The sequence below is a fragment of the Sinohyriopsis cumingii genome, chromosome 4 (genome assembly GCF_028554795.1).
Source record: "Sinohyriopsis cumingii isolate HCF-2022 chromosome 4, ASM2855479v2, whole genome shotgun sequence".
NCBI classification, from domain to species: domain Eukaryota; kingdom Metazoa; phylum Mollusca; class Bivalvia; order Unionida; family Unionidae; genus Sinohyriopsis; species Sinohyriopsis cumingii.
This window is the reverse complement of record NC_142964.1, coordinates 103,871,913-104,016,091: the sequence shown is the minus strand read 5'-3', so window position 1 is coordinate 104,016,091 and position 144,179 is coordinate 103,871,913. Positions and strand designations below refer to the sequence as shown.

General features: G+C 37.2%; 2 protein-coding genes across 7 annotated transcripts; one reads left to right on the top strand and one right to left on the bottom strand.

Annotated features, from left to right (window-relative positions):
• Positions 1-17,574: 17,574 nt before the first annotated feature.
• LOC149801819 (uncharacterized) lies at positions 17,575-37,048 on the bottom strand. 3 transcript variants are annotated; one of them, XM_089954356.1, is made up of 4 exons: positions 36,961-37,048; positions 20,880-20,994; positions 20,035-20,180; positions 17,575-18,391 (listed from the first exon to the last, which is right to left on the bottom strand). In XM_089954356.1, coding segments are annotated over exons 1-4 (603 nt in total). In that variant the 5' UTR covers positions 36,962-37,048; the 3' UTR covers positions 17,575-18,050. The 3 variants fall into 3 exon arrangements, with proteins under 3 accessions (XP_089810482.1, XP_089810483.1, XP_089810480.1); XM_089954357.1 differs by lacking the exon at positions 36,961-37,048 and adding an exon at positions 35,649-36,007 and having other exon boundaries at positions 17,575-18,199; XM_089954354.1 differs by lacking the exon at positions 36,961-37,048 and adding an exon at positions 35,649-35,998.
• Positions 37,049-75,771: 38,723 nt separating this feature from the next.
• LOC149801818 (kelch domain-containing protein 1-like) lies at positions 75,772-135,726 on the top strand. Of its 4 annotated transcripts, none has more exons than XM_089956174.1 (9): positions 75,772-75,826; positions 97,445-97,662; positions 100,790-100,942; positions 107,502-107,656; positions 111,408-111,498; positions 117,349-117,501; positions 122,939-123,094; positions 125,506-125,679; positions 129,991-135,726. In XM_089956174.1, exons 2-9 carry the CDS (start codon positions 97,446-97,448, stop codon positions 130,053-130,055), a joined length of 1,164 nt encoding a protein of 387 aa, XP_089812300.1. In that variant the 5' UTR covers positions 75,772-75,826; position 97,445; the 3' UTR covers positions 130,056-135,726. The 4 variants fall into 4 exon arrangements, with proteins under 4 accessions (XP_089812300.1, XP_089812301.1, XP_089812302.1 ...); XM_089956175.1 differs by having other exon boundaries at positions 75,818-75,835; XM_089956176.1 differs by lacking the exon at positions 75,772-75,826 and adding an exon at positions 77,372-77,389.
• Positions 135,727-144,179: the final 8,453 nt, after the last annotated feature.

Here is a 144,179-nt window from a genome sequence, read left to right as displayed (position 1 = left end):
TTGGAAAATCAAATTAGGGAAACGTAAATCGTCTAATGTTGTACAAATACAAACTGACTGAGATCACCTAAATCAGAGACAGCGACATGTCGAATGCTTATATTAAAGAGTATTTGGATGATACTAATGTTACAACAAAACAGTACGCGGAAAACAAATCTCTAACGTGCCTGCACCAACATAGCTGGCTATGTGCATGTGCCTTCAGACAGCAGACAGTGAAAGAGGTTTCACAGCAAAGGACAATATTCATACACAGTTATGTTAAATAAGTTTGGAAACAATTAGTAGATTAATGCTTATACAACTATATTTTGATGATTTTTATTTCAACAGATCTCAAACAGAGTGAAGCAGGAAGAAGGAGAGACGGATATTTAAGTGTCAGGTAAATACACCATGGCCATTCTCCCTTTGTTCTGTTCCCCTTTTATTTTAGTAACAAGGAAATAGATTTCCCCACCATTTAGATAAAATCCTGGCAGCATCGCTTCATTGTCTTGGTCAATAAACAGTGGCCAGGTTGTCCTCAATTCAGTAATGTCTGATAAATTCGATATTTTATGTAAATATCTTATTTTATATTGTTCTTTTCTTTTCTAATTTGTTAATATGTAGATAATCTTATTAAGGGCTGACGTTCATACCTACCCGCATTTACCATTAAGTGACTGATTCTGTTTTGTCTTCTTGTATCGTGAAATGTAGGACCAGTTGGTTATTGATGGGACCCGTACCATTTTAGAGGTTACTGGTCCTATAAGCTTGCTGGAGTTTTTGGCGAGTTAAACACTGTGCACACCTACACTAGTCAATCATATTCTAATTATTCACAATCCAGTGATAGTGTGGTCTATTGATTCTCCAGTACTCCTATACAAGTTGTCTACATTGTAACAAGATGAAGCCGGGTTGGATTTTAAATAAGACACTGAATCAATCTGATACCATACACGTGCGCATGAAGTCCAACAATGGATTTAGAAAACTGATGCACACAGAGTGAAACAACAGATATAAGGAAGTGATGTTCCTAACTGGAACTAATCAGAACTTGTAACTTCAACGGGTAATAAAAAAAGAATTGGATGATCAAATTTAGAATTTAACACAAATATGAACAAAGCTTCATCTATCACCAAGGGTATCAAATTATAGCATTTACAAACAAAAATATGAACATTGTTTTATCCACAAATGTTATTGATTTTTATCCATACAGTGATACTGTTTAATTGATTTTTTCCTATAGTGATATTAAATATTGAGCAACAACGGAACATGTGATACTCGTGGCGTCAAGTTGATGATCACGACGTACTTCTGGTTCCAAAGTTCTCGTCGAATGGTAAAAAACCAATATGCATGGCCCGCACCCAGTCTGCCAGAAATTCCTTCAAGAATCGCCTTATTATCTGTATCGGTTCCGAAGCTTTGGTCCCTCAGGGACAGAAAGTCAATTTCGTCCTCCGAGCCAACGTCATCATCGACAGCAGCGCACTCTTATGTCACAAGTTTAGGCTCGAATAAACAGTAACATAAGAAAGAGTGAAAACAGCAAGCTTTGAAAAATATACAATAATTTATTTCCCTGGAAAAATTCTGTAAAAATGCAAAAAAAATATGAACTTACGGTTTTAAAGAATCAAATCCAAAAATAATCCAAAAATAATCCGAGAATAAAATTTTAGTAGTCCTAATAACAAAAGCTTCTACTGATTTCACTTTCGAATCCCGACGAAGAATCCAAGATGGACGACATTGACGTATGCTGCAATCCGTAGTGTTGAACTCTACATTTCCTTGTATAAACAAGAATTATTACTCCGGTTTCTGATAGCTGAATAAAGTTTTGTAAAAAAAAGCTGTCCTTGTTCCATAATATTACACGAACACATGTATTTTCCAGAAAATAACGGAATTAATCCTTTTGAATCCAAGGAATTTGAAATAACTCCAAAGTAATTTGAAATAACTCAAAACCGCACAACATACAACTAACAGTTTAACAGCACTGCTTCTACTGAGATTAATTCTCCAAAACATGGGTTATAAGGTCTTTCTAAAACGAAAACAAGGGGTCACGTGATCATCTTCTGGAAGGTTATAGAAGCAAGTACTTGTTACAGATCATGTTTACCCAGTGTGACCCTGACGAAAACCAATCATTTTAACTCTAAGAAATAAAACATAAAAATAATTGTTTACATCTTAAAGACAAAGTTCCATCATGAAACAACCAATCATTTTAAAATAAAGTAGAACTTGTTTACGAAGGTTGCTACAAATTCTGAAACAAGGTCAGGATTTAGATCAACACCTGGTGTTTATAAACTAACAGTCAAGGTCAAACTATTTTCTGAAAAATGTATCATCTCTAGTGAATAAATTTACTTTACAATATCATGTAATGAAAAATACAAAACAAAATTAAAAATGACAAACGATTAAATTGAAAAAAATCTATATTAAATAAGATATAATTAAATCAAATATAAATAACAGTACTGGTTAAACGAAACGACTCCAAAATCAGCTACAATATAATGACTAGAGCCGCATAATACACCTGACACAGTCAAGTACGAACGCAGTGATATACATTACAAATGCGCCCACGTGAATTTGCTCCGTTAGATATTAAATCATTTCGTGAGGACTACTATCCGGGCTTCTCAACGTGGGCACTTTGCTCGTACAGCAATGGGTAAACCGAACTCAGCATTTTGAAATAACAAGCAACGAAAATAAACCATCATTGGGAAACACTGTACAGGATAATGAAACCCAAGAACATTTTCGTGCATCTATCCTGCGTAAACATTAAGTAAACATAATTCCGTGGCAAAGTACTCCTGCACCAATTATTCACATTCCAAATATAAGGTATGGTTTATTGATGTTCAAGTACTCTTAACAGAATTGCATATCATCCCTTCAATGAGAATACTAATTCGCAACAAGTCATGAACAGAAGGTATAACGAGAATATGAATGAAATGGACTGGCAATAGATCTGAACTAATTAGATAGCCCTAGGTTAAATCAGCGAAACATGCAGGTACAATTAGCTTCGGTAAATCTTCAAGCACAAATTATATAAAAAATAATAAAATAAAGTAAACAGGAAACCATAACACCCAATTGAAAAAGAGAACCCCCAAAAATAAAACCATACGACACTTCTATATTAAGATCCGGAAATACATTTCGGGCAGTATGCCCAGGGAAATGTCTAAAAGAAACCACGAGCACAAATTGCCCACAACATCCGAAGCCAGAAACATTTAAGGATGTGTTAAATATAATTCCCAAATACAAAGAAGAAGGGAAAGTATTTAAACAACAACAAAATAGCACTTGCTCACCAAGCACGTATCCTGAATATCTTGAGACAAAAACCAAATCTTAAGGAACTACCTATAACAATATTATTGCATTTATAGTGTCTTACGACTCTATGGTCTTAAACTAAGTAGTAGAATGGAGCGAAAACCAACACACTTTGTAAATTTCAACAAAAGAACTTATTTCTCTATAAGACTAAAGTGAAAATTTAAAAAGAACTTACAGTATTGTACATTAAATCTCAAACAGTCCACAAAGTTCTATCACAAGTCCAAAAGTATAGAGTATTCTGAAAGATCTCCAGTCGTGTTCCGAATGCATTACAGTTCTGACTTTGGATGTACGAAAAACCTGGAATAATGTTGATGTGCTAACAATCTTTATGTATGACAATGATGTAACCAAAACGTCTCTAAATGAATTCACAATAATCGCAAAATTGTGATTTATTCCGAAAATATTGATCACTTTGTAATTCCAGTGAATAATTTAAATAAATAAATTCTGTCAATTTGAAACTCAACACAACAATAAGACTGATTCCACTTTGGATGTAAAGATAGGAATGAGTAATTCTAATATATTCAACCTTAATATTAAAAACCTAAGGCACTATTCAATTAATTTGAGGACCATGATGAGGGTGATCTTAATGGACATAGTAAACAAAATAAGTTTCTAGAAAATATGGAAAGATTAAAATCAAGATTATATCTATAACTCAGACTTAGTAACATGGTTTAGCCTATATGATATATATATATATATATATATATATATATATATATATATATATATATATATATATATATATATATATATATATATATATATATATATATATATATATATATATATCACAATCCTTCAACAGTATGAGGGCTAATATGGCAGAAAGGTGGATATTTAAATTTTGAATGACCCACGAACCCCAGTCAGCAATGCCGACAGCCTGAATACATAAACATCTCAAGGTAAGGTATATAACAATTTGATCAATAATCAATACTAAATACTAAATAAACTGTTCAAGCACTTTCTGGATATAAGTCTTACATTTACACTTCACTTTCTTCTATCCATGCAATATACACATTGCACACCCAAACAAATAAATCGCCATATATCATATTCATAAGAAAATATACATTTAAAATAAATAACATACATACATATAGCACTACAAACATTAGATGTTCTTCTTCATCTCTCCTTTCAGGTTCCATGGATGGTCGAGTGATATAAGGAACTTGCCTTTATGTATCACTGACCTATCACCTCTATCCATCTTTGCTAGCCAAGGTTTCGATTTGTCAACCTAGCCACGCCTTGGCAGATTGATCAGATATTTCAGTGCTTTGAATTGCACTGACTACAGCGGCCAACCACCCCATCCAATAAAGATTGAGTTGTTCACATCTGAACACAGTTCCTACATGATCGAGACAACGGTTAGTACAAAACTGGAATGGACTCCCAAATAAGCAGTATTTTGCTACCGGTCCGTGTTTACACAAATACATCCTTTCTCTCAAATACATTTGTAATGGCTTCTCCCTGGTACGTAATTATACTTTCAAGATTAAACTTACAAACTATCCCTTTGAATTCAATTGTATCCACAACTGTAAAATGCACCGCTGTTACACGCTATTGGTTAGGTGGCAAAAATTAGGTATAGGGAGGCAACTCGTGAAATTTAGCAGATATCGCAAGGACAAACCACTTAGATATCTGATCGATCCGCTAAGGTGGATTTATCGGAACCTTGGCTAGCGAAGATGACCTCCGTCAGCGTAAGTTCGAGTCTCGTGCTCAGCCAGTAGCTTCTCGTGGGTCTGTGGTTCTTTTTCTTTGTTTTCCAGGATGTTTCCTTCACCAGGTATATTGGCAGCAATGTATTAGCCTATCGTGTGATAAATGATGGCGTTAAACCACAGTCAAATCTCTCTCTTTCCATTCGATCCACGTAAGCCCTCTTCAGGCTGTAACTTGGTGGCATTAAAAACAAACTGATCGTCATGCGGCTAAGTGAATGATAAGACTACGAGACCTTTACAAATGTGTTTTTTTAAAATTATTTCCAAACAAATTATAACAATTGAGAAAATATATGTATGTATCTTTACTGCAATTTGTTAGGCTAATGTGTTGAATCAAAATTTTATGTAATTGGTTTGGGTATTGGTACTTTTATCAAACATTTTGTATATATTATGTAAACAAATAACCATTTTCATGTCAATAGTGTGTGTGTGTGTGTGCTTATAATGTATATTGGTAAGATAACAGATGCATATAATACTCAAACCAGAACTATTTCATTATGGGGAAAAATTAATTCTGTTTTAAACTAACAAAAATATTTGTAATTATAATTGTAATTGAACAGTCTAGTAATCAAAATTGTAATTATAACTGACATCTGCAAGCAAATCGTAATTGTAATTGTAACTGTAACTGACAAAAGTAATTGAACCCATGTCTCTTTGTAATATTCTTTCACCAGTACGAAGTTTAAAGTATCGGCCAAGCGATACATAACTGTTTAGTTCCTGATCGTTCCTGTGATACTAGAAGAATAAAATGACTCGCAGGGCCGGATTTAAGAGGGGAGCGGGCACAGGGAGCACGTGCTCCGGAAGCCCCCCCCCCCCTCCGGTCTTTGAGGTCCCCTGGCTGCTGTGGATAAAATTACATATGTTTAAATAAACGATATATAGATCTGAACCGTCTCAACCTAGTCTAATACACATATAAAGGACAGTTTAAGGACTGGTTCCATTGTGTATTTGCAGATCTATAAGCCACCCCTTCCTTTACATGCATCGAGCTCTCCAAAGCCTTAATCCGGCCTGAGGACTGGATGAATTTTGTATTGTTCTACTATCGCTCGTTTTCGTTTTTCCTTGTTTTTATTGTAGTATGTGATTGAAATTGTTATGGATAAATCATTTTTCATCCTGTTGTTGTTTTGTTTTTATATTGTATTTGATATGTTCGAGTCCAGTTACGTTACAACGGCATTTAACAACTTGATAAACCTTGTTGTTTTCTTCAGTGATGTATATTTCATAAATATACAGCTTCATTGATTTACAATTTTTTTAGTTATATTTTGTGAAGCATATAATTAACATTTTCTATTCAGAGATTTTTCAATGCGAATTTTACACATAATTCCTTTTAAAGCAAACATCTGATTTGATCCAGTTTGTTAACGAAACATGTACAAAAATGAAGTAACTACAATATTTCGAATTTCACTGAAGATTAATGATTCGCAGGAACACGCGTACATCGGAACTTTTTGGATGTATTGAGATTCTTGACTAAAACTATGTTTCAATAGCATTGGAAAAGAATTAGTGTATGCCATTCCGTTGTCATAATAACATTATAGATTAAATATAAATGTTATCCAACGCGACAAAAAGTCATAGAGATTATTAATTCCCTCAAATGGATCCCACATATCGAATTTGAAGATTTTTAATCTAATTTCATATGTTATAATGCTTTGAGCTGTAGAATCTGCAAAGCAGAACACAAGAGTGGAAAGGATCTTATAAATTGTCATGTGGTACCACTGCAACATTTCATTTTTGTTGAAAAAGACTGAAAAGGTCGAGCATGGTCAGACTAACCATGTATACTGTCAATTCACCAAAATTAAAAGTTATTTCAAAAACATCTCAAAGCGTTCACAAATAAATGACAGGAGATAAATCTAATAATAGTTTCAGTTTAGTTAGATTGACCCACCTGGAAAAAGGCGTGCGTCATATTTTGGGTCAACTCCTAAGAATGGATTTCTGCTAATGAAGGACGATCAGAAGAATGACAATCGGAATACAACTAGGCCGTTTCCGTCGGACCCAAATACAACTTCGGGCAGAGCACTGGCGTCATATTTATTAACCATTCCAAGGTAAGACAACTCGTACACGCTGCTATGGTAACAAAATGTACCCACTCTATTTATAGAAGGCATATTTACTTCTAATAAAATTGACATGGACTTGATGAAAACCACTCAGTCAAACACTAACAGAGTCTCTTTCTGGTTGACGGAAAGAGATGGTCTGATAGAATATGGTGGATAGTGATTTCAAAGGAAGTAATTATCTATAAAGAGTTAAATACAGCATTGACTGTTTATCGACACATTTCTGCTGAACAGCCACTTTTATTATAAACGGAATCGTTGAGATAATTTTGTATGCACTCTGATGATTGGTTACATTTAAAATCCATTCAGTAAAAAAATCAATATATAAATAAAGAAATAAAGTTTAAAGTTAAAAATGGCCCTAATATTACGCAATATAGGTACACACATATAAACCATTAAGGTTTAAACTTATTCCATACCGAGACAACGCTAACTCACCAAAATTCAAAATTACAAAATCTCCCAATGATGAAATTGGGAGAAGATAAGACAACTGGGTTGAAATTCGACAAAAATTGCTGTCCCAACATAAAAACAAATACAGCAAACACAATATATAGCACAAACATATAACATACACGGGGCCCGGAGTGGCCGAGTGGTCTAAAGCGCTCTCCGTTACGGATCACTGCCATCTCACCTCTGTCTGCGCGAGTTCGAGTCTAGGATTCGGCTAATGTGGGTATGTGAGAAAGCTTGCCAGTAGCTTCTCGTGGGTCGGTGGTTCTTCCCGGGGTTTTCCTGGGTTCTTCCTCCACCATTAATACTGGCCGCCATGTATAGCCTATCGTGTGCTGATAAATGGCGTTAAACCCCACAACAACAACAACAACAACAATATAACATACACGGGACGTAGGTGACCCTAGCAAGGTCAACTTAAAAGAAATAAGGGAAGAAATTCCGAGAAAATGACAGAAATCATTCTCGGATGAACAGCCCTATAGAAACACTAGGGAAAAAATAGAAATACCCCAATCGAAATGTCTGATGTTTCAAAATTATTTTTAAAAAACCCCACACAAAACGCACCTTTGGGGGATACACAAACACATAAACTATTTCTAAATTTGGTTAAGTGGGGGGAGGGGCATCTGTCAAGCTTTTTGCGTTTAGAATATTATAGAAAAACCTTGTTTACAGTTAGATTCGAATTTTCCAGTGGATTCAGTCACACGTAGGTCAGGTGATTCTATCTATTAGTAGGGACATGGTAAAACAAATAACTGATTCCTGTGTTATGATCGGTCTGTGGGAATCCTTTACTGTGCTTTGTGATTCGAGATGAATTAGTTATTTAAAGTATTCATTGGAACTACTAAGTACTCATTGACTTTGGATTAACACACTATTTTAGAATTATTGTGAACACATTCAACGACATTCTGGATTGCGTTATCGTGGTAAATCAGGACATTCAAGACTTTTTGAATTTTTTCGGAACACTTTGTGTTTTTGGACATGTGATACGACAAATAGGATTATTTGGGATTTAATTTATAATACTCAAAGTGTCGCATTGCATTGTACAGAACTAAATTGCTTATTGATTTTACTTGTATTGTTTGTTTCCCTTTTGTTACTTAGCTTAAAACATAGAGCCGTACAACACATTAATAGACCATTCAAGGAAGTAACAAATATATAAGACTGACGAGAGCCATATATACATACGAGACAAATCATTGTTCATCGCATATCGCTATTTATATTTAGTCTATATACCCTGTTTCAATGTAGAGTGGCAGGCCGGTCTCAAAGAGTATGAAAAATCTGGGAACCCAGACATAGCAGATCGCCTTATTGAATCCCTGGACATTGTCAGGCGCTTTCGCGGGGAGTTAGCTACAGGGTTACTCAACTTTACGCGCTTCAGCCGGAAATGATGGAGCTTGATTCGCTGACTTGGCACCGCTCGACAACCGCCAGTTCAAGTCCATCCTGTTGTCAAAACCAAATGATGTTGCTATCAACTGACTACTAGTGACAATAGTACCCCTGGCGTAACTGCATCGACATCAAGTAGGAGCTGAGTGGCGAAAATACTGCCGTCGGAAGTTAAATGAACTAGATGAAAATACAAGACAGGGATTAACAACAGGGCTTAAAAACGTGCTATGCAACATCAAATCAGGCAAAGCTGCAGGATATGACAATATCCTGCCTGAGTTCCTGAAGCATCTTGGACCGAAGTCAAAGGTATTGCTCGCCGCTTAATAGCCCAGGTTATTTGGGAAAAGTACATGCCGACATGTCTGTTTCAAGGTACTGGAGCGCATGATTTTCCAAAGAATCGGTCCGTACTTGGAGAAAATCATAACTTATGAGCAAACAGGCTGCAGACAAGGTCACAGCACATGCGATCAAGTCCTTGCCCTGACTACGTTTGTTGAAAACGGTTTTCAGAGTATTGCTTCACTGGGTAGTTGAGACTATCGAACTATTCCTTCGCGACATGCGTTACATAGTGCACGTGCGAGAGAGCTGAAGCTCGTGGAAACGTCAGCTTAATGGACTCCCACAGGGGTCTGTTCTTTTGCCATGTCTGGTCAATGTTTGTATCAATGATTTGCCCGAAACACAGTCGCGCAAGTTCACTTATGCAGACTACCTTGCTCTCGGTACCCAGACATCGCTCATTGACTGAGCTTGAAGAGATAATGAACAAGGACTTGGAGGAAATGACGGACTTCTTCAAGAAATGGCGCCTGCAGTCAAGCACGACAAAGGCAGTCTCCAGCGGCTTCCACCTTAGCAATACAAATCCGAACCGTGAATGTTTCATCATCATCATTAGACAGCACATAAGACACGACCCGACACCAACATACCTTGGTATGATTCTGGAGAGATCACTGACATTCTACAACCACCTGAAGATAACTGCATCAAAACTGAGCACTCTAAACAACCTACTCCGCAAACTGGCTGGATCAACCTGGGGCCCTAGTTTTTAGACACTTAAGACATCAGCACTGGCCCTCTGTTATTCAACAAGATAGTATTGCGCTCCTGTCTAGGCTAGATCGTCCCATACCAAATAAATGACGTCCAGCTCAACACAACAATGCACAATATTCTCTGGAACACTACGTTCTACTAATTTACCAGTCGGTACTAAGCAACATTTCTCCTCTGCATCTCCGTCGTCAGGAAGCAACCACAAAACTGCTGGCTAAGGTTTATGCCAGTAAGAAACTTCCACTGTACATGGACATCACCTCACATTCAGCAGTCCGCTTGTCCTCGAGACATCCAATCTAGTTAGGTCCATTGTCGGAGGATATGATAGCTATTTTGGCATAGAGGGATGAGTGGTATTCAAGAGATGTTGTAAACCACCCCCTCGTAGCTGAGCCATCTGTCTGCTCTCCTGGCTTCAACCTTCCACACCTGTGGATCACGCTGAACCGTTTCCGGACAAGACAGGGTCGATCTACAGTCAACCTTTTCCGATGCAGCCAGGTCACTGAATCTTCCTGTAGCTGTGGTGCTCTACAGACCATGTAACATACTATGAACAAATGTCCACTGACAAAGTTCCCCGGTGGACTGCAGGCTCTGCACCTTGCTGGTGATGACGCTGTTAAATGGCTGGGCATGCACATATATATATATATATATATATATATATATATATATATATATATATATATATATATATATATATATATATATATATATATATATATATATATATATATATAATGTACACGTTTGTAGCAAAAACTTGTACATGTTCAAATTTTAGTTTCTATGCATTGTAAATCTGTCTGTCGCTATCTGCCATCGTATTACATGAGGAGCCAAATTTAAAAATAATACACAAAATGATTTTGTATTTTGGCAGAGTTTAGTTCAACAAATTCTGACATATACTCAACGGCATGGGTTAAAAAATGGGCAGGTTTTCAAGCATAAAAATTATGTATGATTCGTGTTACTGTCGCCAGCAACGGAAGGTATATTACTCTGAGGCTGCAGAATAACTTATATTCATAATTTTATGAACTGTCGAAGATAAAAAATCGTATCTTACAAGAAAGACAATGTTATCTTTTGACACAAATAGTAATATATATATATATATATATATATATATATATATATATATATATATATATATATATATATATATATATAGGAAGAGAGAGAGAGAGATGGGGATGCAGGGAGACATTTTCTATATATGCGTATTATCAAGTAATGTTTGAGATATGAACTCGAATACTAACTTAAATTATTAGAAGCTTTATTTTTAAATATTTTGAGTTAAGATGGACATTATATTATCAGCTCACCATAGCTTGACGACATATACATCTCAATATGGTGTACATTTGCAATTTGTGATGTGGTTTGTTTTCACTGTAATCAGAAAATTGGTTACCCTTAAATTGTTGTTCGAATATATTGATTACCGTTCATAGAATAACAATGGATTTACATTTAGATTTTGGCAAAACATCTGATTTACTATTAACGTCAAGCTATATTTCTGATTACGAAAATCCAAAACACGCCTCTGTATGTGGAACGTAGATATGAATAATGCCAGAAGAGAAAACAATGAAACGACAAACTAAAATCAAGCAACAAAATTTGCAAACACATAAGTTTGGTCATTTTCGAAACAAAACTCAACTGTTTTGGCGCTCCAAGACTTCTGAAGCCGGGCCCTGTCCTCCCCCCCCCACCTCCTACGGCTGTCAGTACGCTTCTGAAGGGAGGTAACATATGATACGGGAGATTATTATGCGTACAAACATTTCTATATATGTTTTCTTTTGTTTTATACGTTTTCATTTGGGGGAGGGGCGACTGTTAAACTTTGATTTGTAATTTAATGGAAGAAAGCATTAGCAGCAGGGAGGGTGAACAGACCAATTTTGGAACAAGTCTTCCTTGAAAATAAAACTTCCCACGTAAAAATGAAATTACAAGGTCAATAACATCAAACTAAAGCTTCTAACCGACCGAGATTTTCTTTAATTGGGTTAGCACATTTTCTTACTATCTTTGTCGCTCGTGTTTTCAAATTTGTATGTGTGTTCGTTTACCCACCAGGACACTCATTGTTGGTCGTCACCCTCCATGCCGCTGTAGTGTTTATATCATTAAATCGTTATTATCTCAATAATGGAATCTCACACAGCTAGACTAGCTCGAGAGCGACTAGAGGCAATTAAGAAATATTCTGCAGTCCGTGATTCTGTCAAGCAACAACTACAAGCGCTTCAGGAGTCTCAGGCGGAATTTGCAGAAGGTGCCGAACAATTATTTAAACCTTTTTACGAAGACTACCGAATGAGTTACAAAAGCTACCAAAGATCCGCTAAAGCAACTGGAAAAATAGCAGAAAGAACTATTTAAAAAAAAAGATTCTACGAGAACTTCCAGGTAAAATAGCTGCTGTTCAACCACAGTTACAACAAGAAATACAGAGCAAGTACTTGAGAGTGTTGACAAAGTTCATGAGGATTTCAGTGATGTAAGGGATCTTGTTACGCCAAAACCAAAACCACCAGCCCGATATACCGAAGAAGGTCGTAGACTACTTGGAGAAAATGATGTAATGGCTGCTGAAACATGATATCCGCATCGTGATAGATTATTAGGTCAAAAAATCGCCAGTGTTTTAGGAAATAATTGGGTTCCTTTTGTATTTCGAAAGTCTCATGGTATACCTAGAACCACTGGTGAATATAAGGATAAATTTGCAGGATTTGAGAACCAAGTCAATGAAGCAAGAAGAGCGTCTTTATCCGGAGTTTTGCCATTCAGCCCACCTGGTATTGAGGAAGAAGAAGCAGCTGGAAGTGATCTTGGTACAGGTCTGAGGTAGAGTGGTCTTATTACTCCATGTCCAAGCAACGTCCTTGCCGAAGTTGAACAACTAGAAATTCTGATTGGCGAAAAACAAGCCGGTAATAATTTCCCAGCAATTATTAATGAAGCAGCTAATATTTGTCAGAGCTTATACACAGGCGGTATCATGGACATTATTGTTTATCGGTCTCTCATTGATGAAATCGTTGATGATTATCACGGTGATTGGGGGTATGCAATTAGATCAGTGACAACAAAATAAGACAATCATACATAATGCTCAACGTGGACCTGTAATGGTCAGGGTAATAAATTCAAGATTACCAACCTATAAAGCGATCTACGATGATGGACTCAGTGAAAATGTTCAGGGTCTATTAAGAAGTATAGCCCCAAAAGCAATACCGATTGCAAAACAGTTATCAGTGAAAGCTATTGACGTTGTTCGTGACAAAGGTATTGGTGCTGTTGGTGATGTTGCTAGTAAAGCATTCTCAGCAATCAAGTATAGACTATCAGGATTAATACGACGAAAACCGCAGCCAGTAGAATTACCCAGCACTGAAGTTATGCCTACAAATGTTAGTAAAATAATCAATTAGGCTGCAAATAAAAAACTAGCAGAGTTGGCTGGTGTACCTCTGTCAGAAAAAGAAGCAAACAATAACTGCTAATCTGAGAGCAGGAAGTGGTCTTCGTGTTAGACGATAACAAAAAGAATAAAATATTTAAACGTGTATCTGATCCATCATTTGAAAGGGATGCACCAGTTCCCAAGGATGAATTAGTGCGTGATTATCAATATTATTCTTATGACTCGCGTGTACATAGCACACGAGAAAGAATCAAGTTGCAGGTTCAGGATACAAGTAGATATTTCTTACCCGCTGAGGCATTCATTGAGATCGAAGGTAGACGTCTGAGAGCACATGATACAGCATATGGAATTGGTGATCGAGTTGGTTTTTATTAATAATGGTGTCATGGCGTTATTTAACAGTGTCGCATACATCATTGACCGAAATAATATTGAATCATGGCTGGAAAAGGTCGACGTTGCCACGAAGATACTTGGCCTTGCAAAATACAGCGATGATTGCTCGAGATCAGCTGGTCCATCAATGATGTTCGCAAAGGATACAACGGATCATCCAGAAAACAGAAACGTAACACTAAATGCAGCTGAAACTGAAGTTGCATCAATGTTGAACGGCGATGAACAGAACTCCATGGACGCTGTGATATGCTATAACGATTCATTCGTCACAAGGATTAACCATTTCGGATACTAATATTGGATTGTTAATGATCGTATCGATAGGTCAAATTTAGTTTATCTCGCAGTGTCTCGAGTCAGAAGAATATCTCAGCTGCGGAGGGTTATCACAGACTTTACAGAAACTAATAAACAAACTCCTAGCGATGGCGATGATGTAGTAAAGAAAAAAAAGAGCTGGTTATAATCACTGTGACAAAAATATAAGCGCGACTTTGATCTCGATCCTGAATTTATCATTGTGCGAGCTGTAGCATAGTGATGTTGTGGAAATATTCAAATGATAATCCAAGACAGTATACCGTAGATAAAATTAATAGTAGTCTTGGTCACACACGTGAAAATGTGATGCTGACCTGACTTGAATGTAGTTGACGTCGAGGCGCCAGTTCACAAAAGTGAACGCGATGGTACTTTTGTGTATTCAGTAATTACTTGTAATTGTTTACGTACAAATCCACGCTGAGGAGCAGTTGAATCTAGTCTATAGATTCCAGGTCTACCCGTGAATCTTACCACGCTGGAAATTGTATGTGTATTCACACTCCAAATAGGATCAGTTGCTCTTTTTTATCACCTTCTAGTTCACCAGATTCATCTAAATATATTACAGTCACATTACCTAATACTGGTTGTTTTGAGAAAGAGTCATGTCGGTGTATTGATACGTGTTTTTTTGTGATCGCACTGGTAGGTTTCATTGAAATTGCACGAGCAATTTCATTATTTGACGCAGCTAATACACTTGGAAGTCTTGCAACCCATTCACGATATCTCATATCTTTCTAAATTATTTCCTACACATACTGATATCCAAAATATCCGTTTAGCAAGTGTTCGATTAAATCGCTCAACGATTTCCTGATCACGATGAATTGCGGTATGTCCTCGTCTGATTTTGACATTAGTTGTTTTCATCAGAGATGATACTACACCAAGAAATTCTTTGCCAGGATCAACCTGTAGCAACTGTGGCCATCGCAAGCGTCCTTGTTGATAAATTCGTTCAAAAGCAGATGCAATATCTGTTGCTGTTTCAGTTTATAGTGGTTCTGCTTCTTTATATCTACTTGCAACGTCAAGGACAGTTAATGCGCATTTGTATGTGCGTGATTGACGTCTCATGTTTTAATAGTATCACGAGGTAAAAACAAAATATATTCTTGAATAACCGCATTGGGAGTGCTGGCATCAAAATGTCCGTTATGAATTTTTTTAATTGGTGGTTGTTAAATTTGCCATATTGCCTGTCGTGTTAACTAATCTGCAGCAACAGAATGTGCGACACCTGCTGCATCATAGTTTACTAATCGCTGCTCTACCACTCCAATATCCCAATGGGAAATAATAAATCGATTCCATAATAATAATAATAATAATAATCGGTTGATTAATTACCAGCCCCTAATACTAGTTTACCTTTCATCGCGGATCTTACTAGGAAGCTAGTACGTTTTCCTCTGAGAGATATTATTTTTATGGAATTTAACGAGTGGATCAACTTCACATCTGCAATATGTCGTTGGTGTAAATCCTTATTTTTATACGCTGCATCATGAACGTGACTTGCTTGATCAATCGCATTTATAGGATATTCTCCAGGTCTTGGTTGATCTCGCTCGTCAAGTCGGATATCAGGTTGGGTTCCAGGACCACAATAATTATATCCAGGAATATATTTTTCTCCTGGGTATTTAGCGAATGGAGCTTCTGCTAATTTTCCTAATAAAGCAGCTATTACAACGTCAGACACTTTGTGTCCGGAAATAAATTTGCATTTTTTATACCACAGTTTACACGCTTGACTGTAAGCGCACGCTTTTTATTTTTGTTATTATTGTTCTTAATCTGCTGGTGGGGGTGAATGCTCTGCATCGAACAAAATATAAATCCATATTTTTAATGTACTTCCTCAACATGGACGTCATTGATTTTTCAGCGACACGAAAGCAAGAGCCAGTCAAACATCATACAGCGCTACCAAATTATATCAGAGCAATTATCACAGGCCCATTAGGGCCTGGTAAGACCCAATTATTAATTAACCTGATAATGAGATGGCTCAAGTTGGATAAATTATATTTAGTGGCACCATCCGTAGATGATCAGCGATGCTACGATGTGCTTAAAGATTTTAATGAAAGCGCAAAACTGTTGGACGAGCATGGTAATGATATTATTTGATCTTATCACCGATATTGACGAAGCCCCATCTGTAGATGACCTCGATGGATTTATTAATAATCTCTTAGTATACGATGATGTGATGCTGGACAAGCAAACAAATCGAACTCGGTTATTTTCTCGAGGCAGACACAAAACAAAGTTGTCATTTATATTACTCAGCGATATACACAAATACCTAAAGTGATCAGAGATAACTGCAATATTTTTGGTTGTGTTTAATGGCGTTGATACACATACGCTCCGAAATATTCATCAGACTTGATGTTTAGGGGTATGGATAAGATTAAGTTCAAAAACTTCTTTTCAAAAGCGCAAGCTGCCCGACACGGATTTATCATGATAAATTTACATGATCCTCTGTCACGATATCGTGTAGGTCTTGATACAATTTTTGGTTAAGAAACAGCAGTTGGGAGGGTAACGACCAACAATGAATGTCCGGGTGGGTAAACAAACACATACAAATTTGAAAACACGAGCGACAAAGATAACGTAACCATATGAGCTAACCCAATTAGAGAAAATTTCGGTCGGTTAGAGGCTTCAGTTTGACGTTATTAACCCTGCAATTTCATTGTTATCGTAGGATGTTTTATTTTCAAGGAAGACTTGATCCTAAATAATGTAACATCGCTCTAGAATTTATCCCAACGTCATCTGTCAAATGAGAAAGTTGAAGTTCTGACATTTTCACAGCAAAGCAAAGTTCGTAAAGCATGCAGAATGCCTATGTAATTGTGAATACATATGACCAGTTCACAAAATTAGCTTTCACACGTGCTTCTATGTTAATATATTTTGATAATTTGTCATCTATCATAATTGCTGAGGGATTTTATTGGTTTCAGTATCATGGATTTAGAATACAAATGTGTTTAAATTTTCAAAATGTATGTAATGATTAATACAAGTAATGAAATGTAAATTTCCAACTTCTTTTTAAATCGTTCAGAAGGAAAGAAATACTTAAACTCGTTAATTATAATTTTAACAGAATTTTATTGAGCATAGTTATCCATTATAGTCTATCTAGTCAAGTTTGTCCCGTGTTTTCATTATAATGGCAATATGGCGTGCAATCTAATCGCGACCGATATACTTTTAAAAAAAGGTACAACATATAAACTTTAATCAGAAAGGTAAGACCGATATACCTTAATAAGAATGGGTACTACCAATATACTTTAATAAGAATTGGTACCTTGCATTAACGTATTACATGTGAAAAAGGATAACGGCGTACTTTACTGTTTTTGTTTTCTGCGAAATCGACAACGTTGCATTTTTGTTATCTCAATGATTAGGTTCTTTTGTATACGCACTAAGAAATGGGACCTTGTCGAGCAGTCCGCTGAAGTTGTCCTATTAAAACTGTCACTTATTGTTTCTATCATATTACCAACGAAAAAGGTTGGCGTCAGAATTGCAAGTTTAAAAATCGTATTTGGATAAGGTTCAGTATCTGATGCAATCGTGGTAAGTGAGGGACGTCTCTCGCGGACGTTCTGCCATTGTCGGTACTACCTCACCATATGGAGGCGGAAGACTAACCGCGGATTGGGGACGTTGTCTGGAATCTCTGCTCTGACCCGGTTGCTGCCTCACTGGAATAGAATCAGAATGTCTCGCATGTATACTCGGACTTGGAAGCTGCATATGCTCAGCTGTTGGATTAGTATCCACCTCTGATATTTTATAAGGAGGAGGTTTGTCAAGATATGGAGGAGGTAAAGGAACTGAAGCTGACGTGAAGAGGTGGTTGACATTTTGGTGTGTATTACATCTCTGCGGTGTATCTGATGAAAGAAGAGCATAAACATTAGTTAGGGTGGCGCTCTAGAGTTTTGTATTTTGCATAGGGTTAGGTTTCTAAGGGAAAAGAATGTTCCCTGGTGCAATCACTGGTTATACTGGCTTATTGAAAAAGACCGTGAATATCTTAGGTATTGTTTAAAAAAATCCTTTAATTCCCTTTATTTTGGTGACTAACTTATGGGTGTAATATGGGGTATAGGGTATACAGCTTGGATATTCTCCAGATGTGCACCTTTAAAAAAACTGCTAGGTCCACTTGGTCATTTTCACATCCTGGATTTCAGAGGTAAATTTGTAAGAAAAGAGCCAATAACCTTTTTCTACCTTCTTTTATATTTGGTAATTAATAAATTGCACTTTCATAAGCTGGAATTGTCTAGTCTTAAAAATTAATTTTCCCTATTTTAATAGGTGCTAAAGATAGTGTACTTTAGACCATTCAGGCTGATTTTTAGCATAAGGGAACAGTCATTCTAGTTACCGGTGTGCTAAGATCTCGTACAATTTCCACCAGTACAATATCCAAAGAAATGTCAGCCACGTTACATCAAAGTAGCATAGAGATATGCCAACATTCTCTCCACTGTGCGTGTTTCAAATGCAAACTACTTCACGTTACGTAAGTCACTCTCTCAAAAGTACATCCTAACTGGTGAGCGCCCGCTAGATAAAGCGATCTGCGTATATAAGTTTGTTTACCTTGAATTTGTTCAACAAGAGTGGTGTCCGTACTCTAGGCTACCTTTAATTTTTCAGCAGTATACAACGCTGTTGTGATACACTACACAAAATGAAATCATAAAATCGTTTTACATCTTATGTTGCATGTCAAAGGTACTTTATTGGTTGTTGCAGTCTTTCTTTTGCTTTTATTCCTCTATTGCATTAGCTGCACTGTTAATAGAAAAAAAATTAGACGGAAGTCTTTCTGTACTTTATTAATGAAATATCATGTTTCATTCCAGCCTATGTATGTGTGTGAATGTATGTATGCATGCATGTATGTATGTATGTATGTATGTATGTATGTATGTATGTATGTATGTATGTATGTATGTATGCAGGCATGCATGTATGTATGTATGTATATATGCATGCATATGTATGTATGTATGTATGTATGTATGTATGTATGCAGGCATGCATGTATGTATGTATATATGCATGCATATGTATGTATGTATGTACGTATGTATGTATGTATGTATGTAATGGCTGAGTGATCTAAAGAGCTCGCATTTACTCATCCCTGCAATCTCAACTCTGTCCGCGTCGGTTCGAGTCTCAGGCTCTGCCAATGTTGGTATGTGAGAAACCTTGACAATAGTTTCTGGTGGGTCGGAGGTTCTTACATGTATTTTCCAGGGTTCTTCATCCAATAGTTATAATACCCACTACGTATATTCTATCACGTGCTGAAAATGGCGTTTGACCCACAATAACACATTGATAACACAATATACTACAATTTTCTTCATTGTAATACTTGATAAGCACATACTCTCAGCAAAAAGAAATTAAAAATAAGTAGGAGCAGAAACAGGTAAAACGAATTTAAGCGTTGCTGATGATGATGACGATGATGATGACGATGCCGATTATAATAGAGAAAGATAACGCGTACCTGATGCTCGGCCATCAGCATTCCCTGTACGCATTTTCTTATGGTTGCATGCCTTAATGATAAAAACTGTACATGTCACCAAGCCCAACAGAGCGGCGAGGCCTCCAAGGACTGTACCAAAAACCATTCCTGGGTTCCAATTATCACTGTTACAAAAAAATTGCAATATTAAGGTCTTTAATGCATTCACAAGATATGAGAATTTCATTTTACACAAAATCTCTTCTTAAAATAAGAATGTTCCACCATTGTGTCTGAAAGCTGCCATAAAATTCAAATCATAAGCTGGTCGGATGGACATTAAAAACACCGTATGCCTGTACCACCATAGAAATGTATCACGCGTGCATTCGTCTGATAGAATATGGAATACTAATGTGGAACATAAAGAACATAAACCATATACATATAATATAAACTAATTAAGCAGTGGATACGGGATGTCATTCGTTCGACATGAGTCTTCATATGACAAAGTGTGCGAACTACTTTTAATTGATAAGGGTGAAAATCGCATTATTTCTTAATTTGATAATTCAGAGCATATATGTATGTATGTATGTATGTATGTATGTATGTATGAATGCATACATGCATGCATGCATGTATGTGTGTATGTTCTATCATTTACCATTTAAAAATTAATGTATGATCTAAACCAGGGGTCTCAAACTCAAAACAACCTGAGGGCCGCATGAGGGCATTTTCAATGGCCCAAGGGCCACACCACCTTTGTTATATCTCATGACACCTTGTGACACCAATCATTTTGCGGGCCACAGGAAACGGCTTGGCCCACAGGCCGCGTGTTTGAGACCCTTGATCTAAACGAAGATTCAACTCACTCTTTTTCACAACAGTACTGTTGATAACCTGAACCACAACAGGCGTATTCACAATCGAATGCGGTCGTTATCGTATTTGACACACTGTCACATCTTTTCGTACATGATGGCACCACTGAAACAATACATAATGTTTGTGTCACCTTTAATTACGGTTGTTATATCATTTATTAGGCATCAGTAAAGTGAACACGAGCATACCGGGGTGCTTCCTTGCGCTTTGACTGGAAATATGTTCCAATCTAAATCGCCACTACGGTTATCTGGTGACTTTGGGTAAGCTGAATTTTTTGTTTTCATTCATCTTTTGACATCATAAATATCGATACAAACACACTTGACAAACAAATATAAGGTGAATCAATTTTCTGATTATAGAGATAAAACACAATTCATGTCTCTCAATCGGAGTAAATTTGCGAAGTCATGCTAGTATTATTGGGACACATTTCGTTATTTAAGGCGGTATGGTATTTACATATGTTATAGAAGAGAAATATATTTGCATTTAATTCTGTACATTCTCTTAATAAATTTAATAACTGTACGTCAATGATAAATGAGGATATCTTTATTCACCACTAATGCTATGATTCCGGTTAAATATAATGCTATCTTATAGCCACTTAGTCGCCATTGGAGTCATATTACAGTTCAGTATGGTAGGCAACTGAAACAAAGAAGTCATTATACTGGCAGGATTGTGTGTTTGTAGACTTATAATAAATCAATGACAGCAAGTTTCCCTTAATAGTCATTTAGTTTAATGATGATTTGTTAGTAGTGAGTGCGGATACTCTACGGACAATGGAGCTGCTATCTTAAATTTGGGGGGTTGTACCCTACGGACAATGTGAATTAGCATTACAGATAGGGTCTTTGTACTCTACGGACAAAAGGTATAAAAGGAGTGGGGCTGTCACTGGCAACACCGTTGCAAGGGGCTAACCTCAGTTGGGCGGAACAGTGTGGCAAGGGATTGACCTGAATACGTGTTACTCTAGGGACAAATACATACACACATATACACACAGAAACGTACGCGCGCACACATACACAAAAACACATACATACACACAAACGTACGCGCGCACAAATGCACACACATAAACAAAAAAATGGCAAGAGAGTAAATTTTTTCTAGGCAATGGAGTGGCCCTGAAGGGGCCTTTGGTTTTGTTTGTTAACACCATTCAGTTAACATAGAGGGCATTGCACAGATCTTTTCCTCAAACTTCGTCTGACCTCTGGACCATAGATTAGGACTCTCTTCAGACAGCCTTGTCTCTCTAGATAGATCCTTCGTTTCCAAATGGCCGTCTCGGTGATCTGGGTGATAGCCCATGTCGATCGGACATACATGGGATAGTCCGGGTTCAACAGCATCGGATGGTAGACGATTCTACTATGTTGACACCAATTAGTCTAATCCCAACACATTTAATTGGTTAAGACTTTGAAGTGACACCCTGGTTTTCTAATGATGTTTTATGCTTTGTGTATCCCTGTCCACCCATAAGGTGTTATAAGTTTGTTTGTCTCAAAGAAGAAATAAGATACAAATTTGGTCAGGGTTAGTCTAAATTTTGTTCATCGTATGATAGGGTTTAAATTATCCCATTAAAGTTTGGTCGGTTGTACTCCCTTCCCTATACCTGGGCTGGCATTGGGCCTGGTTTCTATCCTTCCTTACTTTGAACCTAGGGGAGTACTATCCACCCTGGGAACTATTAAAGTCCTAGGGTAGTTTTCCTTCCATTTCCCCTGTTGTTTTAATATTGAGTAGTGACTCTGCCAGAGTCCTTTTTCGTGTATGGAAGCCTCTATCTAGGTCAAATCTTCTATGGTTTGTTTTCTTATCTAATCCTGTCTGTGTATAATTTTGAATCGTATCCAAAAATATGTGTTAAAAATAATAAAACGTCTATATGCATAGTATCTTTGTACCATGAGTGTATGAGTTGCATTTTGTTATTTGTTATGTAGTTTTTCTATATGCTGTGGCACAATGTTGTCCAATTATTTTTGTATTGTTGCACCTTAGTGCCTGAAAGAGGATTGAAATCTTCCATCACGCGGACGTGATGGAAAGCATTGTTTTGTGCTTTAAGCTTTTACTTGAAAATGCCTTAGCACCTGATATAGGCATTGGAGTTTTCTGTGTTAGTCCTAAATCTCTCTCTAGTAATTTCTCTTCAGAGTGCACATTTATGATGGCATAATTATCAAGAGAGAGTTATTCTTTTGTTAGTTACAATTATGATTTAGTAAAGTTGTATAATTTTCTGGTGTATGTTTCAAGTCATTTCATAGTTACTTTTGAAATACCTTAGCATCCCAAAACGAATCGAAAATCTCTATCACACGGACGTGATAGAAAACATGTAGATTCTACGTTAGTCCTAGTCTTGTGACGAGAATAGGTGAATGGAACGAAGTGAACCGCGGCTATTTATAGTGGAAAAGCGGATCGAAACGCTTGTGTTTATCAAGTATTACAATGAAGAGTTATTGCACCAATCCTAACACGCGTTACAAAATTCAGTCACAGTGAGGAGTCTGTCTTCCAACCCGAAGAGAGTTGCCTGTGACGTCACATTCCCTATATAGGTGCGCTAGCGTCTGTGCACAGTGAATCAATGCGACAGAATTAGAACATGACAGAAACTAAGAAACGATGAATTGAGGTGCACCGGCTGTGGAGACGAGGTGTGATGGTATAGCAGCGGCTACGAAAACAACCACAATCCTACTTCCAGAAGAGAACGATTTTAATTGGGATTTAGTTGATGTTCTCTCTTCACAAGAATTTGTTCCGGTACCAGTACCTTCGCCGCTTTCTACTTCCTTACCGTACGTCCAGGATTTTAAATAGAGGCAGAAAGAAGAATTGGAGAAATTTTTGCAACAGCAGAAAGAAGCTGAACAAGCCTTTCTAACTCAATAGCAACAGGAGAAGAAGATGGGGTAAGAAGAAAACGACAGGAAGAAGAAGAAGCAGAGAAGAAACAAGGTCTAGGAGAGATGGATGACAGTGAAAGTCAAACGGTGACGGTACTCTAGACATTTTGGCAGAGTTAAGGAGTCTGAAAGAAATGTATCAGACTTCTTTAAAACAACCCAAGAGAAAAACACCTTCCCGAGCCAAACACTCTAATCCCGTCAACACGCCTACCACGCCTGAGAATCCAACCCTAGCGATGTCTACCAAATCATTGACAGCAACAGGTCCAGAAGTAGGTCTTGGCCGTGGAAAAGGAATACAGCAGTTAATGCTCATTACTTCCGTTCCTGAGTTTGTATTTTTTAAAAAAAACAAAAATAAACAACCAACGGTCCTTTTCACGGCCACCCACTTCTCCAAAGTCAAATAAAACTCAAAATCCCCATTTCTCCATTGATGGGCGTGTCTACGTGCGTAAGTGTAGATCCTTATTATAAAAAATCGAAACTAAGATACACTTACAAAGTACTGTATAAAATTATTAGTTTGTGTTGTTTGTTTAATTTTATCAAAATTTAATTATTTTGCATCAAAAAGGTGTTTAATAAGTACAGCACGATTTGTTCTTCACCTTGTGTATGATTTAAAAAAGTCTTAGTTACTAAATTAAGAATATCTTGAGACAGATATTCCTGAACAGTCGATGGTTCATTTTTCCGTTGAGATAAAGCATAAATAACATCACGCCAAAAGATATTTATATTTGAGCTTTCTTTCAATTTATTTTTTCCTAATTTTAATAACTGTATACCTCGAAATTTTCCAATACTTGCTCGGAAACAAGTTTTAGCTCTAAACCAGCTTCATTTAGTATAAGGCGCATAATCCAGAAAGTTTTATATAACACATAAATGAGTGCAAGTGAATCATATTTAATTCCCTTCTTAAGGAAGGGAGCTATAAGGGTATTGTTTTAATCCTCTCGCTTTTGCCACCCAAAATAACCTGAAAAATAATGTATTCAGTTCATTTTCTATATGGGATGGAGGAGGACTTGGTATCACGCGGAGGACATGGTAGAGCAGCAAACAAATTAATAAATTTTGGCAATATCAAGGATCTTATCAAAGCAATCTTTCCACAAACTGACAAATTCCTTCTGCTCAACCAGCCAAGCAATTTCTTTACTTCCTTCAACTTCGTCAAATAATTAAGTTCAACCATATTCTACAAATTCAAAGAGAAATCTACTCTCAGTAATTTAAAATTGGCAACTGACCAGTTAATATCAATTTCAATGCATATTTTTTCATTTGAAATTTCTTTATTTCCAATCCAAATAGATTTTATTTAAAATCCTTGCAGCGCAGACCTGCTGCCAAAACAAAGTCGTTAAAAATCTCCATGGCTGTCTTCAAGGACAAAAGAGAACCGTCCAATAATAAAAAGCGTCATCACCCTACTACCCTAATTTGAACTCCATTTCATTATAGAAAATGCCTGTTATGTTTGTCTTCTTTTTAGTTCTATTCCACGATGTTCAATTCCTATTATGACAAAGTAGGGTGCAAAAGGGTTTCCCTAGCGACAACCTCTATCCAATTTGAAACATGGGGATACATGTCAATTATTAATAACACAACCTTTAAACTTATTGCAGAATACTCTAAACCACTAATAAATAGATTAACCAAAGTTAAAGAATTACAAAGCATCCTCCAGAAAATCCCATTTTGACGTAGATGAAAGCTTTCTCGAAGTCTATCGGTAAGAGAAGACCATATACATTGTTTCCTCAAGATACTGTGCAAGATGATACAAAATTCTTGTGTTTTCACCAATGAATCTCCCTGTCATAAAACCCTTTTGGCTGTCACTAATAAACAAGTGGAAGGACTTTATTGACCCTAGAAGCAATTGATGCCGAAGCAATCTTGTAATCTACATTAAGTAGTGAAATTAGTCTCCAATTATTAATGAAGTTTCTGTCTTTATCTTCCTTTGGAATGCAGGTAACAATTCCCTGCGACTGATAGAACATGAACTTGATTTTCCAAAATACAATTGTCCATAGCATATGATGAACAAAAATCTAACAAACAATGCAAATTAAATGTACATAACAGTGCGTCAGAGATGCTTTATTTGAACGAAAGTGTTTTACCGTTATTTTATATTATATTTCAATATCATATGACAAACCAATTTTTATGTCATTAAGAGAATGCTAATAATTTTGAATATAATCAAGGAACAAATAAAGGAGGCCCCGAGGTGGAAATAATTTGGTAATACAATAGATACATATTTATGCAATGCAATATTTTGATAAGAATGCCTTGTCAAAATCATTTGTTGGCATAGAATTAACAAGTATATTTGCATTTAAAAAACGGATAATACATTTTTAAAACATCGATCAACTGTTGAGTTTCATAAACATATTTCCTATATGACATACCTCGTACCTCAAACATGTGCGTTTGATTAATGATATTTTATTTTGATAATATTGAATATGAAAATTCACTATCATTATGATGATAAGATTCTCGATTCGGAATATATATCATTTTCGTACATTTATTTATCAGCCGTTAATAAAGACAAACTACATGCTTCAACAGCAAGCAATATTCAAGCCAAAGACGTCGTTCAAAATTCTCTGAGCTGCGTGTCTAGTATTGTGATATATTCTTGTATTGTCGCAATTTAAGCAGCAGTTCTAATGGGTCATTGAGAACCCAAAGATTCCCACCTATTTGACCTGTTATATTCTTCAAGCTTAAAAGTAAACAGAAGATTAAAAGAGGACACTTCTTTGTAAAAGGCCTCTGCAAGCTGAGTTATTTCAGATCATACATTTATGCTGCAACTTATATGGTCAAATTTATTTACATTACTAGAAGCGTATATTACTTCACGTTTCAGAAAATTGCAACTGCATTGGTACATTCTGCACATTAGTTGTCACTTTGCATCTAACGCTATTTCTGTTTACAAAAATACATAAAAGTGTTAACATTACTTTAGATCGAGTAATATCATCCTGATGAAAAAATATCGTCAATGCCTGACTAAATTCAAGGAAAATATTATTATGTTTAATTATGAGTTCTGTTCCATATTTTGTAATCAAATATCTTAAGATCGACAGTGATAATGACCAGGTAAACCTAGAATCTACCCTACATCATTATTTAATGTTAAAATTGCTGAGTTAATAGCTACATAAATTACAAAACTGATGTGAAAACGAATCAGTGTTTTAAAATTTAGATATGTTTTCTTGGAACGTATTTCTTGTAGGACTAATATCAATAATTGACTTATCCAGATTTTCAGTCACATCATAACCACAAAATATTATTTTGTTGTAAGTAAGATAGTTAAGCACGGTAAGTTTTACAGGCTCCAAAACTTCACTGCATAAATTAAAATTTATTGCGTTATCAATCTTGATTAAACGCCGACCCCATTTTATGTTCCAGTGATGCAATTCTAAACACGACAAGAAAGTCGGTAGATTTGAAAACGTTGAAATTCCATGTAAAATAATTGTAAAAACAGCAGATAAATCATTGTTGAAATAAAGCATATCTGACACACTTACCGCGAAAGCATGCCAACTCTCACAGGAACCACCCACCACCACGTCATCTATAATGGCTGAAATAACTACTGCATAGTGACACTTTAAACAGCAAAAATCAAGACAACAAGCTTTGTAAAATTTAACAAATAATTTATTTTCCTAGTAAAACAAGGCATAATTTAGAAAAAGAACATACGGTTTTACGAATCAAATAAAAAATAATTCAAGAATTAAATAATTGAAGTCCAATTATTTAAAAGTCCTAAATGAATCTGAGTTTGAGTACCGATGAAATCCAAAATGGAAGGCGATGACGTATGCTATGGTCAGCGTCGTACTGATGTGCCAACATTTCTTTGTTGAAACACACAAAATAATATTACAGTGTTTGAATTATGTGTACATTTCGATAACTGTCCTTGTCCAATAATTAATTTAGAGCACAAGTATTTCCATAGAAAACAAACTTGTAATCCAAATTAATTAAACAAAATAATTAGCTCAAAAATGGTTACACCATAAAACACTTAAACTTCTCAAGTATTAAGGCACTTATGACTATTCCTTCTCAAAACATCAATAATAAATCTAGCTGTAACGCAAAACAAATGCCCGGATGTGGTTCAATCCTCTGAAGAAAAGAAAAAACCATCTGATACATGTTATTTGTCATGTACTCCAAGTATGGCCTCGATTGCACTTTATGAACCTTACTCTGTGAAAGAATTTTAAAAAATTAGTTGTTTACAACAAACTTTCACTGGTTCTGAATTATTAGATGCAATGCTTCTATTTTTAGATGTTACTTCAAAAAATCAGTCAGAACTGAACTCTATTCCAGTAAATAAAGTTACATTACAATAGCATGTAATGGAATAAAAAATGTAAAACTACCCAACAAACAATTAAATTAAATCAAATATGCATAACACTTCCCCATAAATGAAAAAGAAAGATTTATATAATAAAGCTTTCTTTTTACCATAATTTAATTATATATAAGTTTTTTAAAAATATTATAAGAAGAACTCTTTTGAATTATACAAAATATACATAAAATAATACATTTCTTTACACGGGAAAGTGCATCTGCTATTAAATTTTCTTTTCCCTTGATGTGGCTGGTGTCAATATTATATTCCTGTAACAACAAACTCTATCTTAGTAGTCTTTGATTTTTATATTTAATCTTACATATGAAAGTAAGGGCGTTTTGATCACTTAACACAATAATCGAAGAAGGAGCTGAACTAATATAAACTTCAAAATGTTATAATGTAAATACCTACGCCAAACATTCCTTCTCGATTGTTGAATAATTTCTTTGGTGCTTATTTAATTTCTTACAAAAAACAGCACACCATTTTCGTCTTCTTGAATCAACACTACTCCAACCTCAACATCACTTGCATCAAAAGACAATTTAAATGATTCGCCGGAATCTGGAGCTGTAAGAACTGGTGCGCTTTTAAGTATGGCTTTTAACTTATCAAATACCTCTTGACATTTTTCAATCCAAAGAAACTTGTTTTTCTTGCCTAATAAATTTGTCAGGGGTTCAGCAATTATGGAAAAATTGGAGCGAATTTCCGAGAGTATCCAGCCATACGTAAATAGCGCATAAGCTCCTTTTTACTAACAGGCACAGGGAATTCAGAGATTACCTTGATCTTAGCATCTATAGGTTTAACTTGTCCATGCCCCACGATATGTCCTAGAAATGTTATACAAGCACGGCAGAACTCACTTTTGGATAAAATAATTGCCAAACTTGCATCAGTGAGTCTGTCAAAGAATTTCCGAATTTTGTCGCTAAATGTTCTTTCCAGGTGTCGTTGTAGATGATAACATCATCTATCTAAAAAGTACTTGGCGAACCTTTCATCCCAAACGACATCACTTTATATTGATAAAGTCCATCTGGAGTCACGAGTACCGAAATTTGTTTGCTCTTTCCGTCAGTGCAATTTGCCAGAATCCTTTCAGAAGGTCAAAGCTGGTGACATACATGGCATTTCCACTTGTATTAATGCAATCATCTGTTATTGAAAATGAATCTGTTTTAGTCACACTGTTCACCTTCCTTTAATAAGCGCGCATGCGGAAAGTTTTATCTGGTTTCGGAAAAAGTATACATGGTGAACTCCGGTCACTTTTACTGGGCTCTATGAAATCGCTTTCCAGAAAATACTAAATTTCTTTTTTCAAGTATTCCTATTTGAGAGGGTTCATCCTGTACGGGTGTTGTTTCACAGGTTTGGAATTTACAATTTCAACGTCGTGGAAAAATTTGTTATTGTATGAACATCTGTAAATAAGCGTTCATAGTCAAATAATAACTGTTTAAGTTCTTTCCTTTCTTGCTGTTGAAAATGATAAAGTTTCGGGTCCAGATCTTTCATATTTTCTGAATTCCGATGATTTGTCACTCCAAAATCAGTAGAGTGCGATTGCATTCCTTCACTTAAATCTTCACTGAGTCGGACAGGTGCAACTAAACTGATTGCATGCTTAACCTGGCTATCTCTTTCAAATTAACATGTTTTTGTGGAAAGTTATTTTTTGGCCTCTCAGGAGTACATATGATGTAATTTAAATCATTTACTTTCTTTTCAACTCTGTAGGGACCAACATATTTGGCCTGAAGAGGATGTTTTGGGATGAGCAAGATTCCCAGAACTCTATCACCAGGCTGAAAACTCCTTTCCTTTGAGTTTTTATCGTACCTTAATTTCATTCTTGACTCACATGCCTTTGACAAGTTATACTTAATATTAGAAACATAATTGAGGATATTAATTTCAATATCTTCATTTGAAAAATGTTTCTCTTTCAACAACTTCAATGGTCCACCCACAGTGTGTCCAAAAAAAATACAGTTCAAAGGGACTGAATCCTAAAGATTCTTAAACTGATTCCCTAAAAGCAAACGATAGTAAATAAACGCCTTCATCACAATCTTTAGCCGTATCAAAAGCAATATGATCGAATCGTATTTTTTCAAAGTGTGATGAAATCTACATAAAGCCCTTGGCTCTCAGGGTGATAGGCAGAAGATTTGAATTGTTCGATGCCTAATTTGTAAATAACTTGCTGGGAATTCCACACATTAAATTTGACCCTTGATCAGATTGGACAGATTTGGGAAGGCCAAACTGAGTAAAAAAAAAGCTTTATTAAATCTTTTGCTATTGTTTTATATTTAATATTCCTCAAATGAATTGCCTCTGGGAACCTTGTTGACGCACACATTATGGTCAGCAAGTATTGGATACCTGACTTGGTCTTAGGTAAGGGACCAACATAGTCTACCATTATTCTGCTAAATGGTTCGTCAAATACAGGAATAGGTTGCAGATGAGCCTTAGGTATTTTCTGAATGGGTTTTCCTACCATTTGACAATTATGACAAGATCTGCAGTATTTATAAACATCACATTTGAATTTCGGCCAATAGAAGTGAGTCAGGATCGAGTGATAAGTCTTATTAATCCCAAAATGACCAGCCAAAGGAGCTTGATGGTCCCGACTACGCATTTCCTGTCTGTGCGATTTTGGAACTACAATCTGATAGTTCACTGACCACTCGTCATCAGCAGGTACCTCGCTAGGTCTCCATTTTCTCATAAGAATTCCATTTTTAATGAAATATCTGACAGGTACTTCAGAGGCTTCAGTTTCACTAATGATCCTTTGAATCAAACAGGAGATCTCATGATCTTTTTCCTGTTCGACGACAAGTGATTGTCGTTTGTCACCCTGATTAGAATAACGAGAATGAGTAGTTAAAGAGGATCACTGTGATCAATACCTTTTGATTGACCCAAACAAGGAGTGAAAGTGACCTCATCAAAAGACTGACCAATACATGTGTCAGTTAAAGGAATACTTTCCTTATCAACCTCATTCTCAACAGCTTTCTTTGCCGTAGCTCTAGTAACTGCATAAGCTGGGTATAAAATCAGGGAATTCTTTTCTAATAGGATCGACTTTCTGATCGAAACAAGGCTTGTCAGTTACAAGTAGATTAACCACAACCTTATTTCCAGCTAGATCGTTGTCTAGTAATAAATTAATGCCCTCAACGGGTAAAACATACAATTTTCCGACTGGTCCTGAAACTATGTATGATGACAAATTTACACGAGAGAGAGGAACATTAACAATGCCGCATCCTACTCCTTGAATAAGAAAATTCTCAGTAGAAGAAGACTTCTCAGAAAAAGGCAATGTACCTGATAATAAAAGACTCTGAGAATCTCCTGTCCCTTAAAATTTGAATACGGATAGGATTGGCCGAATCACCCAAGAGTGACATAGAACCCTTCGACATGAATGGTTCATAATTATCCATAATAAAATCAGACTGGGGTTTATTAGACCAAATAAATCTATTGCTTTCAATACATGACCGTGACCTTGACATCTTAGAAATAAGAGCATTTGAAACAGATCTGTCTTGATTCTTATGCTTATTTTTCAATTTGTAGCAATCGAAAAAATGTGTCCTTTCTTCTTGCAATAGGTACACGTAGGAAGAGACAAAGAATTGTTATCAAGCTTATAAGAAGCTTGATTTCTAGAAGTTGTACCAATTTGAAATTTAGAAGGGATTGTATTAGGCTGAAATACTTTTCTGCCAGAAGATTGCTGAGTGGAAGTATTGCCTACAAAATAAATTTTACGAGGTAACGAATATCCTTCAGCATTACTAGCAGCATTTTCCAAAGTTTCGATCTTATGCTCATCCAGACGAGTCTTAATGTCACTATGGACACAGTTCTTGAACTCTTCAAGTAATACAAGTTGTCTGATATTTTCATAATCTCGATCATCTTTCTTGGCTTAACAACACCTATCAAATAACTGGTCTTTTTCTCTTGCAAATTCGACATGAATTTGTCCAGCTTCTTTTTTTATAATTCCTGAATTTTTGCCGATAAGTCTCAGGGACTAACTCATAACCCTAAAAAATGCATTCCTTAACCAAATCATAGCCGGCACATTGATGTACTGACATGGATGCATATATATCTCGGGCTTTGCCAAAACGTGCACACTGTAATAATTGAGTCTAATGCTATTGGTAATTTCAAATTTTCAGCAACTTTTTCAAAATAAGGAAAATATTTGCGTACTTCCTTTTCTCTAAAAAGGGACAATAATCTGAGATTCTTAGTAATATCAAAACTTGAAGTTGTATGTGAAGTGGGAACGTGCATTTCACTTGCCAACTCTATTTCTTTTATTTTAAATTTATATTCATTCTCTTCCTTCTCTCTTTGCATTTGTATTTACACGTCTCTCTCTCCTCTTTCTCCGATTGTTACTGCATTTGTTTAACTCTCTCTTGTAACTTCATTTGTTCTTTTTGTAACTCATTCGTCTTTCTTTCTCTCTTTCTTATTTATCTAATTGCATAAGCATTTGTTCTTTCTGCAACTGCATTTGTTTCTCTTCTTTCTGTAATAACATTTTTACTATCTCTTTTTCTAATAACATGTGTTCTTTCTCCTTCTCCAATTGCAACTGCATTTGTTTTTCTTCTTTATCTTTCTGATGTTCCAGCGTCCTTAACTCTAATTCCGTCTTGAATTTTAATTTTAATTCCTTTCCTTTTATGTCAGAGTCTGATACGAACTTACTGATCAAAACCAAAGCACCTTTAACTAAAACATTCTTTCCAACTAAATAATGGACCAAAATATTTTTATTTCTTGCTTCATTAAAAAAGCTTTTGCCTCAGAAAGATCATATTTTCTGGCAAGTTGAATAAATTCATCTTTTTTCAAAAGGTTTAACTGTTCCTGGATAGGATTTTAAAGAAAGATCTCCATTTCCGATCACATTGTAAAAGATCTTTCTGATTTCAATAAAAAATTTCTACTTGGGATCAAAAAAATTTAAAAATCTGGAGGAATTTAAATTTCAAAAAACAAGGTTTTCTTAATTTTTTTAGCCAAAATTCATATATCCCGGACGAACCCTCCAATTTTTCTTGTTACGTATTTAGGGTTTACAAAAGTAACAAGAAAAAAGTGAAGACAACAAGCTTTGCAAAATTTAACAAATAATTTATTTCCCTAGAAAAACAAGACAAAATGAGAAAAAAAGAGCTTACGGTTTTACGATCGAAATCCAAAAATAATCCAAGAATTAAAACATTGAAATCCTATCATTAAAAAGTCCTAAATGAATCTGAGTTTGAGTCCCGATGAAATCCATAATGGAAGGCGCTGACGTATGCCGTGGTCAGCATTATACTGATGGGTCAACCGTTCTTTGTTTAATCAAAGAAAATAATATTCCAGCGTTTGAATTCTGTGTAAATTTCGATAACTGTCCTTGTCCAAGAATTAATTTTGAGCACAAGTATTTCCATGGAAAACAAACGTGTAATCCAATTAAATTAAATTAAACAAAATAATTAGCCCAACATATAACACTTAAACTTCTCAAGTATTAAGGCACTAATGTCTATTCTGTCTCAAAACATCAATAATAAATCTAGCTACAACGCAAAACATATGCCCGGTTGTGGGTCAGTTCTCTGGAAAAACCTAATTGATACATGTTATTTGTCACGTACTCCAAGTATGGCCTCGATTTTACTTTATGTATCTTACTCTGAGAAAGAATTTTTTTTAAAAAAGTTGTTTGCTATAAACTATCACTGGTTCTGAAAGAAGGTCATGAACTTGGTCAGCATTAGATACAATGTTTCTATTTGTAGTTGTTTACTTCGAAAAATCAGTCAGAATTGAATTATATTCCAATAAATAAGATTATATTACAATAGTATGTAATAGAAAAAAATAATCTAACAAACAAACAAACAATTAAATTATATCAATAAATTAAATCAAATATATATATAACAACTTCTTTAATTTACATATTTGTGACTAATATAACGAAAGTTAACGGCTATACAGCCGGAAATAACTGATTTAATGTTACTCTTTATTGCCAACGCATTTCTGTTTTGTTTCCTCCATCTTAAATTTCTCAACTGGTATCGGCGGCCATTCAACTGTGGGTGCCTGGCCTGTTGTGTGGAGGCCACAGTCCTATCCTAGTTGTTAGGTTCTTCAATTTCGAAGGGAAGTACATCTTGCATGTATTAAATAATGCATTAATGGGTTTGGAAATACAGGAAATTATTATGAAGTTTGAGAAATCACAAAGTGAATGCGATCACATCCAGGAGAAATTACTCTGGTTGACAGCTAAACGCTAAACAGCTGGTTCTCTTAATAACGATCGTGATTTATTTGAATACTTTTATTCAAAACTGCTATTTTTAATGCGTCCCTAGTGCCTCTGGAGATGGGTTTTTGAAACATGGTTTTTTTTTTTTTTAATTTTTTTTTTTATTGCGTCAGTGACGCATATATGTACGTGGGCGGAAGCTGTCAAAACAAATTGTCTTAAACCATTTGGCTGCAGCAAACGTGATTCAAAAGTTGTTTTTTTATCTTCCAGTAAAAATACCCAAAGTAAAAGTATTAAAATGTGAGCGTATTTGGTGCAATGTGTCAGAGAGAAAACAGAAAAACTGATCTTTCTATGCGTTAGACATTTCCGAATGCATTCTAAAACGTACAAAATCGGACATATCTCTTAGAAAATTAAGCTGGAGTATTATATACTACACATTTTTCGTTTGGCTGTTATGACAAGCTCACGTTCACGATTATCAGGTTATTTATATAAATGTACGTATTATTTATGTGGTCAATTATTTTATGTAATAAATCTTCGTTTGAAGATGATGCTGATTATATGATGATGGTGATGGTAACGACGTCGTATGATAACGACTACGGCGATAACAACGACCATGAATATAATATCAAGGGCCCCGACGAAAATGATAATAACGACAGCGGAAGAGTAGGTTTGAGTAAGTCGTTCAAAGACATTCACCGAAATAAAGCAACTTATTTACGAAGGTTGTGTTGGAGCAGCGAATGTCCGAGTGGTCTAAGCGCTCGCTTTTATAGATCACTCGCATCTAGCGTCTGTCAGCGTGTGTTCGAATCACGGCCCAACTTTGATATGTGAGAAAGCTTGCTACCATGTGGCATCCCATGTGTCGTTGGTTCTTCCCAGGGTCTTTCTACACCACTTGTATTCGATATGTGCTACAACACTGGCTTACAAATCACACGCCTAGGTCATGTAACGATCGGTGATGCCTTATCCTGAAATGTACATTTTCACTTACCTATACAAGTAACTATGTATATGTATAACTGTAAATCGATCCAATGGTAACGGAATATGCCTGTTCTTCCCATTTACTAAATCGTGTGAAGAAACACAAGTCCAGGGTAGAATCAAATCAAATGAAGCAGTTCATGAAACGTGTAGTATTTCTTCCATGAAAATATCCCATTTTTTTACTGTCAGAGCTTTACAGCGTTTGCAAAAACTGGCTTCTACGGGTTTTGGGATGTGTGATACCTGTATTGGCACAAACAGCAATATGGTGTTATTTGGAACAGCGTGACGTGTGTACAGCAAGTTTCCTGTTAAAAACATTACAACTTATACGTTGATATGCGTAAGGTACTCTTGGTACAAACACAGCGTACTCAGTTTATAAATCAGGCTGGAAGAGGACATACTCTAGAACCTTCGGAATTTCTTTGTCGTCGTTCGTAGGGTAAGGGTACAATAAGCCGTTTCCATCTGTAAATAAGTAACTGTATTGTGCTGTACACAGAAACACCAGTACTAATTAGGGCAAAGTTCAAAGATGAAATAAATAGATGGCTCTATTTCAAGGTTAATGACGAAATTTACATGTAGTTATTCCATCGATCTACCTATCAGTCTGTCTTGCGGTCATTTTGAAGTCTTTACATATGTTAGAGGTGTCTAACGTTTGTCGTGCAATTAAGGGCGTTCACCAATATGTGGGTGTGTACGACAATTCTTAACTTGCAACACATGAAGTCATGGCGATGACCGACTGCGATAACAAACGGGTATCAAAGTCAAAAATATTTGAACAGTGTTATCAATTTGAGGGAAAAATACCCGATCTGTTTCCCTATCATATAAGCATTCATTACTATAGGAATAAAGAAATTTATTTTATGTAATATATATATATATATATATATATATATATATATATATATATATATATATATATATATATATATATATATATATATATATATATATATATATATATATATATATATATATATATATATATATAATTTAACAGGATGTCAGCATTATGTTCCTGCCTGGTGTTTACAGAAAAGCATCCATGACGATGATGCGAAAGTGCTAGAAGGCTTTGTTTTGCGGGTTTAACCTCATTTTTCAGCACATGATAGGCTATATAAAGTGATCACTATATTTGATCGACCTCGAGAACCGACCCATGGGAAGCTTTCTCACATACCCACGTTAGCTGAGTCAAGACTCAACGCAATGCGGACATAGGTGAGATGTTGGTGTGTACCCTGTTTTTTGTGTTGTATGGGGGGGGGGGGGTAAAGTAGGAAAATGAAACTTACTTTGGGACCCGAGTTCCGATTACCAGAGTTTCGCCAAACAATCCATACAGGAGTGACTGCGCGTTGTTCAATCATTGCTTGCAACGAGATTGGTAGGCGGACCACTTTGATTACTAATTAGATGCAAATGACAGTTTGGAGTCGACGATTGGTACGTTAAGACCTCTGGAGATAGTCATGTGAGGTATCAGTAACACATTTTAAATTATACATTATACTGGGAGTAATAATCGCCAACGTCGCAGCTTAAGTACAGTCATTTTCTTTCTTCATTTCTTTGTTTTTACTTCCTTGCCTTCTTTCTGGAAGGAAAATTGCTTTCGTAGCGAAAAGATGTAATATTTTGATGTTGTTGTGGTGGGTTTTTTTTGTTTTAAATTACAAATTGACACCAGACAGGGTGGAAGGTTCTAGTATTGGATCCTGCACAAGGACACGTGTAACGTAAAATGATATATAGTGAAGGAATATTATTATACAGGTTAGAGAATTCTTAATTCATCCCTATTGAGAATCGAACCCATGTCTCCTTGTGTTACATGTTTTCCTTGCCTACATGTTCCAAATCTAAACATAAATCCTCTCCACTATGGGTAAATACCACAAAATGTCATTGAGATGCGGTGTCTTTGTAAGCACGAACACTAAATACATAGCATGACTAGATTTCATCCATATCTAGTAGGGGGACCAATTAAAAATATAGCTCTGTAGTCAAGAATGATATTTTGCTATGTGAACAATTGCATTTGCCATCAAAGTCTCGCAATATATATAAGATGGTGTATGCCACTCGTAATATCTAGCAATGACGTTTACTTATAAACAAGAGAAAGTCAATGGTCACCAAGGACATGCAAGAATTTCAATTTAGCAAAGCAGTTTAGTTTAATGTTATATAAATCTCGAAGCAAATATTCGTGTGATAAGTACTACAATTACTCAGGTTAACTGATCTATATTTTCCTATCGGGAGCTAAGGGAAAAACAACATATTCACATAAGTATTACGAACTGTGAAGATGCAAGGAAGTTGTTGTTGTTGTTGTGGGGTTTAACGCCATTTTTCAGCACACGATAGGCTATACATGGCGGCCAGTATTATTGGTGGAGGAAGAACCCGGGAAGACCCGAAAAGAACCACCGACCCACGAGAAGCTACTGGCAAGCTTTCTCACATACCCACATTGGCTGAATCCGAGACTCGAACCGGCGCAGACAGAGATGAGATGGCTGTGATCCGTAACGGAGAGCGCTTTAGATCACTCGGCCACTCGGGGCCCCTGCAAGGAAGTAGCAGAACCATATATACAAATATGCTTAACAAATGCACACACATACAAACACATATAAATATGTGCCATAGATATATCATATTCTTGGGGATAGTGTGTCTGTGTGTGTGTGTGTGTGTGTGTGTGTGTGTGTGATTTGGATTTTTAACGTAGCTTTTAACAATTTTTCGGTCATATCGCTACGATGTCTGCATTGTGGCAGTTTATAGTGATGTCTAGCACTGGGGCGTCATGCCGACAGACATCTGGCATGATGTCCCACCTATTCACATTATCCTGACACTGGACCGATCAGTCCTAACACTAACCTGTTAATGCTGAGCGCCAAGCGAGGCAGCTGTTAGTACCATTTTGGTAAGTCTTTGGTATGACTCAGCCAGGGATCGAACCCACAACCTCCTTGTTTATTGTTTTCTTTGCTTTGGTTTGGTGCTGTTCGGCACAGCAACACAGTAGGTCATTTAGTACCTGGGCAATTGCAGTAATGGACACACTACGGTAGATAACCCAGGTTGGTCTGATTGTAGGATTCGAACCCGCACCCTTTCGGACTTCACTACCCAAAGAGGAATGGTTCTGACCATTTGGCGACTGTAAGTCCACCACCTCCCGTGGGTTATCTGGTTCACTCACTGAGTAAGTGGCCATATAAAGTACCTTCCCGTGAATGACTAAACTGAACTGTATTAAGTGTAGTTCCTCAAAGCATGTATTACGCTACATGCACGAGAGGAATAAGAGAAATGTTGCAAGATGGGGCGAATAGAACGATACTGGAAGACAAACTGAGTGCGCTATATCGCTGGCATTTTCTCGGTCAACATCCTTTGTGTCCCCCACCTAACAATATCGCTCGTATCACACGAGAGAACGTTATTGAACTTACATATTGCATAATCGCTAATTTGTTAAGAATTTTATGTGATCAACTTCCTTTCTCTTCCACCATGATCACATCATCAGTTGTTTTTATTTTCTTTCTAATGTTGCATCATCTTATTTCTCTCAGTTGGAAAGTGACAATTTAAAAGACACTTACAGAATTGTAAATTAAATCCAAAATAATGTCCTATCACAAGTCCCAAAAAGTACAGAATGTAACGAATCAATTCCAATAGTCTTTCAATTTCTTGATGTACCAGTTATATAATCCAGAATGTCTTTGAATGAGTTCTCAATAATCGCAATTTAGTGTTTAAGTCCAAAAGGCCAATGAGCACTTTATAATTCCAATGAATAATTTAAATATATAAGTCCTATCGAATTATATCCGAACACAACTGCAAACTCTGATCTTATATTCCCAAAGACTGATATGCAACAAGAATGAATAATTTGTTTTATCAAACCTCTATTTATACATCACCACTTGACTCACGTCGCAGGTAGAATGTTCTGGACAACTTAATCGTTTTCATGGCAAATTCCGCTAACCATTGAACTCGAACTGCGGTAAACATCTTTTTTTACTAATTACAAGCATGACTAAAGTCATATAGGCATACGTTTACAACACACAAATTCGATCCGCAAAGCTTAATCACAATCATTACAAATGTCAGCTACACAGTATAAATTAAATATCATTAACATTACTGTATATGATAAAACGTTAGAAATCTCTACACACATTAACTCCCTTAAGTGCCAATCAGAACGTTCCAGACTTTTTCTTCGAGACATACATATGATTTAGATGTATGTCGGGGCATCAATGAATATAACAAAAATCATACATTTTGTTGGTCGGAAATTTCTCTCCAGCAAAAGGAACCATAATCTATTCGGACAACCTCGGCTTATTATATCAAGGTTGTCCAAAATGGCTGGATTCCGGCCCACCAAGGGTTTCTTATCCTGCCCGCAAACCTGACGTAACTTGTCCCCACTGGCAGTGGAAAACGTTGGCCATGTTTATAAACTGCCCGGTGAGTGAGGAAAAAAAAAACTTGCGATGTGGCCCACACTAAACGGTTGAAAACCCCTGACCTTTACGATTTTATTGACTTTTTAGATTGACGGAGAAGTTACGAATTAAAAATAAAAATAAAAATCAACGTATTGGTAATTTGTCGTTCAATCTTTGTTTCGTAAATAGCTGAGGTAGTATGAATACGGATATCGGCATACACTTGAGGTATGACACACAGGATTGACCTCGAAGTTGCGAACGACCTAAGTTTAAAAAAAATGACTAAAATTTCATCAAGTGGTGACCAGTTTATATTGTGTGTCGTGTAAACAGACTGACTGAGGGGAATAACCAAACATTGTCTGAATGACACTCAATTAGGTGATATTTTATGCAATACTGTGTTCACTGCAGACAATTTGGTATCCGAGTGTTTTGGTCTGTTTTTATTCTTTAGGTGGAAGAGTACTTCATTTATTTGGCTGGCTGTTTATTACGTATACAAAAACAAGTATTGTAAGAAGTGAGTACTATACCAGTCAGAAGGCTCGTAAATTGAATAGAGACGCCTACAGATATAGAACAGCTGATCTTCCAGGATGTAGAATACCAGATTCCCCTCCGCTTTCTTTGCAAAATTCAAGATGCTGAGTATGCGCAGCAATGCATCTAGTGGGCAGAGGTGTTTTGTTCACATTGAAAGTAAAACTATGGTTGCATAGGATAAGATGGCTATGACATCACATATTTACACCCGGATCTCCACTAGAGGTAAAATCTGGTTAATCGCTTTAAAGAAGCTGCATTTAGCCATTCCAATATACAGTGCCAGAGTAGCAAATAGGCAGAGTAGGAACCGGACTAGGGGCCCGGCGACAACGGATCAAAATAATGTTGATAAAACGTATTAGGAGACAATTTGCGAGGGACACCCCAAGATTTCAACTGCCTAAGGGCCTAAGGGCCTCCACATGGTTTAATCCGGCACTGACAATATACACAATGGTGTGTTAGTGTTGTGCAATAGAAGTATGTTCAACTAGGAGGTTGTTTTTTTAAAAAGTGAATCTTAAGTATGTCTCTGATGAAAAGACAAAAAGTGGCTGGAAAACGATGATTGTATCTACGGGCGCAGATGTTATGTCAGCGGAAGAGTTGTACAATGTTGTGATCTGCAGCAGACATTTTGAGAATGGGTACCAGGAAATTCGCCGACGATTCTTCCGAAGAAAATTGGAAATCAAATTGTGTGACCTTATGCCAGCTCAAATTGGGGATTTTTTGTCCGATGACAGCTTATTTTAACGAACGAAAATTATGAGGCGCCGTAGCGGACAAAAGCTGGTCCAATGAGAAAGTGCAGTTGAAATTTTGATGTCGTATGTCGAGGAATCTAATATCACGTGTTGGATCAAATTGTATGTCCTTGAAGTTCCATTTTCTAGATCGAGATTTTAGATTTTGTATGTTGAATTATACAGTGGTGGTTCAAAGGTCTATTTCCTATGTCGCCGTTTTACAGTATATATTTTGAATTACATTGCGGTGGTTGAAATTCCAATATCATATGTCGATAATCCCTAATTCACACGTATGCAACTGTTTGTGATGAAAGTTCCATTTCATAAGGCGAGTATTTAGATTTCATCTGTTGAATTTCACAGCAACGAGAAGCAGCCCCCTTGTTTAAAAATAACGCTGTCCGTTCACAAGCGCAACTTCTAGCAAATAAATTCATATTAATTCTCGACCTGTGAATGGTAACTTTCAAACTGTAAATGCATGAAATATAATGGTGCCTCATAATTGAATACACGAATGATATATCTTAACACTCAATATTATTTTGAATTGTTAAAGTGGACATTTGTGCAATGTTACTTTCAACACCAACATATCATTTCACCATATAAAAATGACAATTCTGGCAAGCACAATAAAATGTATAATCACCGCTGTGTAATTCAACAGATACAATCTAACAACTCAACATACGAAATGTAATTTTCAGCACAGTTAATGTGATTCAACATGTTAAAGTGAAACTCTAGACATATGAATTTAAAATTTCAACATCCGCAGTGTAATTCAGAAGATAAAATCTAAAATCTCGACATTGGACATCGAATTTTCAACCAGCGCTGTGTAATTTAACAGATGAAATCTAAATACTGAACAAAAGAAATGAGACTTTCAACATAAACTCCTTGAACCAATACGTAAATTAGGAATTCTCGACGTATGACATTGAAATTTCAAACACCGCCGTGTAATTCAAACGACACGATCTAAAACCTCGACATAGAAAATATAACTTTATAACCACTACTGTTTAATTCAACATATACAATCTAAAATCTCATCCTAGAGAAATGGAACTTTAAGGACAAGCATTTTTGAAACAACACGTGAAATCGGAATTCTGAACATATGATGTTAAAACTTTAACGGCAACGTTCTGATTGGACCAGCTTTTGTCCGCTGTGGCGCTTCGTGGAAAATAAATCTCCTCGATTTCCAGCCTCACCCCTTAACACGTGAAGCCAGCAAACAGGTTTCAAACTGTCAGATAGATTACAAACGAAACTTACAAATTGTATGACAACCCTTTCTAAACCACCGCTCCGGTGGCTTAGTGGTTAGTTGTGTGCCTCGGATATGGGAGGTCGTGGGTTCGATCCCGGTCTGTGTGTATGCGTTTTTGTTTTTTTTTTGTTTTTTTTTTACGTACGTTTAACAGTTGTTCAGTCATATCGCTACGATGTCTGAAATGTGGCAGTTTATAGTGATGTCTTCTAGTACATGGTGCGTCATGCCGCAGACATGTATCATGTCCCACCCAGTCACATTATCCTGACACCAAGCCGACCAGTCCTAACAATAACCTCATAATGTTGAGCGCCTAGCGAGGAATCAGTTAGTACCATTTTTATAAATCTTTGGTATGACTCGGCCGGAGTTCGAACCCGCTATCTCCCGACTCCGAGACGGACACTCTAACCGCTAGGCCACCGGAGCGGTTAGAGAACTGACAGACTCAAATGGTTTCTTTCACAACCCCGCTGCTGTATTATAAATACTGCTGATCCACTACGGTATTATAAATAATACTGCAGAAGGTGTGCATTAAAATTGAATGACTCATGAGCCCCCAGTCAGCAGTTCCGACTCTAAATACGTATAACAACTCAAGGTTGGATAAATAACAATTTTATCAAATATACGAATGCAAGAATTTCATGGACATAAATCTTCAGCTCAGTATATCATAATACAATAATGGCTGGGTTGACCAAATGCCCTTTACTCTTTACTTCATCATATAGAAATTACTGTCCTATTGTGAGAGAGTCTCTGTTCAGTAAGTTTTCCCAAGTACTCATCTAATTTCTCTTCTTTCCTCCTTCCTTCCTCTTCCTCCTTCTATACACTGTGCCTCTTGTGTACACACTGGAAGTCTCCACGGCTTCCGTCTTATTCTCTCGGTATCGTCACTTCGTACACCCTGGAAAATCTCAGCACCGACTCTCACGGCACCCTGGGAGCTTCCTGAAGAAATATAAGGAACGTACACATTTGTCTCCCTACTCTACTCTTTGAAATTATCCACTCTCTCACGGACCTTCCATCAGACTAATGGGCGAACAATTTTTACCAGGCCCTATGTACATATAAATTTCCACTTATTCGGATTCGTGTCTTGCGCTCTACGCACGAATAGCATTACTCAATGAATTTTTGTAACACACACTGTATCTACCCATCGTTATTATGTAATCATTCCTATTGCATGCGTCCTAAGAATTACAGAATTATACATATAAATACATATGCACATAAATCCAACTCCGTCTAATTTCGCATAGTGCTCAATCTACATTCTGATAAATTAAGTACATGTCATAATTCAATTATTTAATAAATTCAACAATATGATGCGATTAAATATTCTAATAAATGCAACTATACGTGAGGATTCAATATTCTAATATATTCAACTATCTACTCAAATCAGGCACAAAGGCTCGGCCAAGATACCGTCTTACTTTTGAGAAGCTTGTTTACCCAGTTCAATTCCCGTCTTTTGACGAGTTAAGTCTCGGAGTGGCTTTTTAGCTAAAAATTCCCTCCTCAGCATAAGCTTCCTGCTTTACTAGACAATACGTCTCTCTCCCCCGAGAATTAGCAGCTCACTAACGGGTCTGTGCGCGTTTACGACTAAGAATGAAGCATTTTCCCGCCTAAAGTACTGGCCCCTCACAGCGGAAGATCTAGCTTCTCTCATCCCTAATTAGTCGACACGCCTACCGTTTGATGTTCTTTCCGCCTGGGTCCAGGTTTCTTCACACCATCTTGGCGCCCTACGGGGTATCGGGCCCAAATATACCCTTCGGCAGAAGTCCCGCTTGCACAAGGATTAAATACCTTTCAAGCAAATTTAAAGATCCAAATTATATAACTCCTAGTAAAATGTCCGACCAATATGCTCTGATTCTGCAAAATTCTGCATTCGGTTCGTTACACCCCCACGCTTAAGAATAAAATCGGGATTTTATTCACAGAATTTTGTTCCAAAATATGGATTTATACATGATATGTAACAAACAACTAATGAGACAACACGCTAACTACTTAGCTGGATATAGAAATTTAGCTAACTAGCTGGATATAGAAATTTGCTACTGTCAATAATGCTAGTGATTCGCGTTAACGAGGACGGCAGTCTGACTCATAAAATCTGCTTCTACGTTCTCGGCGCCTTTCTGATGTACCTTATCTGCACCCGATATTATTGCAGGAACAGTGACCACCTCATCAAGCGTCCATTCGAGAGCTTGACCTGTGCTAGGTAAGCAAGTGGCTGATGGACTGTCTCCAAAATGAACTTCCGTCCGTACAAATACCGCTCGAACCGTAATATGCAGAACACGATTCCGAGACATTCCTTCTCCGATACGGAGTAGTTCTTCTCGGCTGCGGTCCGTTTCCGACTGCCATACGTGACGGGAAAAAGAGTCCCATCGTTTTCTTGCAGCAACACTGCGCCAACACCGGTATGGCACGCGTCCGTGCGAAGAACGAATTATTTGGTCAAGTCCGGTAAACGGACAACAGCGTCGGATGTCAGTCTATCCTTCAAGGCTTGGAAGGCATGCTCACACACATCGGTCCAGACAACCTTATTCGGATCCCTCTTCTTGGTCAAATCGGACAACTGTCCCGCAATTGCGCTGAAATCCGCCACATACTTCCGGTAGTACCCGGCTAAACATAGGAACGACCGTACTTCGGTCTTAGTAGTGGGACGTGCTGCTTTTCGCAGTTGTTCCGCCTTAGTGTTCTCTGGTGACAGTGTGTCCTGGCTTAGCGTATGTCCCAAATAGTCCAAAGTGCGGATTCCGATGGGGCATTTAGATGGACGAGCCGTCAATCTAGTTTGACGTAATCGCTCTAAAACATCTGCTAACAGAGATAGGTGCTCACTCCACGATTCCGTAGCTAGTAGAAGATCGTCCATAAAGTTGGATACGCCCCTATCGCGCAAGGGTTCCAATAACCTTCTCATCATTCTCGTAAAGACGCTCGGCGCGTTCTGGACTCCAAAAGGCATGACCAACCATTGGTAGGTTCCGTCTGGGGTTGCAAAAGCGAGTTTCGACCTATCCTCTTCCCTCACAGGGATCTGCCAATAACCCTTAGACAAATCCATCTTGGAAAAATATTTCGCCTTAGACACGGAAGCGAAAATATACTCCTGGTCCGGTAGCATTTCAACCTGGAACTTCGTCACCTGGATTAACTTACGATAGTCCACACAGAAACGATGGGTGCCATCTTTTTCCTGTACCAGTACGACTGGGGAACTGTATGGAAGGTCTACGGGCTCGATTACTCCCAGAGCAACCATTTCCTCAACTTCCCTCCTTACCACTTCCAGCTTGGCGTGGGGTAAAGGGTAAGGTTTACGTTGAATCGGTTTGTCGTCAACCAGCTTCAAACTGAATTCAACAGGTGACGTTCTTCCTGGTAGTTCCGTTAATACATCAGCATATCCTGCTAGTAGCGTCTCTACTGCATCACGCTGCTCCTTAGTCAACGTAGGGTCGCACTTCACGTCCGAGGGTGTATCTGCCTTCGTACGCGGACAGTTCGGAACAGTGTTCGCGCCTTCCGTGTCGCCTTCGATTTCCTCGGTGACGATCGTGGCAACGACGAAATCGGCAGTTGACTCTCGTTCCCGGTACTTTTTCAACAGATTTGCGTGGTACAGTTTCTCTTTGTTAGGGAGTCGAATACGGCACGTTTGACCCCCAGCCTTCTCGATGACGACGTACGGTCCTCTCCACGAGACTTGCAGTTTGTTGTGTTCATGCCTAATATAAAAATGCATTTAAATAAACAACACACGAGTGAGTCAAACAAGTTCTTATCTTTGGATAGATATAATAAAACAAAGCATCGGAATATTAATCTATTGACCTGATAAGTTAATGGCATGTGATAGCAAAAGAAGTTTATGAAACCAATTTCAAAGTTATACTTGCATTTTCACGCTCAAGGGTCATTTTTAACACAAGTGATGCTCACGGTGCAAACGCATGCCCTTCTCCATTGCATTAATTCTGAAAACATTGTGTACTAAACAGCCTGATGAAATTCAATATAGTTTTATGAGATATTCTACTTGTCCTGAACACATATGTCTACTGCAATCGGTGGCTAGCTCTTCTTCCTGGCTTATTTCTCGTATTTCATTATATAAAAAAAATACTACTTCATCATAAATACCGCTCCGGTGGCATAGTGGTTAGGGCGTCCGCCTCGGATGCGGGAGGTCGTGGGTTCGATCCCTTGCCGAGTCATACCAAAGGCTTACAAAAATGGTAATAACAGCTGCCTCGCTTGGCGCTCAGCATTAAGAGGTTAGTATTAGGACTGGTCGGCCTTGTGTCAGGATAATGTGACTGGGTGGGACATGATGATACATGTCTGTGGCATGATGCCGCAGTGCTAGACATCACTATAAACTTCCACATTGCAGACATCGTAGCTATGTGACTGAAAAATTGTTAAAGCTACGTTAAAAAATCCAAATCACATTACATCACTTTATAACAGAAAGGGTAAAAAGTCAGTGTGTGGTATTAGAAACACTTAAGTCCTTGACGTTGACCGAGTCACCGAAGATATCATGGACAGTGACGATGACAGCAGAGACAGGTAAAACAATGAAGATTAGCACACTTAAACACACCACTTCAATATAATAATACAAGATGACATCCACACTTACTGACCTTTAGAAGAAATATAAAAAAAATTACAACGACGCAGAAGACTTACTTCTGGTCTGACATAATGTGCACCACAATAAATAGCCAGGTGAGTTAACGGTTATTTCACGCGTTCAGCAATTTTATTATACAAACGTACAAGGAATGGTATACGAGTTGGTGTGACACTTAGTAAAGGAACATTAGGGTTAATTGGTCCAATATCTGGTCTGAGAAAACTTTATTCATGCTGAGACCTAACACAAATGGTTGCCACTATTACCGCTGAGATTAAGTGGCGCAATCACGTCGGTGAATTCGAAGATTACTGGGCAATCATCCCACATGAATACAAGCCAGGTATGGACGCCATTAAGCTTGTTTGTAGCAAAATGTACGTGAATCAGATCAATATTACAAATGCGCGAAACACCAATCACGTCCATGTTCACGATGAATATTGTTTTTGTTTTGGACTTTTTCATGCCAACTTCCTCAAAACCCTAGAGAACTCAAACTCTCACGCGGATATTTTCCTAAAGGTGTCTTTGTCATCTTGAATTTACCTTTAGGCCATCAATAATGAAATCGAAAAAGGTTTCGATATAATTCTTGATAATATTGGCTTATATACCCGATATGGTTGAGGATAGATTAATTTTAGATGCGTGAAACTTCATGCTAAGGTTTCCCGGTACTAGAGTTTCTACGGGTCAAATTATATCCCAACGCCGGCGTGTATTCCACAATGAGCAGTGATAAATGAATAAAACGAAACACTATGTTTCGAATAGGCGATTTTGTCCATGCTGCATCCTAAGAAAATACGTACAATATTTTTGCGAACATAAGCTCGGTAACATATACAGGCAGCGGCAAGTTTCAACGACTCAACACTGGCATGTCCGTTAATTTTTTCGCTTGGAACAGCTGTCTTCAACTGATTCGAGTATTGTCATACACACAAATTAAAGATTAACGCAGGCACATTAACACTGATTTTTTTTGTGTCTTGTTTTTGTACCGTCCAGAGACACGGCATTTGAACGTGTGGATAAAAGATTTTCCCCGAATAATTTTCAAGCACAACGAATGCAAACGGACAAATTTTGCATGTTCACGCTGTATGCATGTATTCAGCACGCAACAATTGCTTGATGATTATGACCTTTACTGCGGCGGGACATAGAGAAAACTGCAACGTATGAATATGCCCGAACACGGCAAGAACATTTTGAAATTCACCGCGGTGGAACGGAAAAAGAAGGTCTCGTACTTGAAATGCTTAAACGTTTCCGTGAGTTAAAAAGATCAAGAAAACTTCACGATTCAATCGAATACGATGGAAGTTGCTGAACAAGTCTTATTTGGTTTTGCTATGTTGTTGTTAGATGTGAGAGAGCGATTGAGCCGACAACTGTATACCACAGCTTTCCTTGCCTGCGTACATGATTATGACCGATCATGATATTTGCGAGTTTCTACGGCGACTCATCGCTGTATCATTGATAGTCGTTCAACTCCACTGATGGAAAAGCTTTGATCACTGTCACAACACTTACGCGTGCAGAGGAACAGCACACAACGCATGCAACCTACAGCTTTGACCTTATCAGAAGGAAGTACAAATTTCAGCTGCGTTTCATAACCTGCGTAGGAAAGATGGTTACTTGATCATGGAATGGAATATCAACAGCGTCGAACGCGTTGATGGGTGTTATCTAAAGCAAATTGAAAAAAAAATACATGACATTCAGGCTGGGTAAGCTACAAATCATTGACTTGCTACAGTGTCTCAATGTCAGGCTGGACACATCGTTCATGATTACTTGTCGACATGGCGGTGCCTCCTCAGATGACGAAGGAAATGAAAGTTGCAGGTTCGGTATGCTCAGCCTCAAAGGAATTTACCGTACGAATACAAGATCAACTGGAAATTCTTTCATGAAACTCATTTGCCACTGATTGAGAAATTTTACTCATCGCATTCCCACTTAGTCATTTCTGCCAACGACTACGCGCACCAGAACAGCGTTTTGTCTCCATTTGAATATTAAAAAAAAGTCGCTAACTTTTATTAGTGCACGACATGCGAAGATTTTTCCATGCGCGTGTGCAAGATGGAACCTGCGCACCCCTTCTCATCGTTGAAACTGGCCTGGGATTTACTGCTGTGGAAAACCGATATCGATTTGAAAGTATTCACTGCATCGATCAGCATTTGTTTACCGAACGTGGTATTATCATCGGGATCACGTATTTATTAACCATGCTCCGTAATTCGTTGTCTCCGTGCGAATGTGTGATCGTGAACAATTCTGGAGTACTAGTATGTAGTCTTTGTACGAAACATGCATTTGTAACTGCAATTTGAGATGCATGAGTGGACAGTTAACGGGGTGTTACGGTTTCGCCAATGCGCATGGATAGCTCCGGACATTAAGATGAAAACGGATCTGCGAAAGACCATTTAAGCAGAGTTCAAGAAAGACTTCTTCAAGCTGACGATCAATGCCATGTCCGGACAAACTATGGAAAATTTGCGAACCATATAGACTTTGTAGGCTAAGCGGCATCCGATGTTCGAGTTAGTTATAAAATTCGATGGCGAAATCGTTGCCGTACATTGCATTACATCCTGATTAAAGTTGACGAAACCTATTTATGTTAGCGCGTCCGTGTTGGACCTGTCAAAGCTGCTTATATAAGAGGTGTACTATGACAAGATCGCGATATGGCGACGTCAGGAAGTTGTACTCGGACATCGATTCGCAGCTGATGAGCATCACCTCGAATGACGTCTACGGGGACAAGGGTTCGGCATCACTCAACAACGAGTTTGTAATCAGAGATGTATTCAAATGATCTCACCCACTGTTAAGCAATGTTAGCAAGAATGTCGAGGTTAAATTCAAAGAGAAGTGCGAGAGCAAGCCCATCGATACTGCTACCCAAAACGTTCTCGAGCGTTGTTGCCCTCTGTGGAAGTCTCGCCAGCACAAACTATAAGAAGGCCAAAAAACGCGTGCTTGTGCAAAAGGATCTTCAGCACGTGGAGTATCTTGGACAAAGACGGGAATTCATGCACATAGCAAATCTTATTCGGTCGCATAAACATCAGATGGGTGTGTGTAGTTGCACCAAGGCAAGTTTGTCCTCGCTGGACACCAAGCGCTGGATTGTCCCTATTGCACGCGTAGATCCAAACTCGGATCCCGCTTATAATTTTGTGTTATCGGGAATGACTTGTAATACCTCTCAGACGAATTCTAAACTTGTGGATGAAGATTATCCGCGAGAACAAAAGGTTCAAGCTAAGATGGTAGCGCGTTGGTTGATTCGTGATATTAATTCAGTCCAAGTTCGTGAAAGGTATGGACGGACAATACCAGATAAATATCATGACGCTAAACGGCGTCTAGTTCCCTCAGTACGCAAAAATACAGAATTTGATTGTTTCAAGCGTGTTCATTGCGGGTTGTTGTGGCAGCAAATCACCTCGTGTAACCGCGACTATTTGTCGAATGTCATCAGCGGGTTTCAGCCCTACGGTAGGTGCAATTTCATCGTCCAAAGCAACTATGATCAAGTAAAGTTGCGTCGCCCACTCGCGAGACGGTTCTGCGGACCGAGGTAGTTTTAGAGTTCTTTTATGAAGAACAAACATTCCTGCACGTTCTGATGCCCGAATAATAATTCCACAAGTGTATGGTCGAATAGTTCCACAATACCGGCATTCCCAGAACGAACCCGCTCATGGTGTGTCGCCAATAACGTAGCGACGACTCCGAGATTCTTGACCTGAATCCGTCAGCAGAAACTACGGCCATGCTAGCGGTACCCGTACACAAAAACGTTTAAACTGATCTGCAACACATGCTGAGTATTTGGACGTCTGTGGCTTGACTTGCTTATAATTGATGACAACATGTACGACAGTTAAAACGTATTTACATGTACAATAGCGTACCCAATATGGTGGGGAAACAAAATGTCGGCCTGGTGAACTTCGTTGGGGATCCCCACATCAAGGCATCCACGAGAATGTTTAACTCGGGGCGGATAAATAAATCATCACAGCTCTTGTTTGGATAGACACGCAATGGCGATCCCGTTGGGCAACTTTTGCCGAGCTTGCTAACTTACCAAGGGCTACTTCTCCATTCCAATACGTTTGCGGACTGTAACATTTCCCGGCCAATGAATGGACTTTTCCCACAGGAAGCACTGCCTCTCAAGGCTATATTCGCTCTCATGCCTCTTTTGATAATTCATCTGGTTATTCTTTTCTCTGATGGACTATCCCGTGATCACGTTCACGTTTTGGAAGAGATCCACGTCGACGCGTTAAACATGCACAAAGATCACTTTCTGCGAGAGATCGTGTTGGTAGCATGCAACATCAACAAAGCTTGCAGATTCTTCTACGGGCGCTTGTCGGCTATTGCTTAGTCGTACATCCAACCGTGCTCTAGTCTTTCAGCAAGTATATCTGGTTCTCAAACGATTCCGAATATGTTTTTCACCAAAATATTTACTTCATGGTATCCCGGGGAGTGATATCACCGCAGACTTTGTTTTTTGTTTTTTCTTTTACAGACGGAAAATTCTATGCTCCACAACGAAAGCAAGTTCCAGTAATTACGGCTTTGTTATTTCGTATCCAAACATGAGTCGGATTTTGCAGTATGTGTTTTGCGTGGCATTGCAAACAATATGAAATAATAGTAATAAATATAAAACAATTCAATTTAACATGGCATCGTCGTGGAAACTGTTCCTAGTTTCCAAACTTTGTTCGCACACGAATTATTGGTCCAGGTTGATCTGGACGGACCCAATTGATGTTAAATATGATCACGCGATGGTTAAAATAGGATAGTTTGTACGGAAATTCACAATCTGTCGTGTTATTAAGTCCCAGGAATTTCGGCTACCGATGATCCGCAAACCGCAGCGATGCTGCAGTCAGGTTCTTTTCATTGATTAACAAAACTCTCAATCATCGATGACCTTGACACGTATGTAAGCAATCTTGTGTACGACGATGTTATGCTTGACGGCCAAGACAGCCCCGGAAAAATATTATCTCAGGGGCCGCCACAAGATCACAGACATGATTTATATGACACAATAATACTCGCACGTGTCCAAACTCATCTAGGAATATGTTAATGATATTTCGTGGTGTTGACACACATGACCTTGCACATATTCATTGGACATGGTGTACTACTGACCACTCCTGGGATGAAATTTCGAAATATGCTTGTGGATGTCACATGGGATTCGTATAATTATGTCACGATTGACTTAAGTGGTGTGATGAAAAATATCGAGCCGGTTGAGATAAAGTAATTTAACAACCATGATAAATATTTACACTGAGGAAACCTAAGAAAATTAGGCTTTCTGTCAGTGCTCATAGCAAAGTATGCTGATCAACGCCGCAAAGCTGCACTGGATCGATTCAAACTTGGACTGGAACGTCCCAAAAATAAGCTTCAATAGCAACAAACCGCACGGAAATACCTTACAGCGGGAATAGAAAACAAACGTTTGCACCGCCGATCACACAAAAGGGACTGCATCCGCGACCGATGCAACTGCGTCTCAGGTAGCGGCAATGATGGGAACAGAAGAAGAATATGGTCCTACATTGTTATGACACCCAAACGCATCAAAGATTTCAAGAAAGCCAAGAGTGGAATAACTGAAGATGATTTCACTGACAATGATGTAAATAATAAAGAATTTGAAAATCGACAATATTTATCTGTTGCTTTAGTACATACATTTAAAAAATCTGTTAAAAGCGATTTTAAAACAGATGATACTCTGTGTAAATTAAGTATCATTTAAAAATAAGGAAAAACAATAGGGTACGATGAAGTAGATGGAAATCAGTAAAACATTTTAACAGAGTGGTCCTAGTAAGATAATAGCGTCTAACTATAGTAACTAAAGGTTGAAGCGGTTTCCTTAAGCCATAAAACTGGACAAGAAAGGAAATAAAATGATACCACTAATTAGTTAACATACAAATAGTTCTTACAACAGCCTTATAACTTAGTTATACAAAGACATCTGATAAAATTTATTGGGAAAATAAAAATACAAACAATCTACAAATATGAACAACTTGACCAAGCAGAAAAACAGCGATTAGGTGTGACAGTTCCTACACTTGTAGCAACTCTGTAGCAAATTTTGCATAAAGTTTGAGTTTAAGCGGTTTGGGTTTGTGCCTTACGGTCAAACAACAATTAGGTTATTAGGTGTCGATGCAGATGGAGTAAATTGCCTTGTCCAAGGATACACCACAGTAGTTGAACCAGAGAGGTTTGCTGGTAGGATTCGAACCCGTACCCTTTTGGCGGGCTAACAACTGAACCGCCGCGGCCCCAAAAGTGGAAGAGGAACAAGTGCTAGTGTTTGTGCTGGTAATGGAACACGTAAGACAGAACCGTTCGTGGACAAAAACAAAAAGGAATCAACAATATTGCCAACTACTTGTTGAGCTATCTAGAAAAACCGGAGCAACACTGATTGGTATAACTGACCTTGACTTTGTAATAAGATGTATTTTAATGTCATCTACAATGTTCTAGTTCTTTGTGTGCTGATAATATAATAGTAGTAAATGGGGATAGATTAGCGACAATGGGAATTAGCATTACAGAGACCCCTGGGTCAGATTAGCGACAATGGAAATTTAACATGGCGAAAAATCGTGGGTCAGATTAGCGACAAGGGAAATTAACATGGGGAATAAATCGTGGGTCACTCTAGCGACAAGGGGAATTTAACATGGAACTATAGTGTGGGTCTGTCTAGCGACAAGGGGAAATTAACATGGGGAATAGAGTTCGGGCTTTTGGGATTTTTTTTTTAAATTTAAATTTAAATTTAAATTTAAATTTAAATTTAAAAAAGGGGTAGGCAATGGAAAGGCTATCTCTTTTCGAGAAATATGGCTGGCCCTGAAAAGGGCCTTTGGGTTTTCTTCTTCTGCTTCTAATTTCTTCTTTTTCTCCACCAAGTTCTTATTTTATCTCCAACATTCTTTCTCTTCTTCTCTTTCTTTTTCTCCTGCTCTTCTTTCTTCTTCTTCTCTTCCTCCTCTTCTTTCTTCCTCTTCTCATTTTCTTCTTCTTTTTCAATCTTTTCGTTCCATTTGCTTATTCTTATTCTTTCCTCTTCATCCTCCTTCTCCTCCTTTATCTCTTTCATGACACCACTAATCTTGTCCTTTACCTTTTTTAAGTTATTAATTTCCATCTTTACACGATGGGGACTATAGGAATAATGGTCTTCAACCAGTCTTATCAACATCTGCTCCATCATTCCTAAGTTGTATAAAACGTCTTGTAATGTTTGTATTTTGTCCATTTGGTTAGAAGCCATCTTCTTTTTTTATTCTTTGCAGAATGGTTTGAACGACGAATACTATGGGTTCTTATACTTAAAGCGCGTACGTGAAGGAAAACATCCCCCTAAAACGTAAAATTGATCTTACCTAGATCATGACCAAACAACGCGCGAACGTGAAGGAAAACATCCCCCTACTTTTTCATTTCATATAATAAAACCCAAACTATACTTTTTCATTTCATATAATAAAAACCCAAACTATACTCTCCACATACGCTAAGAAACAATAAACAAAATCCATAATCTACTATCCACACAATCTTACGTGAGCGCTTACAAAACCCAAACTATACTCTTCACATACGCTAAGAACAATAAACAAATCCATAATCTACTATTCACACAATCGTACGTGAGCGGGTACAAACACAAACACAAACACACAAACACAAACACACAAACACAAACACATAAACACATACGCTAAGAACAATAAACTAATCCATAATCTACTATCCACACAATCGTACGTGAGCGCTTACAGAACCCTAACTATACTCTTCACCTACGCTAAGAAACAATAAAGAAACCCATAATCTACTATTCCCACAAACATACCTGAGCTCTTACAAGCACCAACACACAAACACATACCCTCACACTATCTTAAAAAAGAGTTAGTGTTTATAATCACACTACTCTACCTACACACATTGGCAAATCGATCGTTATTTCTTTTCTAGAGTATTGGGTAGCCCTGAAAAGGGCTGTTTTTTTTGTTTGGAACTTCATGGACACCTGGTTAATGGTGGCACCTTCCAGGCCTGGCGCCGCATACACATCTTATCCCCCAATTACTTTTTACCTTTTGAGGGGAGAGAGCAGAGGCAGGATATGTCGCTTCAGAATCCCAATTTTCGCTCTCTGGGATTCTGAAATTTCTTCTTCTTCTCTCCTTTTCCTCCTCCTCCTCTTCTTTGCATCTTCTCTCCTCCTCTTTGTATCTTCTTTCCTCTTCTTTATATCTTCTCTCCTCCTCTTCTTTGTTTCTTCTTTCCTCCTCCTCTCTTATCCTTCCCTCCTCCACAATGGCTTCCGCGGCCAGTTCATTTAATATGCGCCTGGCATATTCCAGATGCACATGAAGTTCCAACAGTTTCTCCAGTCTCGTGTTCATTTTTGGTGTTGATCAATCAACAAGGGTAGCTGGACTGCCGAACGAGTTTCAATTTATAGTGAAAGCGCGGACGTGAACGAAAACATCCCCTAAAAACATAAAATTGATCTTACCTACATCATGACCATAAAACAACGCGCGGACCTAAAAGAAACACTCACTCACTTTTTATGCTACCCATCACTATTTTAAAATTTTTTATAAATCACTTCAATAGACTATCCACATACGCAAAGCAATCCAATCTAACCCCAAATTTACACCTCAAACACCAAAAAGAAAAAGACATCATTTTAATCTACTATCCATACCAACTTACTTAACCACTTACAAACACAAACACACAAACACATACCCTCACATTTTTTTAAAAAAGAGTTAGTGTTTATTTTCACACTACTCTACCTACACACATTGGCAAATCGATTGTTATTTCTTTTCTAGAGTATTGGGTAGCCCTGAAAAGGGCTGTTTTTTTTTGTTTGCTATGGCATTCTTTTTAGTTTCTAAGAATGCGATGTCCTCTGAGGATAGACTTTCTGGCGATAGGTCTGCTTCTTCGGAAAGAGAAGAAGAACTCTTTGGTGTCGATACGACAATCGACAAAGCCTCTGTCAGCTTCAGGTTGCTGCTGCTGCTCTTGTTGTTGTTGTTGCTGATGTCTCTGAAGTCTGTACTTCTCTGTCCATTCTTCTTTTTCCCTGTTCATTTCTTCTCTGAAGAGCTCTTCTATCAGGTCTTCAGTGATTTTTAACATTCTCACATTCTCTATTTCTTCTGGCTTCGGTATCAGACTGTGTCTGACCCTATGCAAATTCACGTAGGCTTCGTTGAGTTTAGCTAGTTTGGAGCACATCTTCTTAGGAGGATGAGTCGACAATGGATGGTTAGACTGGAAACTGCCCCGGTTCTTAAAGTCAAAGCGTGGACGTGAAGGAAAACATCCCCCACACGGTTTTTGAGTCGCAACGTTCAGTGAGTGTCATGAGAGGGATAGTAAGAAATGAAAGAGCATCAATCCAACATTCTTATAGCTAAACAAAAGACAAAGGCATTTTTTTCAAAACACAACATTTTTTATTCAAAAATCACTTAACACTAAACAACAACTCTAACATTTTTAACAATAATCCAACAATATAACATCAAACAATTTTTTCAAAACACAACATTTTTTATTCAAAAATCACTTAACACTAAACAACAACAACTCTAACATTTTTTAACAACAATGCAACACTAAAAGTTTCTCCACTAGGTAAAGAGGGATAACAGTCTTCCATGGTTTCTAGTAATCTAGGATGACTTCTCTCAAACTGTTGATTTCTATGGTATTATCGAATTCTGCATACAGGATGACGTTCACCGTTTCATCAGGGTCTCGGTCTTTAAACTGAATTTCCACACGAATCTGGCCGGATTTTATAGGGTGGAAATGTCCCTCGTCGCTGCCTTGGTCTGGAGTGAAATCGAAAGCCCACAAAGCGTAGCCTCCTGCATAATCCTCGTACGTAATACCGTGACTGGTATTGGTTCCTAACTGTCCGGTGGCTTCGTACAAGGACAAGTACGATCTCAAGTAATTCTTCTTTTTAAAGTCAGGTTCGAAAGGTCGGGTACACAAGGTCTTGCCATCGCGACTGACTTCGATTTTGGACACACCAAAGTGTTGAAAGTAGAAAGGATTTTTTTCGGCAGCTCCGTTGAAGGCTGTATTCTCGACGATACCAACGATCAAACGTTTGGGTAACTGTCCTTGGAACAGATGATCTTCGATCATGGATCGCTGTCCCTTGGGAATGGTGAAGGTTTTCACTTCCACGCGTCGTATGGGATACTTGGCGGTCGTTCTGCTCAACGTCTGACTGATGTCGTTTCCCACTTTAGGTAACACTTCCACACGGCGTACGTAGAGTCTGGCTTCTAGGATTTTGGTTTTGTAACCCTCACTATCAGCCATCAAATGGAAAGCGGCACTGCTACGATTCAGTCTCAGGCGGACATCCACCCCGTTCAGCAAATACTTTTCTTGCAACCACATGTCCAAATGCAAACGATCCATCAGTTCTAAACTTGTGTCGGCTCCCGTGATTCTCTTTCTTCGTTCTACAAATCCATCATTGTTGTCTTTCTTTTCATCAGTTTCCAATATTTCAAACTTGGTAGGTTCGTCAGCTTCCCATACCACACAGGCATTGAGATGAGTGTTCTTGGCATCTATTCCGTACGTCAAGAGATTTTCCAGGTAGGCACGATAAGGGTAAGTATCCATGCTGCTACTGACCAGTTTGTTATTCAAATACAAGTCCACTCCACTGAACAAGGAATGCATGAAATTGTTGACGGGAGCTACTGCTTCATCGTCTATAGCACCTCCAGTCTTATCTAGAATTTTGACTTTCAGGTACAAGTAACTGCTATTCAGATCGATGTAATCTTCGGGCTGTCCTTTGATTTCAAACTCGATGGGAGCGGAATCGGTCAGTGAGGAGACGGGGTGAAATTCCACCCACTGGGATTCTTGCATCGTCATCATCGTGGGGGGCATGGCAAACAGATCCAGTTCCGTCTTGGAACAAGCGCAAGATTCTCGGTGCATCATTTTTTTGTCTCTTTTCTCAATAATCGAAAACGTCTAAGTCTCGAATGGTTCTTCTTTTCTTGGCCTTTCTCGCTTGAAGTCTGGTGAAAGGGTGTTTTCTTCGTCGTCTCTTTCTGCCTTGTCCTTGCTGAATGCCTGACTCGGTAGCGTGCAGGGCATTTATAGGTGTTTCTCGTTGGCCTAAAATGTCTTTGCCCGTTTGCAGCAAGACATTTTTGCCTGCCCTCATGAAGGCTTCTTTAGGGTTTTGTTTGTCGATGATGACATTTTGGAGAAATTCTTTGCCTTGTGTCAGTGCCGCATCTTTCAAGGCGTGCAATCCGCGTGTCACCATCGGTTTCAACACCGGGGCCACCGAACGAAAGGCCGATTTTAACATATCTCCCAAGCCGTGTCCTCGCTGTCGAGCAACCCCTCGGTACACTGGATACATGACTTAAGAGTCGTGAGAGAACCGTTTTCGAAAATGGAGTTTCACCGTGACTTTTCCTTTGGTGAATGGAATATTTTGTCCCAGATCTCCTTTTATAGCAATGTTGACCGTGTCCAAATACGACTTACTGACAGGCAAATAGTGAGGATGGACAAATTCGCGGTGGACGTGGTAAGTGTTTCCACCTTCCTCGTCAGTGTTCGTGGCAGAATCCACTTTGAAAGGAATGACACGCAGTAACGGTACGGAGGTGTGTCCCACCACGTTGTACTCCACCACATCGGAATACACGAACATCAAATTCAGTCCTTGGTTCAGTTCTACCGGGGCACGAAATAACTTGCTAAAAGACTCGTTGTCGTAAACGATGGGTAATTCGTTTTTCTTGATCATGGTCTTTCTCATGTCCATGTCTCCGCCCAACATGTCAAACAATTCAGGACAAAATAAAATGGACAGGATTTTACTCCGTTCAAATTTCATCAAGAAGCGACGAGCTGCTTTGTGGTACTCCATGGTGACATTTTTGTTGACATGCTCCAAAGCTTTCAGAAACACGACATTAAACCTGGAGGTTATGGTGCTGACCAAATGTTGACCACTAAAATAATAGCCTGGGGGAATGAACAAGTGATAGGTGGTGTACTTTTGTGTACGGGTTTTCTTGTCATACTTGACATTGCTATCCATCCACTGTTGCATTTGCTCGTCATGAACTTCCACATCAAAAAAATTTTGATTGGGAAGGACATTGAGGACTTGGGTCGGGTGAATCATTTCTACTAAAGCCACTTCCCAATGGGCTTCGTGATCTAACTGGATGGCTTGAGGTAATTTGGCCGTGTAACAGCACAACGTGTTCTTGGGAAACACCTCCATGGAACTGTCACTGGGTAAGGTTAAGTAAAATTGGTTTTGGTGACTCATAATTCCAGAGTTCTGTGGCTGTCCGAGGGGTTAGTGGACGTCAGAGGCGTGTCTCCGTCTAAAATGGGGTTCTGGTTGTGATTGAAGTGGTGACTGGCACTGGCACTGGACACAAGGTTCCCGGGGTTCCCGTTCGAGGTGAATTTCAGGGAGGGATTAGGAAGCAGGTAACCGATGCAACTGCTCAATAAAATGGTCCACAATTGTTTGTCTCCTTGTTGCAAACTCAAATTGGCGATGGCTGCCCCGATGACACAATACACCACGAAGATTTGGCAGAAAAAGACGATTTGCGTTTTAGGCACACGTTCTCCACACCACACCCACAAGGGTTGTTTTTGTAAATCTTGCACAGAAGAACTAGGTGAAGGAGGAGTGGTCGACGTAGCTGCGTCTGGTGTGTGAAAGGGCATGATGGTCACTTCTTTTTATAGTCGATGACTTGCGAAGCGTCGATCCAAGAATCAAAACTGGGTGGATATCCTTTCCAACGTACTTTGACTTCTTTGACACGTCGTTTGCCCACTTTACGGGTTCTGCGTTCGAGAATGCTTTCGATGTCGTACACGTCGTCTTCTTTTTTGGTGACACGTTGTAACTCGGGCAAATAAAACGTTCCTTTGAGCACTTCTCCGTTCATGTCTTCCAATTTATAGACGGCAGGATGACGGCCATGCACTCGTCCAGTGACGCGAAACAGTTCGGTCGTCCAGTTAGGTAAGTAACCTTTGTCGAAAGTGCGTTTGGTTTTGCCAATGCGCACCCAATCTCCTACGGCCAACTCTCCACTTTTCTTGGGGACAGCCCTCGTCGGGGACGTACCAAACAGGTGCTCAAACACCAACACTTCGTTGTCGGGAGTCACGTCTTGCGGGGCACGTCCGATGCTTCGATGGTAAGATTGGTTGTACGCTTGCACCAGGTGCGGTAAGATGTCGATGTACTTCAGAGTGTGGTGATGCGTAAAATATTTCCACATGCGTTCTTTCAAAGTGCGTTGAAAACGTTCCACGATGCTGGCTTTGGTTTCGGGATTCTCGGTGGTAAAAAAATGAATGTCACGTTTCTTTAATTCTTTTTGGAAAGCTTGGTTCAGAAATTCGGTGCCTTTGTCCGTTTGCCATCGAAGAGGGTGACGACCGCTTTGTTTCAACACCCGTTGCATGGCTCGCACTAACTCGCTGCTCGATTTGGAAGTCAAGGGCACGACCCAGGCAAATCTGGAAAAGACGTCGATGACACAAAACAAATATTTGTAGCCACGATTGTAGCTGGCCAAATGAGAGACATCGGCTAAATCGGCTTGCCATTGATGATCGATGCCTTCCACTCGGGTGCGACTTCTGGCAAACTTGCGTCGAATGGGTTTGTGTAAAGTGTAGGTAGCTTGTTCTTGTAACCATCGTTGCACTTGAGGTAAACGGAGACTTTTCAGTTGCGTTTTGGCAGCACGATACAATTTTTGAACTCCTGCGTAACCTGCAGGATGGGAGGGATCGTAGTAAATGCTGGCTAAGACTTTTTCCATTTTTTTGTGTTGGTTGGTGTGTTAATAAGACACCCACTCTTGGAGGATGCTACTCTTTTTCTCTTGGGGTATTTTCTTGGATTGCAATGCTTTGCGTGTGCGGCCAGCAATAGGTGTCGAAGAGGAGAAGGATGTCTGAGCGGGGGATATCGGTTCTTGTTTCACTTCTGTCTTCACTTCTGTCTTCACTTTCTTTTTCTCTTGTGAGGAAGAAGGGGTGGCCATCATCTTTTTAATCCATCCAATTCTGGAGGTAGGTGGTGTTGTTAACTTGCGTACTTTTTCTGGTGGAGTTTGAAACCCTTCCTCTTCTTCTCCTTTTTCTGTCTTGGTCACGGGTACTGGTGGTACTGGTACTGGTACTGGTGATGGTGCTGGACTTTTCATCAAGGTCTTAAAATCTTTCAGAGTGGGTAGAGCTGTTTCGTCTAAAGCTTTCTGGTGAAAGAGTTGCAGTCGTTGCAAGAGTTGACCGTACTTTTGCGATTTTTCTGTTTCGGACAAATCTTGGCGATCCATCAAGGACTGCAATTCGTGTTGTAACTGGGACATCTCGCTCAAATGGGGATTGGGAGGTAATTGCGGGGTGTGTTGTTCTTGCCACCGATGGTATTCCATCCATCGTTTGTAAGGCACTAAAGCTAGTTTTCGTCCTTCCATGGGGTTGTCAGGGGTCAATTCTGAGATCTTGGGACTTCCGAGACCTTTTTATCTTGCTCCCACCAGTCCTCCCAACATGGTTCCCAAGACTCCTTTCAGTATGGGGCCTAACAAGAGAGGTAAAATACCTCCACGTTGCACTAACATCTTCTTTTTTTGACGAATGGGAATTTTCTTTTGAACCATTTGGCGAAGAACGTGACGATGTTTGCCTAAACATTGTTTCTGGTGTTTGGACAAAGGGATAGTGCCTTTCAAAACGTTCAAACAACATTCGCACACGGTATCGATGACCTCTTTGGAGGCTGTTTGAATGAGTTTTTTTCGTAGGGGTGGAGAAGCTTTGGACAGGACAGATAACATGTCCCCATGTTTGGCTAAACGTGGTGGCAGTCCTTTCCTTTTCTTTCCTTGGGGTTTTCTGGAGGGTGACATCTTTGAGTCTTCAGGAGCACCAAAAAACACTGATACCCGACTTGGTCACAGGCCTTTTTTATACTGGAACGCGTCGCCACTGATTGTCTTTACGTCGTATTAGTTTGAGGACAGGCATGACACGTCGTGCAGGGGTACGTAACGGACTAAATCGAGCCAGTTCTTGCTTGGACAAATCCAGTAAACTTTGTAACATGCCCGATCTTTCTTGAACTTTGATTTTGGGAGAAGGTACTTTGTGAGCAGCAGCCACTGCCACTAAATTGGAAGGTCCTGCCACTGGGGAAGTTCTTTTGGGGGTCATCAACGGAGAAGTTCTTGGTGTGATCAACGTCTCCAAGTACTCTTCAGTTCTGGGTGTCATTAACGGAGAAGTGGACAAACGTGAAGCTGCCGGAGACGCAGTCACTGCCGTGGCAGGTCGTGGTTTGCGAGTGTAAGGTTGCGTCCTGGCCGAAGTGCCTCTCTTGCGACTAGTTTTCTGTGGACTTTTCTTTTTCTGGGGGCTTCTTTTCTTTTTCCGGGGTGGTGGTGGTGTCTGGTCAGAGGAGGGTCCTGCCACTGGAGAAGTTATCCTTGGGGACCTGGTCTTTTTCTTCTTCTTGGAGCTTCGTTGGACTTTTGTCTTGGGTATAACTTTGGGGGCATTAGGATCCCATCTTAAGAGTGAGCGAATGATGACCCCTCCTAGAGTACCGCTCCCTCCAGGTTTCAAAATTATTTGTTTTTTGGTTTGAGTGTCGATGCGGGGATCGGCCAGTAGGACCAAAGCGACTTTGTTTCGATCGAAAAAGCGTTTGGTTTGATGAGGAATCTGAATGATTCCTTGGAGTAATTGACGTGCCGTCACCGTGAACCATCGTAAGACTTCTTTGAGACTAGCTTCTAAGACACGAGCTCGTGTTTGTGGATTTTTTTCTCGACTGATGCCATACAAGGCACGAATCAATTTGACGGGAAGATGCGACTGAAGGGACGTCATTTTCGCACTATGTGAGACAGACGAAAAAGGGTCTGAGGTTTTTATAGATTTTTTTATGGGGAGTGAAATGAAGTCGAGGACGGAGACGTGTACAGGACAGGCCCTCCGTCTTGGCACCAGTGGTGAAACAAGTGGGTACGAAATCGCAAATCCTCGGGAGTCGTAGGTTTCAAATCGACGAGTAAATAGGCGTGTGGCGTTTGAGTGGCATCGTCGTACGCCTGAGTCAGCCAAGGCGTTCCTAACTGTTTGGCTAAGACTTGCACTTGCGATTTATCTCGAGGGCTTTTAAACAAGACCACGTAATGCGCATTGAGACTGATGGTGCGATGGGTTTTACTTTGTTGAAACAAATTTTGGGTGATGTAAACGACACTGGCATTACGGTGATGCCCTTTGCGCGTGAACCACAGTTTAATTTCTTCTTCGTCTTCTCCTAACATGTCGTCGAAAATGACCAAATGGGTTAGACGGGAGTCAGAGACGATGCCGTCGTCTTCTTTAGGAATGCCTTCCACAAACACGACGGAATCGCCTTGACTTTCTCGCAAGAGGCTGTACGCCGATTGCCACTCTTTGTAACACCACACAATTCGTTGAGGGGGTCGATCGATCAAATGATGTTTATGTTCGATCAAACGTTTGACGAATTCGGTTTTGCCTGAACCGCTAGGTCCAGCAATGAGCATGTTAAAGGGATGGCGAAGATACAAAGCCTCCCAACTGGCACGATCTAAGTGTTCGTCGATGACTTTGACAGTAGAGGAAGAGGGAGCAGAGACAGCAGAGGTAGCCATGGTGTGAGAAATGTCACTTGTGACACGAAAAACAAACAAGACAAGAGTTTATATACTTTTTCAGAACACGTTTATTGAATGTTTCAAACATAAATACGAAAGACAAAAATGCATAAAAGCCAAAGGCTTAAGTACAAGAATAAAAGGCACATGATAACCATGAACGTGGAATAAACACAAGTGTCTGTACAACATGTTTTGGGTAAAGTTCTAACCAGTTCTATAGTAGGGGTAAGGTCACACAATTGTCCTCCCGAAAGGGTCTTTCAGGCCTGTCCACGACAGTCCTGTCCTGGGTGACGGGTTCTTCTGGCACCGTCACTAACACAGGTTGAAAAGTAACTTTTTTCCTTGAATAACTCTCGTGCATACTAGGCCACCTCTTGTGTCCAAGCCTCAAAACCCTGGTCTCGGTGATGTCCAACATTTGACTCCTAACCAATCTGGTTTCTTCTTCGTCAACGACATGGTAAGTTACTTCAATGAACAATGAACTATCGATCTTGCCTAGGGTTCCTTTTCATATACAGACCAATACGGACGTGACCGTACGGTAAGGTGAATAGATTGGGAAGTCGCACTCGCTTCTGGTATACAATTTGATAGACTTTTTCCAAGGGTCGACTGACGATGTGGTGAGTGGGTAAACGTACAATCTTGTTCGGTTGATAGGTGGTCACTTTAAAGTTTCCATCCTCTCCCGATTGCAAGGCTTCTTTCAATACCCCAAAGTTGACCACTCGACTGGTACGATGATTCAGAGTCAGTCCTTTCACTTTGCACGTCGTGTGCACTTCTCCTTGTTTGTCCCGGTATTCGTAGCCGTAATTTTTGGGACCACCACTGACGAAACTTAGAATCTTGTCGTCGGGATGCTCGTCTGTCCAGGCTCCTAAACGGTCTCCTTCGATGTCAGGGTGCTGTTGAATCGGGTGATGGATGTAAATGCAACTGTCCGTGTCAAAGTACAGGACGCGTTCTTCTAACAGTTCTAAAGCTTCGTACAATTTTAAGCGAGCATGAGCTGTCACGTAAGCCGCAATGATGACATTTCTAAAAGGGTCGTCTTGTACAAAGTCCAGATCTTCTTCGTAATTGATCAAGATCAAATCCTCTCGAACGACGTCCACGTGTTTCATGTATTTGGTTTTGTCGTGAATCATCTGGAAGTAGCGGGAAGGTTCTGTCAAATATTCCGTCTTGGGTAAACACGGTCGTTGTGCCATTTTACCCCACAAGCAATTTAACATCACTTTGGCAAACGATCGCCTGCCTTCGTTTTTTTCGATGTGGTCTAAAGAGATGCCTTCTTGTGCGTAGTATTTCTCTTTGAATTGTATTTGGTCTTCGGGAGTGTGACACCAGGAAGGATAGCCGCTGGCTTCTTGTTTCAGTTTCAAAAAGGCATCCACGTAGTCGGCGAAAATGCCTTTCTGAGTAGGGTCACCCTTGTGGTACTGTTGTGTCTTGGGAAAGTGGCAAATTTCGTACACTTCTAACAGTTGGTATCCCATGTCCAGAGCTTTGAACAATTCCACGCTGACCCAGGTTCTCGTCAAGGCACGTTCTTCCTGGCTGTGATGGCAAGGTTGGTCCTGGTTGCACGTTTCGGCACAAGTACGGCACAAGGGAAACATCAGTTTGCCTTGACAATGGTGAGGTAAGACGGGATGGTATAGGTTCGTGGGAGGCAAAACTTTACACTTGATCAAGCCTTCGTATTGTCGAATGTTTTTCAGGTCAATGTGTTCCGTCAACAATTGCGGGTGCCCTACAGGAAAGCGACAATATTTGCACACGTAGGGATACAGCGAACACACGTCCAAGTATTTGATTTCTTCTCCTTTCTCTTCGTCGGCTTGGTACAGCAAACAGGTGGCATTGGTCCTTCCTCCGTACAAACTATCCCTCGGGTTCAGCGGGTCCATGAACTGGTAACTTTCCACGAGGCGTTTAAACTCGGGATCGGTTTTCAAACGGTGATCGTACTCGTGTTCCCACATTTCCACCACTTGGTATCCTTTCTGTTCTAACTTTAGGCGTCGCTGACACGTGTCCTGGTACAAGTCTTCCATGGTTCGTTGCAAAAACTGATTTTTAGTGTCACGGTCAGGGTAACAGACGGGACATCCGTGAAATAAGCAACCGTTAAACTCGTACACGATCTTGGGGTTTTCTAAGTCCCAGCCATCTACCGAATACGTTCCGATGGTCTTTTCGCCTCCTCCGTTGCGGGCATGCTGAATCCATTTGTCTTCCTTGTCGCACAAGTAATGTAACCAACGTAGGGCTTTGACAGAGTATTGACGCTTGACATAGTGGGTCGTTTGAGGACTGATGACAGCCACGGTGTTTTCAGGCATGAATCGTTGGCGGTACACTAAGGAACACGCTTTGGCAATGGTGCAAGCTTCTTTCAAAGGATCGACCCCTCCGTGTTCCATGAACAGTTCTCGAAATTTTCCACAGCAACGTCGTAAAATGTCCACGTCGGAACGACAATACTTTAGCATTTCTTCCTGAAAGTCGAAAGGGTCGGAGGCATGAGCCTGGTACCAAGCGTAGAAAGCTTCTCGTTGTTCGGTACGCATGTTGTCGGGGTCGTAATAGTGAGCCTCAGGCAAATGGGGTAGAACGGCATGTTGATTGGCTTCCGTATTGAAAAAGTGTGGAAAGTACCCTTTAGCCATTTCTGTCATTCCAAACGTTTTAGGCATTCGACTCAAAGGCATGGCCAAGTAACTCATCGAATCTTTAAACTGTACTTGTCCCACTTGCATGAAAATGATTTTGGCTCCGTTCAAAGTGACTTTAGGACGCTCGGTGCCTTGTTCCGCATAGTACCTCAAAAGAAACTGTCCATCGTATCCGGAGAAATTGTGAGCCATCACCGTGGCATGACGATGACAATCTCCGTAACGTTCGATGTCCTCTTGGCTCCACGTCTTGTCGATGGGGTCTAAGACCCATTGTGCAAAATCGGCTAACGTGTTTGGTCCCCGAAAGATTTTTTCACGCCCTCCGGGAATCTTGCTGCAGTGAGGGCAATGACTGAAGATAGGTTCTTGAATGCACTTCTCGCACGCTCGATGAGCCACGCAGAAATTAGGAATGTGAATGCCGGTCTCTTGCATACATTCGAAATCGAAAAAGATGAAATTGCCTTTCTTCTTGTGACCGTCCTCTTTCTCTGGTGGGGGTTGGTATTTTTGCACGTAGCATTGGTGTTCCAAGTCCACGATGCGGTGACAAATGTGACATTTTTTTTTTCCTGAACATACGTGTGCCTTGGTACTATTGGTACGTATGCCTTGTCTACACGTAGGGCACAATCTCAAGAGTTGACAAGCACATTTCTGCTGTGAACCTTGCGTCTTCAGATGTTGTTGGTAACAGGTAGGACTGACAAACGTGCGCAAACAAGTCGAACAAGGCACTGGTCCTTCGCTCAGACAGGGTGGAGAGGCCAAACATCCTGGGCATTTTATTCCACAATGCTTGTGTTGCTCTCGATTGTTATAACCATAGTCACATTTCTCACAATAATAACCGTATCCCAGGAATCCAGTGATACTGGTAATGGTATCGAAATGGTCATCGTGATGATAGACATGAATGTATTTTCCGTCCTTAAAATCTTGGCCTCGAAACAACAGAGTTCCACGCATTTCTTGAGGGTGCACTTTCAAGGTGTAGCGTGGAGCTAGGGCATCTTGCAATTTTTGCATCTCAGGAATGCCACAGGGTGTGTCTTTGGACAGTCCGGCTTGTTGTAACAGGAGTTCTGCTTCGTTTCGTTGTTTGGCTCGATCGCATCGTTGAATAGTTTTCCAGGTTCTTTTCCATTCTACCGTGTCGTTCTTGTTGGCATAGGTTAGTCCCACCACGATGGCACGGGCTAAACACATCTGGTCTTGAGGGTTGTTAATTCGGACGAGACTCTTTTTGGTGTTGCGAAGGTCGTCCACCAATAACATCTTTTTGCATCCAGTTCCTTGAGGAGGAGAGACGTGGGCCATTTTCAGTGTGGCTTTACCATCGGTGATGTCAAACTGGTCATTAGATTGTTGCACCTGTTGTATCTTGTCCATGACTTTGGAAGGGGTCAGTTCTGCGGGTCTGCTAAACTCGATCCAAACAGGGGATTTCAAACCGTCGTGATCTATGGATAGTGTCAAGCGATCGTCTTCTTTGGCTTGACATTGTCGCTTGAGTGCGGTGAGCAAAGAATCCCACATCTCGGTGATGAACCCTTCTGCTTTCTCCAAGGGTACGTCGGCCTTGAAATCTTTAAACTTCACCGTGTAGGTGTAAGCCGTGGTTCTAAATTTTCTAGAGGAGCGCTTTTCCGTCTCTCGAATGGAATAGTACTTTTCAGGGTTGACTAAGGGTGGTGAACTTGGTTTAGAGGGTTCGGATTCTGGTTCACTCATGTCCTCTTCAAAATCACTGGCATGAATTTGTGCCAAGATTTCAGCCCTGGTACGAGGCGATAGATCACGTTTCTGCCTCTTACTTTCTTCTTCTTCTTCTTTCTTCTCGAATGAATGGGATCGTTTCATCTTGAGTGCAAAACGTCAAATGACTCAAGTTTAAACACCATAGACTAATTTATAGTCTTGGCAAACCAGCGTATATAAAAAGGGTGTGTGTCTTGTCCTTTCACTATTCATTTCACTCTCAAGCCGAGCACAACGATGGAAGAGACTACCCAGATGGAACGTTTCGTCAGAGCTTTGCGAGGGGTCATTAGAAAATTCTCTTCAGACCAGCCGACGGACTACTCTCCTTCCTTTCGAGATAAAAGTCAAGATACTTGCTATATCTGTCAGAAGAAAGGGCATTGGTCTTCAGAGTGTCCAGACCGTCAAAAAAAAAAACAGGGGCTAAAAAAGACAAAAGTCAAGATACCTGTTATTATTGTAAAGAAAAAGGACATTGGTCTCCAGATTGCCCAAAAAAGAAACAAGAGGAGTCAGAAGAAAAGAAGGATTCTTCAGAAGAAGAGAGGGATTCTTCGAAAGAAGAGAGGGATTCTTCAGAGGAAGAAGAGGAAGAAAGAAGACAATTCTATTTAAAAGAGGAAAAGAAACAGGAGAAGAAAAGAAGAAAGGAAGAAAATGAGGAAAAAACGGTGAAGAAATTGAAAAAACAGAGAGACTAAATAAGGAGAAAGAAGAAGTGTAAGAACTTTTTAAAGTGTTCTGTGGTGAATTGTGAATTGGATTGTAAAAAATGGATAAAAGAATACATGAATGATATAAGGTAAGTGTCTTTGAGTTTTGATTTTAAAATAAGAAGCTACACTCAAGCACTCATACACAGACACGTACTATAAGGGTAAAATGGGTGGGGTTTATTTTTGAGTTATTGGCAAATTGAAATTGTATTTCTTTTCGAGAAATGTGGGTGGCCCTGAAAAGGGCCTTTTTTCTTTATGGTGTAGGAGTGAGTTTAACCAATCAACTTTAACTGCCTTAAGCCTTTGCCACGGCCAAGGCCTACTTCTGATGATTGGGTTGAAATCACTAAGGGTGGTACGACAGGCTTAGTCACAGGGTTGGCGTGTTTAGCTCGGGAAGGTCGTATTCTCTTCGGTCGTGATAAAGAAGTCTGATACATTTGTTTCAGACTTCTTAACTCCGCTAAAATGTCCAACAGTACCGTAGCCGTTTGATTTTCACCCTCTTGTTTCTTTGCTGCTACTTCTTCTTGCTGTTGTTGCTGTTGTTTTTTTCTTACCTCTTCTTGTTGCTGTTGCTGTTGCTGTAGGAGAAAAGCTTGTTCCGCTTCCTTTTGTCGTTGCATAAATTTCTCCAGTTCTTCTTTCTGTCTCTGTCTAAAATTCTCCACTTGCGGTAATGAAGAAGGTAACGAAGGTTCCGGAACAAATTCTTGCGAGGTAAGAAAATCCACAAAATCCCAATGTACCTCTTCTGAAAGTAAGTCCGGGTTCCCTTGGGCAGTCTCCCCTGCTGGTGCACCCCAATGGATCGTTTTCTGAGTTTCCGTCATGTTGAATCACTGTCGCATAGATTGACTGCACACAAGCGCTAACGAATCTATATAGACCACGTGACGTCACAGACTGCTCTCTTCGGATTGGATGCGAGCTGACTGAATTTTGTAACGCGTGTTCGGATTGGTGAATGAATTCAATCCGTTTCAATCCTTCCTGTACCTATAAATAAGCGCAGTTCACTGCATTGATTCACTTGTTCTCGTCGCTTCAAGATGTGGACCGATGTGCAATCTTCTACGCTTGTGTCTTCCATGATGTTTAGGACGGACATGCTCATGTATGTCCGATCCAAGTGGACCATTGTCCACAGGACAAACACCAGCCTGTGGATACGTAGGATCTACGTTGAAAGACAAGGATGCCTGAAAAGAGTGCTGATTTACGGACCAACAGTGAGACGTAGCCTAAGGACAAGAAGAAGACCAATGCGGTACCATTTATGTTAATGAATACATTAACATAAACCCAAAGGCCCTTTTCAGGGCCAGCCATATTTCTCGAAAAGAGATAGCCTTTCCATTGCCTACCCCTTTTTTAAATTTAAATTTAAATTTAAATTTAAATTTAAAAAAAAAATCCCAAAAGCCCGAACTCTATTCCCCATGTTAATTTCCCCTTGTCGCTAGACAGACCCACACTATAGTTCCATGTTAAATTCCCCTTGTCGCTAGAGTGACCCACGATTTATTCCCATGTTAATTTCCCTTGTCGCTAATCTGACCCACGATTTTTCGCCATGTTAAATTTCCATTGTCGCTAATCTGACCCAGGGGTCTCTGTAATGCTAATTCCCATTGTCGCTAATCTATCCCCATTTACTACTTATAATTTTTCATACACAATTATTATTTGTTGTATGGTCGAAGTTTTATTAATAGGTAAATTCAATGTAGGAGGATGAAAAAAAAGGAAAAATACAAAACGGATCAAGCAAGATACAAAACCAATAACACAAAATACAAAACGGAATAATAATGTATATAAAATAAATAACACAAAGTCGCCACCATTAATTTTAGTTTAACCTTTGAATCCCAAACAGATAGCATAAGTCTCATTGTGATCTTTACAATGGATACATATCTTGTTTGCCCAAAATAACATTTTCACCAAAATTTGAATAGTTTTCTTGAAAACAGACTGTAATAGATGATCTCTTTCGAACTTGAGCACCTATTATACAGATCATATAATAGCTGATATCTAATTCGCTATTTTTCTGCTTGAGCCAGACATGTGCTATTTCTATGAAAGTCCATCTAATTTTGTCATCATGTGTTACCAGCACACAGTACCTGCTCCACAGCTAAAATAAATATGTATGCTTTTAGATTACACTGGACAACAAATTTTTACAAAAGTCATGTTACTGAAATAAAATTAGTCAATTCTTATCAATTTTTATGTGCTGAACACGAATATGACAGTCAAATTGCAAAATTGGCTCTAGTTTTTTTTGTAATCTGCAAGAAATTAATGTTTACATAACGAAATGCATTCCAATAGTAAAAGGTCAACTGTAATAGCCTACCTATAAAAAATCAAGTCATTGACTACATCTTAGATTTCTTCGCCTGTCTCTTGTACAGCTGTTCGGGAGCATCTCTGAGGAGTGTCCAGCAGTAGTCAGCCAGCATTGTAGTGGACCATTTTCCCTGGTATCTTTGTTCCATTGTTGCGATATCTTGATGAAAACGTTCGCCGTGTTCATCACTAACAATACCACAGTTGCTAGGAAAGAAATCCAAATGGGAATGAAGGAAGTGAATCTTTAGAGACATATTGCAGCCAAGTTTCTTATACTTCATCAACATGTCTTCTACTAGTTCCTTATAGTTTTCTGCCCTAACATTTCCGAGGAAGTTTGTAGAAACTAGGCGAAAAGCATTCCATGCTTGTTTCGCGTCACCTTCCAGCAAGTTGTTGAACCGGTCATCTTTGAAAAGCTCTCGAATCTGAGGACCCACAAAAACTCCCTCTTTAATCTTTGCTTCGCTGAGTCGAGGGAATTTTTCATGCAGGTATCGGAATGCTGGCAAAGTCCGGTCAATGGCTTTCACGAAGTTCTTCATCAAACCTAGTTTGATGTGAAGGGGTGGTAGCAAGATTTTCTGAGCCTCAACCAGAGCTGGGTGTTGGATATTCTTCTCTCCAATGGCTACATTCTGCCTGTGAGTCCATTCCTTCCTCATGTAGTGCATTTCCCTTGCTCGGCTATCCCACTCGCATAAGAAACACATGTATTTTGTATATCCTTGCTGCAGTCCCATTAAAAGGGCAACTACCTTCAAATCACCACAGAGGTGCCAGCTGTACTTGTTATACTCAATGGAATTCAGTAGCTGCCTTAAGTTATCGTATGTCTCTTTCATGTGGACAGCATACGCTACTGGAATAGATGGAAGAATGTTTCCATTGTGCAAAAGCACAGCCTTGAGACTCAGTTTCGAAGAGTCCACAAATAGTCTCCATTCTTGTGGGTCATGAGTGATTTTTAAAGCATTCATGAGGCCCTCAATATCGGAACAGAATATCAGATTACTTTCCTTTCTGAAGAAAGGCTCCAATTGCTGGTGGCGCTTTCGATATGCAGTAATTGTGACATCTTCTTCTAGAAGATTCCATTGTTGGAGTCTTGATCCTAGCAATTCTGCCTTGTTCTTTGATAAGTCCAAATCACGAATCAGGTCATTTAGTTCTTCCTGTGTTATTCTGTGTGGGGTTGATGATGCACCACAGTGAAAATCTGGATCACTGCATGCTGATGGACCAGGAGAAGAACAGGTCGACTCACCTTTGTCTTCGTCAGATGAATCAAGAGAATATTCTGCTGGAGGTTCTGGAATAGGAAGTCCCTCACCATGTGGAACTGGTCTCAATGCAGACGGAATGTTTGGGTAGACTATTCTCGACTTCTTTCGCTTCGTTATTCCGCCGGAAAGAGGAGGAACCAAGCAGAAGTAACAGTCATTTAGGTGGTTGCTTGGCTCTCTCCACACCATTGGGACTGCAAACGGCATTGATGACCTTTTGCAATTCAACCACTGTGAAAGCTGTGTTGTACATGTAGCACAGCATATATGCGGAGCCCAAGGCTTGTCTTGGTCACCAACCTTGCATCCGAAGTAAAGATGATATGCCTTCTTCACTTGAGAATTGATACTTTTCTTCTGGTTGGCAAATGTCACTTCCCCACAAATATAGCAAAAATTGTCCGCGGTATTAACACACTTTCGAGGCATTACTGTTCTTTATTGTACGTAAATGGATAAAATAATAAGTTTTATGTAACAGTAGCTTGAACTGTCTCGCACAACGTCTAAAATATTTTAAATGCTGAACCTATCTGATTGGGCTTTATATAGTACACTGCTTACGTCAGCTTCAGCAGCCGCCTGGCATTAGTATAATAATCCTACACATGTATAGTACACTGCTGACGTCAACTTACTTCAGCAGCCGCATGGCATTAGTATTGCATTGCATCAGAAAATGATGCAATCAACTGTGGATGATGTGAGCATGATGGTATTATGCAATGTTACATCATTATTCCGGATGTTGCTGCAGTCCTACTGGAGAAATTTACACAGTGAAACATAGAAAATGAGGTATATGAATATCTTCAAAACGAGAGCCAATACAAATTTTTCACGGTTATATTCGTGTTCGGCACACCAAAATACTACAGATTAGGGCCTTTTCAAGTCAGTAATGATTTCACTGTTGACCAGTGTTATCAGCAGATATAGGCTATAAAAAAAAAAAAACAAGATGTACCCTTTATTTTTTTCCAAGCCTATTACCAATGAAAAATATATTTTGAAAGCTGTATTTTTCCTTCCTTTTCATCACCCCTCCTCCGCGTATCTCAGTCTCTCTGGCTCTGTCTGTCTGTCTCTCTCTCAATCTCTGTCTGTCTGTTTGTATGTCTCTCAAGTAGTTGGAGTTTGTATTAAAATAAGAGTCTCTCGAACTGATAGATATTCTAATGTGGAATAAAAATTCTAGTCAAGACTATTCATTTAGGAGGAATAGAAGTAAGAATATTTTCAAAATGGTTTCCATGGTGGCCATATGAGTTGTTAGATAGGCACCACTGTCCTTTTAGGAGCAGCTATATACCATCAGAATTCTTCTACTTAAAACTAATTTTGATTTGACTTTCCATCTAGGTGGAGCTGCTATAACAATATTATCAGGAAAGGCGCTATAGTGAACTTACTTGCTGTGTGATGGTACAGTTTTGACCATATAGACACCATTCAAAGTGTTCCAGTGAAAAGCCCATATTGAAACAACTTTCTCTTCAGGAGGAGTGGCGATAACAAGATTTTCAAATTCGATGATGTGGTGTTTATATTGGATATCAGATAAGTACCATTTGCATTTAGGAGCAACTAGACATCATAAAAAGTCTTTTAGTGGAATCTTTTGGTGATATGATCATCTATTCAGATGAGTTGGGATATGAATATTTTCAAGATGGTCATTGTGATGGTGATACTGAACGTCTCGCAGGCACCATTTCTTTTAGGACCAACTATGCATCATAACAAGTTGTCCGTGAAAACCCAATGCCGATGACTTTCCCTTGAGAAGGAGTAGCAATTAAAAATTGTTAAGATGGCGGCCGCGTTGTTCATATTGGATACAAGTGCCACACCGTACTCATTGAGAGACAACAATAGATGTGTCATGAAAGTTTTTAGTGAAAATTCATGTTAATTTATATTCCATCCAGAAAGAGCAGCGATACCATGGTTTTCAAGATGGCCACTTGTGACATCCAATCTGTTGAGTGCAAACGGACAGACCACAGATCATTCTGCAAACTCTCCTGGACTACTTCAGAACTGATTCATTAAAGGTCAGAAATACACACTTGTTGTGGATGGAATTACCCGTTTGATGGTCACACTTAGCTATTTTGATTTGACTGGATAAGTATGAACTTTATTTTATTACTTGGAGCTCCATTTAGCATTCATAATCAAATTTCGTTGCGTAAATTCTCTCTCAATCAACATTACACACACACACACACACACACACACACACACACACACACACACCTACCCGCGCGAGCATATGTGTTATATGTCTCTGCTTGCATACCCTAACCGTAAGGTATACATATGTCGAAATTTAAATCAGTAAAATCCCAGAGCGGTCGAAATTTGACCAACTTACCCTCAGGGTTGTATTGAATCTTTTTGAATATATGCACCAAGAGTCTTGCAACCAAAAAAACAAAAAAAATTTGTAAAAAATTCTGTACACAATCTTAAGATTCAACACGGAGATGTGGTGTTTATAGTTTTAAGTATTATTGTTTCAAGATTTTTGCGATCGCACATTTATGAGCGTAAACAGGTTACTTCCGTTTTTTTTTTTCCGCGGGATATTTTATAGAACCACGACGGGCGAATCGTTCCTTCGTCTAGAGTAATATTTGTAAAAATGCATGCATATTTTTAGTTTGAGTGTTGGTTTGAAGTCCAAGGCCTATTTATTATTTTAATACTATTTAATATGGAATCCAAATTAAACATGATCGTCAAAATACTGTTGAAACTGTCAATGAAAGATTCGCCAACCCCCAAGTATATGAGACTGACGCGAGCTTAATGTTGAAAATAGCACGAACCTGAAGGAAAACAAAAATCATACTGAGTGACAAAATTACCCCATGACCTGTTCTGACATAAAATCTTGTCAATCATACTATAAAAAAATGCTAATAGAATGATAGGCAGGGTAATATCTCACAACTCGTCATGGGGTAATCTTAGTCCTACAACGTAAGACGTATGTCATAATAATGTTTGGTGCTACGTCTTACTGCTTAAATAACGACATTGCGTAGCATGCTCCAAAGTCGACTACCAGGAGAATGAGCGGTAACATTTTCAGGAACATCTCGCACTTTACAGCCCATATCAACAACTTTTCACAAATTTAAATTTAATTATACTTGCTTATACTTGCTGTCTTGATCCTGATGGAATCAAAATCTGAGAGTAGCAAATGGACGTATTTTCATGTTCCATTCAGCTGGTTGGAATGCGATGGAAACCAGGAATGCCTAAATCTGATTAAGTTGATTTTTTTTTAAAGAAACAAATACAGATATTTTAAAATCAAAGAAAGTGTTTAAATAGTTTCAGTTAAGATATTTATCATCTTTTTAACCAATTTTGGCCTTCTGGGCTTCCACTGCATTCCAACCAGCTATTATATAGGTCAACAGAACTTGAAAACACATCCATTTGCTTGTGTGAGAATTTGAATTTATTCGGAAAAAGACAGAGTAAGTAAAGTCCACCTGAATCAACATTAATTTGTGGAAAAGCTTTGCTGCCAAGTTTGTGAGATATTCTTGAAAAAAATTTCCTCGTTCTGATGTTCCTGAACATCGGAACACACAACATAATGCCATTATTAAGACAGTAAGACATATCACCAACAAATAAATAACATTGTAGGACTGGGGGTAATCTTGTCACTCAGTATTGTATTTCCTTCAGGTTATTGCTCTTATTCAGGTTTAAGCTTGCATCAGTCACCTGTGCCCCCAAGGGCCCAAGGCAGTTTGTGTAATGTACTGTAATAAATTAAAGAAATAAAAGCTTAAAGGATAATAAAAAAACTGCTAAAAACTAAGTCATTTCTTTCATCAGATTATAATTTCTAACCTGTTTTTAATAAATACGCTATCAGGGTCAACATCTTATATTGTAGTACTAGGTTGGCTATGATTTGAATAATGAAATAGGCACATATGTCAGAGAGTGACTAAGCATCATATACCACCCAAAGACTCTTGAAAAGAAAAACAAACCAAAACACCTCAAACTATGTTTTACTGTTGAAATTATTTTTTTCAAAATAACAGAAATCACTGAATTCAGTCATAAACTATCTTGGAAACTCTTAATAGAGAAATATATACCCAGGACAGGAGATGTTATGAAAATATGGATGAACTCCCTTGTAAAGGTGAACAAGGTACCCACCATATCTATTGGAATTGTATGAACATAATGTAATCTATATTGGTGATATGCTTACAGATCAATATGAATTTCCTTGCCTTTCAAGATATAATTACACTGGTCAGACCATTTAGCCCTTTCCATTTAGAAATTGTATTTTATAAATGTAAAGGTGTAAAGACTATTACAAATCACTTAAAAAAGGATGGTAACCCTTTACTTCATAGAGTGTATGGCGCATTTTAGCCAGTTGATATACATGTAACAAAGTTGCACAGGGCAGTATGCTATAAATAGAACACCTGTTACCTATTTGACCCCATACACATAGGCCTGCCTCTTAACTGTTAATCAGTGTAGTATGTTACGTTTAACATAAATTTTAACCATTTTCCATTTTTGGTAAACATCTGTTATGTATAGAAGGATTTAAGAGTAAAACTGATCCTTATATCTCTATAATTTATTTTCATGTAAGATTTTTTTTATTTGCTTTAAAATTTTTGAGAGACCTCATTCATCGTCAAGCCAGTGAAGTATTGTGACCAACCATAATTGACATTTCTCATTTGAAATTTACAAGTTCTTAGTCTATGTCTTTATTCACTAAATCATCTGAATTTGATAATTTATAAAAAAGAATTGTTGCCTCCATCAATATCAGAGCCTTTACCTAAGTTATTGAAGCTTTCATAGTTGGGATTCTAATCATGCTAACTCGAGAAAGTACAGAACGAAACCCATGGCCTACATTTTAGAGAGTGGACAATATGACCCAGCTACTTTATATAGCAGATTACGACTAGATCTTAAACAGTGACCACGTGATCTGATGTAGTGGTCATTCACATCAGTGAATGTAGTATCCTGTAGGGGTTTTCCTGAAAGGTGGTGCTAAAAAAAAAACCAGTTCAAAATGGCTGATGTTTACAGGAGGTGTCGAAAGGTGCTATCATGAGAATGGTATAGAGTCAAAACGTGCCTCATGCGAATCAGGTAGAGGCGTCCAAAAGCTCTTACATGAGGTGAAGGGTTAAACCAACCAGTGAAAATAAATGGAATGAAATTTTCAATTGAAAAATAGATATAAAGTCTGATATATATGCCAAAGTTGTTAAAATAACAAGAAACTCAAAATTACATTGGTTTTAATTTCATGTTAACCCTTTACCTCACACAAGCGTCTTTGGACGCCTCTACTCCATTCGCATGGAAGCGCCTTTTGACGCCTCTGCAAGATTCGCATAGAAGCGCCTTTTGACGCCTGCTGTAAACAGCAGCCATTTTGAGATAGTTTTATTAGCGCCACCTTCGGGGAAAACCCCCCATTACATACTACATTCATTTCTGCGAATGACAATTACGTCAGATCACGTGGTCGCTATTCATGCACTGGTCGATATCTGCTATTTAAAGTAACTGGGTCGTAATCTCCACTCTCCAAAATGGCAGCCGCGGATTTCATTTAGTACGTACGAAGTTTTCACGATTAGAATAACAACCACGAAAGATTCAATAAATTAGGTAAAGGCTCTGATATTAATGTAGGCAGCAATTAGTTTTTATAAATTATCAAATTCAGATGACTTAGTGATATAGACGCACACGAAAACCTTGTAAATTTCGAGTATCGGAAATGGCAACTACGGTTGGTCACGTGGCCTCACTGACATGACGGTGAACGAGTTCTCTCAAGATTTCGAAGCACATAAAAAAATTCTTCTGTGGAAAATAATTACACAGCTATAACAATCGGACATTACTCTTAAATTTTTCCACATATAATATATGTGTACCAAAAATGTAAAATGGTTAAAATTGTTGTTAAACGTAACATACACTAAATTGCTTAACAGTTCACAGGCAGGATTTCATTCAGTACTTACGAAGTTTTCACGAGTAGAATCTCAACCACGAAAGATTCAATAACTTTGGTAAAGGCTATGATATTTATGTAAGCAGCAATTAGTTTTTATTGATTATCAAATTCAGATGACTTAGTGATGTAGACGCAGACGAAAAACGTGTAAATTTCGAGTATGGGAAATGGCAGCTACGGTCGGTCACGCGGCCTTACTGACATGATGGTGAATGAGTTCTCTCTCGATTTTAAAACACATTAAATATTCTTCTGTGAAAAATAATTACACAGCTATAACAATCGGACTTTACTCTTCAATTTTTCCATATATAATAGATGTCTACCTTAAACGTAAAATGGTTAAAACTGCTGTTAAACGTAACACCACTACATTGCTTAACAATTCACAGGCATGCCTATGCGGATGCGGTCTGCTAGGTAACAGGTGTTCTATTTATAGCATGCTGCACTTTGTCACTATGCTCTATGAGGTAAAGGGTTAATCAATACAGTTTTACCAATGAATTCATTTCTGCATAAAATAAAATTGATTCTGATACATGTACTTTTTGTAAAAATGCCCCAGACACAATAACTATTTGCTTTGGGAATATAATGTGATAATCAGGATGTGGAATGATATGTCCCATTGGATTCGGAATAAAATGAACAAAGATATTGGACCAAGTGCAAAAGTTGAGATGGAATATATGAACAACCTTTTTATTTTTGTTTTCTTCTTGCAAAATACTACATCTATAAAGTTACAGCAACTATGAATGACAGGACAGCAGCCAACAAAGCCTTCAACAAGGAGCTGAATACAATGAGGAAGGCAACTATGAATGACAGGACAGCAGTCAACAAAGCCTTCAACAAGGAGCTGAATACAATGAGGAAGGCAACTACTGAAGAAGACTTGGACTTCCTCCATTGCAATGCCCATGTACTTCTTGGACTTGCAAATTCAGCTAATAAAACTCTGAAGAATGTGTTTAGTTCGGCAGTTGGACGTGAGAAGTCCACAAAATTTTCTAATAATAGGAATAATGAAAATTCTGTGTGGCGTCTCATCAGAGAAACCTGTACAGTCATCGGACCAAGAGGTGATGAAAGGTACTCCTGCCGAGATGCATGGCTGGCCTATTGCTCACTACAGGGCTTGAATTCATCAATTCCAGGGTTCAAAGGGAACCGATTTAACATGTTGTTCAGAGCTGCAGCTGCTATCCACTTTCATCAGTCAGACCTTGCAGACTTCCTTGGTAACTACAAAACTGAGAAAAACTGGAAACAGGACGGCATTCTGCATGACATTACATGTGATGACATTGATGCTGCTGTTGTAGCACTTGGGATTATCTTCTTCTGTATCACTCAACCATACTGGCAGCTTTTGGGACGACCAATAGCATATTTTGATTTCTACCAGTACGTCGTTCTTCTATGCAGTTTCCTCAAAATATGGTCTGTACATCCAACTGATGCTTTCACAAGAGACTTTGAGCCTCTCTTCAACATACCTGTTGCTGAAGACAACATATTCTTGTCTTTGATGAACACTTCGAGAGAGATACAGGAGAGAGCAGCATCTATCATTTGCCATCTGTGTGCAGGATTTCTAGAGGTAATATGTATTACTTTTTGAATTTAAATTAATTTTTTCATGTCCGAGTTGTAACAGATCGCAGACTACCATATTTTAATTTTGAAAAAAATCGTTGGAATGCTGATTTTAACAAATTTCTAAAGCGTTATTGAATGCCATGAATATTAATTTTTATTTGTGAATGCTGATTTTAACAAATTTCTCAAGCATTATTGAAAGCCATGAATATGAATTTTTATGTGTACATACACAAAAACTTTTCCTTTCTTTAAACATGATAATATATTTATCAGGTTGTTGAACGTCAGCTTGCAGAGTTCCTGCCAGACAAGCCAGGCAAGTACCATGCAGTTCAAGATGAAGAGTATAGACACAAACTTGCTCACTGTCAGCTGACCAACATGTTCGGGGAGCAGTGCTTTGGAGATTTGGACTTCAGTCTTTTCAAGCACCGGAATGCTTCAGCACATCACATGTCTACACTGAACATGCTGAACAGAAATAAGACAGTGTCTTCTTTTCTGGCTTCCCTGACTGAGGAAGAGGAAAACTTTTTGGTCCAGAAGTCGGCATGCCTGGCAGTCTTTCAGAGCAAAACATCAACAAGAAGAAAAGGATGCAGTGGAAAGGAAGAGACATCAGCTGGAGGAAAAGAAGGCCAAAAAAGAGGCAACACTTCTGAAAAAGCAAGCTCAGGTGACGACAATTCTTGCAACTCTGAAAAACCATGATGGCCCATGCAGGACTGCTGCAGATGTTTGCAGGATGTTGCAGTATTTCAAGATACAAAGAACTGGAAGACTGGGTGCAATCAAGGCTGAACTGCAATACCACAGGGTCATTTTACAAATGAAGTCGCCACTCCTGAAAACTAGTTTGTCCTTCAACCAAATGGTGAAGAACTTGAAGGAGTTCCTAAAGACTGCAACCAATGAAGAGGCAGATGAAATGATAGCAGACCAGCCAGAGGAAGAATGTCAAGAAGCTCCTGATATGCCTTGTCTGAAGGAATGTGACCGTTTTAAGTTTGCTTGAACAGGCATCACAGTAGGTGTGCTGTATGACAGCGATTATTACATCGGAGAGGTGACTGCTGTCAAAACAGAAACTGTAGGGACTGTCAGTTTTTTAGAGCGCTGCATGATCAGAGATGACGCTTATCATTGGCCTGAGGTACCTGATGAGGCAGACGTGAATGCTGAGTATATTTTTATATCAGATTTTGAGATTGGCTCAGCAAATGGCCGTGTTTGGATGGTAAAATATCCAAATATTTTGAAAGAGAGACTACTGGCATTCCAGCAAAACCTGGATAACATATAACATTCGAATAACTTAAGACTTGTTATCCTGATGTGGTGCAAGGTGTAATTTAGAAATTACTTAACATTTTTCTATAAAGTTTTCCTGCTGTATTTGCTTTATTGAGATTTTGATATGGCTTTTTTTGTGCAAAGCTGATTTTCCAAAACAGACATGACATTTTGGTATTGAATTTGTTATATAACATGCTTTTTACATGTCAATAAAATATTGTTATTGGTTGTGCTCTTCTGCAGTGCATATTTTACTTTTTTGTGTGGTTGTATGTTGACATCATGTGAGTTCTGCCCAGCAGGTGGGGAGATGTTTAAAAACAAAATTGCTTTAAATCCTCAGATTATAGAATCATTAGATAGATTACAGCAATCTGAACACAATACACTTTAAATTTTAAAAATTTATAAATAAATGGCCAAGATATTGAATTTTTAATATTTGCGGCTGTATTTGCCGTTGACCAGTTTGGTGAAAATCGTTAATTTTGGGGGTCTGCTACATTGTTATTTCAGAGAATTGAGTTCCCCAAAAAATTGAGCAAAGTCTCTGTATAGAAACTAACAGATCTGGAAAGTTCCAGACTTAAACTGCAATTAGTTTGAATAATATCAGCTACTTAATTTGGCCATTTATGCAATTTGACAAATTTGAAGAAAATCTCGGCATTTTATGAAGAATATTTTTACCCATAACTTTTGAACCAGACGAGGTAGACATATAATCTTTTTTTTTTTGTTCTTTTAGTTTTTATAAAGATCTATCTATTGGTTATAAAATCCACACAGAATTTCTAAGTTGAAATTTTGGCTGCCAGTACATACTATATATAAAATAAAAGAGGATATGCCCAGATTAGATGGGTTGAAAGTTTTTCTTACAGACCACTATAATCTGAAAAAAAGTATTGCAATCAAATTGGGAAAGAAAGAAGCATTTATTTTGATCTGGGGGCACTGGGAACCATTATTCCACCAGTAACTAAGATTGATGTGTTATAATTCTAATGTATGTTTAATATGTTATAATGTACAATGTCTTATGGTATTTGTATTATAAGTTAATAGCAAGCCAAACATATTTCATTGAGTCTAATGTGATGGTAAACAGAAACAAAGGACTCTAATATCACAAAGTCCATGTCACCTTGACTCTATATTTGTATTTGTCTATCTAAAAAAAGTGTGTGCTATATGAATGTGTGCATGTGTGTGACTGTATTAATTTTTCCTACACTACATTTATTGTCCCTTGACAGTGCTCAAAGAAAAATATTTTTAGACACAGGCTCAGTACAGGTAACTTAAAAAGAATCACAAGCCCTGACTGAAATTCTACAAGCCATGACTCCAATATCCATATTCCCAAAATTTCATCATTTTAATATTATTTGTCACACAACATTGCAATTGTTACAACTCAAATATTAATTCAATGATGGGGGAGTTGAAGGCCATGCAAGTGTCATTAGTGTTCATTAGTACACTCACTAGAGACTGGATGGTACTGTTGTATATTGGTACACTCACTAGAGACTGGATGGTACTGTTGTTCATTGGTACACTCACTAGAGACTGGATGGTACTGTTGTTCATTGGTACACTCACTAGAGACTGGATGGTAATGTTGTTCATTAGTACACTCACTAGAGACTGGATGGTACTGTTGTTCATTGGTATACTCACTAGAGACTGGATGGTACTGTTGTTCATTGGTACACTCACTAGAGACTGGATGGTAATGTTGTTCATTAGTACACTCACTAGAGACTGGATGGTACTGTTGTTCATTAGTACACTCACTAGAGACTGGATGGTACTGTTGTTCATTGGTACACTCACAAGAGACTGGATGGTACTGTTGTTCATTGGTACACTCACTAGAGACTGGATGGCACTGTTGTTCATTGGTACACTTAGTAGAGACTGGATGGTACTGTTGTTCATTGGTACACTCACTAGAGACTGGATGGTACTGTTGTTCATTAGTACACTCACTAGAGACAGGATGGCACTGTTATTCATTAGTACACTCACTAGAGACTGGATGGTACTGTTGTTCATTGGTACACTTACTAGAGACTGGATGGCACTGTTGTTCATTGGTACACTCACTAGAGACTGGATGGTACTGTTGTTCATTGGTACACTTACTAGAGACTGGATGGCACTGTTGTTTATTGGTACACTCACTAGAGACTGGATGGTACTGTTGTTCATTAGTACACTCACTAGAGACAGGATGGCACTGTTGTTCATTAGTACACTCACTAGAGACAGGATGGTACTGTTGTTCATTGGTACACTCACTAGAGACTGGATGGTACTGTTGTTCATTAGTACACTCACTAGAGACTGGATGGTACTGTTGTTCATTAGTACACTCACTAGAGACTGGATGGTAATGTTGTTCATTAGTACACTCACTAGAGACTGGATGGTACTGTTGTTCATTAGTACACTCACTAGAGACTGGATGGTACTGTTGTTCATTGGTACACTCACTAGAGACTGGATGGTACTGTTGTTCATTAGTACACTCACTAGAGACTGGATTGTACTGTTGTTCATTGGTACACTCACTAGAGACTGGGTGGTAATGTTGTTCATTAGTACACTCACTAGAGACTGGATGGTACTGTTGTTCATTAGTACACTCACTAGAGACTGGATGGTAATGTTGTTCATTAGTACACTCACTAGAGACTGGATGGTACTGTTGTTCATTAGTACACTCACTAGAGACTGGATGGTACTGTTGTTCATTGGTACACTCACTAGAGACTGGATGGTACTGTTGTTCATTAGTACACTCACTAGAGACTGGATGGTACTGTTGTTCATTGGTACACTCACTAGAGACTGGGTGGTAATGTTGTTCATTAGTACACTCACTAGAGACTGGATGGTACTGTTGTTCATTGGTACACTCACTAGAGACTGGATGGTAATGTTGTTCATTAGTACACTCACTAGAGACTGGATGGTACTGTTGTTCATTAATACACTCACTAGAGACTGGATGGTACTGTTGTTCATTGGTACACTCACTAGAGGCTGGATGGTACTGTTGTTCATTGGTACACTCACTAGAGACAGGATGGCACTGTTATTCATTAGTACACTTACTAGAGACTGGATGGTACTGTTGTTCATTAATACACTCACTAGAGACTGGATGGTACTGTTGTTCATTGGTACACTCACTAGAGGCTGGATGGTACTGTTGTTCATTGGTACACTCACTAGAGGCTGGATGGTACTGTTGTTCATTGGTACACTCACTAGAGACTGGATGGTACTGTTGTTCATTGGTACACTCACTAGAGACAGGATGGCACTGTTGTTCATTAGTACACTCACTAGAGACTGGATGGTAATGTTGTTCATTGGTACACTCACTAGAGACTGGATGGTACTGTTGTTCATTAGTACACTCACTAGAGACTGGATGGTACTGTTGTTCATTAGTACACTTACTAGAGACTGGATGGTACTGTTGTTCATTGGTACACTCACTAGAGACAGGATGGCACTGTTGTTCATTAGTACACTCATTAGAGACTGGATGGTACTGTTGTTCATTAGTACACTCACTAGAGACTGGATGGTACTGTTGTTCATTAGTACACTCACTAGAGACAGGGGCCCCGAGTGGCTGAGTGGTCTAAAGCGCTCTTTGTTATGGATCACTACCATCTCACCTCTGTCTGCGGTGGTTCGAGTCTAAGATTCAGCCAATGTGGATGTGTGAGAAAGCTTGCCAGTAGCATCTCGTGGGTCGGTGGTTCTTTCTGGGGTTTTCCCGGGTTCTTCCTCCACCATTAATACTGGCCGCCATATATAGCCTATCGTGTGCTGAAAAAATGGCGTTAAACCCGACAACAACACTCACTAGAGACTGGATGGTACTGTTGTTCATTGGTACACTTACTAGAGACTAGATGGTACTGTTGTTCATTGGTACACTCACTAGAGACAGGATGGCACTGTTGTTCATTAGTACACTTACTAGAGACTGGATGGTACTGTTGTTCATTAGTACACTTACTAGAGACTGGATGGTACTGTTGTTCATTGGTACACTCACTAGAGACAGGATGGCACTGTTGTTCATTAGTACACTTACTAGAGATTGGATGGTACTGTTGTTCAAACTGCTCTGCTGGATTCTCTGAGCTGGATTCTCTGAGCGAATCCTAGTCAGAACCAAGTTGATGCTTGTCAATATGTTGTTTGCAGTATGTGCAAAGAAGTAATTACCTCTCTCCCACCTTTTATTTTTTTTGCTGGTGTGCTTTAAAAAGTAAAACTCCACCAGTTCTGAAATTTGTTTTTCATTGGGCTTTGATGATGCTATTGATAGCATATTGCTTCTTAACTTGGCTTCAGAAATGAATCACACTTGAAAACTTCTGACAATTGAAATCATCATGCTTTGCGTTTTATGTATGCAGTAAAGTCGACTTCAGAGGAACATTGGTGCTGTTCACAAACTTGTCAAAAACCTGTGGTACATATATCTTAAATATTTTCATTCAAAACAACAATACATAATAACTTTGTTCTCCTACATGCATCTAGCATCTCTTTGATTTACCTATTGGGCTGTTCACATGCTGAGTCTACCTATGCAAATTAGCAGAATGGGCTTTACTCACTGCAGTCTTCAAACACATCTCACTAGCTATTGTCAGCTAATTAAGTAATGTATGAAATGGTGATTTATATCTGACTTCTTTGCCTTTTAATTACCATTATTTAAACTGCGCAAAGGATTGTTTTACATTAACTCCAGTCATGACTGTTTATCGTTTATATATGCTACATGTAACAGGCACATATTAAAAGTTGTGGTTTTTTTGGTATCTATTTTAGAAAATGACTAGAAAATTGTTTTTTCTCAACATGACCATTTTAGGAGGTTTGCGAGTTCAAAATATGTGTTTTTAGGATGACATACTTTGTTACAATGTGATTAGAATGAGATCTCCATGTAGGACAGTGGTTGTGTGTTTATTCCAAAATATTTCATATCAGGCAATTTTTTTATACAATTTCTCTGTACACTTCTGATGTTGTTCATAGTTGCTGCTTAATGGTTGCATTACATTAGCGTAAGCTTGAGTAAGGGACAGATTGATTATTATTCATTAATCTTGAACTTGAAATGTCTTGAACAACACAGTGTCAATTAAACAAGTCAATAAAATAATTTAAAATACTTACTCAAGTGATTGTGCCAAAATCATAATTTTTTAGTCCATATTTCCTATTTGTCTCAACACAAAAAGACAAGTATGATAAGTAGACAATTTCCATAATGGTAAGGGGCATACATGGGGATAAATATTAGAAGTATGATAAGTAGACAATTTCCGTAATGGTAGGAGGCATACATGGGGATAAATATTAGAAGTTTGATAAGTAGACAATTTCCGTAATGGTAGGAGGCATACATGGGGATAAATATTACAAGTATGATAAGTAGACAATTTCCGTAATGGTAAGGGGCATACATGGGGATAAATATTACAAGTATGATAAGTAGACAATTTCCGTAATAGTAAGGGGCATACATGGGGATAAATATTACAAGTATGATAAGTAGACAATTTCCGTAATGGTAAGGGGCATACATGGGGATAAATATTACAAGTATGATAAGTAGACAATTTCCATAATGGTAAGGGGCATACATGGGGATAAATATTACAAGTATGATAAGTAGACAATTTCCGTAATAGTAAGGGGCATACATGGGGATAAATATTACAAGTATGATAAGTAGACAATTTCCATACTGGTAAGGGGCATACATGGGGATAAATATTACAAGTATGATAAGTAGACAATTTCCGTAATAGTAAGGGGCATACATGGGGATAAATATTACAAGTATGATAAGTAGACAATTTCCATAATGGTAAGGGGCATACATGGGGATAAATATTACAAGTATGATAAGTAGACAATTTCCGTAATAGTAAGGGGCATACATGGGGATAAATATTACAAGTATGATAAGTAGACAATTTCCATAATGGTAAGGGGCATACATGGGGATAAATATTACAAGTATGATAAGTAGACAATTTCCATAATGGTAATGGGCATACATGGGGATAAATATTACAAGTATGATAAGTAGACAATTTCCGTAATAGTAAGGGGCATACATGGGGATAAATATTAGAAGTTTGATAAGTAGACAATTTCCATAATGGTAATGGGCATACATGGGGATAAATATTAGAAGTATGATAAGTAGACAATTTCCATAATGGTAATGGGCATACATGGGGATAAATATTAGAAGTTTGATAAGTAGACAATTTCCGTAATGGTAAGGGGCATACATGGGGATAAATATTAGAAGTTTGATAAGTAGACAATTTCCATAATGGTAAGGGGCATACATGGGGATAAATATTAGAAGTTTGATAAGTAGACAATTTCCATAATGGTAAGGGGCATACATGGGGATAAATATTAGAAGTATGATAAGTAGACAATTTCCGTAATAGTAAGGGGCATACATGGGGATAAATATTAGAAGTTTGATAAGTAGACAATTTCCATAATGGTAATGGGCATACATGGGGATAAATATTAGAAGTTTGATAAGTAGACAATTTCCGTAATGGTAAGGGGCATACATGGGGATAAATATTAGAAGTTTGATAAGTAGACAATTTCCATAATGGTAAGGGGCATACATGGGGATAAATATTAGAAGTTTGATAAGTAGACAATTTCCATAATGGTAAGGGGCATACATGGGGATAAATATTAGAAGTATGATAAGTAGACAATTTCCGTAATAGTAAGGGGCATACATGGGGATAAATATTAGAAGTTTGATAAGTAGACAATTTCCATAATGGTAATGGGCATACATGGGGATAAATATTAGAAGTTTGATAAGTAGACAATTTCCATAATGGTAAGGGGCATACATGGGGATAAATATTAGAAGTTTGATAAGTAGACAATTTCCATAATGGTAAGGGGCATACATGGGGATAAATATTACAAGTATGATAAGTAGACAATTTCCATAATGGTAAGGGGCATACATGGGGATAAATATTACAAGTATGATAAGTAGACAATTTCCATAATGGTAAGGGGCATACATGGGGATAAATATTAGAAGTTTGATAAGTAGACAATTTCCATAATGGTAAGGGGCATACATGGGGATAAATATTAGAAGTTTGATAAGTAGACAATTTCCATAATGGTAATGGGCATACATGGGGATAAATATTAGAAGTTTGATAAGTAGACAATTTCCATAATGGTAATGGGCATACATTGGGATAAATATTAGAAGTTTGATAAGTAGACAATTTCCATAATGGTAAGGGGCATACATGGGGATAAATATTAGAAGTTTGATAAGTAGACAATTTCCATAATGGTAAGGGGCATACATGGGGATAAATATTAGAAGTATGATAAGTAGACAATTTCCGTAATAGTAAGGGGCATACATGGGGATAAATATTAGAAGTTTGATAAGTAGACAATTTCCATAATGGTAATGGGCATACATGGGGATAAATATTAGAAGTTTGATAAGTAGACAATTTCCATAATGGTAATGGGCATACATGGGGATAAATATTACAAGTATGATAAGTAGACAATTTCCATAATGGTAATGGGCATACATGGGGATAAATATTAGAAGTTTGATAAGTAGACAATTTCCATAATGGTAAGGGGCATACATGGGGATAAATATTACAAGTATGATAAGTAGACAATTTCCGTAATAGTAAGGGGCATACATGGGGATAAATATTAGAAGTTTGATAAGTAGACAATTTCCGTAATGGTAAGGGGCATACATGGGGATAAATATTAGAAGTTTGATAAGTAGACAATTTCCGTAATAGTAAGGGGCATACATGGGGATAAATATTAGAAGTTTGATAAGTAGACAATTTCCGTAATAGTAAGGGGCATACATGGGGATAAAATATTACAAGTATGATAAGTAGACAATTTCCATAATGGTAAGGGGCATACATGGGGATAAATATTACAAGTATGATAAGTAGACAATTTCCATAATGGTAAGGGGCATACATGGGGATAAATATTACAAGTATGATAAGTAGACAATTTCCATAATGGTAAGGGGCATACATGGGGATAAATATTAGAAGTTTGATAAGTAGACCATCTTTGTAAGGGTAAGTGGCATACAAGGGGAATAAAATATTAATAATTTCCTAGTCTCATTATCTTGAAAATAAATTTCTGCATTTCATCAGGAAAATAAAAAATTTCACAGGCAATTGACAAACTTGATGGGCGTCTCACTTTTAAAATGGCCTCATCCATTGCCCTAAGATTATTTTTAGCACTGAATAGGTTTTGTAAATGAGAAATTTAATGTAGTGCTTTGTGATTTTGACTTGTTTAACATAGAGGTCTATGTCACATAAAAAGATGTAATTTATTTTGTAAAGAATTTAAAAAATATCAATATATTACCCTTTGGTTCTAACTTATTCATCATACTGCATTTTGTCATATTAAAGATTATAAAAGAGCTGTTAAAAAATTTCAGAATCAGTGATTCTCACTTATTGTGCCAATCTCTCATATAAAAGCAGTTTACTTAGAATTTTTAATTTTCATGAATACCTGCATCATTATCTAGCATCCAAGAGAGATAGATAGAATGCCTTGAAACACAAATATTTCGTTAAGTTATTGTAAGTTGGTCAGACATGTAAATATTAAACATATTTCTGTTATTCTTTTAATAAGTTATTTCTCTATTGCCGAATGAGAAAATGTAATTCCCTTAGCGGTTACCAACATGGAAAAAAAACTTCCCATCTTACTGGATAATTAGACAGTGCAGGAATTTTACTAATTTTGTCAACAAAAATAAAAACAATACATTTTTTAAATTTTTATTCTGTACACATAAACTGGGTAGCTGAGGGTGTTTTGGCACATACAGTCTTGTGGTCTTCAGATTTACTTCACGTGTCCTATTACATGTATTGCATTATAGTGGTACATCCAGTTACCATTGTGTACGTGTTGAAGTGGCATTTCAACATTCTGTTTAGTGATGTCATCATGATTAAGATATGAATAATCTGTAGCTATACAATGTCAGGAAGTTGATAACGGTGAATCTTAACATTTTTTTTATGAATAACTATGTTCAGGGTAAACAAAATCATAGATTTTCTTTATGTGTACAAATATAAGTGTTAAACAAATCATCTGCTTCACCATGTAAACTACAAACATAATTGGTGACATGACTGATGCTCTTCAGTAAAAATTGTTAATTAACTTGTGGGGTTGGGGGCCATTTAGGGTGTATTGTCAACTCATGAGCTTTGTTTTTGTGGGTTCTTAGAGCCATAGTATAAAGACAAGTTAATAAACCCTGTCATCCCTTCAAATTCATAATAGGTATTTTCTACACAAGGGGCATACAATTTAAAATTTGTGAGGGTTAGGGTTAACCATAAATATGCCATATAAGATAAGAACATCATAAAGGATCTGCTGCATCTCGGGCATATAAAGATCTTAATTAAACTTGTGAATTTAATGTTGAAAATTTTGTTATATGTGTAGCTTTTGTGGTATTATTCATTCAGATCATTTTTTAAAATAATAAGATGTCTCACAAAGGCACACACATAGAATTTGCCCCATTTCACTATCAAACTTGTGTCAGGTATCCATGCAGTATACTTGGCCTTCTGATTCTGGGATTTTGGTTTTCTTCTCACCTGTATATGCGATGTACTTGTAGGCAACATCTTTTTGGTGGTGCTGCAGACCTGTCAACCCTACTGAAAAAATCGTGAGAATCCCGATTTTTGGACCTATGATCCGATTCCCTGATTTTTAAGAAAAGATCCTTATTTTTCAACTCCTCGAAAAAGAAATCCATATTTTTATATATAAAAAAACATTATTTTCCCTTCCATTTCCCTGTTTCTGTTTCTGGTACCATACAGCTTGATTTCTGGGTTTCATCTGCCAATACAGGACGCACGGTACTAATGATATGGAAAAATGGGAACCAGCCTAGAAATGGGTGAACATTAAATAGAGTATATATGGGTTTGGCTGACCAGGATTGGTTAATAATGTAAATTATGTTTTAGGTAAAAGAATTTTTTGAGAGCTTATCCTAGTTGTAAGTGAAAAAAAATAGAGACATTGTTTTATTGATGGAATTTCAGTCCTTTAACAGTCTTGAGATTGGAACTTTCATTACTAAAATTAGCACCTGACTGTTTGGTGTGGAATTGAAAGAACGTGTTTCAGACACATGCAGGTCCAGAAAATGTTGCGGCTTATATCCTTTCCTCTACACAGAAGATGACATCCAGGTTTCATCTATACTGATAAATATAGGTTTGATAATAAGCACTCAAAAATGTTAAGTTATTGAATTTTTATTATTATGGTGTTTGCATAGGTTTACCAAGGGAACTGAATTATTGCCACGAGTCCTACAAAGAGATTGTCTCACAGTGTGGTTCTCTTTATCCGACACCATCAGCAAATCTCAGCATCATAATGGATAAGTTTCTCAGCAAGAAGAGAAAAAAAGAAGAAAAGGAATAACATGACTTTTCACTAGCCAAGAAAAAGTAATGGGATCAACAAATAACAGCAGTGATTGGGAGAAACAGTTTGCTTTCATTCGTCCATCAACTCGTGGGGCCTATAATGCATTCTGCCACTGATGATCGGCTCTTTCCACATTCATTTCTGCATCAAAATTATAGATTTGATAAAGCTGAAACTATGCTGATCATCAGTATTGATTCCTTCCAATCGGTTGGAGAAATATGCCAAGCAATACTACAGATTGTTTAGACACATCTGCAATGCTTGCATGAATAAGTAAGTCATCCTTAAGTGGGTTGCTCTTAGAAAAAAAAGGATGGATCTGGCCAACTGTTGTTTCCAACCCTTGGGAGAGTAATGCTATCATTACTTTCAATACTGCACAACAACAGCAATGCTGAGAGAGCATTCTCAATGGTCAGAAAAAACAGAACCAGCCAAGAGCCAGCCCGTCAGCATCAACACTAGAAGGTATTCTTGTTAGCAAATTTGGCATCCAAGGACAAATAAATGGTGAACTTCTTCAGAAATGCAAATCTGCAACATACAATGGACTGAAATAACAAATTCCAGATTTTGATTTTTTCAACGTTGGCAGGTCTGTGATGGTGATGGCAGCAATAAAAACAGTCTTGTGTTGAAGTTTTATGATTAAGATTTTTTAGATGCAATATAAAGTGTATGTAATTGCACAAATACAGGTGGCAGAGCCACACTCGATTCTACATTTTTTTATTATGCCAATTTTGTTAGGTCTGTGCATACTATCATCTTATAGTATTCAGTTTAAAGATAAAAGTTGTTAATGGTGTGAGCATGGAGAAAGATTATGTGTAATTGTCTAGCTAGCAGCACAGTTGATTGGCAAATTTCGTGGTGATTGGTATAATCCTGGTTTCTATATTCCATGATTTATTAATCAAAGTGAAGAATATTGAACGTTTAGTCATGAGATGGCTTGCCTTTTTCTCTTTTGTAATTTTAACGGTTTTATAGGTACTTTTGTAATTTTAATGGTTTTAGGTACTTCCTTATACAGATCAATGTGAAGAATTTTGGATGTTGTAGATAAGTAGATAATGCTTTGATGTCATCGATCAGCTGTTGCTTTTAGTACACAGGTCTAGAATTCAGTATTATTGCTATGTATCCAAATGGCTGGTAGTCCTTCCCACAAAATGGTGACTGGTAACAACTGAAACTTTGCTAGCCTTTGGACTGTTGAAATTATGAAACTGCTAGTTATTGCTCTTTTCTAGCCTTAGCATTTCAGAGTACTGTTTGTCTCTTAGCTAACCTCCTTCCATAATGTGATTAGGTAGAAGGTAAATATCACAGAATATTTTAAAGATATTTATGTTTATTAAGCCTGCCAAGATGACGATGTGCATATATTTGTGTAAATATACTCCTGTTTTAAACATCCAGTGTAATTTTATTGCCTGGTGCCATTTACATTATTGATAGAATGAACTAAAGAAAAGCACATGCTTAGTGTATGAACTAATACAGTAAACCAGTCAGACTTTTATTGTTGCAATTGGCAGCATGCTTGCTTGCTCATTACTTGCATAAAATCAGGTGTTTAGATAATATCAGATGCTAAAATTGTTGGGAAAAATGAAGAAAATCTCTGAAGCCAGAAAGTCTTTTGAAAAATTAAACAATTTTTAGCTTTTTTTCCAGTCAAATGACAGTCCATTGTCATTATCAATAGTGAGAAGTATTTTCTTGGATATAAACAATAAATATTTTGAATCAGAAACTTAAATTATCCAAATAACAGGATGGAAACAAGGTTTCACACAGAAATGTGATTTGTGATGACAGTCATTAACATGCTTGGAAGTAATCGATGTAAGTGATACAAAAAATGCTGCAATAAATGCATAGTACTAAATACAATATGAAACAATGTTCAGTTTGTTGTTGGTACACCAAATGTACAGTGAGTGGCCACTGGTAGAGTATCTCCAAGAATAATATGAGTGTAGTGAAATGGATTTTTTTGAGAACATAAACACAAAAAAATCGTTCAGTATTTTTCAGTTTTTAATGATTATTACCCAGCTATTTTTGTAAAAATCTAGTTTCACTCAGTTCACTTTAATTATATGAGTGATATACCTAACAGGTCCAAAAGTTATCCTTGGCGTGGTTAATGCAATTTTAGATTGTCATTGATGATTACAGTTGCTGTCTCTGTTTTCCCTGATGAGCATTATATAAAAGATGCATTACTAGCTCCAAATGATATTTCAAACAATAAGATATGTTTGTATTTCCTTTTTTTTAAGTGGTTCAGTGAGTATGACCCTTTCAGTGGGAATATGATACTTTTGGAGGGCTGTAAGTTTGTGTATCTATCATTTCCTATACTGTAACCTGGTCTGTGTCAATAGTGTGCTGGTGTTCCATGGTAGTGTTGTGGAATGCAGTGTCGGTATCATTTGTAGGGGAGCTGTGCCGTACTTAGCTGCAAGGCTTGTTCCAATGCCACAGATAAGTCATTTATATAGATCTTGTGGCTTACACCATGTACAGCTTCAAGTAGGTCAGACAGAACTCGTCCACTTGAGACAGATAGTTGCTCCACAGTTAAATATCCTTGATATTGACCAAAGTGAACCACATACACATGAATGCATGTCAAAATGCTGTGATAACAGCATCAAGTGCCTCTAGTTAAGCAAAATACACATCAACTTTCTGTTGTTGAATTCAATGACGTATTCTTCAGTTATGAAGGCATAGTTCATTGGAGGAAAATGACAAGTGAAGCCATTTTGAAAAGCATTCTGCTAGTTAATAGTTTTATATTGCTGTCTTTTTATCAGTAGAGTTAGTAACAGTTTACATAGTGCAGCAGGTACATGTATTATCATATTTCTGATTCTTAGCATCTTTCCTCCTATTTATATTCTGTGATTGTTTGTGCTCTAATCTCATTCGTAGATGCTTGGTGCAGTTCATTACAAGGGCTTGGACTAATTCTTGACTGATGTTAATTTTGCTAAATGTTTTCTTAAGCTTTACAAAGGTCTTTGAAGTCCACCTGCATCGGATTTATATGGGGCTTTTCTTACTTTCTTGGAGTCCATTTCCTCATTTATTGTGAAATTATTTCTTGCATCATCACAGTTATGAATATTTATGTTACAGTAAATTAAAAAAAAAACCTGAATTAGTTTCATATTTATCTCATGCTCTTATTCAAAATAAATGAAGAATTGAATAACTTTGTGCCTATTCCTAACTCATTCAAGTCTCGTTTCTTTCTAATTGCTCCACATCTGAAAATAAATGAAATCTATCGTTTTATTTTATTTTTCCAGTATCGGTTAAGATTTTTAGGTAGTGCCCCTGTTGTCAACATTAATTTAAGTTTGTTTCCTACAGTAAGCTCAATTTCCATATGCATTATCAGTGTTAAGATTCTGTGTTAAAATTTTATGTTCAGGTTTTTATGAGTCATGTATGGAGGAATTGCAACATAGCATGGCTCACTGACACAACTAGTTGTATAGAACCATTTATTTGGTGTTTTTTGTGTATGACACATTGTAAGGGGGACCACTGTGATACCCTCCATCTATCCATCTATTTTCACATTTAAACTGCTGGATTGAAATTCACGAAATGTTTTAGTTCTGATATAAAACCGCAAGGGGGGTTTCTTTGACTCTCACTTCATGGGATTCATGCGAGTGGGTTCAGGGGTTGGAAATGAACGTTTTTAAGATTACAGTGACAGTTTCAAATATTTTATGACCCAACTTTATGTATAGAGGATATTTTATTTTCCTACTTGAATACTGGATACATGTCACTATATTGTACAAAAGTGTGATACAGTGTAGTTTAATGAGTGGCAAAGCCACAAGTTAAAATGTAATTTTTGTACCATGAGATGAAAATAATATCTCGGGTATTTATGTAGGAAAAGAAAATGTACCAAACTTCTGAATCAAAGCTTTATGTGTTAAATTCACTTTTCAGCACACCACTTCAATCTTGCATTTGATAAGTTCATGTCAGTTTCAATCCCAGGTTAGCTGATCATAAAAATGTCAGTTTTGAGAAAATATCAGTTTTGGAATAATCTGATATGTTGCAATAAATTCAGTTACCGGTATTGACATTTTGTGAAGTATTTTGACAGCAAAGGAAATTCTATCTGAGCAATATTGTACACTGGACTTTTTACATTGTTGTCACTTGTCAGGGTTGTTTAACTTTGTAAAGAATCAAACAGAAATGAGTAAGATATCTTCTACAAAATACCATTTCCATGCCTGAAAAGTAATGCAGTTTCTTTTCATTCACAAAATGCATGCTTTTCTTGCTGTAACTTCTATAGGCACACACAAGCATTCATGGCATGATGGGAAATCTTGTGTGAAATATAGCAATTAAAAATAAATGTGCAAAATATTTCACCAATAATTTTCTATATTTCACACTTGACTATATAATAAATGTAGATGTTGCAGGAAGAAATTTGGTAGATTTTTCATTATCTTTGACCTCCTGGATCACTGTCTGGGTTGGAGTGAGTATATTGTAAAAAGTGGGGAGTTTGCAATGGCTTGTGCACTTAATTTTGCTTTCATTTTTATTTCTTACAAGTCTATTTTTTGTTTTCAGAATGGGCAATGAAAGCAGCCAAGCAAGCGGTTCATGTGGAGAAACTATTGACAATGATATTGAGGTGACATGGGAGAGCGTCTCTGCCGATTACAAGTTCCCCCTCAGGGAAGGACAGTGCACTTGTAGTCATGGAAACAAACTGTACATATTTGGAGGTGTCTTACAGTCAGACACAGAAATATTAGAGTCTAACGAACTGCATTGTTTTGATATAGGTAGGTCCACATCATTGAATATATTTGTGAATTATTATCTTGATATGACTGACTAATATGGAGGTTTCTTCATGCAGCTGATCATAGACAGGCTTATGGCATGTTGTCCAACTTCCATCTTGTGTCGTACATCATCTGACATCGATCCATTCGCATAAGTTTATTATCGCTACTCCTCTACTACTTATTGGATTGGCATGAAACTTTATCCATAATGAAAATGATACTGCTTAGACATGCAGTTTGGCTACTAAAGCAGTCATATTTAATATCTTGATATCAAGATGGGCATTTAGCAAAAGGCTTTCATGTCTAGTTGGTCATGTTTGAAAAAGGTGCTGATCTGACATCTAATATCAAGGCCACCATGACAGCAATCATAATCTTTTTATTACTCTTCTGAATGGAAGTCATATTGGCATTATCTTTTTATCGCAAGGCGTCTTATGTCTAGTTGGTCCTAACTGCAATGGTGCCAACACGACATCTGATATGCCACCCCACAGCAGCCATCTTCAAAATCTTGTTATTGCTACTCCTGAAGAGCAAGTCATATCAACATGGTGTTTCACTGGTAGACTTTTTATGGTGTCTGGTTGGTCTTTAATAAAAATTGTCTTGATTTGAGGTACAGTATAGCTGCCACAGTAGCCATCTTGAAAATTGTGTCACTATTCCTGGATGAAGTCATATTGACATTAACTATTTCCAGAAGATTTATTTTAAGGTCTGGTTGGTGTTAGAATGAAAATGATGCCCATCTGACATCCCTCTTGAAAATCATGATGTTGCTACTCCTCCCAAACAGAAAGTTATATTGACATGCGGTTCTTCCAAAAGACTAATTATGATATCAAGTTGCTTTTAAATACAAATGGTGCTGATCTGACCTCAAATATGGCTCCTGACTTGATGGTTTCCAACTTAACTGAAATGAAAATTGTGCTGATCTTACTGTCATCAGTATGGCTGCTTGCTAATTTGAAAATCATGTTGCTCAAACATATCAGAGATAGTTTCAACACTCAACATTTTAAAAGAAGAAAGTCTTATCTTGAATTCCTAGAATTTCTTTTTAGCCAGGAGAGTGTCAGTCCCTTCAACACTCTTTTGAATCTTCTACACCTTAAATCCCCATTTACACTGTTCTTAAAAAAATCTTTTGCATCGTTTAAGACTTGTTGCATTTGAATGTGAGATCTTCACAGAAGTTGGCTCATGTATTACCTGCCCAGATAGGTCAAGTAGTCAAAACCTAATGCTGTACCTATTTTTAAAGAAAAAGACCTAAAACCTCCAGATATGACAGTAATTGCCCTAAGTATGTTATGGAGCCAAATAACTGGTTGAGGAATTTAAATGTGGAAGACCATTATTTGAACCCCACCTGTAGGTATGAAGACCAGAACTGAATACACTCATGATGATGTTACAAAGGGAATATATGGCATTGAAAAAAACTGATACAACAAGAACTTGTGAAATTACTTGGTAGAAAATTCAGAATGGCCAGTACTCGTCTAGCTCTTTATGATATTTCTCAGGTGGACTGGTTAAGATCAGTAAATCTATATTTTCCTGCTATTCTTCCTTTAAAAAAATTGTAGAAAATATTAATTAACTTTTTGCTGTTTTTGATCAGAAGTTTTGACCATATGCTGCACTAAGAAAACATTTTAAATGACTGTTCTTTGTGAAAGTAATGGACAGTTGGCTTGTTCTGGGAACAAAGTCACATATAACAGGCAATGAAATGGAACCTGAATCAACAGAAGTAATGCAGTCAGTAATTTTACATATCTAAATCTTCATTGATTTAGTGTTAAATTTGAAAAATTCGGTGGCAGTGAATTTTTAATCGACACATCATCCACGAAACACAGGGAAAAAAATCTGAATAAAGATTTTCCCCACATTTAAGCATTAAGATCCCAAAAGCTTTAGTTCCTCCTCTTGCCTCGCTAAGGAATTTGCATTAAGTATTTTTGATCTTTCTAAAATGTTATCTGCTTAAACATTGTTTACAGAATTTAAATGCAGCATGATTCTTTTTATTTTGTTCAAGACAAAAGCTGAAGATAAGTTGATTTTTGACTACCATTGTGTAACTTTAGACACTTACACCGGGCGTGTAAATCATAAATATCACTTGTCAAGTTGACTTTCATTAATTATCTTGTCTTGAATGGAATATTGGGGTTCTCTGCAGATCAGTAAGGTGCTCTGGTGTAGCAGCTTATCCATTATTGCAGCACCCTTTCTTCACAGCAGCAACTTCTATGTCTGTGATGCAGTTCTTTGATTTGCTGTGAAACAACATGAACATCAAGTTCCGAAACAAATTCAACAGGTGCAGAGTATGTCTTTTAATGAAAAGCATTCCTTAGGAAAGTGCCTTCAGGCTATTTTCTTGATTGTTCATACATGTTTTCAAGGAAAGATAATTCGTTTATTATACCAAGGAATGTTTCCATTCATGATTGTTGATATCAATCGGCAACACTTCTTAAGTCAGGCAAGACTTTGTCATTTACTTTTGTTTGTGGCTTCCTGGTGTTGCTGCAGCTCCTCACTGTAGAAAAGGTGTAAAACAGATATATAAGATGACTTGCACCAGAGGTATGGAAGAAACCTATTGATTTTGGAACTAAAAGGTCATAGATTAAGGTCATTGACATAAACAACAATAACTGGATTTTGGAGTAAAAAGGGTAGATGTCACTGGAAGAAGAAAAATGGATTCCACACAGTAACACCAGTTATCTGTATAGAGGATAATTTTAATAATTTAAAAAAAAAAAAATTAACTGACAACAGAGTTAGGTAATTTTTATAAATATAAACATGGCAAAAGAAAACTGGTATTAGAAAAGAAAAGATTTTGTATTGAAAAGAAACAGCTACTGGGAAGAATTATCTAATTTTTATTAATTATTTTGTACATTTTGTCTCGCCTGTAAAGCATAGACAAGTTACTCAAATTTAAAGAGATTATTGTGGCATTTAAATCTTTCTGAAATAATAGCAATTGTTTATGTCATAAAACAGTACTGCAAAATATTTTCTTATGGTAAAAAGGAGATGATATTTTAAACATTTATCCTTTTATATCTACTTTCCTCTACAGATACCAAGACTTGGAGTAAAGTTGTTGTAAAGGGTCAGATACCACCACCTAGATCGGCAGCAAGTCTAGTCAGTGTCGGGAACAAATTGTTTTTGTTTGGTGGTCTTAGCCAAGAATGCGGTTGGTTTGATGATGTCCACATATTTGATACAGGTTGGTCTAAAACTTTGTTATATTTGTAATATTTAAACTTTTAACCCAAATACAGAGGGCTGATTTGTGTGAGATATTTCAAAGGAATATTTTATTCTAATTGATTCCAACTGTTCATCATTATCATTAAGTAGATATGAACGCTCCATTCTCTAGTGGTTTTTGTAAGTAACATACTGTTTCTGCTGTACCTAACACAGTTTTTCAAGGCATCTTGTGGCTTCTTTATAGTGTGTTTAGTTTTATCTTAGAATTAACTACTGTATGAAAAAGAATTTAATGAAACTAATTTCTTCTTTCTCTGATTGAGATTTTTGACATACTGTAATGTTTAAAATAATGAATTATATATATATATATTTGGGTCCAGGACCACAAAATTAACACATAGATAATGGCCAGATTTTGCTTTGGTATAACATGAATTAGAGTCATCTTTGTCCCACAGGTGTCCACATCTTGTTTGTTCATTCTGTTTAAGTGTTAAAATACACATTTTTTATCATATCACAGAGACAGACAATCACACCCCCTGGGGTAGTTACCTCTGACCTATTTTAAATGTGCATGATTGCCTTTACAGCATCTAACCAGTTAGAAAAAAACTTGTCATGTAATTTAGTTGCCACTTGGATAACGTACTGTTTTATAATCTCAGAAATAGAATGAAAACTTACCAATAAAGTAAAGAAATAACCAGACTACAGCAAATAAATATCCACCACCTCTATAACTCGTGCACAACAGGGTCCAAAAACATAGACCACGCTATAAGCGAGGGCACAATTTATTGAGGGACCTCCATAACAGTATGAAATGATGCCATCCTTGTTTGACATTGAGAAAAACATGGGGGGGGGGAAACTGGTTTGTTTAATGGCTGAATACTCATTTAAAAATCATCTTGGTATTTTCTTGTTTAAAAGAATGGGATCCATGACTGACCCTCGCGTTATAAGTGGGCTCGCGAGTTATCAGGGATTAAGTTATCAAGGGAGTGGTGTTGAAAGCCATTGATTTTTCTTATTAAACAAGTTTGTCTCTTGAATGTTTTGTTTAAGCATGGTAAACAAAAATTGTTCTCAAGAGATGTGAAAGTTTTATGACCAAACATTCCGTGTAGAAGAGTCTGTAAATGGACCAAAACTTACCCGAGATGCTGTCATGATGTACAAGGAAAACATTAGTGATATTCCATTAACTCAGAGCTTACTAAGTCGTGGGAAAATATTATACAGTACATACAAAAATCATGTAAAGGAGGAAAGGCTGAGTCGGATCTCCTGAAGAAATAAAAGCAAAATCAAATAGACCAGCTTGACAGAAGCCGTGAACAAGAATGAAAAAAGAATGGAAAGCTATTAGAAAAAGAGTCAGAGCAGAAAAAAGTGAAGGAGCCTTTGAAGAGCTTCACACTGCATCCCATTTGTTTGCAGTGGCCAGTGAAAGACTGAATTCTCTAATAAAGAACAAGGGCTTTGAGGAAATCAATGTTATCTATGGTATTTTGGATGTTGCAATATTATCAAACCAGCAGAAATAATATAAGCGTTAGAAAGTGCATGTTGCAAGTAAATGAAATTGATGTGAAGAACTTGGATGACTATGCAAGTTGAATTCATTGTGGATTAGTACTCCCATTAAAAGTTGACAATGTTCTTCAGAATGAAAGATATGACTGAATTTGTATCAAGACTAAATGTGGGCATTGTAAATAATAAATGTACTGGGTTTTCATTCATTAGTTTTTGAGTACATTGTAATTAATTTTAAGAATTTTTGCAATTGTTCATGTTTTTGTGAGGGCTATTCCATTTAAACATACCCATGGGGGGGGGAAGGCACATTCAAAAATGGATGACCACCCACAGAAGTGATTTTTTTCTACCACTACCAGTCATAGCAGTGAATTTTGGACACCCATGCCCAAGCATAGAAGCAAATTTTGGATACTGTGCATACAAATTACTTTAATAGAAGTGAATTATATGTTGATTAATTTTTATTATTTGTAACTTGAATAGAAGTATTAAATTTAGTAGTCAGAAATAAAATATAATGGATCTAATCAATATTTATAATTAAAGATAATATGATAAATAAAAAACATTTTGTGAATAGTAATAATAAAATGAGCTGTTCATTTTTGATCAACCAGGTATTTATGGTTTTCAAGTTTAAGGAAGAAACATTGCCTTGACAGTTTATTTTGGATTAAAAGCACAATATTTACATAGTTTAAGATCAATATGATTAACAGCTCCTAAATAATAGTACCCAGAAATTATATATGAAATTTGATAGCAGGGCCATACATGTAAGTTTTAAAAATTATTTTCAAGTTAGACAAGGTAATATGTATTTTATATGAAGGAATTAAAGAAATTTTAAAAACCACAAGATGCCTGAATTACTTTAATTTTCTGTAAACATGGAAAATGTTCCCCAACAGACTGCGAACATGCAGCTTTAATTGTCTTATATAAAGATGACACGTCTCATATCACACCTTTTACACACAGTATCATTGGATACTCAGCCAACCCATTTGAAGTTTTTACATGTTTATATGTTCAAACATTACAAAACAAAAACATTACCATACACTATATATATATATATATATATATATATATATATATATATATATATATATATATATATATATATATATATACACAATTGTTGTCTTTCCCAGGCTTTATTGTTGTATCTTGCCTTAGTCAAATATTACACCTGTAAAATTTCTGCAATTTTCAACCACACAAAACTCATTGGATCAGCAGATGTATGTAGTTGAGAAACCAAAAACAATTCCACAAAACAGTTTTCCCATGACAAAGAGTAATATTTGGAAATATGGTAGTTTTTTACAAGGTCGACATATTTGTAGAACCATAAAAACCATTATTTTCACAGTGATTTGTGAATAATTTGTCCAATTTTCAATAATTTATCATTTCATATCTAAACTTTGCTGTCTTCAAGTCAGTAAGAATGCAGAGATATCATTGTTTTAGAGGAAATATTTCAAAACTCGTGACTTCTCTATGATAGTTTACATTAACTGGCTGGAATTGGTCTTTTATCTTACAACTCACAGCAGATTTAAGTAACAGTGCATTATTTATGGAGAGTACCAAACTGTATTTGGCCAGCCAATGGCAAACCCACAGTGAGTAATAAGATAAGAACAACATGCTGGGAACCAGTCCATTTCCGGCTTACATAGAAAAGTGTGAGCTTTTCAAATAAATTCACAAAAAGCATTCAAACACATGTACCGTCCACCATTTTTAATATTGCTCTTTGGTCACTTTTTGAAAATTCTTGACCTCATGTTATTTCATGCTGAAAGTTGCATTTTCTTTACATATGGTTATATATAAATGTGTCGTGAACATTCAGCTTCAAGAATAAATTCACTTTTTCTATGTTCCATGTATTTCTGAAGACTTTCTGTGCCTTTTTATCACACGCCCCCTAACATTTTTGCATGAAATAGCATAATCATGAGTCATACCAAGTTGAAATTGTATGTTACTCTAAAAACCAATAGTGCATATTCATTATAGTGTTCTTGGATGGTGCAACATTAAATTTTGGATGTCCTAAATTTGCATATTTTCATAATAATTCTGACCCTTGTTTTGAGCAATATTACATATTTCGAGATAGACATTTGACCTTTAAACCATGAATACATTCGGATGTAATAATGTCAGGTTTTTACATATTAAAGCGGAGAAAGTACTGGGTGTAATGAGGTTGGCATTTTGAGAAAACTTTAATCTTGATCGCCAGTGCCCTCTAGCGGTGTCCCCTGTTGCTACTAACTATTGAAGAATCAACGCTGATATTTTAAGCTAAACTGCGCGTAGCGTAATAAATTTGGTAGCAATGTTTCGCTCAGGCATTCGCCTTCGTTCTCCTACTAAAACTTTTACGTAGTATTTATAAATTTACGGAATGCCAGACCATTTTCCCACGCTATTGCTCGACATGACCATGATCGCGCTTATTTAATATGCTAGTGCAACGCAAAAAAATGGAATACTGTCCCTGTTATAGTCAACTGAAAATCAGTTTATACATAGGTTCAGTACCTCATTTCAGTCAACCATTGAGAAGACAGCATTCCATTCTGTGCATTACACTTGCATATTAAGTAGGTGCGATCATGGCCATGTCGAGCTATAGCATGGGGAAAATGGCCTGGCATTCCATAAATGTATAACAGTACGTCAAAATTTTAGTATGCATACAAAGTCGAATGCCTGTCAGAGCAAAACATAGGTACCAAAATTATTATGTTACGTGCAGTTTAGCTTAAAAGGTCAAGTGAAAACGCGTGAGAAAGTGCACAATCCAGTTTATTTCAAGGTCGTGTTTTTTTTTCGGAAGCACGTACTTGTCATACAAATAGTTCTAACCAATCAAATGGAAGCTGAGAGAAGGGGACATTTTCCAAGTTTGCAGAGTTTCAAATGTACGATTTTCAAACTTAGTTCTGAGGCTGAAGAATGTCTCAACCTTGTATCTGTCTATCATCAAGTTCTCACCTCTAAAAGTCAGCCATATCCCCACATCTTTGACGGACCACATGTTGCATTGTATTTCTGTCGCCATTTTATGTCATGTTCTAAATATTCGGCTGCAGCATCCTTACCATATATGGCTACATCCGAAGACTTCCGGATATCCACGTTCCCATTGTTTCTATTACAATTCATCGGGAAATTGCTGATTTAGTTTTTATTTTCCCCAAAACCCCGCGAATTATGATGAGTAATCCACAATGACGTTATTTTTGTTGGGGGGGGGAGGCACAGAAGAGAAAACAAACACACCTGTGGCATTATAGAAACATATTATTAAAATAAAATAGGCACCACCGATAGAATCATTTTTTCTTTTGATATGACATGGCACAGAAGTGATTATTGTTTATTGATGACCATGCATGGAAGTTTTTTATTTTGCCATCAGTGGGGTAGTGGTATGTTTAAATGGAATAGCCCTGACATGCATTGTGGCTGGTAGATATATATTAGATGTAGTATCTACATTACAAGCCAAAATTTCTTCATTTGTGTTGTCCTATCACGATGAAGCTTTGTCAGATTTAGGGATGTTTGATTATCTGTCAGCTTTGTCATATTTAGGGATGTTTGATTATCTGTCAGCTTTGTCATATTTAGCCATTTTTCAGCACATGATATGGTATACATGGCAGCCAGTATTAATGGTAGAGGAAGAACCTGGAAAGAACCACCGACCCACAAGAAGCTACTGGCAAGCTTTCTCACATACCCACATTTGTGAAATCCGAGACTCGAACCCACGCAGACAGAGGTGAGATGATCCGCAGCATCTGTATACCGTCTGTAATTGATCTTGCATTTTTGGGTGTAAGTAATTATAATTGTGATGATTTCCCAATGTGCTTTTCATTACCTTAGCAGACCTGCCAACCCTTATGATTTTGCCATAAGTCTTAAGAAAATGACCCTTAAAATACGACCTTACGGAATAAAGGCAACAGCTATGGAAAAATTGTTGCAAAAAATCAGGATAATGATCCGAATTTCATATTAGAATTATTGGAATAGTCAGGGAACCAGACTAACTTTACAGTAGTACCTCAGACACTTTAAATTGCACATATTTTTTCATGCTTCGAAGCATTTGCATGATATTATTTTATGCGCACCTTTGTCAGCAATATATATATATATATATATATATATATATATATATATATATATATATATATATATATATATATATATATATATATATATAGTAATACCTCGAACATTTGCGAGGTTAGGTTCCAGAACCAGTTGCAGATCAGGAGGAATCGCGAATGTTTGGTACGAGTCACTAAAAATGCTAATAAATGCTTATTTGTAGGGTTTAAACCCTAAATATGACCCAAATCATGCTCCCAAAGCACTTTAATTTCATTTAAAAGTTAGCTTAATACATTACCCTTAAAAAGAGAAATAAATGGTTGACGTAAAAATAGAGTACAGTATCGCCTAATGGGTATTTGCCGCACTAGTGCATTTACAGTACGGTACATGTATACTAATATTACCCCTATACTAATTCATTGGCTGCCGTTTTCTTTTGCACTCACAGTAAGGTAAAACCAAGTAACGAATGGGACTGTAAACTTAATGACTGATGTTTTCTTTGTCATTGTCAGGAAGGTAAACTAGGTAAACTTCATATGTCACAGAAGTCATATAATGAAGGTACAATTCAATAAAATAAAGAAAACATGTACGTAGAGGGTACCAATGAAAATTTCACAAATCCATGAATTCATGAATCCAGAAATGCGAATGCACGAGGTATTACTGTGTGTGTGTGTGTATATATATATATATATATATATATATATATATATATATATATATATATATATATATATGTATTGGAGGCAACTGCCTTAATTTACCAGGCAACCAGAAAAAACTGCTGCACAACCAAATTTTCAAAGCTGATTATTCATGGATAAGTATTGTACAGAGCATGTTATCTTCCACAGAAATCAGCACTTGGCAGTTACTTGAGACGGAGGGCAGACGACCTTCACCCAGGGACAAGTTACAGGCTGTAGCATTTCCACCTTTCATTTACTACTTTGGGGGCTTTGGGCCGAAGATACTTCCAGATGATGATTCGGATGATGATGCTGAAGAGGTATATAACTGAGAAAGGAATTGTCAATTTCTAGCAATAACACCCCAGAAAGTTGAGTCAGATTAGTTGGATGTTTTTTTCTTTTCTTATCCTGGTGAATCTAAAACTATGAATGTTTATTTTGTGGCATGAATCCTTATCAAAAGCAAACAAGCAAAAAGGTCCACTAAAATGTATTGCAGGTATATTTGACAACCCACGTTTATTGAAATTCTGTTTATAATGAAAAGTACCTTTCTTTCTATGATTCTTTTTTGTGAAATTAATGAACTCGCATTTAATGAAATCCTGTTGGTATTAAAATGAAATAGTTTCCTTTTATATTTATTCTTCTCTTGGAATTAATGAACTTGGAATGAAATCACTCTTGCTTATAAAGAATAAACAAAAGTTACATCCTGCCCAGGATTTTATGCTGCTGACTGAAAAATCTTTACAGACCCAGAAATTGATATTTTAACCAAAATCTGCATTTTGTGCACATTTTATTTAAGCTTCATTTGCATTATAAATTTATTATATTTTCATTCTGTTTGCATTTCATTCATCTCATTGCTCTGGTGGCCTATTGGTTAAAGCATCCGTCATGGATTCGGGAGGTCACAGGTTTGAAGCCCCCGCTGAGTCATACCAAAGACTTATAAAATTGTACTAACAGCTGCTTTGCTAGACTGCACTCATCATTAAGAGGTTAATGTTAGGACTGGTTGCACTGGTGTCATGAAAATGTGACTGGGTGGGACATCATGCTACATATCTGCGGCATGATGCCCCAGTGCTAGACATCACTATAAACTGACACTGTGGACATCATAGCGATATGACTGAAATTTGTTTAAGGCTATAATAAAAATCCAAATGATACACAGATACATTTCATTCACATTTACATTTAGTTTCATGGTTTTTCATTTATGATCCCAATAATACATATTCTAATTTTGTGTTTATATATTTAATTTATTGCTTCCTTTCATTTCTGTTCATTTGGAACAAATATGGAAATGCATTTATGAAGTAGGATTTTCTGGGTTTTGAGATGGTTAAAGGGAGGAAAGTATTGCTTCATATCTTGTCTTGTTAAAAGGGTACTTTTGTAAATTACATAGCTGCCAAGTGTCCAGTTTTTCCCATATTTCAGACCTGGTGTATGCTTTTGTATTTAAAAAAAAAATTAAAAATGTTCTTGCCATTTTCTGTTTAGAACAGGCGCTCAGTTCCATTCTTAGAGTAAGCTTATTGCATGTATATAGGGATATAGACTGTTCTAAAATATGGTTGGTTCATTTGAAATTGGGGCTGTCGTGCCAGTCTTTAACACATTAACCCCTGGTGACGAGTTTATGTGGCAGGAGGTAGTAGCCTACTGCCAAGCTTTATAGCATCAAGGTCACATGTGATACACTAAAGTGGGTGGTATTATAGAAAGGTAGACAGATGTAGCTCAACAGTGATACCAAATAATCTGGAATTTCTAGTTGCACTACAAAATACAAATGGGAAAACCTCATTTTTTGGACTCTGTTTTTTCTTCTACCCAAAATTTGTCTGTGGATAGAATCCAATTTTGTGTCTGGATTTTAGACTTTTTGGTCTCAGATCTAAGGCAGACCAGTATGAACTGCAAACAGACAGATGAACCTTTGCAAAAAGTAGGATAAAATAGGCATTTGGAATAAAGAGTGGTCTTGATATGAAAATAATAGTCCATTAAAATAAAAAGAACTCCAGTGATGTTTCTAACACAACTAGGCAATATGTTATTGAAAGATCACCTGGATGTTGATGTATTAGGCTGTATTCAAAAATAGCTTTCAAAATGTGTTTCCTACTCGAATTTCAGATGAAAACGACAAAAACCTCCAGGGGTTAATGTGTTAACCACCACATTGGATGGTGCAAAGCATATGCTGCTATCACTGTATCTCATCTTCGTTATGTTGAAAAGGAATGCAGAAGATTTAGTATTTTCCCCATCAAAGATAAGAAAACAGAACTGGAAGGGCAATTATTCCGTCCCATTTAAATTTGTGAAACAATCTAGTAAGGTGAAAACTTTGCCTTTTCCAAATTGTGTAATTGTGAGCTTGCTATTGGTCATGGAGGCAACAATGGCATAAAACAGCATGAAAAAGCTAATAAACATCAACTTGCTGCTTCATCTTCAATAGCACAGCCTGAACTCAGCATTCATAAATACCAGAGAAAACCTTGATGTATTTCGATCGAAAGTTTGTTTTACTAAATTTCTTTTTGAAAGAAACGTCTTTCAGTTGCTAGTGATGCTGGAGATTTATTTCGCACACTTTTTCCAAACAGTAAAATCCAAAGGAGTACTTGTGCTAGAACAAAACGTCATTTGAGTTCTTTTATGTTAGGACTTCTTTCTTTAACACACTCATATGCTGATTTGAGAGGATTTTTAGTTGATTAAAAAGAATCACATAGAATTCAGATCATCATTTAAAGATGGTACATTGGAATCAATAATGACTGAAAAGACAAGGATTGGAAAAGGCTCCTATAAACAGTCTGAACCTGATGACTTACTCAGAGGGTTCAAGAGTGTATCTTTGACATTAAATAATAAACCAAGTTACTGTCCTATTTTACTGATAGTTGTAGATGTTGTAAGTAGTTACATATGCATTAAAGTTTTAAAAATCACTATTTGTTCCTGAAAATCACTATTAGTTCCTGAAAATCAGTATTTTTGTCATAAGCATTAAGTGCTTTTGTACTATGGGGTTGGCAGCTATGAAATTAGTAAATGTGTAAGATGCAAAAGATGGCACTGATATAATGATAAATAAAAATATAACTACAGTAGCAATAAATGTAAAAATTAAAGTTGTAGAGTATTTATCATAAAATTTGTTCCTTTCATTTCATTAAAAATCTACAGTCACAACCATCAGAGATGGTGTCATCAACCCAAATGATAGTTATGGCTGTTGCGATAAGAACAGTGTCATGGTTTGTTAGGAATAAAATTGTGTCAGTGTAAAGAATCTGATCCTGGATTTTCATACAAAAGAGATTTTGACTGAAAATTTACTGCATCCTGAAAATAATAGATTTTCATATCCATTTTCATTAATAATTCATAATTCAGCATTTTGTATTTGCAGTCCCTGTTACCATCAAAATAGATTCATTTAATTTTTGCCATTCATTGTGCATTCCAGTTGTATTCATTCTGCATTCCATTTTTGTTCACTTGTAAAATTTGCATTATTCGGGGTTTTATTATGAGCAAATCTGCTAAATAAATCTAGATTAATACATCTATTCAAATAGTTTCACTCACTTGTTATCCATTTTTGTGTGCAAATCAAAGCATAATACATCTCAGATTATACACCTTTATGCATGATGGGGAACACAAGGTGAAAAGTCATTCATGTAAATTAGTTATTTCATTTATCAAAATGTCTGCAAAGACCAGCTCATCTTCAACATAAAGTTTAAACTAAAATTTGAAATTATTAAAGCCTTGGACCTTGAGCTTTGTTGGCATAATATTAAAGCAAAGGATTCAATATTGGGTTCTCAGGAAAGGAATGAAATTAACCCAGCTTGGAAACTTTGTGTGAACACATACATTAAATTTAACTAATATTACACATGTATTGTTAGATTTCCCCATCACTTTCTTAGAAATAATGATGGTCATATACAACAAAGTCTTTTGTTATGTCCCAAGTAAATAGTGGTTACCTGATTACTCCGTAACTCTTTTTATCAACAGATGGATGATGAGGACGTGGAGGTAGAAGAAATACAGGGACAGGATGGAGCAGAGTTTGTCTGGTTTAATGACCTTTTTGTTCTGGATACCAGTTAGTATATATGTAAAGGTTAAGTTTCATGTAGCTAAAGCAACATATTTCTTCTAAGGGACCACATTTCACCAGAAAACAATCAACCCATAAACACTTTGTTTAACTCTTCTGATTAAAAGTCCAAGAGCTTATGTGATGGTCTAGTGGCCATCCAGAAAGCATCTGTTAGCATTTGTTTATTATTACTCATAAACTGCTTTGAGGAAAGCCATACAACTTTGCATACAACTTAATGTGATGGTCAGGTTGGTCATAAATGATAATGGTAACCCATTAACATCAAATGTTAGAGAGACTCACGGATATCATAATAGGTAATCAATGGCAGGTCAGTGAAAATCTAATAATTAATCTTTAATTTTAACGGGTTTCCCACGAACCAGAATAATACAAATTACACCACCATCATGCTTTCTTTCCTTTCTTTATCTCTTTAAAATTGTATCATTTTCCCTTTGAAAAAAAAGAAATTAGGACAAGCTTGATATAGGTGCTCAGCTGTTTTATTTTCAGTCACTACGACTGTCCATTGCGGCCAGGTCAGTGACTCAATAATGAATGGTATAGATCCTTCACATTTCTTAAACAACGGACAATTTGATTTGCTCTGTGCGTGGAGGTGTATTAGTTTTAACCAGTAAAATTGGGTTTAACGTATAGCTGACACTATGATCTTTCCCAAAGGACGAAGAACAATGAAATGGGTAAAAACAAATCTTTTTACTCCTGTATTATTGGTTATTTTAAGGAGTGCGCTGTCAAATAGATACAACTTTAATTTCTGCAGTGAATGAGCCCCAAATCTTGTCTTTTGCAAGCATTAATATGCCACACTTCGAATTAAAAATTCCAAGATAATCAGGTGCCTGTAGTAAAAAGGCCACTATGGCTCATCACATATTTACGGTATGTCAGGGATAATGGGTTTTTATGTTACACATTTTCACCAAGTATTCAATTCTATGTTCTATTTATAATAGCAGCCCTATTTCCAAAAAACCTGCTTGTTTCTACTTTCAGTTTTTAACTTAGGTTTTTATTTATGGCAGCTATATGGCTTATTTAGGAGAAAACACTGGTTTTCTAACTTTTTATCTTTGCTCGCTGATTCTTTATTCTAATTCGTATCTGGTACAGATTCAGTCTGTAGGTATTTTTTGGTGCTAAAAGTCAAGTCAGATTTATTCTAGTCAATGCGCATGTTAGAGCAAAAATATTTTTTAAATAATTTCACAGATGGATTAGGAAAAGACGAAAAACCAATTCAGAGATGAATAAATAAGGTACACAATACAGCATTCCATTCTAGAGCAGCTTCACACCCCTTGCAGGCTGTGTGGAAAGGATTTCAATATTGGTCATGGTTGAAAAACAAAGAAACCTTGAATTAACTCATTCTACTAACTCCAGTACTAAGGTAACTTCTTTTTTACAGCAGAATTAAATTGTGGACACGAATTTTATAAATATAGAGGCATTATCTACCGAGTTCTTAATAGAACACGGACTACCCCTAGCAGTAGAAGACTACATTGGTCCTTTGTTCAAACAGATGTTTCCTAATTCCAAAATTGCAGAAAACATGCATGTGCAAGAACAAAATCATCTAATATTTTTAGGTGTTTCGCAGAAGATACTTCACTTAAAATTGCAGAAGCCATGAGAATTGGGCCATTTAGTGTTGCAACAGACAGGAATAGTGATTATGACAAGAAGTTGCACCCAGTCTGTGTAAGAGACTTTGACAATGAAAGGGGCAAAGTCAGAGTGCTCTTCTTTCATTACCTGAATTAACAGTAAATTCCACTGGAGAAAACATTTTTTTATTTGCTTGATAATGCTTTGAATAAACATAAGTTGGCAGAACTGTATGGGGTTTTCAGCTGATACTGCATCAGTGATGACTCTAATTCCTAAAGGAGTTGCATTCTGTATTTTGAAAAATGTCTCCATCATTGTACATATCAGGTTGTCTCTGTCGTATGATGCACCATGATGCAGGAAAGACTGCTGATAAATTAGAAGAACTCCTGAACTATCAAGTTGGCATTCTACCTGACAATGTAATTCATGCGGACAGAGTTGATTTTTCTTCATCTTATTTCCCAGCTAAAAGACCCAATAACTGGAAGATATAAATTTCCTCTTTTTTGTCAGGTTATGAAAGGAATATTGGTTCTTTACCATTCTAATGCTGACTGTGAGAGATCATTTAGTATTGCAAACAAAAATAAAACTGAATTCAGATCCAAGCTCTGTAACCCAGCACTTAGTGCTCTACTGGTGTGCAAAACATTCATTGTCTCAGCTGGTACAAAGTATTTTGAAATGCAATATGAGTCTGTTGTTTTTTTAAAGCTCAAAGTGTTATATATGAAAACTTGAAGCAGTAATTGGTGTTAAAAGTCCAGAGGAATAAATAAATCATTTTGTTATTGTTGTCATAGGGTTTAATGCCATTTTTCAGCACAAGATACGCTATACATGGCAGCCGGTATTAATGGTGGAGGAAGAACCGGGGAAAACCACGGAAAGAACCACCGACCCTCGAGAAGCTACTGGCAAGCTTTCACACATACCCACATTGGCCAAATCCGAGACTCGAACCTACGCAGAGGTGAGATGGCAGTGATCCGTAACAGAGAGCACTTTAGACCAATCGGCCACAAATCATTTTCTACATATGCTCATTGAATTTTCATCATGTTATTTGTGGGTTACTCTTTTTGTCCACTTGGATTACACTTTTCCTTGCCAGGGGCTGGCATGTATGGGAACACAAATTGATAATGTTTGCTTTTATGCATATATATGCATATGTTTAAGATTATAACTGGCAGGATCAGATGTGTTAACCTTTTGAAAAATACAAGATTGTGAATTATTTCACAAAATGCTTCATTGTACATTATTTAGCATACATTTTCTAAATTGAACTGAGTGAACTGACACATGCATCTTTTTATGCCTGTATTAAGAAGAAAAAAGTATAATGTTTTTTTTTATTCAAAGAAAAAATATTAAATTTCAAGAAAAGTTGGGGTCATATTGTTTGGATTATCTCCCCTTAAATGTCTGAGAAAACGGGAATAATTTTTCAGTTAATTATATAGAAAATGTAGATATTTTTAAAACATGTTTTTGGTGTTTTATTATTTAGGCCACCTTTAGATCGCTTTGAAACTGTTTACTTTGATTAACAGAGTCTTTCTATTTTCTGGTGACGGACACTTGGACTTTAAATTGTTGAAAGAAAGAAAAATGTATGATCTGACATTTTTAAGACCATCTTGTCTATTTGTTTGCAATGCTGTACATCATAAAGGTAGTATTTCCTTTAGTATTGTATGCATAAATGAAACTGTTTAAAGAAAACCTTCAAAGGTGTGACAATTAGTAAAATATTTTAGTTCATGAACATGAGAAAATGCTGCATGTTTTGAAAGATTGTCATTTTTCAGATTTTTAACACAGTTTGTAAAAAAAGTAAAGTTATCAGAGTTGCTCTTTTTTCTCAGATATATTGTACTGCATATCAGGTTAAAACTAAGAGAAATTTATAGACTTTTGATAAAGTACAAAGCTCTAACAAAGCAACAAATCCCAAAAAAGCTAAATTTTGCAAATTTCTGATAAGTTTTGTAATGAAATATGTCATTTTTAGGAAGCATTATCTCAAAAAGTACAATAGATAATACTGTGATTTTTTTCACATGAGTTTTAGAATGTTGCATAGTTTGTAGTACTTTATCTATTTGAAAAGACTTCATCAAATAAAACAATTTTTTAAAATTGAAATGTGGTTTGTATGCTGTTTTGACACATGGTGATGGGCCTCCTACCAAATGTGACCACCATGGCAGTAATCTTGGAAATCCACATATCAATATTTCTTCTGAATGCTTGGTCATATGAAGATAACATTTTTACTAAAAGATTTTTTTAATAACTTGTAGATGGCCCTAAGTGAAGTGGTGCCAATCTAACATCTAAAAGTGGGATGGGCATCATAAATATCTTGTCACTACTCCACTGAGTAAATGGTAGTGTCAATGCAAGGTTTTAACTAAACGACTCCTGATGACTTGTAGATGGTCCTGAATGAAAACTGTAAAAATCTTACATCAGAGATGAATGACAATGCAGTTATCAGAAATGTTATTTTTCACTAAATAAACTACTTAACTCATTAACCCCTGGAGGTTTTTGTTGTTTTTGCCTGAAATGCGAGTAGGAAACATATTTTGGGGGGCTATTTCTGAATACATCATAATACACCAACTTCCAAGAGATGTTCCATTAGCCTAGTACCTAGTTGTGTTAGAAACATAGTTTTCCAATGGTTATTTTGCCCATGCATGTACAGAAGAGTAAATGTTGGATTTTTTCTTCCTTTTTTTTTGCTTTAAGGACCGATCATTTTTGTATGGAGACCACTCTTTATTCCAACTGCCCACCTTATCCTAGTTTTTGCAAAGGTTCACCTGTCTCTGTGCAGTTCAAACCAGTCTGCCTTAGAACTGAGACACAAATTCAGATTCCGGCCATGGGCGAATTTTGGGTGAAACAAAAAAATCAGGTTGAAAAAATTTTGGTATTATTGTAGAGCTACATCTGTCTACCTTTCTATAATACCACCCACTTTAGTTTATCGTACATGGCCTTGACACTACAGAGCTCAGCAGTAGGCTACTACCTCCTGCCACATAAATGTGGCGCCAGGGGTTAATGAGTTAAATGACTTGTATATGGTCAGAAATGAAAATGGTGCTGATTTGACATCTAATATGACTGTCATGGTGGCCATCTTTCAACTCTTGTTATCAGTATTTCTCCTAAATGAATGATCATTTTGACATGCATTTTCCACTTTAAGAGTTCAGTTGGTGTGTAGCTGGTCCTGGCTGGAAATGGTGCAGACTTGAGCACCTAATAAGACTGACTTATGGAAATCTTGTTATGACTATAGTAACGTAGGGTTTTGACTAGAACACTTCATGCCATATGTAGTTAGTCCTTTACATTGGATGGTGCTTGTAATTATTATAGCTCGGGGCCATTTAGCCCATTCAGATGTAGTGTAATCAGGGGAACCCGAGTAGCAGAGTGGTCTGAAGCGCTCACCATTACATTATTTTCAATCTCTTTTGCAAGCATAAATCTTCTTGGTAGAAATTTTATGTCCACCAATTTAATGGATTTTTTCGAAAATACAAATTGATATGTATGAAAAATATATATTATTTTGATAACTGGATTGTGTATGAAAAATTAAAAGGTACGAAAATATACAGTACTTTTTCTCCTCCATGAAAAAACCCAGACCTGCCAAACCTAATTTTAAAACCAGTGCAATAGGAAAAACATTTTTGTAGGGTGGGGGAGGGCCTATGGTCATTTGTTTAGACTAATTGAACCCATTATTTTAAATGACAAGACAACGGATGTGCATTGTGGTAATCTTCGTAAAAATGATTATGTCCCAGTCAGACAGTAGAAAAATGATTATGTCCCAGGCAGATGGTAGAAAAATGATTATGTCCCAGGCAGACTGTAGAAAAATGATTATGTCCCCGGCAGACTGTAGGAAAATGATTATGTCCCAGGCAGACTGTAGGAAAATGATTATGTCCCAGGCAGACTGTAGAAAAATGATTATGTCCCAAGCAGACTGTAGGAAAATGATTATGTCCTAGGCAGACTGTAGAAGCCACTTCCATCACATGAGGTATGCTGAGATTGAGAAATGTGCACACAATATGAGATTTGTTGTTAATGAGCTTTGACCCAAAAGAGGAATGTACATATGTTAAAACGTGTGGGTATTATTTCAAATATACATTTCAGGCACAAGAAAATGGTCTCAGCCCATGCAGATGAACTTGGGTATTCCCACTGCTCGTGCTGCACATGCCATGTGTGGTGTTGGCAGAAACTTGGTTATCTTTGGTGGCAGGGATACAGAATGCAGAAGAAATGACCTACATATGTTCAATATAGGTAGGTAGTACTTTCATAGAGTAGACCTACACAAGCAAATAATAACACGTCAAAACACATTAATAAGATAATCTTGTATCTGAATAGGTAAGCTTATTATTGCAGTAGAGTTTGAGTTTCAATCCAGTTTGGCTCTGAATTGCTGAATAAACTTGTATTATCGTTGTCTTGGTTATATAATAAGTATGTGTTGGCATAGTAATGAGATCTTTAGATCTGATTCCCTGAGATTGTTGCCTCTCTAGATCTTGTCCGATTTCTAGAAAATATGGTAAATGGTTTTATATCACCAAGATCTTTTTGTTTATTAGCAAGCTTGTTCATTATGCCTTAGAAGTGAATTTTTACCAGATAATTTTAAGATATGTAAAGTCATCATCATGTAAAGTATCGGAGATAGTTTACTTAGGTTATATTCTTACAATGCTTGATTTGCCTGCCTTGTGAAATGGTGAATGGTTAAGTTATATAGAAATGGTGAATGGTTAAGTTATATAGAAATGGTGAGTGATATCAGGTACACTTGGTTCTCTTGTTCCATATTTTACACAACCTTGAACTTTTTTGACATTGACATTATTAGAAAATCTTTGTTAGCATGATTAGGCAAAATCCAGTTGAAGTAGACAAATGAAATTTGATACGCATGTTTGTTTTCGCATGTAGATGACCTGACATTTTCTTGTCATTTTAGTGATTTGTACAATTTTACTGCCTTTTTACTTTTTTGGACATGGATGTTTTGTTCTCAGTTGGGAGCATATTTGTCTTACAATTTGCATAACCCTATATTTTTAGCTCTACAAAGTCATAGACCAGGAGAACTTATGTGCCGGACTGTCGTCAGTCATCTCCATCTGTCAGCAAAGTTTGTTATCACTATTCCTTGAACTACTGGGAGACTGCCAAGAAAAATTCAACACAATCATCCAGTATGGCCACCACAGTGACCATTGTAAAACTCTTGTTATTACTACTTTTCCTAGATGGCTGGTCATATCAACACTGTACTTTTGCCATTGTCTTATGATGTCAAGTTGGTCCTAAATGGAAATGGTGCTAATCTGATGTCCAAAATGGCAACTGTGGCAGCCATCTTGAAAACTGTTATCTCCTCAATGTAGATATATTGACATGGGTTTTCACCAGAAGACTTCTTGTTATGACTAGTTGGTCCTAAATGAAAATGGTGTTGATATGATACGCAGTATGTTGAAAATTATGTTATTGCTACTCCTTAAATAAATAATAATTGTGTCACATGATTTCATCCAAAGAGTTCTTACAGTGTCTAGTTAATCCTAAATGAAATTGATGTGAATTGACTGTCTGTATGGCTGAATGGTGGCCTTCTTGAAAATATTGTTATCATTGCTTCTTCCAAATGGATGACCATATCAACATAGAGTTTTCACCAAAAGACTTCTTAAGGTACCTTATTGGTGTTGAATGAAAATGGTGTCAATCTTAAATAAAATGGGCCCCAAGTGGCCGAGTGGTCTAAAGCGGTCACCATTCTGGATCACTGCCATCTCACCTCTGTCTGCATGGGTTCGAGTCTCAGATTCGGCTAACATGGGTGCATGAGAAAGCTTGCCAGTAGCGTCTCATGGGTCATGGTTCTTCCGGGGATTTTCCAGGCTCCTCCACGATTTATACTGGCTGCCATGTATAGCCTATCATGTCCTCGTTTTACTTGTCCTAAGTGAGTCAGAGTTGTGCTTTGGAAAAAAATAAGCAAACATAAACTGATAGATAGAAATAGGAAATAAAGAAAAAAACCAGTGTTAAATAAATAAAGTTATATTATTCAGTGGAATATGTCACAGACAAATTGGCAACTTACATTTTGTCCATCTTCATGTAATGAAATTTTTTAGAAAAGGAAAACTTGTGAATCAACGATAACACTTGAATATATCCACTTTAAAATGCAAAAAGCAGTGATGTAATAATATACATTGTTTTCTGAGGTAATAATATGTGTTGAAACCTCTTGGAGTAATGTTTTTTAATGATTTTTCAAGGGTTGGTTATTTTGCAAATAAAGTAAATTTATGCAGAAAAGCAAAGAACTGCTTTGGAAAAAGCATTTTATTGACATTTATTTCTGATGCAAATACAGTAGTCCTCCTCTTGTACGGCCCCCTTGACCAGCGGCCACCCGCTCCTTACGGCCAGAATCCGTTGGCACCGACGAGTTTGTGTTCAAAAGTACCCCTCATGAAAGGCCACCTGGCTAACACGACCAACAGGCAGCATATTAGTGCAATAATATAAAATTTACCCCTCACAAATGGCTGCATTTTATTTTGATATGTATCCAGAACCAGTATTTTATTCATAATGTTTGTTAAGTAATCCGATTTCTGTTTCCCGATGTCAGGTTTTTATTACTGAAGGAAGTGTTGACTAAAGTACATGTACCACTAAGGTTATTCCATAAAACCAAGAAAGACTTGAATTTTAATCCATACAAAAGGCCGATTAGCCTTGCTGCTGTGTTATCATGAGATGTCCATTTTAGTCACTCTTATAATTGTTAAGATTACAATTATTGAACAGTAGTAACTGCTGAAAAGTGGCAGTATCGATGTACAATACACAAGTCAGAAGGAAAATGATTTGATAGATTTTATGGCTTCCCTTAGTAAGATGTTGAGCTTCTTCACTTTGATAATTAGTGGCTATTACTACTGACAATAACTGTCAAGAAAGATTACAAATACTAATGGCCACGAGGTCAGATCTGCGTGATGTTGATGGTACATAACAAAGCTGTTTTGGCTTCTCTCGCTTAGTGTAAAGAAATATATAAAAACAATAGGGTACCTGACTGTGATTAATGAATCATGTCCTTTAAAAGCACGGCAGTTTGTTTAGATACATGAAAACATGATGAACATATTGCAAAAAGATGAACATGTCATCGAGGAAAAGAAAAATTCTCAGTTCAGAAGAGAAAGTGAAAGTAATTCAACTGACCGAAAAAGGGAGGGGGGTCGAGGATCCTTGCAGAAACTAATGTCGGAAAGACTCAGATAAACAATATTGTGAAAGATAAGGAAACAATTCTGCAGAAGTGGGAAGGTGAAATGAATGGAGAAAGGAAGATTGTTTGAGCCAGGAGATGTTTGTATCCTGATTTGAATGACAAGAAAAAGCAACAGTTTTGTCAGTTGAATTGGGATATGAGGACTTTACTGCAAGTAATGGATGGTTGCACATATTTTAAGTGCGACACTATTAATGTTCTGTTCTTAGTGGAGAATCAGCTGATGTTAATAATGAAATTGTCGAAGATTGGAACAAAAGACTAAACTATATATGCAGGGGATATGACAGCAAGGATATTTTTAATTGTGATGAGACTGGTTTGTTGTTTAGACTGTTACCAACAAAGTGACATGATGTGATTTGTAACATAATTTAAAACTATATCAATGATTATTCATAACATTGTTTTGAAAATGATGAAACAGTTTGTTTTACCTTTATTTCACAACATGCATGTGATTTTTTAATGAAAATATTAAATGTTTTAGAATTAAATGTACTTGTGACTTTACCGCTGCAGTGGCCTAGTGGTTAGAGTGTCCGCCTCAGATGCGGGAGGTCGTGGGTTTGATCCCCGGCCAAGTCATACCAAAGACTTACAAAAACGGTATTAACAGCTGCCTCACTTGGCACTCAGCATTAAGAGGTTAGTGTTAGGACTGGTTGGCCTGGTGTCAGGATAATGTGACTGGGTGGGACATCATGCTACTTGTCTGCGGCATGATGCCCCAGTGCTAGACATCACTATAAACTGCTGCATTGCAGACATCATAGCGATATGACTTAAAAATTGTTAAAGCTATGTTAAAAATTCAAATCACAACAACAGCTTGTGACTTTCTTTATATGTATTTACTATTCGCATTGTCATCCCCCTCTAGAAAGGCCACCCTCATTATTATAAGGCCACTTTCCTGCTGCAATAGGGGTGGCCTTATAAGAGGGGGACTATTGTATAGAATGATTATTAATCCATTTAACATATTCTCATGTCCAGCTTAAATGGCATCTTAAAATTTTCAGAATTCCATGAGTAACTCGAACCCTTACTTTTACTGTAGTCTGTTTTTGTACCACATTTTGCATGAAGGACTGGTGTGTTGACACTTTTGAGTCAACAGTGTGGCTAGAGTATATTGAGCACATGCAATATAGGAAGTGTTTATATATCAGTTTGTTTGCAGTTTCTTATCTGAACCAGTGTTTCTTAACCCATGGGGCATGACACAAAACCAGGTCACCAAGATCAACCTTAATAATTTTATATTTCCTACACAAAGTGGATTGTTAGCATTTGATGGGTCGCAAGACTGACACCAAATTCCAAATCTGGGCCACATCCCAAAAAGGTTAAGAAACACTGATCTAAACAATACCTTCCTCATCAAACATTTAATTTGCATGCATAGAGCAGTTACTGCTAGCACACTCCATTGACTGCTTAAAACATGGAAAAACCGCAATCTGGTTATGAAACATCTATCCTCTGACCAAGGAAAACGGTTACTTGAAATACATTACTTTTATATTTGAAAAGTGTATGGGAGGGGGTTTCGAATGACTGTTGAAGCAGATGATTTCTATCTAAAGGTGACAGTTGTGACAGGTTTGTATATTTTTTCAACAAAAAAAAAGAAAATATACAGGTAAATGTACATTGTGTTAATCCATCATGTTTGAAAATTCAGAGGTCAAGGAGTTCAGAATGCTGCAGGTGACCTTAATTCATGACACAGAACAGTATTTTCTTGTACAAATGTAGCAACTCTTTGCATAGAGATAACTTTCATTGAAAACAGGGTCTAGGAGGCATGATTGCAAAATTTATACATATTTTTTAAAATTCTGAAGAAGGAATCGAATGAATTTGGTAATATTACCTCTAAATTTTGTGGAAGCACTTGTATGCTTATTTTGGTTTGTTTGGATTCTGCAAATAGTTACATCAAAGTCACTTAGCCTAGCTGGGAACTCGTATTATGGTTGCTGTCTGTCAAAAAAAGTGTATCCAACCCCAATTCAGCTTGAGAACATGACCAGTAGATTTGGTTTTCCTCTAATAAATAAGCTGAGTTCAATAAGCAGCTGGTTTGCTAATTTATGACTTATCACCCAGTGGTTCCATCATGCAAGTAATTTCTTAGAAACCATAAAACCCGTAAAAGGTTGAAAAATATAAAATTGCAAGGAAACATAACTAAGTCTGTGCATATGATGTTATCTATTTGTTAAATATGCGATATAGTTATAAAATCCCCCTATTTTTCAAAGGTGTGTTGATTTCTGCTTCTCCTTCCACTCACAGTCACTTGTATTTTCAGTTCAAGAAGAGAACCTGTGAATGTAATTGTTCCTTATGCAAATACAATTTTTCACTCAGACACCAGAAAATGGGACATGCACTTAACAGTTAAGGGGAGAATACCAGAGCCACGTTCATTTCACACAGCAACAGCAATAGGGAACAGGGTTGTGGTCATGGGTGGACGTGGTAACAACAATGAACACTTTGCTGATTTCCATGTGTTTGACACAGGTGAGTGACTTAATTGCTTTTGTCAGTTCATAAGTGATTATATGTCCAAAAACAAATGAGGAAACAAAGAACATTATTCAGCTAATGTGAAGACAGGAATATTGACATTATTTTTGTATTTGCTTCTCTCCATTATTGTATCTTATATGTCATCCCAATATAACACCTGTACTAGGTTGCTTTTTTTGAACACATCTTTCTGGGAAGTGGGTTTTAGCACTTTTCTGGCTATGGCATCACTGTCATCAGCAGCAGGACTTTTGTTAAAGTTTTTGTTAAAGTTTTATTTTGTATACATGTCCAAAACCTCATGATGGATTCTCATCATATGTGTGATGAATCATTATGAAGGATAGGCAGTTCATTCTACAATATCTGGTTCGTTCCTGTTATTCAGTTAACTTTATAATGATTTATATGAATGTTTAATGGGAAACTGAATATTTAAAGCTGATAAAAATCTTTTTTTAATTTTTATCTTGCTAAGACCTAATTATAATCTTGTTATTAGTAATCAAACGCCAGAAGAGCTTATACGACGGTCAAATGTACTTTGTCTGTTGTTGGTCCATCAGCACAAATTTGACATCGCTGTTCCTCCTAAAACTAATTTGAGGATTGCCCTAAAACTTTACACACACACACACACGCACACTTTAAAATTCTTATTGCTACTTCTCCTGAATGGATGGTCATATCAATGTGAGGTTTTCACCAAAAGACTTCTTATGTGGTCTTCTTCGTCCATAGCAGCCATCTTGAAAATCTTCTTATTGCTACTTCTCCTCAACAGAAAGTTATATTGATGTGGGGTTTTCACTGAAAGATTTTTCTTATGATCTCCAGTTGGTCTTAAAAAACATGGTGCAGATTCGAAATCTAATATGGCCACCACACAGCAGCCATCTTGAAAATCTTGTTATTGACATTCCTCTTGAATGGATGGTCGTATCAACATGGGGTTTTCACTAAAAGAATTCTTATTATGTTTTGGGATCATCAGTGAAAAATGGTGCCAATCTGATGTCCCATTTGGCTGCCATGGCAGCTGTCTAGAAAATCTTTTTATTGCTACTCCTGCTGAACAGAAAGTCATATTGACATGGAGTTTTCACAAGACTTCCTATGATGTCTACTTGGACCTGATGAAAATGATGATCTAGGGTCTACTGTGGTTGCCACAATGGCCAGCTTGAAAAATCTTGTTATCACTACTTGCCCTGAATAAAAAATCATTATGACATGGTTATTTTACCATAAGACATCTGATGATGTCTGCTTTCTCTTAACTCATTCGACCCTGGAGGTTTTTGTCATTTTTGCCTGAAATACGAGTAGGAAAGACATTTTGGGGGCCATTTCTGTCCATTAGCCTAATGCCAAGTTGTATTAGAAACATTGTTTTCCATTGGTTATTTTGCTTGCACATGAACAGAAGGGTAAAAGTTGGAGGTTTTTTTTTTTTTGCTTAATGGACCCATTATTTTCATATGGAGACCACTCTTTATTCCAAATGCCCACCTTATCCTAGTGTTTGCAGAGGTTCACCTGTCTGTGTGCAGTTCACACTGGTCTGCCTCAGATCCGAGGCCAAAAGGTCTAAAATCCGGACACAAAATTGGATTCCAACCACGAGCGAATTTTGGGTGGAAAAAAAACGGGTCCAAAAGATTAGGTTTTTCCCTTTGTATTTTGTAGTGAAACTTGAACGTCCAGATTTTTTGGTATCATTGTAGAGCTATATCTGTCTGCTTTTTTGTAATACCACCCACTTAAGTGTATCATGCATGACCATGATGCTATAAATGACCTTGATGCAGCAGAGCTACGAAGTAGGGTACAGCCTCATCACGCCTACGGGCAGGATTGGGGCTGAATGAGTTAAATGAAAATGGTGCCATGCTGAAATACATTATATGTACTTCAGCTGCTAATTTTAAACTCTTCTTATTGCTGAAGAATGTTAGAGATGGCTTCAACACTCAACAGTTAAAAGTACAAAATAGTCTTAACTTGAATTGCTGTAAGTTATTTTATCTCAGTCCTATCAAGGGATTCTTGTTATTGAAACAGCATCAAGGATACTATGATGTGCTTAATTTTGTTTGTCAATCCATCTCTGGTTACCATATCGTAAAGTGCTTTGTGAGAAGTCTCAAAACTTTGAAGTTGTTGTTGCCCATATGGCGACCATTTGAAAGAGCAGTGTCATTATTGCCTCACATGTCTTTTGGACCTTGCGAGGTGGTCAAAGGTGGATGTACAAAAATCTTATACAATGACATTTTAAAATATTTTTTGCCATCCTTCATATCTACAGCAACAGTAGGAAGACCCATCAGATATATGACAGACTTTTTAGTATGACCACATAGTCACTGCATTTCTTAGGATTATTATAATTATTACAGACACAAAAGAATGGCTTCAACCCAAAGTTAAAGGAAAGTTCCCTACTGCCAGGGGACAGCATTCTGCAGTAACTGTCGGGGATTATCTGGTTCTATTTGGGGGATCAGGCAGATTCAGTCCAGAGACAATGCAGTGCCAGCAGTTTTTCTCAGATACATTTATCCTTCAAACAGGTAATTCCATGCAGATGTGTAATTAAAGAAATCCTTACAAAATGAAATCAGAAGCTAGTTCCTAAATTTAAAACCTACTTGTCCTCTTAGGTACCAGATAATGTTAAAATATAGCCCTTTCCAATTATTCTTACCAAAAATGTCAAGGTTATATAATAACAGATTATTATACAAATTGTTTATGTCTAAATAGACTGGGCCTATGTATTCTGAAACTCTTTGGAGAATGCAACATTTGAAAGCTTAAAACTACATTATCAGATTTAATACCTACAGTGTATATCTGTAATTTAGCATACAAAGGTGGGTTAAAAGTTTGAAAATCTGCTAGTTCTTTGATCCCAGTTCTGTGCACCATCTAGATTGAAGGTACTATCTAGTCTGAAATTGTCCTAACTGCTAAATAGCAGTTTGATAAACTGGTTACTGATTTGGATGTTGATTTGCTCAGTTAGACTGGTTTTTACTTGCCCAGTATAAATTCTTTCTCCATCAGCTATTAATGAATTTGAAAATTTATGATGTTAATAACCTAACTTTGATCAAGTGAGAGAAAAAAATCTGTGATTTTTTAACATCAGTTGTTTGTAATTGCAAACTGAGACCAGTCTGCTTTCCCTCTGAGTCGTGTTTATTAATATTGAAGAGAGCAAAGTGCTTGTTTGAGCTCAATCAAAACAAATGGAAAACCAACTTGAAGTGGGAAATATGGACTTTCGCTGAAGAAAATCAGCAATATTCTCAACAGAACATCCTTTTCATTAATGAGAGATACTGAGCTGCCATGAATCGGTGCTTGCCATTTTGAGTTGGGTGAGTGAATCTGTTGTAAAACAAGCATATGCAGCATTTGGCAGTTTGAAATCTAGCAGTTCCCAGGGTTTGATCATGCTGTTTTAACGCACATAAGGAAATTCATTAATAGACCATAATAAATTGTTTGCTTCCTTGTTTGTAAACATATGTGTCTAGACTGCATACATCATGTACTTCCCTGTGAATTTAAAGAACTGGTTTTGAGAACTTCCAATCCATGCATGAATGCAACATTGCATGTGTGCACACTTATTCCCATTTATGGCTGGCTAGATACACTAATAGAAAATGAATGTGCAGCGTAGCATGTTGGATTATTTAACTGTCTTTTATATCAAGGTATTTTATTTTTGTCACGGAGTACATTGAACAAAATTTCAATAAATCTGAATAATTACGGTTGTTAAAGAAGATAAAATAAAGATTCAGATAGAAGTAGATATAGTGCAGATGTTGTATAAATCTATTAAACAAGCTTTTAATGTAGAGCTATCCCTCCAACAGTAACAAAGCAAGCATTTCAATTCCAGATTTCTATAGAGACATGCAGACAAATTTACAGGCTACACATGTATGGTGTTTTTACTTTTTGTAATACCATGTTGTTATGTTTTTACTTTATGTTTGTTGTTAGTCAGCATATGACCATGACTATTTGTTGTGTAAGTAATGGATACACATCATTTCTCCATGTTCAAGAACATTTTAAGCATTGAAGCTACTGGTACATACATTTATCAGCACTTTTTTACATTCACATGTACTTTCATTTCAAGAAACACCCTGTTTTTTTTAAACTCTGATATACCCAACCAACTCATTAGTGACATCACCAATTCTGAAGCTAAAGTCATTATATTACTGTTGTTTATTAACAGTTTCTGAAATCCCTTATAATTAAAAACACTGGAAACTGTAAAATCCAGTCAGATTAGATTATCCGTGGTAAAAAGATTTGGCAGATGCTGATGTTTGTATTTAGTTGTTCACATTTCAATAACTATCTCTTTCACTGATGCACCATTACAGATCCCTAATTCAGTTAATTAGTGGCATTGTCAGAAAAAAATTGTAGCGAATAGAACCACATATTTTTGTGTAAGCTGCTCAGATCTCATATATAACAGCACCACGAATACACAGAATTTGCTGTCATGATTGTTTCAGGTGTTGACCAAGAAGAAAGGAACTTTATCTTTGCCCCAGGCAATCAAATGGAAAGAGTATAGCTGTTCAAGGCAAAGTTGTGCTCCACTTTACTTGGTTGTCTGATTTCTCTAATGCCAGTCTATTTTCAGCAGATGCAATGAAATCAGAGTCTCCCATCGTAATCGTACATCCTGTCTATACAGAGAGTTCAAAAGATCAAAACAAGTTTGCAGCTTCTGTTGCAACACCTATAGCACAATCTCAAGCCATCTACCTAATAAAACTTCCATTTTTACCACAGATCTTTGAACAGCAGCAAAAACCAGTAAAAACACTAATTTAATCATCTTTTCAAATTTCCAGTCCACACTGAAGGGTTTGCAAAGCTTTAAATTTAGCAACCTATTAAAATCTCATTTCAAACAGAAACATATTAGCTGATTCAATTTTTAAATATTATTCTTTACCGCTGGCTGCCCTGTCACAATGGTATTATGGGTAAATGAAGGGCAGATAAAGCAGTGGAATCTTCCATTCAGTCCCCAACATCTGAATGGATGATTCCAAATATTGACTTTAAATATAATATGGCATTCTTGTATATTTGGTAAGGCTGCAGTGTTTACACCTGTAAACGGATTAGTTTTTGTTTAATGCCTGTAAATGTTACAGTAATTGGTAAACATGCACATGGCTATCATTGACACAGGAACAAATATTTCCAATAAAGTATTATATAATGCCTCAATTTTGTATAAGGATTATTTAGTAAGATTTTTATATTCACCAGTTAATTCTTTTTTACAGCATGTACCTGTGATTTTTTTACACCAATGTGGTATCACTGGGAAAAGAACAGAATTTAAATTAAATTAGTTAAAGTGCACATTATACATCAGGTTCTCATTAGTAATGCTGCTGTTAAAAATTTCTTGGAATAACAATATTTTACTTTATGCAACATGTATATAACAGAACTTTAGATCGGTAACGTTAACAAAAAGTCATTGTAGATCCTACATGTATCCCAAGGTAGTGCATCCATTATCAATCTTTTTCATCATGTACATAATGTGTAACAGTATGAAACAAAATCTATGTAATCCTTGGGATGTTTTACTGAAATTGTCTGATATATTCCGCAAAGACGTGTCTTGCAAACTGAACCTGTCATAATATGAGGTGAAGAACATAAAGCAAATAATACAATATGCATGGTCTAGTGTTCTATACTTTCTCAATCAAACCAAATTGCCTCATGAGATCGTTACAGCATACATATTATAGTAGCTGTCAGCTGTTCATTAAGACAAGCGGGTAGACAGGGTGAAAGTTTAGTTTCTGATTGTTTCGATTTACAGCATCGTTTCAGTTATTGTAAACCATGCACACTTGTTGGTAAACGTTGCAACCTGACTTCTTGGAAAAATGTATGGAATAAGAACTCCCCAAGCTTGCTATGGAACTTCAAACCAATTATGGTAGAGTGCCTTCCTGTGTACAGAACAAATCACAAGGATGAGGAGGTGGCATCCTGTGTACAGAACAAATCACAAGGATGAGGAGGTGGCATCCTGTGTACAGAACAAATCACGAGGATGAGGAGGTGGCATCCTGTGTACAACAAATTGCAAGGATGATGAGGTAGCATCCTGTGTACAGAACAAATCACAAGGATGAGCAGGTGGCATCCTGTGTACAGAACAGATCACAAGGATGAGGAGTTGGCATCCTGTGTACAGAACAAATCGCAAGGATGAGGAGGTGGTATCCTGTGTACAGAACAAATTGCAAGGATGAGGAGGTGCCATCCTGTGTACAGAACAAATTGCAAGGATGAGGAGGTGGCATCCTGAATACAGAACAGATCACAAGGATGAGGAGGTGGCATCCTGTGTACAGAACAGATCGCAAGGATGAGGAGTTGGCATCCTGTGTACAGAACAAATTCCAAGGATGAGGAGGTGGCATCCTGTGTACAGAACAAATCGCAAGGATGATGAGGTGGCATTCTGTGTACAGAACAAATTGCAAGGATGAGAAGGTGGCATCCTATGTACAGAACAAATCACAAGGATGAGGAGTTGGCATCCTGTGTACAGAACAAATCGCAAGGATGAGGAGGTGGCATCCTGTGTACAGAACAAATCGCAAGGATGAGGAGGCATTGTGATGGTGTGTAGTACAAAAATACCTGACTCATACGTACGTCCTGAAGTGAAAACCTCAACCAGATTGCATATTGTTGAGGTCACATTCAATAATATTTGTTTTCTTCATAATTATCTAGTTCAATTTTGCTTTTTCATGAATTAAGAAAGTTAATTATAATCATTGTCTTTATAGGTGATGTATTGAAGGGTGGATCTAAACCAAAGCCAAATGTTGACAAGGAGAAGAATGGACACTGAATGAGGTACAACCAGGTCAAGAATATGATGTTTCTGACATATCTACCAGATAACTGTTAGGAATCTCAAAGCCTGCCTATCTGACAGTAATACAGTCAAGATTATGTACATAATTAAGAAGTCAGACAGTATGGGTGGTTAGAAATAGCCAATTGTTTTAAATGCAGAGCTCTTTATCATTATGATTTCAACATTTTCTTTTGGAATGTTTTTAAACAATTTGATTCAAGGCACCAGTTTTAAGGGCATATATCTTGTCTGCAAAGTTGCCACTTCCAGAGTTCTATTCTTTTCACTCATTAGGCTGAATACCTTTATCGTTGAAGTGCTTGAGAATATTTTACTGCTGTCAGTTTAAGCATCTGTATTATTATGACAGTGGTCATATCACATGTGAATCTGATTAGTTTAATGTTTTTGATGAACTGCTGAGAGAAAAAAATAAAGTTCAAGATTTATGATCACTCAGAAAAGTAGACAAGATATTCTTAAAAGAGATGATGGTATACATGAAGAATTGAGACCCTGCAAAAGCCAGTTAATGCAAACGGCTGTTTGTATAGAAGTAGGAAGCATCAGCTAGTTAGAGAATGAATGATACTACAAATAGTCACATGCATATTTTGCTTCTTCAAAACTGCTGCTGTTGGACAAGCTGTTGTTATGGCAAACTACAAACAGGCATGGCAAACAAAACATTACAGACTGAACTTTGGGAAACTGCTGAAAGATTTATGTCAGGGTAAAATGGGTCTGTAAATTCAAAATGTCTGAAGAAAATGTGACATTAAAGGAGACTAGAAACCAATGGAAATATAGAATAATAATAAAAGTACTATAGCAGAAAACCTTATTCTGAAGTATCATCTGCGACCGTAATGCCAATATTTAAATATTGGCCTATCTTCTAGGAGCTGAATTTCCGTGACCTCGTATGCAAAATTTCTGCGCCTATTCAGTTACTTTCGGGATGTGACGGCATAGTAGCGACTCCAGCAGCCCAAGTGGGAGTTGCCAGAGTAAAAGACAATAACGTTTTGCGTTGCTTACGGGTGTAATAGAACATTAAGAAAAGCCTGTGGATAAAGGCATCATGAAAGAATGGGTACATTATTACAAACAAGTCGATTTCAAAGCATCACCATATAGCACTATGTGCTCGTTACATTTCTCAAAGGAATGTTACGAGAGGGATCATGAAAAAATAGCAGCTCAAAGATACGCAAATGCTAGGCCTAGACTAAAAGTTGGTGCTGTTCCGGACATACTTTTGGACATTTTAAATCCTGGGAAAAGAGTTAAACGTGTGAGTTACGAAAATAGGCAGAAGGACGAGTAATGGACCACAAAATGCAACAATCAATCCACATATCTTTTATCTAAAAGCAGCAGTGCTAAAAACAAATCTGATAGCCCGACACCCTGGGCCCGTTCTGGTTTTAGTTCCGGCCCATCCTGTATTCAAAGTGAGGTGCCCGTCAGGCATGTCGAAACAAAAATTATTTGCCTGAGGAAACTTTGATCGCGCTGGTGAAATGAGTAAATGTATTTTCAAGATGTTGACATACATGCCTTAACACGGCACAATCTAAATCAAATCACTACTGTCCTAGGTGAAATTTATATTTGATTTTAATCAGATGGCAGCTTTGCTAAAAATAAGATTCTAAACCTGTCGTGTTTCGAGAAAACACAATTTTCAGTAATCTTATAAAAATAAAAAATTTTCTTTTAAAAAATGCATTGTATACATGTAGTATGCATAAATGGTAATCTGTATTAATTGGAACTGATATAAAACTATTCCTTGGGCAGTTTAAAAAGCAGCGATTAAAAAAAAGGTCAAAGTTTCACATTAACTGTCTGACAATAGAAGGGGGGGGGGGCTATTGACCCACCCTTTGCCCCAATGTGCGACCGCCCATTTGACGTGCCTTTTCTCGCTGTGATACGCTTATTATTCCCCCATGACAAGCCTCTTTTGCATATTCTGGTCAGTTCTGGCTAAATTGCAAAATAGCTGAAGTTTTGATTTAAGTACGCAAACAATAAAGCCGGTGTGACTAATGAACAGAATCATTATCCTTGCATTGATCTTGTGAAAAGGACTGCCCTTCGGACATACTTCAAAGAAACCATGTTCGACAGCACCAGCAATTGATTGCCAAATAAACGATGCCTATTTTGTTGTTACTTACGATGCCATGGACTTCATTTTAACAGTTCAAATCTGCAGTCACAAGTTACCGTACATGTGGCAACTGTTTTTCTCACGTTTTATTCCCCATCTTATTTCCTTAGGTTTAAGTCTTAATGCATGTAACACTGTTTGCTGAATAAAATATTTATTCAGAATTAGTTCTTTAGGGCCACATATACTGCATGGTATATTTTGTTTTATTCCTTGTAATTTAATCATGGTAATTAAACTTTTCGTATACGGTAGAGGAATGTCAGGTGTTAACTGGCTGAGTTTCTTTGGCGGAAATGGAGATGCGATTTTGTTTGCAGAGAAAATTTCAATGTGATCATTCATTTAAGCTAATTGGTGACAATTTTATTCTTTTAATTTTTTTTTTTTTACTGTAGTACTGTTGTAGTTGTTTAAAAAATCTGAAATTTACTTGAATAATGTTTAATCTTCACGTTCTATTTACTGAAGAAGAAAAAAAGAAGAAAAAAACTGTTGTATGATATTAATTATTTCGTCCAGTGCCGGGTTTAGACGTGTGTGCATGTGATTTGAATTTTTAACGTAGTTTTAACAATTTTTCAGTCATATCGCTACGATGTCAGCAGTGTGGCAGTTTAGACTGTGGATTGCTTATGTTATATTTAAAAATGGTTTGGGGTTGGGTTTTTTCTTCTGATAAATGAAAATTGACAGACATAATGTAATAATCGGGACTTCGCTGCGCAAAATTGAGAGATATTACGAGATCGGGATGTAGATGAGGAAATACCTCCAAAATCAGGAGGATTTTCTCCCGGCTTGAGAGTTGACAGGTATAAACTGTCCGGGCTTGTGGAATTTCATTCAGGACTTTAGTTTAATTAAGTCACCAGCCCGGGGCCTGTGCCTAACAAATTTCTTTTAGCACTTACCAGTACAGTACATAAACTATTATATCAGACTGCAGATTCAACTTTTGAATGTGCAACCCAAATGTGGTCTCCTGCCTGCCTCGCTCGCCAATGTTTATGTTTGTATTCGAGGATTGGCTAGTATAACGCCACGGTACCACGTGATCTGTCGTCTCATCAACACTCGGAAAAACTCAGCAATTCACGGAATCGTGGTATCTTCCACGCAATATAATCACTACCCGATTACGATATTTAATTTATAAACATTGCAGTCGAATTAAAATCTGTAGAGAATTACATACGTAAAAGGAAAATTTTGATTTCTAGTCTCCTTTAATGATTGAGAAATAATTTCACGCAAGCTGGTATGAATCTGCAGAATTAGCATTCTTAATGTATTTCAACCAAGATGATCCCTTGCAGGATTTGCACCAATAGATACCAGGTCCTGCAACAACAAAAAAAGATTTGGCAAAAGTGCTACAAAAATAACATGGCATGGATTTGTACCTTTGATCTGATATGGATACACCTGCCAATCACAAAATGTCAAAATTGCTCAGTGATTGTTGTTGTAGAAATGAAAAAATTCCATCAAGTGATCTTTTTCTAATGCAATCATTGCTATCTGTTTTTCTCCATTATTCTTATTCCATGTATTGCAAAGCTCAGGTCTGTTCAGAAATAGTCTTCATGAAAATTATGAATAAATTATACAACTATATTTTTTCCAAACATATTTAATTAATAGAAAAAATGTGTCGTCTCAGCACTTTTTGTAAGCATTTGCTTTTAGTAACATGATATGATCTTAATGTAGTAGCATTTATTTATTGTAAATGCAGCGAAGTTTTGCTAAGAGTTAGACATGGAATGATTGATGACTGATTTGTTTACTCTTGTGTTGTGCTGATATCGTGAAAGTGATAAAACTGTAGATGTGATAATTCTGGGAAAAGTGAGACAAATGTCAAGCAAAAAGTCAAACTTCCAAACTTCTAAGCATTCACTGGACCAATGTTTACCACATTTGGCAGAGAGTATCCTGTCATAAAAGCCTTTTAGAATTGGAGCAAATGCTGCCAATCTGCAGTTATTTATGACTGCTACTACTAAAAGGAAAAACACAAATTGAAACAGCCTTTTCTCAAAAATCACTGAACATAATGTGATGAGATTTTAGAAGATGGCAGTATGGCATAAAGACATTTCAGTTTGATTCAAATGATACTGACCCACCTTCCAATTTAATTATATTTGATAGAAAACATCCTGGCATAAAAATGTATACAAATTATGCAGATCTTCCATTAAATATGGCTATTATTACTAAATATAAAAAAAAATTTAATGACTTCTCAGAAACCCATCAAGACATTTTCAAAATTTGACAGAAGAATCTTGATTGAGATGGCTTTCAGTTCTGTACAGCTGATGAGAGGGGGCCCTTGGTGGCCAAGTGGTGTAACATGTTCCCTTTTACAAATCATTGACATGTCACCTCTGTCTGTGTGAGTTGGGGTTTCAGGCTTGGCCAACATGGATGTGTGATAAAGCATGCCAGTGGTTGTTCCTGGGGTCTTCATCCACTAAACATATTGGCCACCATGTTAAACCTATCGTGTGCTGAAAAATGGTGTTATATCCACAGTAACCAACCAGCAGCTGATGTACTGACATTGACATTACTACAAATGCTATAAAGGTTTAAAAGACTTATTTTGTGAAACCACTGATCATATTTGAAACAAAACATGCTGGCATGAAGAGCTCTCAGACTAAAACATATGATGCCAATCTGCCATCCCATATGGCTGCTGAGTCTAGAAATAGAAAAACCTTTAAGCTGCTTCTAAAACATGCTTGCAGAAGTGGACTAATTTGATAAAAAGCATCTTGGCATAGACGGCCTTCAAGTTTAAATTTGTGATGCTGATCCACCTTTAAATATATCCATCATTGCAACAACAAAAAATACTAAACACAAACTTGAACCAGTTTCTTCCATAAACTCAAACATATAAGTGTCTTTCCAGGACCACTAAATTGAATTTGATCAAACTTGATAGAAAGCATCCTGGCATAAAAACCTTAAGGTTTATACAAATAGTGGCATCGATTATGGCTCCTATTACTAAAAAACAAAACAATCTTTAAATGACTTCTTCTGAAAAACTGCTTAACAAAATTTGACCAAATTTTACTGCTAGCCTTCCAGTATTGGACAAATGATGCTGATATAACATCCAGAAACCCGATAATGATGTCAGCTAGGTGATTTCAGCTCCACCTTGGCCTATTTTATAATTGATAAAATCTTTTGAAAGCTTAATGTAAAAGGTTTTTTTAGACATTGTTGGAATGGGTGTACAAGGATGCTAACCAAATTTAGTGATGATGCATTTGCTTTGAATATTTACATTTTATTACTCAAGTTCATTGAAGCATTCTAGTTCAGTAAATGTTAATTTAATCATGCATGTAAAGTCATAATTTTAATTAAAAGTCTTTTAAGCTGTAATATCCCATTTGATTCATTTTTAATTATAATGGAATAAAATGGCTTTTAATAGCAGTAATAGATCACCTGCTACTATTGCATTGATACCCTTTCATCAGGATGATAAGTCCCCACTCTAAGCTAAATATACCATCCACCTATCAGTTGAGGTCCAGAAAGGAATAGAATGTAGTTCCAGTCTGATGCGTTAGTCATATTCAACATACAGTATTCCTCATCTTGGATTTGCATGTTAATGCATGTGAGTCTGGACCCTTATAAGAATTGCCTTGATTTTTGTCTTTAGATCTCTTTTTAGTCAAACATACCTTTTTTGGTTTTGTTCTAGTCATTTTCTCTCCAGTCCTTGCTTTATTTGTGTATATATGTGTCACTTTTCGTTAATTTTGAGGTGTTTTTTTTTACACCTAACATAAAGAAATTGTGCCTAAGTAAATCTTTATCCTTGCTTAATGACAGGTGTCAGGGTAAGTACAATCTACCCAATTTTAATTCCAGTTAAATTAATTTTTGTAGTTATTTTTTTCTTTTAGATTATATTTATGTCACAAGGCATGGGTAAATGTAGATATGAGAAGGCCTCACCTGTTGGTATATACTTACCAATGTTTCTTGTCTGCTTGGAGTGTGAATAAAGGTCCACTTCAAGATAACCTCTCCATTAGATTTCTCTGTAATTTTCTGTCATAAAGAAGTCAACTCCTCCATTGATTGAGCAATCAAGAGTATTTTCCATGTTTCAGAAATTTTGCTTAAAATCTCAAATTATTGACACAATCTGATGCTATCAGCTCCTGTTATGAGGTTCCAAAAGAGGGATAGTGCCAAAGTGTGATAAGAGCCAGTCCCCGAAAGAGGGATAGTGCCAGAGTGTGATAAGAGCCAGTCTCTGAAAGAGGGATAGTGCCAGAGTGTGATCAGAGCCAGTCCTCAAAAGATGGAATGTGCCAGAGTGTGATAACAGCCAGTCCCTGAAAGAGGGATAGTGCCAGAGTGTGATCAGAGCCAGTCCTCAAAAGATGGAATGTGCCAGAGTGTGATAACAGCCAGTCCCTGAAAGAGGGATAGTGCCAGAGTGTGATCAGAGCCAGTCCTCAAAAGATGGAATGTGCCAGAGTGTGATAACAGCCAGTCCCTGAAAGAGGGATAGTGCCAGAGTGTGATCAGAGCCAGTCCTCAAAAGATGGAATGTGCCAGAGTGTGATAACAGCCAGTCCCTGAAAGAGGGATAGTGCCAGAGTGTGATAAGAGCCAGTCCCTGAAAGAGGGATAGTGCCAGAGTGTGATAAGAGCCAGTCTCTGAAAGAGGGATAGTGCCAGAGTGTGATAAGAGCCAGTCCTCGAAAGAGGGATAGTGCCAGAGTGTGATCAGAGCCAGTCCTCAAAAGATGGAATGTGCCAGAGTGTGATAAGAGCCAGTCCCTGAAAGAGGTATAGTGCCAGAGTGTGATAAGAGCCAGTCCCTGAAAGAGGGATAGTGCCAGAGTGTGATAAGAGCCAGTCTCTGAAAGAGGGATAGTGCCAGAGTGTGATAAGAGCCAGTCCTCGAAAGAGGGATAGTGCCAGAGTGTGATAAGAGCCAGTCCACAAAAGATGGAATGTGCCAGAGTGTGATAAGAGCCAGTCCCTGAAAGAGGGATAGTGCCAGAGTGTGATAAGAGCCAGTCCCTGAAAGAGGGATAGTGCCAGAGTGTGATAAGAGCCAGTCTCTGAAAGAGGGATAGTGCCAGAGTGTGATAAGAGCCAGTCCTCGAAAGAGGGATAGTGCCAGAGTGTGATCAGAGCCAGTCCTCAAAAGATGGAATGTGCCAGAGTGTGATAACAGCCAGTCCCTGAAAGAGGTATAGTGCCAGAGTGTGATAAGAGCCAGTCCCTGAAAGAGGGATAGTGCCAGAGTGTGATAAGAGCCAGTCTCTGAAAGAGGGATAGTGCCAGAGTGTGATAAGAGCCAGTCCTCGAAAGAGGGATAGTGCCAGAGTGTGATAAGAGCCAGTCCACAAAAGATGGAATGTGCCAGAGTGTGATAAGAGCCAGTCCCTGAAAGAGGGATAGTGCCAGAGTGTGATAAGAGCCAGTCCCTGAAAGAGGGATAGTGCCAGAGTGTGATAAGAGCCAGTCCCTGAAAGAGGGATAGTGCCATAGTGTGATAAGAGCCAGTCACACCTTCCTGAGTGTAAGTCACCAGTCACAAGGCTCTGGTCTTTGAGTGCCAGTCACTCGACAGTGCTGTTCAAGTAACTGGACATGAAGTTTTAATTGACAGTCTGGAGACAGGGATTGGGTTGATACACCCATGACATTTTTTTAAAACCAGAAAACTAATGATAATATCTAGTTAGTTCTAAATGAAAATGGTGCTCTCTGACTTCAAATACAAAGACATTTTTCTCCATTTTAATGTGGAAGTCTGCTTTTTTCCTGAATAGAATCAGACTTTTCTTGATATAGTCTATTTTTTATATCGTCTCCAGTCTGTTTTTTTTTTAAACAGTCTTTTGGCTCACATTCTGCAACGACCCTTGTAAATTATTCATTCCATATATTAGTTAGCACACAACTCTTGTAAAGAGTATTCTGATTGGTCAAAGGTTTAAATTCAGCCAATGAATCTTCATGTAAAGGAAACTGGTGGCAATGGAAAGAAGAAGCATGCTTGCAAAACATGGCGTCCTGAGTTGTTGAGAGTGACCATGTATGGAAATGGGAATGGCTGGAGCGAAAAGTTCACGGAGATTTAGTTGATCATTTTATAAGAAGACTGAATGCTAGAGGACTGGCATTTTGTGATCTCTGCAATAAAGATCAGAATTACGGTAATCGTGGTTGGAAGAGTTTGGAACAGCAATTACAAAAGAAGCTGTATATGGAAAAATTGAAGCTCAGAAGGCATCTGGAAAAAGTGCAGTTAATTACTATAAGAAGAAAGAGAACAGATGTAGCCCTCTGTCAGAATATGCGCACTGTATGTCGCCAAGCACCAGCTTGAAAGGAAAAAGGCTCTCATTGAGAAGGAAAAGAAATGATTGCACATTAAGCCAAAAAAGTCAGTGGTGACAAAAAGGAAGGCTAAAGAAATCTTCTTTGCCAAAGCCGCAAAAAAGAGCTCAACTGGCATATCAACAGGTTGTGTCCATTGGAGAAAAAGACAAGTGAATGTATGGGATTATTTGTATATAATTGATCAACTTGGGTGTTTATTTTACAAATTTGTTATGAAAAGAGAGAAGTATAATACATTTGCTGCAAAAATTGAGAAATTATTGTAATTTAATTACGATGTGAACACTGACATGCACATGAAATAACTGCATCAATAGTATTTGAGAACAAATTCATGTGACTATAAATATTGTGAAATTATTGAACTCAAGTTGAACTTTTTGTTAATTTTTTTAGTTTTTCACATGATTATGATTATTTTGGTTTATTTTATGATCATAAGTTGCACCAGGAGCAGATTTTTATGAGTGTAAAATGCATTTTTGACCACTGGCGCCACCCCACCCACCCCTCTGATCTAAAAATTTCAGCTTTTTTTTATGGAAGACCAAACTCATGTCTGAAATACAGGAACCATATTGAAAATTTTATAGCACTATTTTACCTAAATGGAAAGTCATATCAGCATGGGGTTTTCATGACTTGTAATCCAAAGGTCAAAGGTTTGATAACTACCCAGGCCAGCCAGAGTAGGCTACTTGGTTTGTACTTGCCTCCCATAACCTTGTCATGATATAGACAGTAAATCCTTATAGTGTCTGGTAATTCTTAAATGAAAATGATACTGATATGAGATCCAATATGATAAAGGTGGCCATCTTGAAAATCTTTTTATTGCGAATCCAAAAGTAGTCATATTGACATAGTGTTTTCCCCAAAAGACTTTATTATACCTAATGAATCTCTGGTTTTCACAAGAAGACTTCTTATCTCATACATCTCATTTAAATTATGAATGGTGGCAATCTTATATTAAAGGCACAATAGTGCAGAGTGTCTGTAATTCTATCAATTCTGAAGATCATGAAAATAATGAAATGTGTCTATTTATTGGTTGAAATAATTCACAAAAGCCTAGAGTTTGTGAAGATTCAATTAGATTATTGATTATTAAATAAGAGAAGATGAATTTTTGTGGGGGCCAACTTTAATTGAAACTTGTAGGTCATGAACTGTTATGGAAATCCCACAAAACCACAAAAAATGGCACGTCATCTTCATCAGGTGGACAGGTTATGAGTCACGTGGTTCTAATTTAAATGTCTACTATAAACAAAAATGGCAGACACACGAGAGAGTCAACAATGTAAAGGTCGCCCACGCTTGTCACTTTCCGAGAAGAAACATCGAAAAGCTATCAGAGAAACCAAACAGGACCTATCAAGGATTCATCTTGGGGACCAGTTTTTTCAATGGAGAGCATTGATGGAAGGGTTAGGTCTGGCATCAGACACTCAAATGGCAAAGTTGTTTTTGGACAGGTAGGCCAATGTCTACGTATAAAGTATTTTCCAGTTGTCAGCATCTTGTTCCTATGTTTTAAAGCACACTGTTTTATTATTATTATCTTTGCACAAGGAATTGATTTGCTCTGTAAGATTCCCAATATAAATGTGATTGGCTGATCGATATTTCACTTGGTGATTGCATTGTGTTTATTATATATTTTGGGGTGGATTTTTTTTTTATAACAGTGTGCTCATAAAGATCATTTGTATACATATCCATTAGGCTAAATTCTTGAGACAGGTTCTTTAAATTCCTTTAGGGAACTTAGATACATACACGAGCTTTATTAATATGTATACCCTCTCTCTCCCTCACATACACACCTTGGGTTAATGTGACAAGCACATTAAAAGCTCAATAACATTATCATGTAAACGACTGCTCTGGTGGCCTAGTGGTTAGAGCATCTGCCTCGGATGCGGGAGGTCGTGGGTTTGATCCCCGGCCGAGTCATACTAAAGAATTACAAAAATGGTACTAACAGCTGCCTCTCTTGGCGCTCAGCATTAAGAGGTTAGTGTTAGGACTGGTCGGCCTGGTGTCAGGATAATGTGACTGGGTGGAACATCATGTTACATGTCTGCGGCATGATGCCTCAGTGCTAGACATCACTATAGGCAGCATGTCTGTTGGCACTCATCAAGTCAGCCTTATCATTGAGGACAACAACATCCCGTCTGTACATCCTGGCAATGAAAATTATGAAAAATTATTCCAATTTGTAATAGGCTATTTCTAAAATGTAAAAAATTATATTAAAGAAAATAATAGGAACATGCACTTATTCAAATGTTATTCCTCTTCAATCAGCAAATTCCACTGTAAAATACACAGGGATCAGAACTGCACGTTTTTTATTTTGACATGAGCACTGAGAGTTCCATCACAACTAGAACTGATATTAAGTTTAGTTTTATGTTAAGATGGATAGCTCAAAGTTTTTGGGGAGCATTTTTAGAAGTCAGAGATTCCTGCATTGGGATCAAATAGGAATGTCTGATTGCAGATGAAGATAATATTTAGATAAAAATTTTATCCTCGTCTCATCATCAGCTTAGATTTGTTTAGCATAGTGAGGTACCCACATTGAAACCAGGTAATGAAAAGAATCTACTCGATGAGTATCAATTGTAAATAACAAAAAAGTCCTTATCATTTGCATATGTATGCATGTCTGTTTTTGGATGGCTTACAATATTAAAATTCATTCACAGTGGTTACAAAGAAATAATCTAAGCATATGTCTCATTTGGTAAGCAGTCTCGCTAAAAGTCTTGAAACTTACTTACATTAAATAAACTCTTAAGCATGTTAAGAATAATGCATTAAGAGACAGTACGCATTCTAAACAAAACTTGATATATTCATTACCAGCAAAAATGATATGCAGAGCTGTCTCTCAGAACAACTATTCCAGATTTGTGGGCATCTCCCTTCATTTTCAACACACCATTCTGGTAATCCTGTGTTGGGGGTTGGGTGATAACCACCATACTGCCTAGAACCTGGCTCCAATACATTAAAGACAAGGCTGGGGTGGAACTGCAACATCTGTATGAACAGTTCCCTCAGCTGGTCTGGCTCCACTCTTTTGATCTCTTGGAATTTGTTTAAAAGATTAAGCATACTGAATCCATGTATGTATGTGGTACAAAATGCTTGAAAACTAAAATCATGATACCATGGAAATTTCAACATTTACAACAATAATGTATTTACATCAATTATCAATCTTTGCAAGTCCACCTTGGAAGTGGAAGTCATTGCAAATGTTGTATTGTAAGAGTAACTACCACAGTTTTAATTCTGTGTGTAAATGGATGCAGTATTTTGATTTTATCGGTATAAAGTGCAAGTTACACATTCATAGGCAGCTGGTACACATATCCTGTATACAGAAAGAGGTTTTCTGTAATGCAGCTCACATACCTGTCAAGTTATTCATATTTTTGTCATATATATTTTATACATTAAAAAAATTTAACTTTGGCAATAACATGCTCAAGGAATACATAAAAGTTATTGAAAAAATTAAAGAACTTTCAAAATTGCCATTGAATCAAGTAAAAAATTTATTACAGAAATCAGTTGCAGTAATCACCAGTTCAGAGGTGGAAAAAATTGAATGCCAAGCAGACTGGGCTATTAAAATTCTTAACATATTTTGCGGCTTTATAAATACACATTAAGGCATGCATTATATTTAAAGCAGAAGAATAAAAGTAGTATTTATTTTACAAGACTTAAATGGATATATGAATTTTGTACAGGTCTGATTTTTTTTTAAACTTCAATCTAGTCAGGTCTAATCACTGAACTCCAAAGTAAGATTGCATAGACTTTTTGTTACCATTTTGTATTTAAAAAAATAAAAATAATAAATTTATGACTTAAATTGGAAAAAGAGTAAGTCGACCTTGACAGTATTGAATATTTGTATGCTGCTAACGTAGATCACTTCTACCTATATATGAAATGATTTTAGCTATAATACCTTTAGGCTTTCATACAAAGGAATAAATCTATTTTAACTGCATCTCTGAAGCCACTGTATATATTGTGTTTGAAAGAAGGAAATAGAGTTGGCATTTCGAATGTCAACTGGAATACTATTTCAAAGCATAGTTCCAGAGTACTGGATACATTTTTTGAATAATTCCTTATTTGGTTTGGGAATTTTACACTGTTTGGTAGACATGGATCGCAAATGGGGAGTATTACCAGGTAGCCTTTACCCGAATAGTGATTGTAAATATTCAGGAGCACTACTGTTGGATATCCTGTACATTGTTTTGGCTTGTCTCAACTGGATTCAGTCTTTAAAAGATAATAATTTTAACTTACCAGCTAAATTTTCTTTGCTTCCTTTCTGGATTGATATTAGCCTGAATGCTATTGTTTGAAGATCTGCTAGCTTTGCTGTGTTTTTTATCATTTGAATTACTCCACACTGTGTTACAGAAGTCTAAATAGGGTTGTATGTAACTGTTATTAAATAGTTTTCTGCACCTTTCAGGGAGAAAATGTCTTATTCTACTGAATAAGCCATAAACCTGAATTACCTTTTTTTTTTACTGACATGTTTGATATGTTTGTCCAGGACATGTTATTATCTACCAAAACACCAAATAGTCTATCATGACAAACCATTTGCAAATTTTTATCCATGTCAGACATAGTTCATCACTACCAAGATTTGTTCTTTTTTGCCATATTGAGATAAGTAATATTTTAGTTTTACCAGTATTTACCACCATGCCATTGCATGTGCACTAGCTTTCCGGTTTGTTTAGGGCATCCTGTAAAGACATTTCTAGTTCGTGCTTTGTGTTTTGGATGTCTGACAATGTTGTGTCATCCGCATAGAGATCTGTAGATGAAATTGAGTCCCTTAGTAAAAAGTGGTAGGCCATTAATAAATAATATCAATAGTAATTGACCTAGAATTGAACCTTGTGGTACTCTGTATCTGATTGTTCCAGGTAAGACAGAAGATTATTTATATAAACATGTTGTGTTCTCTCACCCAAGTATGAAGTAAACCATCTAATTGTGCTTTCATGACATTGATAAATTTTCAGTTTTTTAAAAAGGATTTGATGATCCTGAAATCTACAAATAGAGATCCTATTATTTGACTTGATCAAGTGCTTGAAGCCATTTATCAGTTAGATCAAGTCAGTCTCACATGAATGTTTCTGTCTAAAGCCTTATTGATTAGGGTGCAACAGCAAGAGTTTCGTTGAATATGACATGAATGAGTCCTGGATATTATTTCAATCAATTTTGACAAGTTTTTATAGTATTGAAATTGGCTGGTAGTTATGAGCATCATTCTTAGAACCAGATTTGTGCATAGGCATTACTTTTGCAGTTTTTCATATTTTGGGGACAGATGAGGTTGCAATATTTAAATTGATTATGAATGTTATGCAATCTAAAATAGCTGAGGCAGAAGTTTTAATGAGTGATGGACCAATCTAATCAAGTCCATGTAGCTTTCTTGG

What these genes read in the sequence shown, in the direction of transcription:
- LOC149801819 (XM_089954354.1), bottom strand. Translation starts at nt 35,721, where the DNA reads ATGGGAAGAACAGGCATATTCCGTTACCATTGGATCGATTTACAGTTA. An exon ending in ATACATAGTTACTTGTATAG is followed by an intron (nt 20,995 to 35,648) that starts GTAAGTGAAAAT and finishes GTATTGTTTCAG; the next exon opens with TGGTGCCATCATGTACGAAA. An exon ending in CAGTACTGTTGTGAAAAAGA is followed by an intron (nt 20,181 to 20,879) that starts GTGAGTTGAATC and finishes TTTTTGTAACAG; the next exon opens with TGATAATTGGAACCCAGGAA.
- LOC149801818 (XM_089956174.1), top strand. Translation starts at nt 97,446, where the DNA reads ATGGGCAATGAAAGCAGCCAAGCAAGCGGTTCATGTGGAGAAACTATT. An exon ending in CCTACATATGTTCAATATAG is followed by an intron (nt 117,502 to 122,938) that starts GTAGGTAGTACT and finishes TTTTTCACTCAG; the next exon opens with ACACCAGAAAATGGGACATG. An exon ending in TTTCCATGTGTTTGACACAG is followed by an intron (nt 123,095 to 125,505) that starts GTGAGTGACTTA and finishes TAATTATTACAG; the next exon opens with ACACAAAAGAATGGCTTCAA.